Raw genomic sequence first — 144,179 nt, 5'->3', positions numbered from 1 at the left:
TGAGTCGCACACCTCAGCTACGCACATGGCAGTGCTCCGACTCCTAGGTGGACAAGGTCCTGAGCATTTTTGTTTTCCCGCAGGACAGTTAGACAAACAAGCCTTGAAAGAGGAAAACGCTTTCCATCATTCAAATGGACACCCTTCAAAATTGAACATCACATTCATAGCCTTTTGCCCAAATTCCGGGGGGGGGGGGGTGTTGGTTCACATGACGGTCTAATGTCCCCGCAGTATTAAGTAAACCAAGCGGTGTGGGTACGGTAACAATAATCACTAGCTTTGCTTCATTTATTAGTGGCTTTACAGAGAAACTGCATTTTCTCAAACGACAAAGTTTGCTTCAGGCTCAACGCCTGAATACCAAGCTTCAGTTTGTGGTGAAACTTAACAGTCTCGTTACAAACCCTCGCACGCTGGGAGTTAGGAGGATGGAAACTCTGGCAAGACACATCCACCAGCTGGCCCTGCAAAAATGCATTTAAATATGGGGGCCCTCCCCCAAGCAGTCAGTCCCCAGAGCCTGGCACTAGGTGATTTTAAACACTAAAAGTGAAACCCCTCCGCAGTGAAAACCATAGTAAGGACTGGAGATCTTGGACTCCTGATGAAAGGCATTTAGTGCTGCCCAAGAAACATTGTAAAAAGCACTTGCTCGATTTGTTACTAAGTTAGTAGAATGAGGAAAGAAATACCCAGGTTGCATGGAAGGAATAACTTCACACTATACCATTTTTCCTAATAGCAGAGCTAAAAAGGAGGACCAAACAGAAAGCAGCTGTGATTTCTGACATAGGAGGTCAAAGGCTAAACAAAGAAATCGGTCTGTTTAATTTTACATATTATTTGCAAGTTCAAATATGAATGAGTAAAAAGGAAAGAATTGCATGGGAAATGACCAGTAAAGCTAGAATCTCCTTAATGAAGATCCTTCAATCCAAATTGCAAAAGGCACGAGTATGTATATTAAGGGTGGAAAGATTCAGAGTTTAAAAAAATCTGATCTGGGGGTCTTAATGATCAGATTTCACAGATCCAATTCCTACAACCTCCACCGACTTTGTAGACGAGCAGCGGTTTTCGGCGTTACCTTCCTGACCACATGCTAAACCCTGCCTGTCTCTCTCAGGCACATCCTGGGGTCTAAGGCTGCACTGCCCAGCAAAACAAGAGGCGGCAGACTGCACCCCAAATTAAGCTTACTCAAAGATGTAACTACATTCCCTCCATCTGAATTTTCAAGTCCTTCTGTCTTCAGTCATCAAAACCACCATGCCTAAAAGAAGTCTCAAAGACTTTGGAAGATTTGCTTAGAAACAGGAAGAATAAAAACAAGTCCACATATATACACTTTCATGAAAGTTCTGTATACTTCCCCCTAGGGAGTAGCGTGAACTACAACTTGCATATGAATGATGCCCTCATTCTCCTCTCCAGGAGACTGCTCTCCTAAACTAAATCTATGTACAGTACTCAGATCTCAACTTACAGGTCAAACAGGAAACTAAGTCAGCATGCCCAAACGAGAACTTACAGTCTAGCCACTCTCTCTGCTGGATGCCCTGGCTTGATCTGTGATCCCACCGTCCATCCAGCCAGAAACTATCTCTAATCATCCTCTACCCTATTCCCCATATGTAGGATGTTGTATCATTTTACTTTTTTAGTAATTTCTACTTTCTGTGTCCAGCATTGCTAGGTTTCAAATTTTTTCCATCAAGAAGAGGGACCAGCTCATGAGTTCATGAGTCCCAAGCTCCTTCAACCTTCCTTCCAAAGTCCCCATCAGAATATGGTTTTTAGCCCCAAAATCTGCTTCTGTCCCTAGATTTCTCCAAATTCTTGGAGGATTTCCCCTTGCCTACAGAAGTGAGTTCTCAAATGTTAGGGGGATAAGAATCAGGTCGATGTTGGGGAGGGAAGACTTCATACAGATTCCAGAGTCTTCCGCAGGGAAGTCGGTCGTGGTAGAGTGAGACCCAGGAACCTGCATTTCATATCCCTCCCCGTGATTCTCATGAGAAGGTCTGAGGGTCTCATGCTCTAAGGAACAAGAGTCTACAAGATACATAACTCCCCTTAAAAGTATATAGAAGGCACCTAGATAAACAGCCAGGGGTTAATAAGCTTGGAAATCCTGAGTCTCCCTCTTCATAATACGCTGTTCTGCCCTAAAATAGAAATCATGAGTATAATCTACCTGCATGACCATTTCCAAAAGCAAATCACTCTAATGCCCTCAGCAGAATATGAAACGAGAAAGGAAAAGGTGTACTTTTTAAATAATTTTGCTTAAGTTCTTGTGCAGAACCATACTGGAGGATGTAATGAAGCAAACAGAAGCATCCATCCATAGAGTCATCACGAACCCAACAGCTACAAATACAGATCAGCAGTGTTTTCCCTCGTCACTCTAATTCCCCAAACAGCTGCTGATACTGAGGACACCATTTCCCTATATTGTGAATTTCTAGTAAAACTCTACATAAAAGCATGTACCACCTTACCCCAATTTACACAGTTTTATTTCTGGGAAGTTCAATGTGTATATTAAAACTTCATCACAAGTGCTTTGTGCCCATATGTAGAGCAATGTTAGGTTCCAGCTCAAATAACTGATATAACAGGTCTGTTTTTAACCTTACATAAGCATCTGTTGAGACATTTGAGGGTCATGTTCACACAGGACACATCTCCCTGGACAGGACTACCCTGTGCACTGCAAGGTGCGAACATCCTGTGTTCTGCTCACTAAGGCCTGCAGGGCCCTCCAATCATTAAGACCAAAGAGAATCAAACAGATAAAACCCATGAGAAATGCATACACACAAAAGCATCCCGTGAATTTCCAATACCCCCAGAGCAAACAGCACACAATCTTTCTACGGGAACTAGTGTGACAGTGACCTTCATGTCTCTAAGTCCAGCAGACATTTGGGCTGCCTCGACTTCTGGCTATAGCTGGGCTCTGCTTATTTCCCTTCTGTTGGTTTTTAGAACAATCTCCCAATGTCTGTCATTCTTTACTCGTAGCTTCCTTTGCCTGCTCAACCCCTGCACCTGGCTAGGGGATGTGCTTCAGCAAGCCTGATCCGGTCATAATTATCGAGGTACCTTTCCCTCAAATTTGCATCTCCCACCCAGACCTGTGTTTGGAACTCTAGAGCTGTCAATCCAACCACCACTTAACCTCTCCTTTAGATACATCAGAGGGGCTTAGTCACATTGTTTCATGATCTACCTTCCACATCATGCTCACCCTTGCTCCTCCTCCCAGCTTGGTCCTCCCTCTTTGCTAGAAAACTAGGCATCTGATTGTGGTGTCCGACACCTTGAGACCTCCTCCCACAGCCAAGCCGTCACAAAATTCTACTGAGTATCTGGCTTGTTCGCCAGTTTTATTCCTGCACTTTGTACCAAGCAGGTACACAATAAACGTGTTAAATGAACAAATGACTTTGACAGATATAGTGAACTTTTTTAGATTTTATTTATTTGAGAGCGAGCGAACAAGAGAGACAGAGAGTGCACACAAGCAGGGGAAGGGGCAGTGGGAGAGGGAAAAGAAGGCTCCCCACTGAGCAGGGAGCCCAATGTGGGGCTTGATCCCAGGACCCCAGGATCATGACCTGAGCCAAAGGCAGACACTTAACCAACTGAGCCCACCCAGGCGCCCCAGAAGTAGTGAACTTCTTGTAGACCTAACCTTTCCTTACCCCGATGCCATTTTCCACGATATTCCTTCCACATGAACACCCCACTTTCATTCCCAAAGGCTTACAAGGGTGTATTCTTCAGTCCTCGGCCAAAAGGCCACTTCCTCACTGCAGTTTCCTCTGACCTCCCCTGGCCACGCACTGAGCTCTTCTCCATCTGCCACCACCGTGTGTTATATGGATGATACCGTGGCAACAGCATCGCTGCCTCGCAATGACGTGGCAGGACATCCTTCCTTCCTTTGGATCTCAGCACCTGGCAAAGAGGTAGGCTCAACAAGTACTGCTGAATGATTTAATCATTCTCTCTCCATCTACCTTACATACCTCTTCTACCCTGGTTCAGGAAAACAGGGCAAAAGGGGTTTATGAGAAAGGAGTGATTGATCCTGGCACATTCCCATGACTAGGTGGACCCAGACACCACAATCTTTCCCCAGTCTTTCATGGGTAATGATAGCTTTGTTCCTTCCATTCCCCAAATCTGGTAAAAGCCACATGGGGGACTGCAGGGAGAGGCATGCGCACACGTCACCCACTTCGAGATGGTGGCCAAAGCCTTCCAGGTAAAGATCAACACCGCAGAAGTAGTACATTTTCCCAACGGTGGGAAAAGTTGTTAGCAAGAGACTATACACACACAAAGCTATTCAACCACAAGGCTGGAGGAGAAACAAAACAAACAAGAACTTAATTAGGGTTGAAGATTTCCCGGCTGGGATCCAGGGGTTAGGGATGGGGCTCCAAAGGCCATCACCAGTGAGGCAATTCCATCCCAAAAAGACAGGCCCCAGAGACCACCAGAGGCAGAGCTGGAGAGTTTTAAGAATTTTCACACAATCCAGCATTCAATGGCTTTTGTTTTTTCCCTAACCTAACCTCCAGGCACTGTTGAAACCTCATGCTTCCAGCTCTTCACTCCCTAACTCCTCTCCCCCTCCATAAATTAAGTTAATGAGGAGTTTTCTAAAAAAGTACATTCTCTTAAAGGCTCTGTTATTCTGAAGCTAATGGCCCTGACATGTAGCCAGGCCAAATAGTCCCAGGCAGCCATAACTCTTGCAACAGCTCCAAAACGTAGCCTCAAATGTCACGGAGTCCTGCCCTGATCTTTCTCCCCCTTTGATTATCAGTGGTTGCCTTCCTTCCTCCCCTAACATTTTAGAGCAAACTCAAATGCATCAAAGAAAGCGGTTAAGGATGTGAAGATTGAGAAATACATTCGATATTAATGCTGTGATCTTGTCTCTTCCTTCCTACATCTTGTCTCTAAGAGGAAAAGGACAAGAATAAATTTGATGCCGCATAGAACAGAACGACAAAATCCATCGAAGGCTACAAGGGGGATGACCATCTCTAAATGCCAGCACGCTAATATGCAACACACCCTTACTGCAAGGACTGTGTCGTATTTGTGATGGGTTAGTCATTTTTACATGAGCAAGGAGTAGACAGGTACACGAGGATGCAATCGGGACAGAAGTGCTGCAAATCACCTTCCTAAATGAACACTTAGCGAGGTGATTTAAAAAAAATTGCACGCGTGTATATATATATGCAAACAAAATTGCAGGAGAACCTGATTTCAACATACATAACAAGGGTGCAAAGTCAGAATAAACAGTAATATTTGAGTTCTTAAGCCTCAAATGTGAAGTAATTAGACACACGTTTATGAATCTGCTTACATTGAAAATAAAACATGAAATATCATCTCCTAGATAGAATGGGTCCAAATTCCCATATGCACAGTTTGACCCCAAAATCTGGGCTGAGATACCCCAATTTTAGTACCTAACATCCCCAAAAAATTGGGAGGAGGAGATAAGGAGGAAAGGGGAGAAACATAAATGAAAAAGTTGTATCTGCATCTCCTGACCACAGCTTATCTGAATCAGGAACCGTCCGTTTGTTGGTGTGTTCCTAAGACATTGTGTCTGTCACCAAAAGGCCATGCAGAGAATAGACATAGTGAGGAGCCCGGTAAAGGGAGGCTGACAGGAGGGGCAGACACCTAGAGGAGGGAGATTTTCTTACCAAGTATACATTTGAGAGGTAATTGCTTAGACCCTGAAAAGACACACATGCTAATCTGCTTCATCTGGGCTGTCTTTCTGTATGCGTCATTAGAGAATCCTATTTAAAGAAATTTAGGGTTTCCAGGGCATTTCTGCATACGCTTATCTCCTAATCCTACAGCAATCCATCCAGTAGGCATACCCTTCTTACAGCTCAGAAAATGGAGGTTCAGGAAAGTTGCCTAACTTTTCCAAAGGGACATAAACGAGTGACCAGACAGCCCCAATACAGATCTTCTGATTCTTTAGTAAGGGGTTATATTTTTGTAGAACTTCAAATCTACGACAATGAGAATAAAAGGAAGTTGCAGGCAAATGAACACATAGTGAACGCCTAACTAACCCAAGTCAGGAATATCACAGGCAAATCATGTACAGATAAGTAGGGAGGGAGCTGCTTCAACAGGGGAGCAAATTTATTTTCAGCTAATAACTATCTTTTGAGCCTACCTCCTCCACACCCTACTCCATTTGCTAACATCATGAAGTTTTGTGTAGGCTATGGAGGAGAGTTTATTCTGACCTTGAAGTTGTGATGTTGCTAGCTGTTATTCCAACTGAAAACAAGCTTACCACAGTACAGTGTGTTCCTTACCAATCCGTCTTACCAGGAGGTAAAAATGCCCCGGCACTCAATGAAAAGAATGGTCTGCAGATATTTAATACAAACACAGATATTGCTCTTCCAGTATAATTCATTGTGCACATATCATTAAGGATCAAAGCACAAGCAAGACAAAGAATGGAAAAGGAATTCAAAAACATCAAAGTTAATTATATTTGGTTGTCCCAATAGCCGTTACTCGTTCAATGAAGATGCTGCTTTGGCTAATCTTAAGTCAAGCTGTGCCTCTCCAAAAGTCAAGCAATAAAATCTGAACTCAAAACCTCTAAAGCGGAAGCATGTTTTTCCCCCCTACTGAGGGCTCTGCATTGACTTGGGGCCTCCCCAGCTCCTCTCCATGTGTGACTGTCCGTTCTTTCCTCACCACCACATGATAGAGCTGGGCTGGCCCCCCAGCACTCAGCACCCAGGCAGATCCTCAATGAGCAGGGGTTCCATGAAACCTCTGTGACCTGGTTCTTCACACAGCCTGGATTTGGGGCACACACCCACGCCCACATGGAAGAAGGGGATGAGCAAACCAAACCCTAAGTCTGCTCTGCTGTAATGTCTGAGATTAGAGGTGGCTTCTTGGTTTACAGGGAATGATAAAAGACTTCTCATACCTCAATTCTGTTTATTCTTTTTTTTTTTTTTTTTAAAGATTTTATTTATCCATTTGAGAGAGAGAGAGCACAAGCGGGATGAGGGGCAGAGACAGAAGCAAACTCCCCGCTGAGCAGGGAGCCCAATGTGGGGTTTGATCCCAGGACTCCGTGATCATGACCCGAGTCGAAGGCAGATGCTTTACCGACTGAGCCACCCAGGTGTCCCAATTCTGTTTATTCTTATTCTATTACCCAGCACAATGGGCATAGGTTCTGCCATTTAGTGACCCTGTTCTCTGCTTCATCTTCCAACATCCAAACTCTGAGGGCAAGAATATCCATAAATTAATCTACTCAGTGGTACTGTAGGGGCTCCTGGCTGGCTCAGTCAGTGGAACACGTAACTCTTGATCTCAAGGTCAAGGCTCATGTTGGATGTAGAGATTCCTTAAAAAAATAAAATCTTTAAAAAAAAAAAAAATCCACTCAATGGTACCATGTGGCAGGGTGAGGGGGCATATCGGACTCTCCCACACAATTGCATGTACTGTTAAAAGGGCAAAGAACACTTTGGTGTTGCCTCTGGTAAAAACTGGTCAAAAACAATTTTTTAGGGGCGCCTGGGTGGCTCAGTCGTTAAGCGTCTGCCTTTGGCTCAGGTCATGACCCCAGGGTCCTGGGATCAAGCCCCGCATCGGGCTCCTTGCTCCACAGGAAGCCTGCTTCTCCCTCTCCCACTCCCCTTGCTTGTGTTCCCTCTCTCGCTGTGTCTCTGTCAAAAAAATAAAAAAATTTTTAAAGATTTTATTTATTTGAGAGAGAGAGCATGAGTGGGGAGGAGGAACAGAGGGAGCGGGAGAGGGGGAAGCAGGCTCCCCACTGAGCAAGGAGCCTGATTCAGGGCTCGATCCATGACCTGAGCCAAAGGCAGATGCTTCACTGACTGAGCCACCCAGGCGCCCCAAAGAAAAAAATATTAAAGCCATGGGCAGCAACAGTGTTTTAACAGTGTTTTACCATCTGGAATAATTCCTTTCCCTCCATTAATACATTTATTTTTCCAGGGGGTTGGGGAGCTCATTTTGCCAAGTACTTATTGTATACCAGAAACTGTATGGAGGCTTTATAGATATTGTCTGATGTAATCCTTCCCACGAGCCTGCAAAATAGGGAGACAATCTAAATTTTGAGCTGAAACTCAGCCAGGGTGTATTCCAAATGCATCTGCAGGAATGTAAGTCAAGATTAGTTCAAGAAAAATCTATATATCTCTCCTAAAGGTGCGACTCCCCAGAATCCATAGGTCTTGGAGAAGTTGAGAAGAGACAGGAATGTGGCCACCGGTGGCCATGCACCCAGAATGCAAGCCCACTCTGTGTCCACTATACAATCCTTCAAGCCGCTAAGCCACATTCTTCATTTTGCCCTTTGGCTTTACGTTCCTAGGTGTTGTCGCACCAGTGAGAAAAGCATCCCTTAGCTTTTCCCTAGGTCTCCTCGAGCCATTTAAAACCACCACCATCTGATCTAACGGAGCAGTTCGCTAAGCATTTCAATGGGTTTTCATGACCTAGTGGTTTATACCAAAACTAGTTCTCCATCCTGTTCCCACTTCTCACTCTGCCGCAAATTGGCGATGATTAAGGGCAAGAACACAGAATCCACTCTCTTCATCAAGCTCTCCAGCACTTCGAGCAGGGAGCCTGACAAGTGCAGAGTTCCCACACAAACTCTTCGTGAATGATGTCATGGAAGCTGGGCATGAAAACTCCTTTTTGACTTAACCCAAGGAAGCACCTTTTTTCCTTTCAGCACAGGTGCCCATGTAAGACAACGAAACTCAGATTTTCTGCCATCAGTTGACACCTCTAGAATTCCTTACAGATACATTGAAACACTTGTTCTGCTTCAAGTCTCAGAATGTATCCTTACAGTAGATGGGCTGTGGTTCACACGTTAGGAAACCAGGACCCTTAAAGAGGTGCTTCCATGAACAAATATCACAGAGGGTGTGACCACGTATTCCATTTCCAAACCTCCAGCAGTATTTTTACTCTGAACCCTCTCCCGAGAACCAACCTGTACTGGATTATTAGAGAACATTCTATACCACTCACATTTAAAAAGCCCTCCTTGGGGAGCCTGGGTTGCTCAGTCAGTTAAGCATCCGACTCTTGGTTTCGGCTCAGGTCATGATCTCGCAGTGGTGGGATCAAGCCCCAAGTCGGGCTCTGTGCTCAGTGTGGAGTCTGCTTCAGATTCTCTCTCTCTCTCAAATGAATAAATAAAACCTTTAAAAAATAAAAATAAAAAGCCCTCCTTGCCACCCGGAACTGATATTTCAATCCCAACCCTGAATTACTGAATGCATCAGCCTGGTCACCCCAATGACATCTTCAACAAAGAGGTTATGTGCACCAATGGGTATGATCTTACTGAGCTCCTAGGATTTCTCATTTATATCTGCAGAGGTGTTCCTTGCAAATATACATCATCATGTTAAAATTGGCTGGATCTAGGATATCCCACCAAAGAGCATGCCCACTGAAGAAATGAGTGTGTGGGTTCACAGTTCCTCCTATACAGCCTTTAAGAAACTAGAGCCAGAAGAAAAAACTAGGTCTTCTTTCTTAGCAGTTCTCTCTCCTCCGTTCACAGCATAATGTTGTCCAAAAAAAAAAAAAACCCACCACACACCAACAAAAGACCCTGCTACCTTAAGACAAGGAGTAATACTAAACCAGGAACCAGTGGTTGCCAAACTTGAACGTGCCTGAGAATCACCTGAGAGGCGCTTGTTAAAACTTCAAAATCCTCCCCCAGTGGTTTCTGACTGAGCAGGTCGACAGTGGAAGCCAGGAATTAGCCCTTTCAAGTTCCACAAGTGGCTGGATGCTGGTGGTCTCAGCACCACCCCTCCAGAAACCCCAGCAAGAGGGGTGAGTGCAAAGAGCCAAGTGAGGGACAGAGCGGAGTCAGGCATTTGGAATTCTGAAGTGGTTTTCTTTTAGCTGTTTATGGTCTAGTCCTTTGCTCCCATTGTAAAGTCTGTCCAGTTAAAAATTCACCAAATACACCCCAGGGAGAGAGAAGTGGGGCATAAAAGCCCGGATAAGACTAATGGTGGTAAATGGGCTTTCTTTAAATAGGGCACCTGGTTCATGCCTAGCCGCCTTCCTTTGAGGCTTATCGGGGTCCACCCTCCTCGGGCGGCTCTCATCTTCAGTTACTTTCATTCAAAACGACGTTCCCCGTCACCATCAGAACCCACCCCGGCCATCTTTGTTTGCGTTCTTTTCAAATTACACTTGCCTCATTAGGTATAGTGAGACAATTTTATATCTTAAAGACTGGACTAGTTTTCCAGGTGAAGCTTATACAAATTTGAGGTAAAAAATGTACAAATGAGGCAGTGACAAGGAGACAGTCACTCTCCAAACACACACACTGAAGTGGGGACGCTAGCAGGTTAAAAAAATTAGAAGATAAACCTGAAGAACAGACTAACAAAATATCAATAAAGCCAGAACAACTGGAGCACAAGTCTAAGGGATATGAAAGGTATTTTTAAAGAAATTAATATTCAATTAAACATTTATTAAACAGATGCTTCGTGAAGTGCTGTCAAAAGCAGGAATGAAAAAAGAACCCAGGACTCTGAATTTCCAACTCTCATCAATAAAGCAATTTCCCCCCACAATCCAAAATAGCTGCAATGCTCTGGTTATTTTCTAACATATGGCTGAAATATTTATATTTTAAGTGCTTTCAGCTTATAGTCCCCATTATAAACGTTCATTAACATTTATGCAACTTCATAAGTCAGTCTAACTCCAAGGTCAGACCAAATGCACATTTGAACCAAATAAACATTTCCGATCATAAGCTAAAACTGTTTCCATAATTACCTGATAACCTGACACCCACACTCATTTGCCATCCTTCCTCTCAGAATAATGTTCTTTAGGAAATTCTCCAGTGCAAAAAAGTGTTGGAATCCAGAAAGAAAGGAGCACGATTCCAGATACCAAGCTTAGAACCTGAAAAGAACTCAAACATGAAGAGAATTTAGCTCATTCATTGGTTGGTTTCACGGGATCACATTAACTGATTGAACAAATACTTGTGTATATGCCCTGCTCAGTCCTAGTCTCAAAAGACAGAGTCAAAGTCCTGGCCATATAGTGCTTACATTCTAACAGAGAGCAAATATTTAATATAACTGCAGACAGTGTTAAATGTTTTGAAGGAAAACAAAACGGAGAGGGATACAAAGTGACAAAGTCTTGTGGGGACAATACTGCTATTTTAAATGTTAGGGTGGGCAGAGAAAGCTTCTCTGAGGTCTTTAAATCAATTATGGACTAAATCCAACACTGATAATATTATTAACTCCACTCCCCAGAGTCACCAATAATCACTGGTCTGTATGAAATGCTAAAGGCTGCTTATATGCACATGAATGAAGGAACATCTAGGCCAAGCAGATAGAGAGGCACGCCCTTCATCTGGCCCTATTCACATGAGCCAACCAAGATCATCCACAAGTCTGATTTACAAGCACAGGGCAACACATCAGTCTCTCTCTTGCACGCACGCATGCACGCACGCACACACACACAATGAATCCAAGGAAAGCCACTGTTTAATGCCTTTAGAGTTCTTTTTCAGGGACAGAACGGACTATACTTAACAGATTATACCATTAGAAGTAACAGAAATTTTGTAAAATCTTATTACTAATTTCATTGCAATTCTGATCAGATATGATTTATTAGTAAAGGAGACATAAGCTTCAAACAAATTCCTAATGTAATTCTCATTTAAAACATGCACATTTTTTTAAAGATACCAATATCCTGTATTAAAAGGCAGGAAGCAACTGCCTTAGAAGTTTGCAAAGAGTGAAATAAATCCTTGTATTTGAAAGGGAATATCTGAAGAGTCCAACACTACAGGAAAACCATAATCTATTTCAGATTAAAGAACATTAAAAAAAAAAAGTCATCACTTTCCAGTAGATGGGATTAGAGTCTGGTTAAAGCTCTAATCACTCAGGCTTTTAATCTGAAATTGGGCCTTAGAAGCTGTAATGAATTAAACAATATACCACCCACAGAATCAACTGTAAAAATATACTGTAACCAAAAGCATAAGGACACAATTCATTTCCTTCCTCATTTTCCATAATTCATTTGACCCTCTTCCTGTCACACCTCATCTAAACACTGCCTGGGTTTCGGTTAAGATCCTCCCCCTTGTGCTCTCGGAATTCATTGCATTGGTCCTTCCAGATTTTTTTTTTTTTTTTTTAAGATTTTATTTATTTGACAGAGACACAGCGAGAGAGGGAATACAAGCAGGGGGAGTGGGAGAGGGAGAAGCAGGCTCCCCACTGAGCAGGGACCCTGGGATCGTGACCCGACGTGAAGGCAAACGCTTAACCGACTGAGCCACCCAGGCACCCAGGTCCTTCTGGATTTAAAAGACAAATTTATAAACGTTCCCATCTACAACTCCGTTGTTACAATGTAGAGAGTGATTTAAGTAAAGTTTCCAACACTGCCCAATAACTAACCAGAAACAGACAAGTCTTCAAGCTTGATGTACACCCTTCTCCTGGCATTACTCCATTACTACACTTCATCCACCATCACCTCGACAACGGAAAATGTGTACACAGCACATTACAATTCCCAAAGCATTTTCATATACATTAATCTCATCTGGGGATCCTCACAACAGCCCTGAGACCTTTTAATTACCCTAAGTCACAAAAGTAAATTACTCAAATGAAGATCTGGGGCAAACAAGTGCATGCATGCAAACTGGGTTTTGGTTTCATCAAATCCTTAGTTGGTAACAGCCAGCTTCATATTTTAGAATAACAGGATTTTGCTGCTGAGCAGACCCTCATCAACCCTTTCTCTTAACTCCTCAGTTTATAGACAGTGATGCCAACTACCCTGCGTCTACTCTATCCAAAATTATTCAGTTACTGTTCAAAGGCAATGTCCAGATAATTGATGGTGTAGGTAGCAAATTAACAGTTTCATCTGAATCTATATTATGGATAAAGAGAGAACTAATCTTTCATCCAAGGTCACACAACTAATAACACTCCTTTTACAAACCTGGGCCTGTCTGGCTTCTTTACCACAAGGCTAATCTAGCTGATGATTCAAGATAAGAGTGGGAGGGCATAGGATCCCAGGTAAGGCTTTGACTGGCAAGTTCATTCAGAACCCATCTTTAAAACTAGAATTTAAATGGTAAGACTAGAATGCTCCTAAATCCACTACATTTTCACTCTTACTGGCTTTCCTCAGTGGCCACATCGCAGCCTAAGTGAAATGCAATTACTGCTGGTTGATTAATTTCTTTAGCAGTTTTTTGGGTTGGTTTTTTTTGGGGGGGGGGGCCTACCAAACAAAATTAAAATCAAATCTAAGAAAATGCTTATGATTTTTCCCCCCACCTTAAAAAACTTAGTGATCACTGGACCTCATTCTGTGAAAATGACTTTCTCTTCCAGGTTTTGTTTCTGTTTGCTTTAGTCATGGGGAGAAAGAGTATAATTATTATAAGTACAACAGCAGCTCACATTTGTGCAGTGCTTTATCACTTACAAATGCATTACATTATCCTATTTGATCCTTATAACTCACTGGGGAAGTAGAATGGGAATGACTACCCATTTTCACAATTAAGTGAAGGCTCAGAGAGGTTGAGTCATCTGCCCAATGTCACTCAATTAGTAAGGTCAGAACAAGGTCAGAAATCCAAGTCCTTTTGCCTGCAAGCCTTGGGCTCTTTTATTACTCGGTCAGAAAAGCATCATCTAAGAAAATGTTCTGATGACCCCTATATGTCACACTATAGTAAATTCATTACCAAGTATACTCTGAAGGGTTTTCTACTGTCTCTAGACTGCTTCCTATCCTTCCATCAAGATAACTGTCACACTGTCTTACTCTTAGAGTGATAGAAGCAAACACTACAGGACTGTGCCAAGATAGAGGATGTCAAATGCCCAAGTTCTGCTGAAAAATTAGAATTTGGGCCACAAGACCCATTTAAGGAATCCATTGATATGTTTCAGAATTAAACTAGTCAAGGGAGTGGATCTGTCACCCAGAAATATCAGGAGAAAAGCAGAATAGCTCTCGGGCCAAAGAAGGAAAAGCACAGAGCCGGGGAAAACAGGAATGATTGGAAGCCCAAGCTACTGACAGAAGAATTATGGGAACCACACATGAGAATTCTCCTTGCTGTTCACCCTTCTGATGCAAAACACCCTTTTACATTCGTTAGGTGATTCAAATTATTTATCTACTTAACTAGCTACTGACAGCATCTCTCAAGCCAAGTATTTCTTGGGATATTTTTAACGCTCTTGAAAGCTAGTTGGGTTAAGTTTTGTTTCTTCTTTTAAGCACATTAGAAAATGTGCTTTTCTAATCCATTAGAAAATGGGTAAAAGGCATGAACAGACATTTCAGCGGAAAGAATATATGGGTGGCAAATATGCACAAGAAGTTCAACATCATTAGTGGTCAGAAATTCAAGTTAAATCTACAACAGAATCACTTTCCACCTATCACAAGAATGAAAATGAAAGAGTACGAGAACAGCAAATGCTGGGGAGGATGCAGAGAAACTAGGTCACTCATACATTGCTGGTAGGAAGACAAAAATGGTACAACTACTCTGGAAAATGGTTTGGCAGTTTATTTTAAAACTACACATGCAGTTACCATACAAGTCAGCAATTTCACTCTTGGGCGTTTATCCCAAAGAGATGAACAGTTACATTCACATAAAACCCGTAAACAAATGTGCCGAGCAGCTTTATTCATGGTAGCCCAAAACTGCAAACAGGCCAGATGTCCTTCAACAGGTGCATGGTTAAACTACAGTATGTATCTATCCACATACCATGAAGTATCAGTCCACAAAAAGAAACCGACTAATGATATATGCAACTCTGATTTATCTCCCCGGAATTATGGGGACTTTAAAAGGCCACTCTAAAAAGTTATAAACTGTGTGTGTAGTATATATATATGTATATGTGTGTGTGTATATATATGTATTTTTTAAAGAAATGGAGAACCTGGGCACCTAGGTGACTCAGTCAGTAGAACATGCACTCTTGATCCTGGGGTTGTGAGTTTGAACCCCACATTGGTGGGCAGAGGGAGGGAGAAAGGAAACGGAGAAGCAATTAGCGGTTTCCAGGCGCTAGAGACAGGAGGGGTGTCCTAGGAGGGAAATAGGTGTAAGCATTCAAAGAGCAACAAGAGGAATCCTTGTGCTATGGGAGCTGGTCAGCACCTTTACTGTGGTGGTAGATATACAAACCCCCCACGTGGTAACAATGTATAGCATAAGTGTCCCCCAAAACAACAGTACAAGTGAAACTAGAAATCTAAGACTGGTAGATTGCACCAGTGTCAATATCCTGGTTATGATATTGTACTTGATTTTCCCAAAATGTTACCATTGCAGCAAAGAGTGTAGGCTATTTTATTTCTTACAACTGCATGCGAACCTACAATTACAATTAAAGTTTCAATTTAAGAATACATCGGTAACAAGTATTTGTAGTTTAGCCATCCCAAAATTATATTGTAATAATTTTGCCTTCTTTGAACTAGGAGCACTCTTGGTTTGCTCTATTCCTACATAACTGCTTATCCTAACTAGCTTCCATTATGTATACTGTGAAAAACTTTCGTTAAAATGAAGCTCATGAGTGAAAGAACCCTTTAACAAAACAGTACATATTGTGAGACTTCATTTGCGTGAAGCTGTAGGAAAGGCCAATCTCCTCTAGGATGGAAAAACTTAAAAGAGCCAAGCCATGGTTGTCTGTTGATAGTGTGAGTCAGGGAGAGACTGGGGAGGAGCAAGAAATAACTAGCTGGGGCAATGGTAGTAATGTTATCTTGACAGGAGTCCAAGTTACACAAGTGTATCCATTTGTCAAAACTCTAAAGTCCCTATAAGATTCGCGCAACTCATTGTATGAAATTTTACACTAACCGTAAACAAGTTGAAATTAAGCTTCAAGTACTGGCTCTCTGTTAGCTTTTTATTCTTTCAACCAAAGATTCCCATGCACTAAGATACCAAGCCTGTGATATATCCAGGGTCGCCAAACTATGTGGTTTTAAAAAAAGAAAAAAAGAAAAAAAGAAAAAAGTTCACAATTACCCCATCTCGAATACACTTGTCAGGGAAAGGAAACTGCAATCAGAGTAACCATGAAGCAAATTCATATAAAAAGTATCATGAAATCAGACTAAAATTAAAACAGATTAGGGCCCTCTGAAAGTAATTTTGGCTAATACTTTGTTTACATGTAATAAGGATGTAGCAACTACTGACCTCAGGCATTTTCAGCTGCTTTTATATTATTACATGTGCTTTTTATATTCCAGCTCAAAATATCCTTTATAGGTCTGAGTAGCTAATATATATATATATATATATATACTTTTTATTATATATTTTTTTTTTTATATATATATATATTTTTGTATATTTTTATTTATTTTTATTTTTATATTTTTTTTTTTTTTTTTTTTTTTTTTTTTGACCAAGCTTACTTCAAATGAGTCTCAGATCCTACAGGGTGGGAGTCCTATGAAATCCACATATTGATACTGATGTAAAATCATCTGGCCTCTAGTAAGAGTTATAGGTTTCGCTTTAACCATGTTTTGTTCTGTTCAGGATACTTGTTTTGGTAAAATTACAAAAGGGATGGTGGGCTGTCCTTAATTGCAATTATACCCAGTAGGACCCAACCCTTTTCACTTAATAGGGCTTACAACTGCAGAGGCATGTCTGCTTAATTGGCCAGACAAGTCAAGACACTGATGAAAATTATTCCTTGACCCTACCAACAATTTGTAGAGAAGATAATGTGAGAAGTGTCTAGTGCCTCCTTCTCCATTTTGGCCTTAAACTTTGCTCATGGTCCAGGTTCCATCACCTGCTCCTTTTTAGGTTAAGTTACTCTGATTGGTGGCATACACTCCACTGTCAATTTGTGGCCATGAGATCTATCACCAAGAACATGAAGAAAATGTATATTCTTGATTCATAAATGCAACGAAGGAAGCAACTGCTGAAATATACACAATTCTTAATATATTTCAGTGACAAATTTTAGGTTCACACTATTTGTTAAAAACAGTGAAATAAACAAGATTTTCATTTCATCTCTTGGGAAAGAAGTGGGATAAGCAGTAAAAATGAAAAGGAAAAGGTAGAGGAAGGGAAAAACCAGAGGTTGCACCCCGAAGAGCAGTTTCCCAGGCAACAGTCAAGGAAAAGGTAGCAGATAAAGATTAGTTATGAACACACTTGTCTTTTAATTATTGGTAATCACATGAAAACAGGAGCTAAGAGAAGAACCCATGCACATGGATCTGGGCACGTGCAACTTCTAATCAAGAGCAAAGTGTTGCTTCCCTATTTACCTGCTCAAACTGAAGAACTACACTTCCAGCTTTTATTACGGTTGACCACCAATTTTGAGGGGTTTCTATAGCGAGCTACCAGCCCCAGAAGGTGGCAACAGAGCAAGACAGAAAATCTGACTGTATCTCTAGCTACCAGAATTAGCCAAATCATTTGATTGAATGCTCTACTATCTAGGTACAAGAAATGGTACCCGATTCACTAATCAGGCACATCGATTTGGAGATGACAAACACAACTTTACCCTTTTTTTCCTGTCCATCGAATAAGTTCCTAAACCACAATGTTTTCTAATAAAGAAAAGGCACAGAAACAAAACCCATTCCTGGTGTTTTTATCTACCAAATAAAGCTGGATTTGCCACTTTTAGATGCTAACAGCACTAGAGCTCACCCAGGAGAATATAAGTGATCACACGCCTTCCCTTTTTTCTTATTTTCATACAGTTTGCTTCTAGGTGATACTACCAGTTTGAATCTTCAGTCTCCTTTCATCCCCTCCCCTGATATTAGTAGGCACTTCAGTACCAAAACCCTATTTCGTGAAATCTACCACTCTGTTGAACAGGCCAGAGAAGAGCTTTATTAATAAGGAATCCTGCAACCACTTGTCCTAAAAACATCGATCCCAAAAACTAAGTCTTGAAGCAATCTGAGCAAATCCTTCCAAACAAGAGGTTCATATACGCTAAGAATTGGATAGTCAAATACTGTGTGATGGTTACCATCGAGGAGGAGAAAAGTCAGTCTCTCCCACCCCAACGCCTCCCCCTGCCTGTCTACAGACACTTCTAAATGCCCTTGACTGCAATTAACTTTTTGAAAGTCATATGGCCATTCACAGTAGGCGAAAGACAGCCTTGCACTATGAATGTGTATTTTTTAAAACTCAGCATTTCTTCACTGCTGAAAATCTATTCAGAAATCCCTTCCTCCTTCAGCCAAAAAGCTTTATTCAGCCAGGGTGCCAACCAAGGCTGATATTTCAAGAAACCTAATCTCTTAATGACTGGTATCAGAGAAGAGAGGAAAACTGCCCAAGAGTCATCTCGAAATAAGCTTCATCTCAGGTACCTGGGAGCCCATAAATGCTAGCAAAGGGACAGGATTGCCACCAACACGGCATCAACATAATTTCACCTGCCAGTCCAGGGCTGTTCTGTCCAGAGAAGATGAGCTGTCCTTTCTAACACACACAAGTTCTGTACTCCCTATTCTCCCACCACATAAAAGGACACTCCTTATCTGAGGATAAACCTGGGCTTCTGTGTTTTCCAAATAGAGCAGGTCCATGTAGTGTCTGTCGATGGTAGAGGTAGGCAGTGGAGACAATAGGTGGATGGAGCCATCACTGAAGGCCTTTTGGAAGATTTAGGTTTTGAGCTAGGCTATCACTAGCAGCTAGTTTCAATTACTGGATAGGGCAAGAGAGGAACATGGAGGAGGGAAGAATTGGTGCAAAGTGACAAAGAAAACACATTTTATGTACAAAAAATAGCAACTAGATTCACTTGATTGTAGCAGATTTTCAAGAACTATGGTGACAGCAAAGGGTACAAAATAGAGAGTGAGACAAGACTTTGAGTGAGAAGCAACTGCTGAAATAAACACAATTGAGTGAGAAGCAGCTCAGTGAATTGACCCATTCACTGAGCATCACCTATGCGCAAGTCACTCTTCTAAGGTGCTAGAGAAAAAAAATTTAAGGAAAGACATTTCAGGATCTTTGTTCTCAAAGGGAAACCAGCCCTCACATATAGAGTTGATTCAAACAAGACTGTTAATTAACATCAACTAGGTCATTAAAATTCCTTCCCCAAAAGCCACAGTCTTCAATTAGTTCTTTAAGTTAAAAAATCTGTCTGGAAACAAGTGGATGGAGCTTGGAGTGGACTGAGGAAATCCTCCCCACCTAAGTTCTGTAACTATCTTGTCACTGGCAAGGTATTCCATGAGAATGGTTGACTAGAAAGATAAACTTGGTAGAGACAAAATTAATTTCTTGTGTGGTTATAAACAGTGACTTTCCCTAGAAACTAAGTGTAGCTCAGTGAACAGCTCAAACATAAGGAACATGTCTACCTAGCTGCCCCCCAGACTCCAAAAGTAAGTACAGACTGAGCCTGGTTCTCTGCCCTGCTTGAGTAGAAAGACCCATCCCAAGCCCACCAACACCGGTGTTCATAAGTCTAATCTGGGGGAGTCTGAAAGCGGGGGGGGAGGCTCGAGGGCCCCAGAGGGGACTAGAAAGGACAGTCAGGGAGGGGGCTAGGTTTTCAGGCTGTCCAACAAGCACATGTGGTCATCTGGAGTGTGTTGTTTAACGTTACCGTGAATTGTGCTCTCTCCAGAAAGCTCTGCTTTTTGTAATAATAAAATCACATGGGTAGGGTGTAAGAAGGAAGAGGGAGATTTGGAACCAAGGAAGTTAGTTTACTGCCCACCTCTGTCTAGGTGCTTAATGGCAGCTGTTAAGGCCAAGCACTTAACACTCAACACAGTGAAGATGCCCAGGGGGCCCCTGTCCCCCCCCCCCCATTCATTCCACATGGCTGTTAGTGCAGAAAGAGGGACATGGGCTTGCAGAAATAGCACTGCCTGATCTTCAGACAGTGGCATTCATCCCAAGGAATCCCTTAACCTGCCCTAGAGCCAGACCCTTGGGTCCATGGTTTGGGTCGGAGAAGTTTTAAGGATCACAGAGCACCCTCATCTTATCCCACAAGGGACGTCACTGAAGCCAGAGAGGTTAAAATGCCCAGGACATACGGTGGCAAAACCAACACTGGGATCAAGGAATGGTCTGTGGTCTTCCTCTGGCTCGGCAGGCCAGCTCTGATCCCCAAGTTCAGTCTGCCATGGGGGACCCTGGACTGCCTGTAGTTATAATTCAATGAGGTACCCATTGTACGGGGGGGCAGCTAAGGTACAGAAAGGTAGGGGACTCCCAAGGCCAAGGTTTGGGCTTAGGCAGTTTGATTTCAGAAAATCAGTGTGTACTTTCCACTACGTCTAGGATCTACTTCCTGCTAGTAGGCGGTGCAGTGTTCTCAGGGTCTCCAAGCCCTTATTTCTACACCAGAATTACCAGTGATAACCAAGGAGACTCCCTGCTGGTCCTCATGTCTCCTGCTCATTTTATATTTTCATGCCAGATAAACAGTATTATGCACCACCCCCCAAAATAAAATATCTCATGTTTATAGGCCACCAACAACCCACAGAATGAAGCTGAGTCACTCTAAAATTCACTCCCCCAAATCAGCGTCTTCTGTTTCAGAGGATGGTTACCTACACCATTCATCTACTTACCAACTCAGGGTTTTAAATTCCCTTTTAAGTACAAAGTATTGTAGGTTCTACCTAGAGGGTCATTTAGTCTAAAACTTTCACTGATTACCCACCAAGGAAGAATACTTTGGGTAGAACTGATACGTCCAAGCTTACGTAAAGATGGCCCCTCTTACAGAATTTTAGCCTAAAGAAGCATTACTCAAAATGAAAGGCATTATATGTAGGCAATAATCTCCAATGTTTGGCGGTCACCCCTGCAAGGATGCAGGAACAGGGCAGGATGGAGGGGGATGGTACCAAGAAAGACAAAGTGCAGGTACGGACAAGAAATAGAAACAGAAGCTTGACGCATTATACTACCATCACGTTATTAGTGAGAGCATGACATCTTAGAGACTGCCCCCCCCACCCTTTGGAAACTGGGAAAATAGCGAAGGGGAGAGATTATCTTAAGATTCTAATTTCTAATATGTGTACTTTAAGGATTTAAAAAGGGGAGGATGGGGAGAATTCAAATAGTTCTCATTTCCCTTAGGTGGTACGTACAGAGTACGTATAAATAAAAGGCTAAAATGCATCAGTAACGGAATAGTTTATTCAAAGCACCGGCCTCGGAGATGCTACTTCTGGTTCAAAGGTTCTCTCAACAAGATACGGAAAGCAAGCCTTTTAGGAAACATGCTCCTCTGAGCCACGAGTCAGGCACAGCTTGATCATCTCAGACGGCAAAGGCTCGAGCCAACAACTCCATGTCGCGGCCGAAGAGGAGAGGGCTTTCTACCAAGTACCTTTTTTGGTAAGAAAAATCTCAGCGGTTCATAAGTGATTTTAATCTGCCACACTATGTTTTTACAGACATCTCTGGACAATTAAAACAGTGTTGCAAATGGAAATTGCTCGTGCCTCCTTGCAAATTTTATTGCCACAATGGAGTCCTTAAGAAGCACTATTAACTTTAATGGTGACCTGTTGCTCCCTGATTATGAGTCACCTTCAATCAAGTAATTCAGGGATCATCTCCACGGGGGTGGGAAGAAGATGCACGGCAGCAGCAACAAGGAGCTCATTGTGAAAAACCGAGGAGAAAGTGTGAAAATAAGTGTCCACGTTTGCAATCCCTAATAATTACTGTTAATTCTAGGATGCTTCCTTCCTAGCGTTAGGAAGCACCCTTTCACATAAATATTGTACAGGAAATCTTCTAGTCCTTTTACGTTTTCTAGAATTGAAACAAAATTCTTAAGTTCAACTTAAAGTGAAACTTACATGTAAACTGAAGACACTAAGTAGTCTTAATATCTAGTATTTTCTCATACGCTTTCAATTACATCCCTATTTCTCTAGTGGTATGGGATAGGGGTGTTGTCCTTTTTCCCTTTTAAAAGAGCTTTTTGCAGAGATGTGATGTGCCTGAATGATAAAAGTCAGAAGTGTGCATCTTTCAGGTACAGAAGATGTGCATTCCTAGAAAAGAAATGCAGAATAGGAAAATGTAGTGAGTTCTGCCATCTCAATCATCTACATAACTAATCAGTTGCTTAATAATGGATGCTAACTTTGGCCCTGAATTCTACAATTTCTCATGGATCCCAGACTCTGCATCATGCCCTTACTTTTTACAGAGTAGCTTCACTTTCTCAAACATGTCGAAGTATGTTTAGTTTAGTAATTCCACTGTAAAAGTAAACACAAGAGGGAGGAGAGAAAGCAACACAATTGTGAAGGAAGGGAGGAGGGAAAGAAACGGAAGGGGTAGGGAGGGAGACAAATGTATTAACCATACCCTAAGGCCCATGCCATTGGTGAATTTTACATACATTTCCCCAAATTCTCCCTGAAAAGATCTATTATCAAGTTCATGGAACAAGAAAGCAAGTTCAGATTTAAAGGGAGGGGAACAAGAGGGAGAAGGGGGCCCCCTCAAGAGTCCAGAGGAGAACAGGAGGGAGGAGGGGGCCAGGCTTGCAGTCATCAAAAGGGCAGGCAGGAGAAACATTCTGTGGCATTCCCCTTCGCTTCTGCTCTTCAACTCCAGATCGGAGGTGTGGGACCCACCCCAGAGCCAGCAGAGCTTAATAAAGACCCTCCCTCCTCGCTCAGTCCTGCCCACCCCAGCCCTGCTGGGTCAGGCTGTGTGGCCGCTCCAGGCGCCATAAGGTCATTGCTAGGTTTGGCACAAAACACTCCCACTCAGTGAAAACAGGCCTCCGAAGAAGAATGAAGTAAGAGCCAGGAAAGAACCACTTTGCAAGGCGACTTCCAAGGAGAATTAGCCTCTTGAAATCCTCTGTGCAAAAGTTCACACCATAAAACAGCTACTCCTTAATGTCTCGGGGTTCTAATTAGCCCCGAGCTCCTGATTTGCACAGAACTTCTGGCCAGCGGTGTCCCAGGCTCCCTGCTCCTCCCTGCACCGCTCAATCCCGTAAGTGCTCTTGGTCAAAAAGCGAGGTCATAAACTTGTCCACAGAGAAGCATTTACCGTCGTTTCAGACGGCGTATTCTGTTCAAGAGGTTAGGACAATAAAGGGCGGGCTGCAAACGGGCTCTGGAGTCCTAGCATGCGCTCGCTAGCAGCTACTACAAGCTCCTTCTCGCAGTCTGTTAGACTCCAGCCCGCTGCACTCCCACCGGGGGGGGGGAGGGGGGGGAGGAGGAATACAAATCATTTCTAGAATGACTATATCAAATTGTATTTCTCCTTCCTCCCCCCTCCCAGCTTTAACCTAAGAGCCCCACGCCAAAAAAATAAGTTCCTGTTTCAAAAAAGTATTAACATGCCTCACCCCTGCCAAAGTTTACAGCACAGTTACATCCTGCCGCAGAAAGGACGGAGTGGGGAGGGAGGGAGGCAGGGAGGGAAATGCAGCAGGGCAGCTGTTTTTTCAATAAACTCCAGCTCCAGAAAACCTCCCCCTACTTCTTCCACACCCCCAGCAGCGAAGCAGAAGGCGGCCTCGGGAAGAGCCGTTCCTCCAGGGCAAGGCAGGCCGACCGGGGCGGCTCGCTCACTTTCTAAGCTCCCACGCAGCTGACCGAGGTCTCGGCGAATCCACCCCGGGAGCGGGGGGACACGGGCCAAAGGGTTGCGCTGTGCTTCCTCGGGTGCGGACTCCCAGTCCGAGGGAGTCCGAGAGACTCCAGCCTCCTCCCCGCCCCACAGCCCTGCACGTCCAAGCGGAGGCACACACGGGGCCACATTAGAAAAGGAGCCCCTGGAAAAGGTAGACGGTTTTCATCCCACACCTTCCAATGTGCCGGGAGGCCTCCCCACTGAAAAGGCACAGCTGATGTCAACAAGCCCGTGCGCCCCAACCCGCACGCCCGCGGAGCTCAGCAACGGGCCCCCCCTTCCCCTCCGGAATGGGAAGGTTGGAAGGGAACCGCGAGAAGGCAGGACCCACGCCTCGTCCTCGGCCAGCTGAAAAGCTCTAATTTGTGAACCTAGAAAACCCTGGGGCATTGCAATCAAAGCGAGGCTCCACCCTAGCCGTACCTCTGATTCGTTTCCCTTCCAGTGGGCAAGCCGAGAAAAGGGAAAATGAGGACAAATGTGTTCAAAACAGAAACACTGCATAACACTAACTTGGTTTTGGGCAAGGACCAGATTATAGGCCCAACACCTCCGTTTCTGTCCAAGTGGAAAGAGAAACTACAGGGTACAACCTTGATCCAGCTGTGTGAACTCTGGTGCCCAGAGGCTCTGACCAGCTCCAGAAGATCAACATAACCCCAAATTGCTCCTCAGTCCCTAGCTGGCCTTTTGTCTTTTTTTTAAGTTCTTGAGGGTTCTTTTGGTCCTTTTTGGTAAACTGATTCTTTTTAGGCTGTGGTTATAATTACTGTGGAATGGTCTCTTGAGTTTCCAAATGTATGTTCTTGGTGTGAAATGGTTCCGTGTTAAAGAAGATGGTACATGGGTATGAACTTCTCTTTTAAGGAGCCTCTCGAACCCTTCTCAAGGGACTGAAGTGTAACCAAAGAACGGGAATTGGTGAGGAGCTCACAGGTAGCTAGTTAAGAAGAAAACTCCAGATTTTGACAGCATGCACTTAAGACCAATGTCCTAACATGTTGCCCATCAGATAGTAAAATGGTGATGAGCTGCACATTGTGGGCACTAATTCAAGTCCTAACCCATCTCTGAAAGGAAGCACATTAATTGCCTTGAAGGCCCATCTGAATTCTACAGAACTAAAGAAGTTGAATTGCTGTAAAAGGCAAAACATACCAACATAATTTTTTTTTACACTTTTAGCCAAGTTAAAAAAAAATGGTTGGTACAAAAACTATTTCTAAAATATATCTAGGTCTCAAACAGATGTTACGTACCTTTGCTATAATTTGGGTCACACCATTTATTTACAACTCCTACACATATCCTGTTTTTTCTTCCAATTAAGAGAAAATAAGGTAAAATCTAATTAGGCCAACTCCTAATTCCACACAGTGAAATGTAATTTGGAAATCTGATTCTTTCTTCAGACTCTTCTCCATTTCTAGGACTATCTAAGCATAAATGGGGGATAGGGACAGGAGAGAATTAAGTAAGAGCTGGGAATGCCTAACTCTTATGAACTGCAATTTCCTAAGTAGAGCCAAGGCAATGAGATTTTTTTTTTTAAAAGATTTATTTGAGAGAGAGAGAGAGAGAGCGCGCGCGCCAGCGTGCATACTCGCATAACCAGGGGTGGGGGCAGAGAGAGAGAGGGAGAAGCAGGCTCCCCGCTGAGCAGGAAGTCAAATGCGGGTCTGGATCCCAGGACCCCGGGATCATGACCTGAGCTGAAGGCAGATGCTTAACCAACTGAGCCACCCAGGCGCCCCCAAGCAGTGGGATTTAATAGCTGATTGGGAGCTTGTCAAATAGACCATTCCAGGAATCAAACAGCTTATTTTTTTCAGTTTTGATGGTAGAACTGAACCAAGTTGTGGGAGATGTACCTACACACATGCTCAGAGAGCCCTCCCTCTCCCTGCCCTAGGCGTGGCTCAGTGTTCGCTCACCCCGTCATCACTTACAAGGAATTATTTGCAACCCAACAAGAATACTTATGAACATAATCTGAATTCTGTGTGCCGCCTTTCTGCAAAAGGAGAATACAGAATTCTTGGATCTCAGTGAGGCCCCAGATCAGGAGACATGAACCTGACCCCCTCCCCCACAAAACAAAGATTCCCAAAGAGGTGAGGACCAGGTGTTTCCACATCTTGCTATAGAGTTGCAGTCATGTAGCCTTCATGCGCCAAGAGCCACAGGATTACTATCTGAAGTTCAAACACTGCTTATCCATTGGATTAGATTCATCAATAAAAATACTTCTGATTGATCTTTTCTAAAATTGACATAGCTGTAAGAGCCATAGGCAGCCAATCAGAAACCTCTATTTAAAGTCAATATTCTTAAAATGAGAGTCAATATTCTTGCTCACTTAAAACTGTGATTCACTCCATCTGACCACAAACCATTTACAGTATCCGCAGCAACTATAAATCCAACCTGCAACAACCAAGCAATCAATTGAGTAGTATCACGTTCTCCTGAATGCAGACAACTTCTTAAGCACCTGGTATTGAATGGGGAAGGTCCTAATGAAAGAATTTATATCCTAACCCCGGAAAAAAAACAGTTCTGTGAAGATCAGACCACGCAAAGTACTTTAGGAGAGAAAGGGGAAACGAAACCGAAGTTCTAGACATACAAGGTTAAATAGGATTATTCAAGGAACCGCAAGGTATATGCTCCATCGCTCAAGAGTTACTGAAGAATTTCCTACGCTCTAATGGAGTTTCATGTTTGTAAAGGTAGGACGGCTACCTCTTTGCTCCGTCCAGATACAGAGTGGTCCTCTACCCTGTCGGCCTCTTTGCAGGAACAGACTCGGAAATAGTTATCTAGAAGGGCCTGCTCACCTCCATCTCTGGGCCTGTCCAGAGACCTGTGGTTCTTTCAAGAATGGCTAAGTGCCTCTAGCGTACGTTTCTGAGGACAGAAAAACATAAAAGCAATATAGGGGAAGAGCAGAATCATATGCTGCCTCCCTCAATTCCATGTTAACTGAAGCCATCAGACTCTCAGGCACCATTTTAATGTTAACTTTTTTTAAAACTGCTGAAGTACACCACACCTCCGGCTGCTGCCATTTCGGATGGAGTGTTGGGGTTCCCTCGGTTACCCCATAGCTTCTCCACTTGGCCACAACGTGCCCCGCGTTCATACCATTAACACAAGGAAATCTCAATATTAGTCTGCCCCTCTCATAAAGTTATGGGAAAAAATGAGCACAATCTTAAAAATGCTTACACTGAAAAACGCTGCTGGGAAATGACAATGTTTAAGTCTCTTACAGCGTGATAATGGCTACGAGCACGAAAAGGGATTATTCTTAACCGAAATAGAAAATTAAGGAGCTAAACTCCAGGTAAGACAAAATACAAACCAAGGTGGCAGCATTTCTCTCCCTGAGAAGCACTCATCAATCATTCTGGCTGTCTCGTGATAATGCTCCAGCAAACCCACCAGTGAAATTAGATTCTTGCCAATTCCTATGCATTTTAAAAGAGGACAAATATGTCACACTATGCAAAACATATGATCAGAAAGACATTTAATTTTGAAGCAGGACGATAAACGTCAGCTAATACTTCGGAGTTCAGTGCCTCTGAAACATACCCTTTAGGATGTTCCTGAAATACAGTTTATGCACTCAACCAATTTTCGTTTCTTCTATAGTTTCCATTTGCAAAGGGACTTGAGATGTACCAAAGACATGTGAGTGACATCATGCTTGGGCATGAAACTCAGGGAATAAAAGACACATCAATTAAGAGGAAAGAAAAACAAAAAAAAGATGCAGCAATGCATTTTGCAGGACTTCCCTAGAGAGACAGCCACCACATCATATCAAATCAAAAGCTTTTGCCTATGGGAACTTTTATTACAGCTCCTATCAAAAGGACAGGAAAAAAACAGCTTTCCGGTTTTCACAGGAAAAGAATGATTTCCAAATTACGACTTTTGAGAGCTCAAGAGAAGGAATGACTTATTCGTAGTAAATGTGAAACACATGGTTTTCTCCGAGCGTTTCTGTCTGCCCTGCAGTTATTTCTCTTATATGAAAGAGATAAATTATTAAGATTTAAACACAATACCCCTTAGAAGGTACCGTACATTTCTGTGTAAAGCCTGAGGGTCGAGACTTTAAATCACCATTCCAAGGGTAAGTAGGAAAACATCACACTCCTCACGCCGGAGACAAGCTGAGCAGTTGCGTCCTACACACCATGGAAACACAAGTTGGGGGGAGACAGCGGCCAACAGGACATCTGCCCCGTGGACCCACTGCTGGAATGTGAAGTGAGCAATGGCCTCCCTGGGAAATATGGGGATCCACCCACCCAACATAGAGTGGGATTTTGCTTTGCCCTTTTGTCATTTTGTTCAGGGTGATTTCTCTCGATCCCAGAGGCTCTTAACCCCCAGCTGTACAGTAAAATCATTTGGAAGATTTAAAAAAAAAAAAAAGTGAGCTAGTACGCACGTAGAGGGGAGAACCACTGTTCCATCCCCATCTGATTTCAACCTCACTAATACAGCATTCAACTCTATCGTTTAGACTCTTAATGAAAACTGCCAGGCAAGCTCTCCTTTATCTTTTTTCGAGAAGTGCAAGAGGCTCTCAACGGAATATTAGGACATTTTCCACGGTGTGCCAAGTGTGGTCTCTGTTGCTATGTGCAGAGTGCCCCTAAGGGTGGAAGAAATTCCGCAGCTCACACCCCTAGAGCCTCTGGCTCTCCACCCCACCCCCCTACTGCCTTTCTCACGGGTGCCACAGACTTGTCCGGAGGGAAGGTGTGGGATAGAATTTCTCAGGAGGGTCTATCCAATTTCCTAGCAATCTGTAACACAGGAAAGAACTCTCCACAGTCTGTCACTGTGACACAAACCCTTCTCACAGATACCTCCTCGGCCTCACCCTAAACAAACAAACATCCCGCTAAGCAGAGCTAAGCACAATCCCCGAACAATTCCAATAATGTGAATGCAAATGGCAAAGCCGGTGATTGCACCCAATTATCTTTTACTGTTGCAAAAGCTGCCTACCCTGAGCACCCTCGCCCCCCACCACACCTACACACCCACGGCAGCTACTTGCCTTTCTACTGGACCACTTCTTGGGTAATGAATAGGCCCATGGATCTATAGAAGATTAGATTACCAGAACCATAGGAAGATCTAAACCACAAAAAGTCCTTCCTATACTATCAATACAAATTACTGATTTCTAGAAAATCTGCTCATTCACAGATTCAAAAACAAAAACCACCTCTGAGGAAAAAAATGGCTACCTTCAACAATACAGGCAACTTTAATGATAAAAAAAAAACTGTATGGGTAAAAGGACATTCTAAGTTTAAAAAATTAAATCACTGTATTGCTACATGAATGTTATCAATAGTATGTTGTTTTGCACATAGCACAATCCTGATATTTACTTATAATTTGGTATTTATAAGTGGGAAGTCCATAAAATAAAGACCCATGTGTAATAGTTGTTTGTTAAATGACTGGTATGTACCAGTCACTGCGTTGTGTGCTTTGCATGTTTTTATTCCAGTTAATTCCTTCAACACAATGGAGAAATCACCAGGGTCTCCATTTTATAGAGAAGTACATGAAGCTTCAATACATAAATCAACACGTCCACCATCTGCAAAGCTAGAGGATGGATGAGCTGGGATTTGGACAGAACTCTGGCTGACTCCAAAGCCTTTAACCATTTTTATAAACTAGTACAGTATAGATCTTCCATAAATAATATCCTGGAATACTACTCCTACCGCCATTTATTTAAAAAAGAAAAAAAAAGGCAGGGAATCTGAATTCTTTGACTTTTAACCCAAGGAAAGCAAAGCATTCATCATGGAGTCGTGGTGAGAGTTGTAGGTTTGGAATCTTGTCTGATATCAACTGACCAGAGGCAAGTTACTAAAGCTCTGAGCACTTTCATTCTCTTCTGTAAAATGAGAAGGGCAATGTCAACCTCAAGGTTGCTGGGCAGCCTAAATCAAAGGTCTTATTAGACTCAGTGACTGTTAGCTTTCTTCCCTCTCTGAGCCAGTTTCCTACTCTGTCAACTAGGCATAATAAACTCTATCATGCCACTATGACAGAGAGCCTGGGAGGGGAGGGGGGGGGATTATAAAAATGGAAACACTCTGAAAAGTGATGCTTTTAAAAAGCTGTTTCTGATCATTAGCACTTTTAATGGACTCCTAAAAGAAATGATAAATTGTCACTTAATTCACATTGAGGAGTTCCTATTTAAGAGAAAGTCTGAATTTGGTTATTTCATAAAGCAAATGATCCTGACTCATCTGTTTTTCAACTCTGAATCTTCTATTTGTCTTGGCTTTGTTTCGGTTTTTGACTCCTGCATTTCCACAAGTCATTATTAAGTACCCATTAAGCGCTCAGGCCAATAGGGAATAAAAATATTTGAAAATACGATTCTTACCCTTGAGAAAAGTAGAATATATGGTTGGGTTTTCTTAAAGTAGGCATACATAAGATGTGTGGATTGACCAGCAGATGCTAGTGGTTAGGACTGGGAGTAAGGTAGCACTATTAAAAAGTAGCAGAGACTAGTTGCTTTATGGGAAGGGAACAGCTGTTCTTTGTTTGGTTTTAAAGATTTTATTTGAGCCCAACACAGGGCTTGATCTCACAACCCTAAGATCATGACCTGAGCCAAAATCAAGAGCCTCTTAACCGACTGAGCCACACAGGTGCCCCATGGTTTTAAAGATTTTCTATTTAAGTAATCTCCACACCTGACATGGGGCTTGAACTCACCACCTCAAGATGAAGAGTCACATTCTCCACCAACTGAGCCAGCCAGGTGCCCCAGGAAGGGAACAGTTCTGCAACTTGACCACAGTGATGGTTGCTCGAATACACAAGGCTGATAACATTTCATAGAAATGCACGCCTCCCTCCAAAAAAGAATGCATCTAAAACCTGGTAAAATGCACAGAGTGCAGTATCTCAGTTAACAGTGTTGTACCAATGTCAATTTCCTGGTTTTGACAACACACTAAGATACTACAAACTAGGGGAATAGGAGTCAAGAGGACAGGAGAACTCTGTACTGTTACTGTAAGTTCTTAGGAGTCACACTATCCAAATAAAAAGTAGTACTTAAAAAAAAAAGCATATGAGGAAGTTCCCTATAAACAGATATGGAAAGAGGTCTAATCTGTATGGGTAAGTATAAAACAGGAAGGTGTTACACAATGTGTATAATATGCTACCTTTTGTGTAAAAGCAGGAAGTATAGAATGGATACTCCTATTTCCTCGTAGAACAGCAGAAAGGGACTATGGAAGGGCCATAGAAGAAACTATAAATAGTGGTTTCCGTGGGGGCTGAAAAGGAGGAACTTGGTAGCTGAGGCTCAAACAGGGAAGATTTTTTATATTTGGGGGGTTTTGAACCATGCAAATGTAATACTATTCAAAACAAAGAGACAAATGAAAAGGATAGCGACATAATAAATGATAGTATCAATGCAGAAACCTCTATGTCAGGTTTACTGAAGAGTTTACATACATTATTTTTAATCCTCAAAACAAAGAGCAAGTGATTGATATATCTTGACAGAGGATAAGCCAAGACTCAAAGGTAATTTTAAAATCTTTTGCCTAAACCCATGCTTTTTCCACTTTAATTTAACTCCTTATTCAGGGATCTGCAGAACACAATCTGCTGCTTCTTACCTCAATACCCTTGTTTCTGGCTTTTCCTCTGCCTGAGACCACTCACCTCCCCACCACCACCACCTACTCTGAGGACATCTGGTCAACCTGAAAATCCAAGCTTCTGCCCAGTTAGATTTTCTTCAAACCACTTTCCTCAACAGAATAATTCTCCTGTCTTACCTCTGTATCTCATGCTAAGTTAAACCCATCTTAACCATTATTTCTTAACAGTCTTTAAATCCACAGCATCTAGCAAAATGCCTGACAACTATGACTTTTGCTCTCAGAATGTTCCTTCAGCTACAAAGGACTCTTTAATCCTCACCATGAGCATTCAGAAAAAAATAAGATCTCATTAAGAGGGAACGTTCACTTGCTAACAGGTATAAATAATGATTCTTGGATATTTTAGAATAAAAGTGGCTACAAGTACTTCTGAGAACACCAATATCTTAAGAGGGATCGCTCTTCATTTTAACTGGACATAAGTAGGTCTTCCTTACAAACTCTAATACCAAATTTCTGAGTGACATTTATTCCTAATACTTCTAGTAAATTCTTTACAAAGTATAAATTCTCAGAGTAGTAACACTTTCATAAAAATATATTAATTTTTCTTTAATTCCCAACCATGGCCTTTCTGAATTTCCTTTTCCAGGAAATGTGTTTACCTTTAAAAGGGGGAAATAAAAGGCACGGTGTTCAGAAGAAAGCTTGGTCCTTTGTTGCTAAGTGTTTAAAATACTTGGTGATCATTTAATATGGTGTGAGTTTCTAGACAGGCACACAGAACTGACTTTTTCTCCTCAGAATCTGTCCTCCAAAGAATGTTGCCCACATAGCTTATAAATTAAGTATGGCATAGTGGTCATGGTTTCACAACCTGAAGTCAGACGCCTGAGTTCAAGTCTTGGCTCTGACAATTCCTGTCTCCTAGAAGCTCCTTGTAGCTACTATTTATTGAGCATGAATTATATGTTAGGGTTAGGATATTATTAGTAGTTAATGTTCATCCAATCCTTGGCATGGTGGGCATGATGGGCATGTTCATCCAATCCTTAGCATGGTGGGTTGTAAGCTCTTTGTGTCATGATTTATTTAAACTTCCCAATATCCCAATGTGTTTGATACCAGTATAACTTGATTTCACAAATGAGACAGATGTTCACTTGACCAAGGACACAGTTCTTTGGGTGATATGTGCTAGCAGGAGGAGCTGTTATGCTACTTTCCAAGAGATAAACCTCACTCTCTAGGGGGAGACATACAGTCCAAATCCCAGATTATCTTCTGCTTTGAGAATTTTGGTTAACCGGAATTTTGGTTAATTTTGGAAGTCACTTTAATTTTTCCAGATGTCATACAAGATTTCTTCTTAATGAGGATTCTAAAATGTAGGTCTTTATAACATGTCAGACTTTGTATAAAAAAAAAAAAAAAGTCTATCCCAACAGGTATTTACCAGAGAAAGTGGAGTCTAGTATGTTCTAAAAGGATCTTCAGTGCCATGTGTTTATCTGTCCCCATAGGCCTTTGGGGACCTTCATAATCCATACCCAACATACTAATACTCATGAGGCTACATAACAGGCTTTGTTACAAACAATACTAAAGTCACCTAATCAGTATCAAAACCAGCATTTGGGTATTTTACGCAATTGGAAAAAGACACTTATCATGGGGAAGCAATTCAAAAATATTGATACTCAAACAGATATTTGTACATCCATGTTCTTACTAGCATGATTCATAACAGCCAAAGGTTGGAAGAAACCCATTCATGCTGTTGATAAATGAACAAAATGGCCTATGCAGACAATGGAATATGGTCTTAAAAACTGACACACGCCACAACATGGATGAACCTTGAGAACATTATGCTAATTGAAATAAACCAGTCACCAAAAAAAAAAAAAATACTCTGATTCTACTAATCAAATACCTACAAGAGTCAAATTCATAGAAACAGGTAGAATGCTGACTGCCAGCGCCTGAGAAGGCAGAATGGGGAGTTAGTGTTTAACGGGTACAATTCCAGTTTGGGAAGAAAAGTTGTAGAGATGGATAGTGGGGATGGTTGTGCAAGCATGTACTCAGTACCACTCAACTATACATTTCACACAGCTAGAATGGTAAATTTTAGGTTTTACCACAAGATAAAAAATATCAGTACCTACAACACATACAAAAGAAAAGCGGGTAGTTATCAATGAACTTGGGCTGAAGAAACAGTTCATCTAGATAACTGAGCAAAAGAGACCCTCAGGGACTATCAATATAGCCTTAATTCTCTTTAGTAAAAAAAAAGAAAAAAGAAAAAACAACTCCCCTTTGTTTTAGCTAAATACTTCACCTTCATATGAAAATTAGTCTTCCCAAAAAATTAAAGGGAAAAGCATTCAAACTCTACTCCTATTCCAAGTATCAGTCATGTAATACACACACACATTTGATCACTCTGCTCTCTTCAGCAGAGCCGCGGTAACAAAAATGACAGGACCCAAAGCTACAATCTCAAAATGGAACTTGAGCCATCCATAATCTTTACTGTCAAAGCAATGCCTAATAAACTTCAGTTAGGTTAATCCCATTAAGATCTAACATTGTTATCCTTTTTAAGTGAAAACATTTAATTAGATCACTGGAACGAACGAAGAGGCAGTCTGGTTCTGCCATTTCAGTATCCGTTTCTGAGGTCCTATGGACAGGATCTGAGCATGGATAGGACTATTTGCTTCTGGTACTTTCTCTCTTCCTCTTTGCCTTTCCCTGTAGCCTTACTGAAATTTGATAATACCTACCTACCTACCAAAGAGCTTTCAAGGGGAGAGTAGGAAGATGAGAAGACACTTTCCCCATCACTACCACATCCTCATCCCACACCTTCAGGGACAGAAGCTTTCAGGAAGGAGCCCTTCTGCTGCATATCTGACTCTCCATTAATTCTAAACCACTCACAAGCTAACTGGGCAGCCCATCTTTAATCCTAGAAAAGAGTAGGAATATACATTGTAAATTTGATCTCAGGATTGAAGAACAACAGAAAATGATTTCGTGAGCTATAAGACGGGACAGGATGGTTGGAAATCTGGACTGGTTTTGACAAAGCAGGAGGTTTTAGTCTGTCAGGTTACAAATAGTCACTTTTGTAATAAATAGAAAACAAAAGGTAATATGATCTACACTTGTTAAATTTAGGGAGTGCTACAAACCTGAATGATCAAAATCCACTCATGGGAACTGTCTAGCAGATATGTAACTCAATTCATGTGTCTGCATGAAACATTACCTCTACTTAGGAGAGAGTCAACCTCTAGGCATTGGTGTATTCATTTGACTTAGTACCATCTGGAAGGATAAACACAAAAGGTATATTAATTTGAATTATTTTTCCGATTTTTTTTTTAAGATTTTATTTTTATTTACTTGAGATAGAGAGTGAGAGAGCACAAGCAGGGGGGCAGAGGGAGAGGGAGAAGCAGACCCCCACTCCCCCGCTGAGCAGGGCTCGATCCCAGGATGCCGGGATCATAACCTGAGCCAAAGGCAGACGCTCAACCAACTGAGCCACCCAGGTGCCCCTGTTTTTCTGATTTTTCAGATGTTTATTTCATTCTGATTATAGGTTTTGCTAGAATTAAAAACAGGTGGCGTATGAATATTTGGTATTTCTGGCAGCAAATTTGCGTGTCAACAGTAAACATTTTTTAATCACGTAACTCATTGTAATCACATGAAAAATAGTTTTCATTTTTCTCTTAGTGAGAAAAAAAATTTTAGAAGGTCTAAGAATCAGAAATCCTCAAGGCCAACACTTCAACCTGCTATGTAGTGATGAGTCCACAGAACAGTCTGAGCTATACATGTGTATTTTCCTAAAAGGCACGTTAAACCGTTGACCGTGACCGATCAGGTTTTAAATGTCTGATGTCAATTAAGAATAAATTCCTGGGGCGCCTGGGTGGCTCAGATGATGATTCCAGGGTCCTGGGATCGAGCCCCGCATCGGGCTTTCTGCTCAGCAGGGAGCCCGCTTCTCCCTCTCCCTCTGTCTCCCCCCTGCTCATGCTCTCTCTCTCTCTCCGTATCTCTGGGTCTCAAATGAATAAATAAAATCTTTAAAAAAAAAAAAAATAAATTCCTGAATAATTTTTTCCCCCATTTTGGAAAATGAAATTGGGTCTTATTTCTGCCACATCTACCATCAGCAAGGAGAAAGGGGATGAAATAAAATAAGCACTGGCGTCAAGAAAAAGCTTACCTCCTCCCATTTTTTATTGGAAAAATAAAATTTGTTTTCCAGTAAGATATTTCATTTTTTAAAAAATCTGTTTCTACTCAAAGCTAGAGTTCTATTTATTTTTAAATGAGGCACATGAAACCTCCCAAGTGCAACTCAGATTTACATCTGGCTAATCCTCCAAATGTGACCGACCAAGTTCATGCTGTTTATTTCTGAGTTCTGTGATTTTTGGATAACACGTGTGAGAGATAGCAAATTAACTACTGCTAGTCAGCAGCAAGCCAGAAGATGTCTTGGGAAGCAAGTGGGAGCAAATCCTGCAAGTCAATTTCTAATCACACTTGCCAGAAACTTGGGGGGGAAAGGTGACCAATCCTGCCAAGAAAAATCAGTGGTGGAACTTGTTTCCCTTTTTCCATGGAATATTTCAACACTCCACCAACAAATACAGCTCAATCTTTCCTTTCTGTAACTTCGGGACTGCAAGGAAGGCTCTGGTCTCGTTGATAGCCTTAGAAACATTAAAACGGCCCACACTGCAAAACATCAGTCTCTCTGAGTCCCTTTCCTGGAGCAATCTCCACTTACATGAAGGGGGCCTGCAGAGGTTCAGAGAGGGCTGGGGTTACCAGCAGGGTACAGAAACATGCATTCTCCCCTCCCCGCCACCAAGACACCTACAGGTGCATAGAAAAAGCATAGTGGAATCTCCTTACCTAGAACTGGCCAGGAATATTGTGGAACGGGTCAGCCTCCACTGAAAATAGAACTGATGGCTTAAAGAACCACAGTTCGAAAAGCACCTATTCATTTGAAGAGTAAGACCCCCAGGGGTACACTCTTGCCATGTATTTTCATCTTGTTCCTTTTTAAGATTTTATTTGAGAGAGAGAGAGAGAGAGAGAGAGAGAGAGAGAGAGCATGAGCCGGGGGAGGGTGGGAAGGGAGCAGAGGCAGAGGAAAAAGCAGGCTCCCCACTGAGCAGGGAGCCAGGGCTCGATCCCAGGACCTTGGGATCATGGCCTGAGCCAAAGGCAGACGCTTAACCGGCTGAGCCACCCAGGCGCCCCTTCATCTTGTTTCCTACCTCAGTCCCAAACCAAACAGATCACTGGTTCTGAACCACGGCCACCAGGACACTCACCTGGAGAGCCTCTAGGCCGGGCTGATGCTGGGACCAAGCCCGTCCCCTCCCCCCCAACTCCCAATTCCATTGGAACTGGAGTCTCTTGAGGTCAGGACAGGGGACTGGTGTCTTTCTAAAAGCCTCCCGGGTGAGTCTACTCTGTAGCCAGCAGTTGAGAAACCCAGCTTTTAGAAGTACGCTTCTTAAAAAGTTGATTTCTCTACCAAACACAAAGAAATTACAGCTCTAATTTCAGTCTCCGTCTGTCCTGTCACTGTCTCGAGGACCAGAAAGTCCTGGTCATTGGTGGACTGCTGCTGTCGAGCTGGCTTCCCGATATGGGAGCAGGCTAAGCGGGATGCTCTGTGTGGCTAGAGACGGCAGCGGGCTTGCTACAGGCCTCAGAGGGCAATGAAAGGCTTAGACTCCAACCTGGTCATTAGAAAGCACAAACTCCCATTTCCCTCTCCCCACATCCACACTCAAGACACCAAACGTGTGCGTTTTCCCACACCAAGCAATTCTCCGAACCTTGATGGACATGCAGCAGGCAAATTGCAATTCAATTCTGACACTGTCCCAAGTTGCTCAGACCCCGCAAGGGAGGGGCTCCGGCCCACGAGACTGCTCCCCACCTCAAAACGCCAAATGCAAGTCCAGGTCACTGTCCGTCACTCCGACCGACCAGCTATCTAAATCAGGGGTTCCCCCAACTCTTTCCTTGGGCTCCGTAACTTAACTAGAACCACTAGAAGAACTCAGGAAAACAGTTCACTTACCAGATTACCAGTTTATTACGAAGGCTACAATTCAGGAACCGCCAGAAGGAGCAGGTGCCACGGGCGAGGGGCCAACAGGAGGCCACCTGCCAGGCTTAGCTTCCAATACCTCCAATAATTTGAACCCAGAAGCTCTCCAAACCCCTTCTCCTAGGGTAGGCATAATGAACTAAATGATTGGCTACTGGTGTTTAACTCAACCTCCAGCCCCCTTCTCGCCTCCCTGGAGGTCAGGGGGCGGAGCCTGGAAGTACGAGTCCTCTAATCACACGGTGGTTCCCCTGGCAACCAGCCCCCATAATTAGAGGCTTTCCAAGAGTTGCCTTATTAACAGAAACTCAGGTGTGGTTGAAAGGGGCTTGCTTTGAATAACAAAACATATCACTCCAGAGCTGTTTCAGGAGCTGGGAACAATAACCAGATATTAAAACAAATGATGCTTCTATTAGTCTTAGGAAATTACAGGGGTTTCAGGAGCCCTGGCCGGGAGCCAGGGATGAAGACCAAAATATATATTTTTTATTATATCACAGTGACCCAGGTATAAGTGCACCATCTTGTGTATTTTGAGCATCTTGGATATGCTGCTGTGTTAAACACAAATAAAAACAGGGTGTATAGAGAGTAAAACATGCTGGTTTTCTTTAGACCAGTATTTCCCTTAATTCTACCATGCATTAGAATCACCTAGAGCATCACTCCACGCTCCCTTTGATAGCTCAGCTGGTAGAGCTGAGGACTATAGAGAATCACTCCACCCACAGTGTCTCTGATTCAGTCTGGGGCAGATTAATAGTGCAACTATTTGCATTTCTAACAAGTTCCCAGGTGATGCTGATGCTGCCGACCTCAGGACCACCCCTTGAGAACCACTGCTCCAGACTAAATTGGCGCCTCCAAACATACAAAATACCAAAGATATATTTTTATTTTTTTATTTTTCCACAGTTTTACGAAGATATAATTAACATACACCACTGTTTACATTTAAGCTGTAGAGCATAATGATTTGACTTCCACATATTGTGAAATGATTGCCACAATAAGTTAAGATCCATCATCTCAGATAGGTACAAAAAAAAAAAAAGAAAGAAAAAGAGGGGAAAAAAGGTTTTTTCCTTGTGATGAGAACTCTTAGGATCTACTCTCTCAACAACTTTCAAATACACTACACAGCAGTGCTGACCATGGTCATCATGTTGTATGTGACATCCCTAAGATTTGTTGTTATAGTATCTGTACAGTGGGTCTATTGAACAGACTGGATATTTCATATAAAAGAATTATTGGTGGGGCACCTGGGTGGCTCCGTCGTCAAGCGTCTGCCTTCAGCTCAGGTCATGCTCCCAGGGTCCTAGGATCGAACCCCGCATCGGGCTCCCTGCTCCGTGGGAAGCCTGCTTCTCCCTCTCCCACTCCCCCTGCTTGTGGTTCCCTCTCTTGCTGTGTCTCTCTCTGTCAAATAAATAAATAAAATCTTTTTAAAAAATTAAAAAAAAAGAATTATTGTTGGGGCACCTGGGTGGCTCAGTCTTGGTTAAGCATCTACCTCTTGATTTCGGCTCAGGTCATGATCCTCATGGGTTGTGAGATCAAACCCCGCATCGAGCCCAGAGTCTGGCTCCATGCTCAACACAGTGTGCTTGAGATTCTTTCTCCCTCTCCATCTGCCCCTCACCCCGGAAACAAATAAATAAATAAATAAATAAATAAATAAAATCTTTTTAAAAAATTATTGTTAACAATTGTCTTAGGTGTGAAAACAGTATTGTATCTATGTTTAAAAAAACAAAGAGTTCTTATCTTTATGAGTTATGCATTGAAAAAGGTTTTAAGTTGCCATCTGCCTTGTACCCAAACTCTCTCCTCATGGTAGGGTTTACCATTCCCAAGCATGTTTTCTCTCACAACATGCATGTATGAGTAGATAAAAATAAAACCAAAAATATAATAAAGTAATAGCATATATAAGAAACTAAAATAAAAGCAAAAGGAAAACCACCAGAGGGATGGTGGCCATTAGGACGTTTAGGGCAGCCCAAGAAAGAGCAAGAACCAGGCCACAGCCACAAAGCGAATCAGTATGACCCTTTATCTGGAAATCTTCCCCACCTGAAAAGTCTCTTACCTGAGCATGCAGGGTGCTAACGCTTCCGTAGTCCCCTGAGAGTACTAGGAGAGAAAGGGAAACTGAGTCAAAAGTTGTAAGAGTAAACAGAAGGACAAAGCAGAGTGACATTTCAGTACACATTTTGGTCTACCTTGAAGGTTTCTAGAGGAACATTTGGATAGTTGATTGTTTATTAAACACATAAGATTGGCCTTGGACTTGCCTGCTCTGGGGCCATTCTATGCCAGGGACTCACTCCAGAGGGCTAAGCCCTCCTTCTACCTGGAGCAAAAGCTGGAAGCACCCGATAACCTAGTTTTAGCAGCAGCTCTGCTACTCCTATCGTAAGGCAATGCAAACACGGCTCTCCCCCTTTCTGGGGCTAGACTTCATTATCTGAAAAATGAAGGGTTTTAGATGTTCATAGTGCCTACCAAAGCTAACAGTGCATTACTACTCGTGAAAAAATACTGGCCCTGGCATGTAATCAGAAGCAAAGAAAGAAAGCTAACACACATATATATGCTAGACCCGATTGTCTATTGCTTATTTCATTTACCCTCTAAAACCATTTTTGTGGGAGCCTGGGTGGCTCAGTCGTTAAGCGCCTGCCTTCAGCTCAGGTCATGGTCCCAGGGTCCTGGGATCGAGCCCCGCATCGGGCTCCCTGCTTGGCGGGAAGCCTGCTTCTCCCTCTCCCTCTCCCCCTGCTTGTGTTCCCTCTCTCGCTGTGTCTCTCTCTGTCAAATAAATAAATAAAATCTTTAAAAATAAATGAATAAAAAATAAAACCATTTTTGTAAGGGTAGTCTCGATAGCAACAGAAGGCTCTGGACAGAGAGACCGGCTGAGAGTATACAGTAACTTGCCCAAGGTCATAGAACCAGCACTCGCAGAGCCATAGATCAAAACCAGGAGCGGCTGACCCCAGAAGGACGTTCTTCCCACTACACCATGGGCGGTTTACTGAGCGCCATCCTGTTGCTGGTAGAATCACATCAAAGCCACGGTGACCTCTGACTCCGGGACTTACAAAGACGTGCAAGGTTATATCAAGGGTGAAGTCTGTTTTCTGTGCCCAGACTTATCTTTCTAAAAAATCTGCTATTTTGTAAGAATCTATTTGATTATAGAAATAATTACCCGATATCTGATACAATTAGCTTACGATGTTTCTAATTTTTTTATTCAAAATATTTATACTTTCCTTTCTCTAATATTCTTCATTAAAAAAAAAAAAGCACAGTTTATAAGAGCAGGTTATGTCTGGATACAACAAGGGGAAGAGGCTTGGAAGTTTTTCCCTCCCTTAAAATTTTTAGAGGCTATCCCCCGCCCAAACTACTTATTTTCTAAGCATCTGGTTCCACAAGCAAAGTTACTGGCAAGTCATGAAAGAACTAACTATTTCACATAGTGGCTCCTTTTTTTTTTCTTTTTAAAGAAAATAAAATTCTAGAGATTAGAAATACACCAGGTTTCCTATTCGGCCAAGGCAACAAAACAGCTCCAGTGGATGAACACACTGCATAAAGCAACTATCTGGCTCTCTGGGGCTAAAGGTCATTTTTCACTCCATACAGGGATTCACATAATTGGCTACGCACGTTCGTCCATTGAATCAGGTGGCAAGAGAACCTATTAGATCAGTGGTCTGATGTAGGACACAGCTGCTCTTGCCCCCTCCAGGCTTAAAATAATTCAGCACCATCAACCTCCCCCATTAAGTACAATTAATTTTATGAAACGGAGAAAATAAGCATTTTATTTAAAATGGCTGACACACGCTACGCACAGGAGAAAATGCCAACTGTGCACACGACAGCAGCGTCCCTCAGTTCCCACTGACCTCGAGGTGCTAATGAGGGAGTTCTGCAAAGACTGCATTAAAAAGGATCCTACATTTAGCCAGCCCTGACCCCAATCCAAACTTTTCTCCCACACCACAGCAGGAGGGCCTTACTAATTGGAATGTGCAGAACACGTGGCCCGAAACATGTTTCACTAGCACGCACCCACGGAGCGTCCTCAACAACACACACGTGTGCAAACACACACACACGCGTGCACACACCACTCCGATTCCTTCGCCTTAAGAAAAAATTTGCACAATAAATGTGGGTTTAAAAATTAAAGCGTGTGTGTGTGTGTTTTACAAATACACACACACACACACACACGTGGAAATGGTTTTCGTGAGCACAGATCTCCCCCTAAGACGGGTGGTATTGACCAGACGTAGAAACAACAAAGATCCCGGGTGAAAAGAGACCCTCTAATCACATTAGCTTGTAGTTCTAAAGGAAGATGGTTGCTCTGGATTTCCCTTTATACATAGCAACTTCAAAAAATCCCCATTTTCTTAGTACATCTTTATGTAGGGAAGCCTGCGTGCCTTTGAAGCCTCAACACAAAACAAACAAGAGTCTTTACAAGTCCTGTCTGACCACCCAGGGAGAATCAAATAGTATTTTTTCTCCAGTAGGCCACCCCAGGATACTGCGAATAAAAAGGAAAAGGAGGAACTCATCATGTAACCGGGATGTATTTTTCTAGTGTCGTTATACACTGTTTTAATCTAAATATTATGGTATATTTTTCACTAGCAAAGCCAAAGCAGATCTAATTATTCATTTATTAATAGAAGAAGTTTTGAAAGAGCAGGAAATAGGTTAAAACCACGGAACAGCAGAGAGGAGGCTGGGCGGGGGGGGGGGGGGGAGATTAAGGAATTTTCTTCTCAAAATCCCAAGCATCAAGCAGGGATTTTTTAAAAGTGCTGACGGTGGAGAGGGGGCCGGCTGTTCCTTAGGACAAAAGCCCTGGGATGAAACCTCTCAAGGGCCAGACTGCAGGAGACACCAGGGGAGGGAGTTTCTGGGCACCACACTGAAGAGCTTAGTTACATGCAAGTATTTTAGAATCATGAGAAGGTCTTAGAGTCATAAACATCCTAAAATGCACTCCTCTAATCATGTTGTATCCCTGCACCAAATCTCCATGTGGGTCGAATGAAAACCAGATCCTGTAGTCAGACATTAGGGAAGTCCAACCAGCTTCCCACGCCTGGTTTCTACTGCTACCATTGGGGTCCCATGGTGCTCCAGGCAGGGACCAGGCAGGAGGAGGTCCCTGCTGTTCCTCACGTACGCAGGGCACTTCTACCTGGTCACGCCCGCACAGATGGTCTTTTCTTCTCCTGAAATGCCCTGCTGGCCTCATCTCCCTCCTGACTCAACCTTTAGGACAGAATGGAAAGACGTTAATAGACCTCCTCCTGAATCACAGCTCTGTCCCTCAACAGCCTGCCTGGTAGCTTCGGGCAAATTACTTAATCCTATTCTTTGCCTCACTTTCTCCATCTGTGAAATGGGGACATGAAAGCCTGTCTCACTGTTAGGAACCAAAATGAACTACAAGGGAGGATGGTAATCAACTGATGCTCATCAACTTCATAAGTCTTATTTCCCTGCACTCACGTAAATGCCCCCTTCGCCCCACTCCAGCCAGTCTTCCTTAACACCCGCAGCCAAAAACATCTCCCTCTTCTCTGAATTCCTATCCCAATCTCACTACAACAGTGTCTGGTACCTGATCACTCTCCACATGCACTATGACTACCCATCTATCGTCATCTCACCCACCAGACTGTGTGCTCTTTGGAGGTAGGACCCATGTTTAATTCATATTTATATTCTTTCCAATGTCTCGTACATAATCAAATATAACCACCTCAGGATTCTAATATTAACAGTTCCCTTTAAATATTCTAGACATAGCCCATTATTCTCTAACTAAGAAAACTGAGTCCATGTGAGATGAATAACCACACTACTAGTAAGTAATAGTACCTCCTCCTACAGGACCAACTTGAATGGGTGGATGGAGAGGTGGGTTAAGGAACAGATAGATGGATGGACAAAGAGACATAGGGACAAACCCACCAGCAATCAGCTACAACATCCAAGATATCGTCAGCAATTCAAACCCTGGGGGATTGCGGACTGACCCACGATTTAACGGCCACCTCACCACTCCTGCTTTCTTCGTCTACTGAACATTTTTAAATGTCATTCCTTTAAGATTCCTCATGAAACCCAGATCGAGAAAATTCACCATGCGAAAGGATTTAAACAGTATTCTCCTTCAACAGGAGGATCTCTTCATTAATTTAATGTATAATCGTGTTCAAAACTTTGCAAATAAACAGCAGCTCACCTTCCCCTTGTGTAGCTCATTCATGCCGCCCCTTTTACCAAAAGCCAATACCAGGCGCCAGTCATGTGCTTGTCCCCACAGGAAGCCCACAGGTGGGCCGTCCCTGTGAAGAGCTCCAGCTCCATATCCTCTCTTGTTCTCCTCCAACTCTGCCGTCTCCATCTGTCCCTCCATTTATTCAGTAAAGTGCAGTGGCAGCACGATAAACCCCATCACAGAGACAATGAGAGGGGATTATGGAAAGGCAGATTGCAAAGCACTTGGCAAACACGTCAGTCTGAAGGTTTTGGATCTAGGAGCCCATTTCCCTTCCCTCTCTAAGGTTCAGGAAACGTTGCAAACCTCTCAGATGGCAGGAAGCTCCAACCTAGGATCTGGGATGTAGAAAGAATTTTCCAGAACGCCTGCCTCCGGAGCCACATGAGGGACAGGAGACAGCCCGGGAAACATTCTGGAGCATTGCTGCGCCCCGTTCAAAAATGCCCTCCTCTCTCCATCCCTCTCTGAACTCTTAAACTCACTGGAAGTGCGATGCAGGTAATACACCAAGTGGAAAACTCATGGTGTGAGACAACTGAAGACAACACACACAAAACAAATGGCTGCAGCATTGTGCCAATCACTGTCCTTTCCCTTGTGAGGTTCCAGGGTACTCCAGGGGCATCCAAAGTCATTAACCAAGGCATTGCCTCGTGCACAGGACCCATCTGATGTAACTCTGGCGACAGTTCCAATGGCCACCCCATTGAAGACAGCCCTTCTGGCAACATCTCTATCCCCACACTCTGCTTTCTTTGTTTACAGCATTTATTATCACGTGACATTAAATTGTGCCTTTTCTTTTTTCATTGTCGCCAGTCCCTCCCACCAAAACAAAAGCTTCTTTACGGAAATGACTGTTTTCTTCACTTCCATATTCCCAGTATCCAGAACTGTATCTATATTCCCAGTATCTAGAAAGATGGTGAGTGAATATCTAAGTGGAATGATATCCACTTCCCAGATCAGAAACCTGTTAATGTAGACCCAGTGTTACTAAGTTCCTGACAACATGGTTTCTCTTTTGTTTCAAGTAACACCCGATTGGAACCTGGCTTCTCTCCACCAATACCTGAGGTTAACTCAGGAATAAGGCCAGAGAAGGAAGGAGGTGTTTCTAATTACTCTACTGGGATAGCAGGTGCACAAGAGAGGGTCCTGGGCGAGCTGGAGTGTAGAAGTCACTTTAACCCTGAAGCAAAACCAGATTTGAGGAGGGTCACCACTGAGTACAGTCACTGGACTAGTCCAGATGCAAAGGGCAATAAGGAACCTGCGAGGGATGGTATTTTCTGTCTGTGGATTTACCGGGGGCCCCACCACCACCCAGAGTGTAAGAAAAAGTAACAATCTTCCTAAGAAAGAGTACACTGGGAACGGAGGCAAAAATCAGGTTGGAGGCCTTCGCATTATTAGAAAATATGCTTGTTGATCAATATACAAAGTAAAAAGTTCTTGCTGCACAGAGCTGCAGAAGCAAATGAAAAAGAATTAAAAATACCTAATTTTAGTTAATTAATTAAGAACACCTGAAATCACAGTAATTTTTGCACCCCTAACAAACTATATATACATTGTATTTTTTTTCTTCCTTCCATGATAAATCACCTTTTAGGCAGGGGCACCTGGCTGGCTGGGTCTGCAGAGCATACAACTCTTGGTCTTGGGGTTGTAAATTTAAGCCCCACATCGGGCATGGAGCCTACTTTAAAATAAATAAACAAATCGTCCTTTAGGCAAAAGCTAGAACTGCATTAACTATTAACTTGGCAATGTACAAGTTTTTCTATTCTAAATTACCTTAACTCTTCACAAGCACATCTGTGCGGAGAAGAATTTCAGTGCACCTGCAGCCTGAGAGAAACACACCTTTTTTCTTGCTACTTCGAGAATAACTCAACGACATAACAATTGCATACTGGTTCTGCTCTTCATCCTTTCCGCCAAACTAAGAAATTCTCTCAACAAAATTACTTTAAAGGGACACATTGTATACAATAATGATACATTGCAATGCCATCTAATGTTTATACTGATCCCATAGAGGCAACGGTCTATTTGTATGCTTTTCCACCATAGGTACAAGAAAACCCAATAAGCACACTAGAAAATGTTGTAAGACCTCCCCCTTCTGTACATAAGCAAGCCTCAACTCGCTCACACATAAAAATGCTGATTTGGTAGATGTCCACTGTCCCCGAACCAGTCTCCAGATACAGGAAGGAAAAGAGTGAGATCTTTGCAGCCTAGGAGAGAAGCAAACCTCAATAAGTAGTTGAGGAAGAAAGGGAGAGAGGAGGAGAGGCAGGGGGAAGGGACTGGAGTAAAAGATTAGGCAGGGTGGACAGCCAGCCAAGCCCCGAGAGAATGCAGTCACAAATGACCTTCTGCACCCAAATCACACTGAACGTCTCCGACGCCTCCAAACCAGGAATGAATTTCCTAGCAGGGGGCCAGGACACTTCTGGAGGAGAATCTGAGCCATTTTTCCTCTTTCTTAAAAAACAGCAGTAGAATCTGCCAACCTAGGTCCTGGACTGCCCATCCATCTTCTTCCTCCTTGCCTACAGAGTTCCCCTTCGATCTCTCACGGTAAACAAACCCCTTTACTCCTCACTGGATTCTCAGTTTCAATCATCATCAACAACAACAAAGACATTTGTGAGGGCTTGTCTATGCATGGCCCCTGCTAGACATTGTACAAACCCAAGTTAACAGACTCGGTCCCGCCTTTGAGGCTCTTCCCAAAGAGATTATTGTTTGGTTTTGTACATTTTACCACCAGAAAAACTCCGGGTGCATGTCCTATTAACAGCAGGTCTGTGACTTGGGGTACAAAGAGCAGTACATTTTATAAGTCCCTGTAAATCAAAGTGAGCTCTCTCACACTCAAGCACTGTCCGCCCGTGCAAGCCACAAAATGGATTTCTAAACCGTGAAACCCACTCTTTTTGAGGAATGTCCTCCTTTCTTCTTCTTCCAATGCCTCGGAGTTGTTTTTGCAATCGTGAAATAGCATGGTCTCATTCAGGGCACGGCCAAGCAGAGCTCAATAAATATCTGAACCGTGTCTTACTGACACACATTAAATAATTACATCCCAGGATAATTACGCTGGATATACCCCTTCACCTATGGAAATGTTAAGGTGCAAAAAATATATAAAATGGAAAACAGAAAGGGGGTACTACAATGTCTGCTTTTCAAGGGTAGGGTTGAGTCTTCTTTTCAGTAAATCCATGTTGAAAGTTAAATTTTCTTTAAGGCGCTTCTATGCTCATGTTTTAAGATACCATCAGCTCTGAACTACTTTCGCCCAGAAAATAAAAATTCCTGGGATTTTCTTGTAGGGAAGTTCAAATGGTAGAAGAATATTTGATATTTTCAGTTTTCCTAAAGATCAGAAGGACTTTCAGAATAATGCATTTTTCCCTCAACAAAGGGCATCTGCAAAGCTTAGTCTGCTGAAAAAAATCATTCTGACAGTCTTAATGTATTCTTTTCAGGAAAGCTCTGTTCAGAGAATTCCACAAAAAAAAAAAAAAAAAATCAGTACCCCAGGAAAGCACCAATCTAAATCACTATAGCTTCTTGTAAATAGATGAGGCCAAAGTATTTTCAATATATTCTAGATGTTAGATTGTGGGAAGGGAGGGAAATAAGAATAATAATCTCTAATATTACATATTTTTTACATTCCCTCAATGGACCAATACTAAAACAAATATTTGAACAAGTTGCCAGTCTTTCAAAGAACATCTTTTGGAATCCAGCTGGAAGACAAAAACATCCCTAAGGTAGGAAATATAAAATTGCATCATGGTTGTAACTGAAAACAACAACCCCAACAAGAAAAATTATAGTACGATATTAATGTAACAAGGCTCCTCTCATCCAGGACTCAGAATACTTTGCAAACACTCTCTGTTGCTGGGATGATACTACTAGGGAATTCAAATATGAGGAATTTTAATGACTTGTCTCAGGTCACTGGTCATCTCAAGTGGTAGATCAAAATGTAAATACTTGATTGTGGTCTCCTGATTTAACCAACTGAGCCACCCAGGCGCCCAGTGGTCTCCTGATTTAAAGACTCAACCACGTAACCTTCAATTAATAATTTAGAGAATCCTATTTCAGAGCCATTTTCAGGGAGACCCATATTAGTCTTTCCACTAAATTCTGATTTTCGCCTTTTTATTCTGTTTCCATTACTTCCATCACAGCCCAGGCAAGGTGTAGGATAACCGGGGTTGCCCCTCAGTGGTCTCCCTAAGAAGCCATCAGTATCTCCCCCCACCTCCTACATCCCAGGCTAGAGCCCAGGATAGTAAGCAAAACTCCCTCATGCACCTGTTTTATCATATCCTGCCCCAGGACAGGAAGCAAGATGTTCCCCCTTGCCTGTCAGAATGTTCAAAGTTCTCGATCAGCGATCTCATACTTTTGTCATTCCTACAACACAAACACACACAGGACCCGGGGACATCCCCGTTCTCCTTGTTCCCTGTTTGTTCGTGCTATAGTGACCTTTGCCCAGAAGGCTACCATCATTTCTAGGGGCCTTGGTTTCCTAAACAGACACCCAGTGAAGAACATATTTGAGTTGAAAGAAACCTTGGAGCCCACTTAGTCCAACCCTGCCACCCTATCCACACAAGCCAGCATGGTTGACGGCCAACTTCTCCTTCACATTTTCAGGAATGAAAAGTTCACTGCTCTGAAGAACAGTGCTCTGTCAGGCATTTTAATTGGGAGAAAACTCTTGTCTGAGCTGAATTCTTGTATGGTCACTGGGACGTCCACCCGACAGGCCCGGGTCTCCACCCCAGACTGATAACAAGTGAACTTGCTCTGCAACAAGATGGCCTTTGCAATGTTTGAAAACAACTGTTATGTTTATCCTTAATCTTCTCAGCTCCAAGTGCGTTTGGCGAGGCCCTTCAATCTTCCTCAGGAGTCCTGGTTATCTAGCTCCTTCGCCATCCCAAAACTCCTCTGATTCGGCGTTGCCTAACGAACCACTCTTGTCATGCATGCCAGAGAAGATGATCCTGTCTGAACAGCATGCTGGGAAGAGAGGCAAGGCCATGGGGCAGGGCTGGGGGATGGAGCTCTAGCCTAGAAACCGCGTGTGGTTCCCAGATGGAAAGCACTGTGCTGACTTCACTGGTTACTCTTTTTAAAGTCTGGCACCCAAAATTGAACACACTCTGCACAGACCATCTCCAATCCAATTTATTCCATTAAATGTCCCCCCAGGAACTAAAGCCAACACTCATTTGTCTTCTTCCTGATCACTAAGTGCATCGTATCTGCTTGAGCAGGCTTTGACATTTGACATCAGGACTTTGGACTCTTCTTTCCTTCGGGATTTTCCTGAATGAGCCTCTAATTTCATGTGTCGGATTCACTTTCGCAGCGTGACTACAACATCACCAGGGGCTGGGTGTCACTGTCATGATCACCACGCCCATAGGTTTGCCATAGAGGACTGGGCACACAGTAGGGCCTCCTACAAACAATGTGCAGAGCTGATACAGCCTCTGGCCAGGAGGGCATGGCTTACGGGCTACGGCCTGGTTCAAAAGATACAAACCGCACCTGAAGAGGAAGTTTATCGTTCTGTCTGTTTATTCAGGCCGAATCTAAACAATGACACAGACTTGCAGACTGGAAAACTTCGTACAAATAAACGCTTCCAGACAGGTCCAGATTGGGAAGGAGGGCCGTGGAATTCCATCTCCTATCTGGGTTATGAGGCCCAGACATTCGTCCCTCAAGTTATAAACACGATTAAATGATGTTGCATCGTTTTCTTTAAAGCTATGTTTGCTTTCAGATTAGACTTTAACATTTAATAAGTTTCCCATCAGAATATGGTCGGAGTGGAGAGTATTTTGATTTAAGCTTTATTTCAAGTATGAAACTCAAGCTGTGCTAGTTAAAACAGGCTCTAGTTATAATTCAGCCTCACAGTAAGGTCAAGACTCTTGGATTCCCCTAATCCTCTTCCTCTAGAGCTGAAATGCCTGGGAATCCAGTGAATTTACATATTCTTCTTTGGCCACGAAGCTAAGTCACAGAGTCCCAGCCAAACTCTTTGTCTCAGGCCTCTGGATTCAGGCTGACTTACTCCTAGACTGTTCGGCCCAAAATTCAACCTTGGGAGGGCAAACTTTAAGGTACCAATCCTGCCATAGGAAGTGCCCTTCTTTCCTGGAGATGAGACCTCCCTCTCCTTCTCTTCCTCTCCCACTGCTCTCGCTGAAGCCTGTACATTTGAAACTCCAACAGATTAATGAGAAGTCGGCACTGGTCCCTCTGGACATGATCCATTTTTATGCGAGCTATGAGAACTTGGACACTTTACAGATCCTGGAGGAATGAAATACGAGGAGAGAAAAGGAAGTTTGACACATGCAGAGAGACTGCTCTCCAGGGTGGGGAGAAGCTAAGAGAGGGGAAAACACTAAGACAGGATGCGTAACACAAACTTAACAGACCCATCGCGCCACCGAACAATAAAGACCAGCTTCTCCACTAAAGTTTGGAAGTGGAGCTGCTACTTTGAGCTTGTAATTCCATGCAAAAAAAAGCTCGTGGCTGAGGACGACGACCTTAGCGCTGGCCCTGCATTCACCTTCCCATTCTCACTGCTGGTCTTGTCTACCCAAGGCAGTTGCAGAAAGAGGGCAAAAGTGATTTTACATGGAAGGTGAGATAGGGTAAAAATAGGTGCAAAACAGACTAAGTTTGCCCTTCTTACTCTTTAGAATCCCAAGCAAGAAAAAAAAAAATTGTGATGATTCTGGGATGACCCTAGGATAAGGGCAGAGGAGGCCGGAGGCAAATTTTCAAAGCAGAGCTACAGGGGAAAATTAAATCCCAACCCTGATTCTACCTCTGAAAAGGACATTTCCATACAAATCTGTTCATTAGAAGCCAACATTATTCTCAAGTGCCACCAATCCAGGAGCTCAGCCCCTACGGAGAAACTATTAATTTTAATTCTATACCAGGACCTTTAAAAGTCTGAAGGGAGGGGCACCTGGCTGGCTCAGTCGGAAGAGCATGCGACCCTTAATCTCAGGGCTGTGAGTTCAAGCCCCAAGTTGGCTGTAGAGATTACTTAAAAATAAATAAATAAACTTAAGAAAAAAGTCTGAAGGGAGGATGATGGCTTAAGGATAGCAGCAAACAACTTAGTTCAGTCTACCTTAATATAAGCAGCAAACAACTAGTAAAGAAAACAAAAAAATCTCCATTCTAATCTACATTAATATCCATTTTTTAAAAATCCGTAAATAAGACAATGAAGGAAATGACAATAATGTCAGATTAACACCTAATTCAGCGCTAGACACTTGATAGATGCTCCGTAAATTATTTCACGAACAACTGACTGACTGACTGCTTACAAACATCAGAATTTACCAACTAAAAACAATAAATTGAAGATTGCCTTCTCATGGGCAAGGAATGTAGAAAAGAGAAATCAGAATGATGTTACTGTTTAAATCTCCAAAAGGACCATGACCAAAGGAAATGAGAATTTAAAAAAAAAAGTAATGAAAGCATTTCGTGATTGACAGTACTTATGCTGCATCTCTTTCAAATTAACTGATTCTGTAATCAGTTGCATCATCCCTATGAAATGAATATGACACAGAAAGACTAAGACATGGTGTGAGCTGAACCAAGACTGTTACGAGGCTAAAGTTCTTTTGAGACAGGGAGTGTAAATGCTATTCAACAATTACAAGAAATACTTTCAATCAGGCTGCCTCAGTATGAACAATTGTCCAAGAGCGTTTTTCTAAATGTACATTAATTCTTACATTTTCTCCACTCTTTACCATGACTAAGATGAGCTCTGTCTTCTTGGCTTTCTACAATCTGTTTTTTGCTGACTATTGTCTTATGGGTAAGGTATAAAATTTTTTTCATTATTTTCTAGAGATTTCCTATTTCATGAGTCTATCTTTGTGGGGATATCATTTTATATTTTGAAATAAACCAATCCATTCTAAATTACTTAGCTACAAATGCATGGAAATATCTCAGTTTGGGCAAATACTTGATAGTTTTCTCAGGTTCCTCTATGTAAAAGAAATTACACATTTATCTTCTCACTGACCCATTTTAATTTTTTTTAAGGAATGGGGGTCATGCTATATAAAGGTACTTTGTGCTGCCCAATGATGTGAAGCCAACTGGACTTCAGACAAAAGTATCAGACTTCACTTGAGTTTTAAGCAAAAAAGAACTGTCTCCCAGTAAAAATAATTTGAAAGGTAAGATTAATTCTGTATATCTCTGGAAGGCTTTATTTCTCAAATTACACAAGTGACTACCCTTGGTAAACTAAATAGATTCTATACAGCACATTTCTTCTCTGCAATGCTTGCATTTGACTGCCCAGTAAATCCATTTTGTGAAAACACTTATTCATCTCAACTTTGAGGGCAAAATTCAGGATATGATATATTGTTCTTTATTGCATGAAAAACAATCTTCAAATTACTTTTACCTACTGATGTTTATGTAGACTTGAATAGATGAATTTGACATTTTGGATTCTTCTAGGTAAAATAAAATAAAATAGTATCCTGGGATTCAGACAGACCAAACAATCAAGGTGTTCATATGAGCAAGCAAGGACTGGGTACTCTCTGAAAACAGGACTGCGTCTTCTACCAAACCTTACAGAAGAGGGACTCTGGTTCAACTCAAACTAAAACAGCAAATTAGGTCGTGAATACAAGAGACCTCGGTGGGAAGACTTGCGCAGATCTTAAGGACACCCAAGCATATGCAGGAAGCCTGCTGACTCTGAGAAGCTCGGGAGGGAGGTGGTCCTTCCAAGAATACGCAGAACAGTTAGGGAGGAAACGCCCCACCAGAATATACCCAGAGATGAAGAGCAATGGAACCATCAAAAGCAGATTCCTCTTGAAGGAGAATGGGGGTCAGCCCCAGCTGCAGAAGACTTTAGTACATCCCATGTAATGCTTTGTCTTGTTGTTGTTTGTGGACCAGGAAAGACAATGTATTTTGTTCTTGTGGTGAGCACTGGATGGTATACGGACTTCTCAATCGCTACGTTGTACACCTGAAACTAATGTAACATTGTGCGTCAACTACACTTCAATTAAAAAAAAAAAAGGAATGTATTTTGTCCTTTAAGCGGTGATTTTTAGCTTTGGATTTTCTATTTGAAAAATTTTACATGCCGTATCTAATTCGCACACACAAGACCCCCTAGGGATTGTAGGATTCTTTAAATAAATCAAATATTACATACTTTCTCTAACTCTGATTTCATTATGAGAACTGATAAGTTTTGCTGCATTTTTTAAAAGAAACTCCTTGAATAAATTACGGTGCATCCATTGCATTCCATCAAATGCGATGCTGCCATTCATAGGAACGAGGAAGATGCCGATGTCTGGGCTTGGAATAATGATCATACTCTGTGGACATGTGGGGGGAAAGGCCAGTGGTACAAGAAGTACAGCCACTCAAGTGGAGCCCGGGTGCTTTACCTGGTAAGTAGGTGTAAAACAATGAAAGTCTGGTCGGCTGGCAGGCTGGCTGGCTGGCTGGCTGGATGGATGAATGGATAAATGGATGGAAAATGTTTATAATGGCTCCTTTATGAATTAAATAACTCGTTCTTGTGTGAACAACTTCAAGTTTCAGATTTGGTCAATAATGAGAGAGAAATACCATGACTACGCACTGCGCTGCAAGCCTTCACGAACAAGTTCAACCTGGGTCTCAGGTCTAAGAGTGCATTTCTCTAGAGCTATCAAAATGAATCTCCAGTTTTGACTTACTTCACTGATTAAAATGACGAAAGTAGAAGACTTAGGTTTGTCGTCGTCCTCCCCACCCCCGCTCCTGGCCCCTCTACACTATAACTCTTGGGCAACTTGCCCACACAAACTGATTTTCAGTGTTCCCGAGGAGAATTTATTCAGACCAGCACATTCAAGAAAGAACCAACAAGATTTAGGAAATTTAGTCAAGCTTCTTTCGAGGGATTTAAAATAGTCCTGGTCCCATAGCCCAAATCAACTCAAAAATTACAGTTTTATGTCATCTCTATGATGGACCCTAAAGCAATTCTGAGAAGAAAAGGAAAATAAATAAGCCCTAAGCGAGTTCCTCAGAGTTGGGGTTGGGAAGGGAAATGGACAACCTTTATCACTCTTCCATCGGTCCGAAATTGTAATATGTCTAACGACAACTGTCACAACAGCAGCAAAACTGTTTCCCTTCAATAAAGGTGTTGGCTGTGAATAAATAAAATATTTACAGGGTCTTAAAAATGGATATTATTCCTATTTTTGCGCTCTTGATAGGCAACAATTTTGAGACATTTATTCTTCATTATAGGAACAATAACTACCCATCCGAACAGCTAACACACAATCCTTTGCCAATATTTAGTGAATAAATTATGCTGGATCATTTTACACTAGAATTATGCCAACATCTTTGATCATTCCTTCATGGCGCTCTCTCTTTCATTAAAACAAAATTTTACTTAGAAAAACTCTTGGTTTTAACGTTTACCTATTCTCTGGGAGGTATTTTATTTCTTTTAAGATTTTATTTATTTATTCATGAGAGACAGAGAGAGAGAGAGAGGCAGAGGGAGAAGCAGGCTCCCTACGGAACAGGGAGCCCGATGCAGGACTCGATCCCAGGATCCTGGGATCATGACCTGAGCAGAAGGCAAACACTTAACTGACTAAGCCACCCAGGAGCCCAGGTATTTTATTTTAAAACAAGCCCTTTCTTATACTAAAACTGCATTCTGCCAGAATCTATAGTTGTAGTGTTCTCTTGCTTCTAGCTCTTCTGCATCTTACCCATCTTTCAAAGAGCAGCTTAAATTATATCTTACCCCTAACAACGCTCCCTCACCTGAATACTCTTTTTGAAGAATTCCTGTTTCACTATTGTTACCTATTATTTTGATACCTATTAACTCTTTTAAACTTAACTTTAAGGCTTCAAATATCCAAGAACTGTCTGTCTATTGGACTTTATGTTCTATAGCTCCTAGAAGGAGCAACTATGACATACTTTTTTCCCTTTCTCGCCTTAACCACCACATACCAGGCATTCAGCCAATAGTTCTTGAATGAATGAGTGAATGAAAAAAATGAATGATCGCACACCATGCACTTTCAAAATGAGCTTTGGAATTAACCACCCATGTGTTAAGGTGATTTTCCCACAGATGTTCCAAAGCCCCCTTGAATTTTCCAGCTAATTAAAAGGAGCAATGAGTAGAATGTTAAAGTAACAATAAACACAAAAGACCGTTATACGTTACATCTTATTAGAGTACATTTGGAAATATGACTTAATCAAATATAATCTAGTAATGCTAATGTGGTAGGGTAGGCTTTTGGTTTTTGTAATTTCAGAGTTCTACATTAGAAGTAATACAACGTAATGTATGTTTAATTATGTATAAAAAAATATACATTTCCTTGAAGTATCACAACAAGTTCCAAACAGGTACTCTTGGCCCAAATAGATGAGAAGCTGGTTTGATTTACCTTGGCTTGAGGAAGGCTACCGTTTTCCAGAGCTTCCCAAAAGGTGGCTGTGAGATCTTACTGGTGTGCTTCCATATTGATCTCCACAGTCCTGGGTTGGCTGGATGGAGGCTGCATGTCCAGAGCCCTGGGAACAGCTGAAGCCCCGGGGCCAGTCATCTTTGGACACATGCAACCTTCTCCATTAACTCTAGCACGTGTGCCTTACAAATATTTCAGGTGTGAGGACACCTGAGTGGCTTAGTCGGCTGGGCGTCTGCCTCCAGCTCAGGTCGTGATCCCAGGTCCCGGGATCGAGTCCCACATCAGGCTCCCTGCTCAGTGGGGAGCCTGCTTCTCCCACTGCCTGCCATTCCCCCTGCTTGTGCTCTCTTTCTCTCTCTTTTGTAAATAAATAAATAAAATCTTTAAAAAAAACATTCCAGGTGTGCCAGAATGCAGGAAAGCAGGAGAAACAGTCAGGATGACCCCCCTTCTCCGCCACTGGATTGGTGAATACCAGTGCTTTTCCTCCGTTGCACAGATGGTTGAAGGAATCAAAACCCACTATCGTACGAAACAAAAAATCCGCAGATAGGCTGCAAGATAGAGAAACAGGGAGGGAAAAATCGCTATTGGGCTTACAATTTGAGAATATCTTGCATAATAAGTGTATCTGTTGGGGGGAAAATAAGTATTGTCCTAACAGCTGATCCCAAAGTCTGTCCTGGGGAGGCAACTGTCTTTATTTGGGAAAACATCTTTATGGGTCACTTGAGAGCAAGGGAAGACAGGAAAGAAAGAAGATAGTGTGGCTAAACCTCTATGTAAAAATATTGCAGAAATTTGAGGACAAGGAAGAGAGAGATGAGAAGAAAGAGGGGAGTGAAAAGGATCAGTGATTTGCAAAATCCCGGAGTCTGTGGAGAAAGAATGGCCACAAGATATTGAACGACAAGGATATCTACCATAAATTTTAAGTTCTTGGTATTACTACCAGTCTAAACACCCTCAGTATTACCAAATTTTCATTAAAATCTCTACACTCGGGGCACCTGGGTGGCTCAGTCATCAAGCGTCTGCCTTTGGCTCAGGTCATGATCCCAGGGTCCTGGGATGGAGCCCCGCATTGGGCTCCCTGTTTAGTGGGAAGTCTGCTTCTCCCTTTCCCATTCCCCCTGCTTGTGTTCCTGCTCTCGCTATCTCTCTGTCGAATAAATAAATAAAATCTTTTTTAAAAATTTTAAAAAAATAAAAATAAAATCTCTACACTCATAATACATTGCTTTTTCTGCAAAAATCATGAGAAAGAGCTTGAAGCTCATGTTTCAATTTGTGCAGAGTGAAGAGAAAGGGACAGCTCTGCAGGTGGAGAAAGGAGATTAAGAGTTCAAATGGAAAAGGAACTCAAGAAAAGAAATAGCCAGACAATCCCTAAAAATTCAAAGAAATCTTGACAGGGGCTGGTGAGGAAAGTGGGTTCAAACTTTGCAAAATCTATGGAGGGAGGATATGAGGACATCTTAAGAGGTAAATCAACAGCTACATTCTGGGAGATACAGAGTAATAGATAAAGATTTGATAAAGATGGTGTGTAATAAGAGATGTGATTGGCAATAAATAATCTTCCTATCATGAATATCAGTGTGCATGTTATTAAAAATAGGTTGAATTTAGTTCCATGTAACCTCCTTTTAAATAGGTTCCCTTAGATCCTCAAATTTAAAAAGTCCTAAAGGCCAGAGGTGACTTTGTTGTATGTGTTTGCTGCAAGGTCACCAATCACTCAGACACTGACCCTCAGAGTTCTATTTAAAAACCCAAACTACTGAGTTTGCATGTCTACCAACATAATGACAAATATCTAGACACTTCTGTTTGTCAAAGCTGCAATATTTCCATAAAATTATCACATGATTAATAAATTCTAAATGGCTTCGCTTTCATGCATATAGGGTTACTATATTGATTTGGTCTCATTATTATGAAGCTACCATTAGTGACCTGTATATTCTGAGCTGTATTTCCCATCATTAGAGTTGTATGTGGCACTGAATTATTCCCATTTTCTCAACAAAAACCATGTGTTCCATGGGGGACATGTGGTAGACTGCTGCCCAAGGATGGAGCCACAGCTCCCTGTCTCATGCAGGATCCCAAGCTACGCCCATCAGACAGGGGCACTGCTGTGTTCTGAATCTTCTTGAAAGCGTGAAGCTGTTCACAAAGACACGCACCGCACCAACTTATTCATCCTGGTTTTCATAGGAACTGGACTTTTTCTTCTGGGTTTTAAACCAAGGTAAACACCAGTCAAGGTATTTTCCAGAATCAAAATGTAGCGCTTGTGTAAAAGGACAACATTTTCACAAAACTGCTTCTTAGTATCTGCATTTTTAGAGTTCTCAAAAAAATATCTTTTGCCGAATTAGTCTATTATCTGATCCAACTAAACTCAACCACAGCTGATGATGTCAAAAGCCAGCAATGAAGCAAAGCTCCACTTCTGCCCTTAATTATGTTTAAAATGAATTTCAGCCTGCAGACTTCGTGCCTTCACAGACTATGGAATAATCCACAGGTACCAGAACCACTAGTTCCCAAGTGACACAGAACCACTAGTTCCCAAGTGACGATTATATTTTCATAGTTTAGTAAAAACAAACATACAACATGGGGGGGGATTATATAAATTGATGATTAAAGAAATCAACTGAGATCTGTTTGGAACACATTTTTTTCCTTCTAGAAATCGCTCATCCTCACATTTGGCAACTCAATGGTGATTTGTAATGCACTGAAACATTTGCAAACTCTTCCCAAAGACAGAAACCCATGTCTTCATGGTGACATGTTCCTTCTTAGATAAACATGTCACAGTTATATTATGCAATGTACTAGATTCCACAGCTTTTCAGTTAGAAAAAAAGAAAAAGAAGTCATATTTAAATCTGGAACGGTAAGCTGACAAATGGAAGCCATCTTGTAAAGTAAAAGAAATAAATAACTTTTGTAGAAAAAAAAAAAACTACAGAACAGTTAGGCTCAAAACAATAGCTATCGGCAGAAAACATGACAAGACATATAGCAGCTCATTAAAAATTCAGAGGATATTGGGAAAGTCAAATTTAATTTGCCCACCTTCACCAAATATGCTGAAGGACGTTTGACAAACTCAACAACACACAGTTCTATGAAATTTAAAAACTTGCAAGTTCTATCATCCTCAGTCTCTGCTTCTCAATGGAAGCAAGAGACTGAATGCAACTCGTTTTCTAAAAGCTTACCTCCCAGGGATTAAAGGGAATGTAGATAAATAGGGGAAACAAACCATTGGTTAATGGGGCATCAAGGGCTCAAAGCAGCACTTCTGAGTTATGGACATGCCAAAAGGTAGAGAAGAACACTATCTTCATGTTGACCTTGCCACATTCCCCAAGGGTTAGAGCAAGCTAAACTGCTCTGTGACCATCATGCATAGATATTAAGAATTATCAATGACCTTAAATGTTCTTCTGTTCCGGTCCTGTTTCCTGGCAGATACTGCTATTCCTCGTTCAGAGAAAATGCAGACCTACAGCATTTTGGTAACTTTCATTCTCATAAACACTGCCCACTACCCCCTTCCCCACCACTCAGCCCCCCACACCCAGCCAACTCTAATGCCATCAGCCATTCACATTTGATTCTCATTCATAATGGTCACAGGGTGAAGAAAAGGTTACAGCACCAGAATACAAAAGCTCAGTGTCATTCAACACATATAGCAGCTACTGTGTCTAGGGTACCAAGAGAGAATAAAGAAGCAAAAATGGCCCCTACCCTGACAGACTGTGGCTGGGAAAATTAAAAAGACAAATACACCAAGAATCACTAATGGAGGACAAGTGGAGTAAATAAAGGTGCTCAGGAAACGTGGAACAAAGCCATGGTTGGGATCAGGTGCTTCTGACAAGGGAAGGACTCCCTGGCCAGGGACTGCTGGACAAGCAAGGAAGGGCACCCACTGGGTGAGCAAAGACTTGTGCAAGGGTGGAATTGGGAAACATGGAATTTTCCAGGGCACACGTTAAATAGCTCATGTAATCAGGACATTGTTACAGTTCCTCTAAGCTTCCCAGGCAGCCCCCAAACTGAGCTATGTAGTGCTGACATTGTTATACATCTGGTATGTCCCACTGCACTTGGAATCAAATACACACACACACACACACACACACACACACACACACACACACACCATTCGCCAGCTCATGAAGCCCAAGTCACCAGGCAGGCACCTGCCAGTCCCACTCCCAGCCCCGCGCTTCCTGACTCCACAGCCGGACCCCCTGTTTGGGGTTCCTCACACCAAAATCCTTCCTGACCCAAGGCCTCTGCTCAGCCTGTTCCCCCCACCTCAAATGCCCTTCCCCCATCATCAGAGGACAGACTCCTTCCGTAATTCAGATCTCAGTTTAGAGGAGGCCCCTTCAAAGACTTCCCCCACCAGATCACCCCACCAGCAGCCCCCACACTGCCAACTTCATCTCACCCTGCTTTAATTCTCTGCAGAGCAACACCTGATATTTCTCTTGGTTATTATTCTTATCACTGAAATTAGTACAGCCAAACTTCAGTAGGCACAGATTTTCTACTTACAAACTTGCCTACCTGGCTAAACTTTATTTGTAACCCCCAAATCAATACCCTCCACACTTTCACGTCATTCACAAACAAGCACAGAGCAGTGAGAATTTTGAGTTTCCCAAAGCACGTGTTCCCAGCTGAGGGCCAACAAGGTGAAAGGTGATGCTCTGCCTTCTTAGTTCAGCTCTCACTCACTGTAAACAAGAGTGCTTCCTGCGGTCCATTTAGTGCCCATTTTTTGCATTCTTGTGTGTTTTTGTTGGTGATTTTGCTTTTTAGACTGCCCCCCACACGTGGTGCTGAAGTGCTGTTTGGTGTCCCCCAGTGCAAAAAGACTGGTGTGCTGCCCAAGAACATGTACGCGTGTGATGGGCTCCGTTCTGGCACGAGTTGCAGGGCTGTTGGCCATGAGTTCAACTTTAATGAATCAACAATATATATTAAGTAAGGTGTCTTGAACCAGAAACACACATAAAACAAGGTTATGTGTTGCTGAGTTGAAGAAAATGTTATGAGCAGGGGCTCGCAGGAACCTAATCCTTGTATTTCCCCTAGGAGCAATGGTCCTGCGATTGTTAATTTGGTGTTCATGGGGACTTTAAACAGTATAACTACTGTGTAAAACAAGAACTGAATGCATTTATTTTTAATATGTGTATTTTTGGAGTTCTCCAAAGAAAGACATTTTTCTGAGTAGTCTATTTTGCTCCTGCTAAACCAGATGACAGCTGGTGGTAACACAAGTAGCAGAGAAATGGTTAAAAGTTCTACTTTTGTCCTTAATTAGGTTTCAAACACATTGTTGCATAGAGATGAAGTGGGTTTACACAGCTATGGCATAATTTATTTTCCCCTGCAAGCAGGGACCGTGTCTGTCTTGTTCAGGGCGATGGATCAACCAGGTCTAGCACAAAGTGGGCTCTCATTAAAAGTCTAATGAATGAATGAAATACTCACTTCATGCCAAATAAAAACCCTATTTCTTATACTTACTTCCCTTGCAAAATTATATACCAAGTCTAAGGTACTAAATTCTTGCCCCCACTTAACTTGGATGGGATAAAAAATTTGAATCAACTGGGCACCTGGGTGGCTCAGTCAGCTAAGCGTCAGACTCTTGGTTTCAGCTCAGGTCATGATCTCAGGGATGGAGCCCCACATCCAGCTCCATGCACAACGGGGAGTCTGCTTCTCTCCTTCTCTCTCTCCCTCTCCCTCTGCCCCTCTCCCTGCTCACACACTCTCTCTCTCTAAAATAAATAAATAAAAATTTAAAAATTTTTTAACCAATTATGTTATAATGAGAGGGTCAAGAACTTCAACAACAGAGACCTGGGTTTGGATTCTAATTCTAAACTGCCATGTGTGTGAACTTAGTTTATTTTACCTCTCAGAGCCTCACTTTTCCCGTAGATTAAATAGGGAGAATACCACCTCCAGCACAGGACCGCAATACACAAATGTGATCATGTAAGTGCAAGTTTTAGGATATTGCCTCACACATTACAGATATTGAATAAATAGCATCCCTCCGAGCTTACGTAGAACCATGAGTCATTCCAAGTAGTCTGGCTGGAGTGACAGGAATGAAGTGCTCTTTTGACGTGGAAGAAAAAAAGAGGGTTTGGGCAGCCTCTAGCAGGCACGCCAATTTTGATGTTCACAACTTTGACCGACAATCCTCTCAGCTCTGCCTTCAAAAGAGATGCCTGTCCTCAGGAGTTGGGAGCTCCTCTGAGAAAAGGCACAAAAGTAACACTCATTAAAACCTACCTTTCCTCACACCCACAGCCTACATTTTTTTTCCATTTATTTGCATGTTTTTAATTGTGGCAAAATATATATAACATCAAATTCACCCTTTTAACCATTTTTAAGTACACCCCGTTTCCTACATGCAATCACCAACGGGCTACACGAAATTTGGCTGTCAGAATATTATGAAATTGGACAGAACACATCTACACTTAGATTAATGATCCCTAACCCCTTTCCCACCACTTTCTAATGAATGCCTCACTGGGGAAATAGACATTCTTCTGAAATTTAGCCTGTCTTCCTCATTCTTAAAACTTCAACACTTTCTGATAGCAAAAAGAAAAATTTTTATGAATAGTTTTGTTAAATCAATAATTAGCCACTAAAACATTTTGTGGGTGAGTCTCTATTTTACAAGATCTACCTAGATGTCCTAGTTGCTGAGACTGCAATAAGTCTCTTCCTCTGTGTCTGTTTCTTTTTGTATATAGTAAGAGAGCTGGGGTGCCTCGCTGGCTCAATCGGTAAAGCATGAGACTCTTAATCTTGGGGTCCTGAGAGCAAATCTCACATTGGGCATGGAGCCTAATATAAAAATAAAATAAAATACATTTATATGGTAAAGGAGTTGGAGGATGTGTAAGACCCATTTCGGATCACACACATTATCATTCTATTATTAAAACCCCAGGAATGATGAATTACCGCACTATCTACACACAGACTAGAATGTCACATCAGGAAGTACAGCCCCCAAAAGTGTATGCTTACGGTATCGCAGATTCCCAAACAAAGCGTATCAAGCAGTATATAACTGTCCCTGAGATAGTTGCAAGAAAAACAAACACCATTTCAGTGACCTCACACAACCTCATTTTATAAACATTCTGAAAACCCCTCTACACTAAACTGTTTAAAGCAGCAAGACTTGGTTTGACTTATAAAGCTTTCTAATGTCATTTCGATTACTTTTTCTTAAGAGTTTTGCTGAATTTATAGGCAGATTAATGTGGGAAAGTTGAGCAACAAGACTCCTTTCATTTGATGAATGAAGTGAGCGATGGGTTTGGGTCTCTTGCCTGGGACCTCTGATGTGAGGATCATTTGATCATGGACCTGTTGAGCTACCCACAGATGTTCCTCTAAATTCCAATCTTAACATATTACCCATCACTTGTCTCGCTTGGTCTTCAAAGGTAAGTATCACATTCAATTATTTGGTATTTTCCAGTATATTTGTCTGATTCTATGGCATTTCAAGAGCCAACTTATTAGCAAACAATGTCACCCACTGAATGTGGCTCAGTATTACAAACTCACACTTCATATTTTTCACTATATGAGTGATATCCAAACCCATTCCATCAGAAACACTTTATTCCAGATATCCACCACACAGCTGGTGATTCCAGTACCGAAAAGAATCCTCCACTTGTCCACATGATAGAAATGTCATTAAAATTTTAATATATTGTATTTCTACTTTTATGTATGAGGTATTAAATAGAACAGGAAAAACAAGAAGAAGAAGAAGAGGAGGAGGAGGAGGGGGAGGAGAGAGGAAGAGGATAAGGGGAAGGGGAGAAAGAAGAAAGAAAATAAGAAAACTAGAAAATAAATGAGATGGTGGATTTAAATCCCATCATGTCAATAATTACATTAAATACAAATGAACTAAACATTGCAATTAAAAGTGCATCTAAGAAAAACCTACAAGTAATATCATACTTAATTGTGAAGGACTTAATGCTTTCTTCTGATTTCATCTGTTCACCAAAAGCATTCATAAGAAAGTGAGCCAAGGGACACCTAACTGGCTCAGTCGGTAGAGCATGTAACTCTTGATCTTGGGGTTTTAAGTTCGAGCCCTGTGTTGGATGTAGAGATTACTTAAAAATAAAACCTTTTTTAAAAATGAGCTGAAATGTCCACAATAGCCAAACTGTGGAAAGAGCCGAGATGCCCTTCAACAGATGAATGGATAAAGAAGATGTGGTTCATATATACAATGGAATATTATTTAGCCATCAGAAAGGATGAATACCTACCATTTGCATCGACGTGGAAGGAACTGGAGGGGATTATGCTAAGCGAAATAAGTCAAGTAGAGAAAGACAGTTATCATATGGTTTCACTCATATGTGGAACATAAGGAATAGCGTGGAGGACCACAGGAGAAGGGAGGGAAAACTGAATGGGAAGAAATCAGAAATGGAGACAAACCATGAGAGACTCTGGACTCTGGGAAACAAACTGAGGGTTACAGAAGGGAGGGGGGTGGGGGGATGGGATGATGGGTATTAAGGAGGGCACATGTGGTGATGAACACTGGGTGTTATATGCAACTAATGAATCGTTGAACACTACATCAAAAACTAATGATGTACTATACATAGGTTAACTGAACATAATAATAAAAAAAGTGAGCTGAAAAGACAAACTGGGAGAGGCTATCTCTAAAGTACATAAACATTATAGCTAGAATATATAAAGAGCTCCTACAAAGAAAAACTATAGGCCAACAGAAAAAGTGACAAAAGATATACATACGTGTTTTACTGAAGAGAAACACGATGGCCAATAATATATGTAAAGATGCACAGTCTCATTAATTCTTCAGGAATGCAAATTAAAACCATAAGAAGCTACTTTATGCTCACCACAAAACCAAAGGTAAATTAACAATGATGCTGAATAATAGCAATATTTATTCACAACTCATGAGTGTGATCTAGTCATTCTACTTGGGAATACATCCCAAAGAAAGACTTGCTCTGTGTACTAGGACCCATGTTCAAGAATGTCCACAACAGTATTAACTTGCAATGACCAAAACTGCAAACAACCAGTCTTACTTAACTTCTCTCAGAAGCAGACCCTGAGGGAAGATGGAGGTCATTTAGAAGGAAAAACAAACAGGAAAACGCTTAGAGGTGTGGACAAGTAATTCATGCAAGGAAAGACAGCCACTAACGGGTATATAATTAAACCAGTCATTATGTGGGTGACTGCAGTATTATCTCATGGGGAAGCTATGGGAACTGGAATCATCTGAGGAGTTGCCGTGTTCCTATCCCAAGCTGCTTCCAAGGGCACGTCCGGCCAGCCTCCGGCACTGGGGGCATGGCTTTCTGCTGCGCCTTGGGGAAGAGCCCTCAGGCACAGATGCAGGTAACTGGGTTTGGAAGGTGGTAAGAGCACCAAGAAAGATCCAACGGTCACAGGTGAGGCCCTGACAGAATCTGCTACACAAAGAAACCCAAATATCCGCTGACAGGAACTGGATAAACTGTGGTCTCTTCATTCAAAGTAATACAGTAGTGAAAATAAATGTACTACAACCACACACATCACAAGACATGTAATATGGGGCACCTGGGTGGCTCAGTCGTTAAGTGTCTGCCTTCAGCTCAGGTCATGATCCCGGGGTCCTGGGATCGAGCCCCGTATCAGGCTCCCTGCTCAGCGGGAAGCCTGCTTCTCCCTCTCCCACTCCCCATGCTTGTGTTCCCTCTCTCGTTGTGTCTCTGTCAAATAAGTAAACAAAATCTTTAAAAAAAAAAGTAATATGAGTAATAGGGAAAAGTAAGTGGCAATAGAATACAGTACAGTTCCATTTATTCAAAGATGTAAAACATACAAAAAATATATTATTTAGGAACATACACAGGTGTGGTAGAACTATTAAGGAACACTAGAAAATGACCAACACAGAATCCAAGATACTGAATTATTTAAAATATATTGATACTCCTGACACCAATATGATATTACATGTTAACTAACTAGAGTGTAAATTAAAAATTGATACAAAAACGAAAAGCAAAGAAATAAAATATATTGAGACTTGATGTGTTTATCATAATCATGATAACATGTTTTATTTTGAAAGACAAACTTAACTGAACAGGGGAAAACCGCATCTGGGCACAGTGAGGAGGCATGACTGGGGATTAAAACAGGATGGCTTCCCTTCTGGTAGAGCCGGATGGCGGTGCACAGGTAGGGAGTGAATTACTCCTTATGACAGAAATATATACACTTTCTACCTATAAAATATTTCAGGGGCGCCTGGCCGTCTCAGTCAGTTAAGCATCCAACTCTTGATCTCAGCTCGGGTCTTGATCTCAGGGTCATGAGTTCAAGACCCGTATTGGGCTCCACGCTGGGCATGGAGCCTACTTAAAAAAAATTTTTCAAGAACAATAAAAGTCCAAAATAAAAGATATCAAATGCTCACATAAGTATCTCTGAGTGAAGAACAATGGGTTTTCCTTTCTTCTTTTTATGTTTCTGTATTTTCTATAGTAAATATGCATTCCTTTTATATTAATAAAACAATATAAAGTCAGTCAAGTCCCCATTAAACCCCCCTATTTTCCCAGTCCTAGCTCTACCACCTTATACACACAGCCAATCTAGAGAAGGAGAGAAATCAGCTACTTGATTCCCTATTGTAGTTATTAACTTACACAGAGATCCCTGGTTTGCTAATTCAGCTGCAAATTCACATTTGCCCACAGGCACTGAAGACAAAAAAAAAAAAGTGGGCCAATTCTAAAATAAATCATCCAGTGGGCAATCAAAAACTTGATAAAAATTGAAGAGAAGAGAGAATCAAAACACTACAGGTTAAATCCTATTGTAACAAATTTCATATGATTGTTTCTATTCTCTCATGAAAGGATTTTGAGTTGGATTCAGATTATATCAAACAGTGTGTTACATTAAGAGACCCAATATATTTATATTAATCACAATTTTTATTTTGAAAGACAAAACTGAAAAGAAGGCAAAACAACTGTGTAACATATAAAGCTTCTGAATATGAAAGACCGAAGCTCCAAAACGCTTGAAATAACCAACTTGTGTATTCATCAAATGCCTTGTATACTTTTTGTCGAACCATAAAAACTAAAATCACTTCTTCTGCTCTCAGAGGTTATATCTACCACACAATACTGGTTCCACCATTTGAATGCAAATTTACAATCCGTACCAACCATTCTCTCCAAATTAAAACGGAATAAATGTTCTCCAACTGTTGCGAAAACTCACCACGACGTTCACTGCTAGAATCGAGTGTATTTGTGATACTCGACAACGTATCTGTTCATTCGATTAGCAGAAACGTGTTTTGATGACGCTCTAGTTGTTATGTCTTCCTCTAGGACTCCAAAATCATTAAGGTTTATGTTTTCATAATCTGAGAGGCCTAAGTGAATAGGCTTGAGGGCCCCAGGAGCACTTAAAAGCTAGTTGGGAAGAAAAGTGCCTGCCCAAATGGCTTTTGCAGAGCGGCGGACCGTGAACCTCCTTTGTGAGCTCAGAGCAGCTTGGACTGAAGTGGGCTCCCATAAACTCCTGCTAACCCAACCTGCAATCTCTGCCTCGTCAAGTTTCTGGCCTTGACCCCTGACAGCCCATTCCATTTGCCCTGTTCTTTTAGCGTGACTGCCTATAACAAAGGTTGTGCAGGAATGTCCCGTGACCTACAACGTTTATCTCAATCCAAAGCTCTCTTAACAACCAAGCCTGGGAGCCGCAGGAAGGCTTTTGCTCCAAAGGGGAAACACCGAGGGGAGTGAAGAGAAGAGGCCCTCAGATTTTGAGGCTTGGCAGGGTCCACTTGGTAACTACATATAATTGACAAAAAGCATCATACGTGGCTGTGCTAAGAATCTGAATTCAGAGAAATCCTGCAACCGACAAAGGCTGAGAGATGAAAAGCTGAGTCAGTCACAGAAATAACCAGTGTATTTCTTCTATACCGTTTTGCTGAACCTTGGGTCCATGTATTGCTTTCTGTTTAATAAAAGAAGGAAAGAAAAATATTTTCTGGTTTTCCAATATAAAAAGCCAACTTCAAAGGAGCTTTATAAGTACCAAAAGGTAGTATTGTCACCCAGGCAATTTCAAAAGGCCTTTCAAACCACTCTCAGATAACTAATCTGTTATCTGGCAACTCTTATGAGAAAACATCTTTTAAGAGTCCATAAACAATCATTATCTTCAAACAGCATCCTTAAAAACTAAAATCCCTGGATAACATAGGTTTGTTTTTCATTTTTACCTCCCTCAGACTCTACTTCAGAACACCCTTCTTAACCTTTCTAATTTATAAAAAAAAAAAAAATTCTTTAATTCAAAAGCTAACAGAACAGCTATTACAACAGATTGTGTAAAAATTCACCTTGCAGAAATGGGTTTGAAATAAAATCTGTCTTTGAATTTAGAGAAAAGGCAAACAATAAAAGGATATAAGCTTAAATGAGGAAAAATCTTTACATAATCATTTACTTTTCCATTTTAATTAAACTTGAATTTCAAACGATGCTGCGTTTATTAACAAGATAATTCTTTGTAAGGCGCTCCTGAGCAGGCTCTACAAGAATTTTATGGTTTGTCAATATCAAATGGTAGAGAGTGATCTAAGAATTTGGTTAAGTCAATAAAATAAAAGGCAATCACAATACACCCACTCGGTCATCTGAGAACTCCTTTGCAGACAAAAAGCGGGGTTTGGGGATGGGCAAGTCACTTCCAACATCACCAATTAAATCAAAGCTTCTGCTCTGAATATTCCATTTCCTCCCCAGTGTACCCCGTTCCCCCTTCCCCGATCAACAGACAGCTCCCTTATGCTCAGGATGTATTTTGAGAGATGGAATTTGAATTTTTATAGCTGGAAAATATTTACAGATCACACAAATACTGATCCGTCTCACTGAAATAAATTTTGAATCACCAAAATTCACCGTGTACTAGTTTACTGTGTACCTATTGTGAGTGAGCTCTATTGACTGCATGCTATTCATAAGGCTGCCTTCACGTCCAGGCGAAGACCTTTACTAAAACCCAACGTAAGGAAAAGTCTTGAAACAAACGTCCTATTGAGGTTAAGTGTAAATGAGTGAGTGTGTGCTTGTGTATAGATAAGCAGGAAAAGGGTTGAGGAGAAAGAAGCAGAGTATGTATGTTGAGAGGAAATTCTTCCAAATTCAACATGAGAAAATTGGTAATCCACGGTGTTCTTCAATCTGGTACGAAGTATCGCTTAAGTAAGAAGGCTTATCTTAGAATTCTCCATATTCCTCAATAAAAGATAACTTTAAGAAGACAGAAATCAGGGCGCCTGGGTGGCTCAGTTGGTTAAGCAACTGCCTTCGGCTCAGGTCATGATCCCAGGGTCCTGGGTTCGAGTCCCACATCGGGCTCCTTGCTCGGCAGGGAGCCTGCTTCTCCCTCTCCCTCTGCCTGCCACTCTGCCTACTTGTGCTCTCTCTCTGTCAAACAAATAAATAAAAAATCTTTAAAAAAAAAAAAAGAAGAAGACAGAAATCAAACAGTCCAAGCATTATAACCCAATTTTTGGTTCCGCAGAGCAGGGCCACGTTTCACGTTTTTCTAGCAATACGTTATTTTAATTTAACACGTATCAAAAAGGAAAGCCAACTAAATGGCGTAACTCAAAAGTCGGATATGTTATACGGAGGAACATTTCTGTCCAATAGGAAAACAGCCCTCCCTGGCTCCTTCTCTTCTGAAATTGCATTGTTATTGACCTCTCCTATGGAGGAAGTTTCCCCATAAAAGGAGGCCAGCATGGCATTTGCCGCATATATGAACAATTCCCACAGCAGGAGCATTAATGATATCTGGCAACTGCTACGAGCAGTTTTGTACATACCCTCTTACAGAACTGCCATTACTTGTGCTAAAGACTCAGCTGTCACGTCTACATTTTTGTCCAAGATAAGAATCTGCTAGTAGAGTCACCGAAGGGCCATGGCAGAAAAACCAAATGTGGAAAGCACTGAGGGTTGAATAAGCCATTGTCTGTTTTGGAACAAGAGGGCTGTATTCACGATGAAACCCGAGCAAAAACCAGATTAGAACAAAGCCTTAAAATTCAGAAAGGAGTCAAAAGTAGCTGAAAACTCACCCACATTTTTTTAAAACTACAATTTCCATGCTTGGCATCATTGTGTATGTTTCCATTACAACACAAAAATGTGGAGATGATATAAATTTATAAGGGAAGCACTTTGATATAAAAAGAGCTTTGTTGGGTTTTTTTTTGTTTTTTTTTTTTCAATTTCTCCTAAACATTTAAAGCGCTTTTTGGGGAAACAGAATACCCTTCGTATTTTAAAAACCTCTAGAGTGAATTGAAGATTAATCAACCGTTTAACCATTCAATTTTATGTTTGGGCCAAAGATCTAAGTCATAGCAAACGAATATCATTATTTTGTACTTCTATCTCTCTGTACCCTTTATTCAACAGTTTCACAAATCACCTTATGTAATCCTTACAACAACACCATGAGGCAGGTATGACTGGTCCATCATCCAGATGAGAACACTGGTCTCAGTATAGAAGATATTAGTCATGTTTCTGGCTGATCAGCACCTTTGGAACAGCCTTAATGTGGTTGGCTGATTTTTGGCTTGCTGAGTGCCGCTTTTTGAGTATAGAACTTAGGAAACCTAGTTCTCCAGATTCCTTTGCAGCTAGGGTGACTTCAGTACCACCAATGAGATTCGTCCTTGCAAAACTGGGATTCACATGTGAGTAACGTGAGGAAGGACACGACCTACTGGTATGGATGTGATTTGCTTGTACTGGCCAGGACGGCAATCAGGGTGTCCAGTGTGGGGGGCCAAGTCTTACTGCAAGGCTGAGCCCCCAACACAGAGCAGCCCTGCTCCTGGCAGGAGCTATAATCAGGAGGATTTCCTGGCAGCAGTGCAAACCACAGCACCTGGTGCTCGGTGGGGCAAAACAGGCAGCAGCCAGTACTCTTTAGCCATTTCTGTTGCTTGCACTTAGGGACCCTGACTCATTTACTGAGGTTGTTGTGCAACACTGATTCTTTCTGGGTAAGTCCTCTCTGGGCAAGTGACTATAAGGGTGAGTCCTAAAGGATGTATAAGATTCAACCAAGCAAAACTATGGGGAAAAGGGGAGGAATGGCATTCTAGGCAGAGGGCCCATCAGTGCAAAGGTCCTGGGGTAGAGAAGAACACCAGTGAGTCATGAATGGGGCTGGGGAGAACTTAATGAAATGATGCCAATAGGTGGGCAGAGGCCAGGGCACCTCTGGCCTTGCATATCAGAAAAAAATTTCCTTATTAAGCCAAATAAATGTAGACATAAGCAACATACATTCAAAATTTCACTCTGAAAAATTTCAGAGTAAGACTAATTAATACTCCAGTTACAGGATAGGCTTTCAAACGTGATAAAATAGTGGTCATCTTTTCCACACTGAAATAGTCCCAGGTTCTTCACCTGTCTAAGTAATATCCCAGCTATATTAGTCTAGCAGTGAACACAATGGATTTGAACTGAAGAAACTTGGATTTGAGCCCTGATGCTAGTTACTCAATCTTAGGGAAATCATTATTATCTGGGAAGGTTGCCCACATCCATAATATACGGAAGAATCTGCGGCCCTCCATATCTCATAGAATTATTGTAAGGTTCAAATGAGCCAGGAGATGTGGGATGTGGGAGCTCTATAGAACACTAGGTATTGTGGGGAGAGAGATCGTGATGATGGTAACAATGGTGATTATTGCTATAGTACGGTTTCCTAAAGCATAAATAGGGATGTCAAGATACTGTAGCTGTCGGGGCGCCTGGGTGACTCATCGGTTAAGCGTTTGCCTTCAACTCAGGTCATGATCCCAGGGTCCTGAGATCGAGCCCCGCATCGGGCTCCCTGCTCCGCGGGAAGCCTGCTTCTCCCTCTCCCACTCCCCCTGCTTGTGTTCCCTCTCTCGCTGTGTCTCTGTCAAATAAATAAATACAATCTTAAAAAAAAAAAAAGATACTGTAGCCGTCAATATTCCCAAATGGGTCCAGAACTAAATACAATATTTTTAAAGTAATTTGTCATAAGAAAAAAAATGCTGTGTGAGGTGATGGATGTTAACTAAACTTATTGTGGTGATCATTTTGCAACATATGCATCTATCAGATCCTTACGGTGTACACCTTCACAGTATACAATGTTCTGTGCCAATTACATCTTAATAAAACTGGTGCAAAAACTCAGCAATGTCAACCTTTTAGCATGATGCTCTAACCCCTTTTTGGGCCTCCTAACTAAAGACATACTTTTCTTTTCTTTTTTTTTTTAAAGATTGTATTTATTTATTTGACAGAGAGAGACACAGCGAGAGAGGGAACACAAGCAGGGGGAGTGGGAGAGGGAGAAGCAGGCTTCCCGCAGAGCAGGAAGCCCGATGCGGGGCTCGATCCCAGGACCCTGAGATCATGACCTGAGCCGAAGGCAGATGCTTAACGACTGAGCCACCGAGGCACCCCAAGACACACTTTCCAATGAAAAGTCAGAGAGCCACATTGAAAACAAATGGCCTGATGAGAGTACTTGGATTTATTAAGAGTTTTCTATGTGTCAGATACTGTACTAAGAGCTAATAAAAAAATTTTAAATAAAAGGCGTTTTATCAATGCAAAGCACTTTGTGATTTATCTTTCTAATCCTAAACTATTTCAGGATAAGGTGACATGAATTTTCTGGTTCCCATGGTTTTGACGTCAAATGAACTCACAATCTAGAAGATGTAAATGAATATATTACAGCCTGATACATTGTTATAAAAGGTAGACCATCATTTTTAGAAGGACAGAGACCTTGCCTCAGTCATCTCTGTTATCTGCAAAATCTAGCACCAGTGTCTGAAACACAGTTGGCAAGAAATAAATTTTTTTTAAGAAATAAATTTTGGGGGACACCTGCGTGGCTCAGTCAGTTAAGCATCTGCCTCCAGCTCAGGTCATGATCCCAGGGTCCTGGGATCCAGCCTTGTGTGGGGCTCCCTGCTCAGTGGGGAGTCTGCTTCTCCCTACCCTTCTGCCCCTCCACCCCCCAGCTCATGCTCTCTCTCTCTTGCTCTCTCTCAAATAAATAAAATCTTTAAAAAAAAAAAAGAAAAACTTTTATGGCTACTTGAACACATGTATGATGTATGAATTACCATATAAGAGTACAGAGAATATAAAAATAAATACTTTTATTATGAAATCAAAATATAATTAAATATAAAAATAAATATTTCTATTATAAATATTGAAAATAATAATAATGATAGCTAACATTTATAAATACACTTACATGGTCCTAGACACTATGCTTAATGCTTCACATGGAGTGACTCAGGTAGTTACTAATGCCCGACCACGTGGATGGGAGTGGGGTAAATATAACAGGAAAATGTTGAGTTTTTAAGGATGACTTGGCCATCACAATTAAAACAAGGTATCTTCACGTGCATCTAGCCAAATCCTTCCCCAGTTTGAATGCTAAGGATAACCTGATAAATCACAATGTGAATTCTTAGAAACCCATCTAGTTTGGCTATCTACATGACCAAATCAACACATGAAAATCCATCACATTCTGAAAAAAATTAGTAATAACTTACATGACATTCCACAGCCCACCGCTGAAGGACATTCTAATGTTTTACAACTTTCCCAGTCAGACCGTGAGGAAAGCAATTTTGACCCGAAGTCAAAGAGGTGGGCATGAGTTCCCAGATAGCAAAGTAATCTGTAAGTTAAAAGAGAACGTTGAGCCAATACTCGAAAGTTGAAGTAGAAAGGGGTATTAAGAAATGACAGCATTATTAAGACTTACTGTCAGAAAAGGAAGCACTTCCAAGAACTGTTTAATCCATTAAACTGTTGCCCGACTATTCAAGTATATTCAGAACTTCATTTGATCATGCCCTAATCTTCCCTTACATTTTAATTAAGATTAGTTGGGCATATAAGTGAGTTTTGAGCCTAACATCCTAGGTTGAATAAGAATGGAAAGAATAGAAATAGGTCCATCACAGAAGGAAATGTGAGGAAAGGCAATCCTTGGGGATTCTTTGATCCTCAAGGGGAGGGCACCAGCAAGGTGACTAGGGTTGGTGGCATTAAGAAGTCATCTGGAAACACTTTGCACTTAGACTCTTCCTCAGAAGTGTGCCCGTTCAGGGCGAAGCAAAGGATATGCCACGCGGGCAAGACTTTAATGTGAACGGTGTTCTTCTCAATTGTCATCTGCAGTCTTATTTCTGCATCCTGGTATCATGCCTTCAAAAAGACAAAAAAAACCTAATGATACGTCTTGACTCACACTCTATCTAGAATATCCATATATTATATTTTGCCTAACTTGCATAACACTTGTCATTCACCACCTTATAATCTTTTCAGTTGCGTTCTTCCCTGTTTATTCTGTCCTTCCCTCAGCCTTGTATACTGTATGTGAATGCGTGTGTGTATAAAATTATTATACCATGTGTATATACAAGCAGCCTAAACCTGAATCTTATGCTAGTGGTTTAAAGTTAGCGAAACTCAACATGAAGGACCAGATCTGCAGGATACTGCACTAAAATATTTTTCCTACTTTGGTCTCTAAGTTTTCACAATTGTGACTGTTGTCAAATTTTAAATATCCTTAATTTTCCAGGATTTTTTCCCCCCAAAGTCATTATTTCCTCCCACCCTCACAGCACAGGTATAAGTCACAGGTTCCCACACCTGCAAATCAAATCATCCATAGGCTATTGATCTCTAACAATACCTTCAGTTAATATTTATTTTATTCATCAGTTAAGGTGGTAGAGCGGAGGTAGGATGCTCAGAACCCAAGCTCTGCAATCTGCAGAGAAAACGATTTCACATCCATACAATTGCTTCCTGCCAGTGGACAGCGGGAGTACAGCCTTGGGAATTTAAATGACCGATTTACCCAGGGAAAGAAAGCTTATTTTTAGTAAGTGGAGGGGAAAAAAATGTTGACTTAATTTATTTTACTGCCTGTGAATCTACTTTGGAAAGGAGAAGCAGAGTTTGATTAATTAGATTAGCAAATTCAGTAAGTTGTTTATTCAGTTGGGTGAATCAATGTTTCCCTGAATTTACTTTAGCTTTATTTTATGCTTTCAAATCTATCTAGCAGGTAAGATGTTGAAAGCCAAAAGCCTTTCTATCCCACAGCTCTTTCAAATATCTTTTCACATGTTAATTAGATCTCTTTGTGATTGGAGGCAGACATAGTTCACAGCCCCTCCCCCCTCCCCTCCCATCCCCCCAGCCGGCATCGGGCAACACGCATATAGAAGGCAGAAAATTACAGATAATGGAAAACTGACTACATCCCCCTTTTTCATGCGTCTCAGTTTTTAGCATTTCTCCTTTCCTGCTGACTCTAGTTTTAAATGTTATTTCCACCCAGTATTAAAACTTAAATGAAATAAAATAAGAAGCTTTCTCTATTAATGACAGCATATTTTAAGATCGTTAGAAAAGAATTATTAGAGTACACTGCTTTATTTTGTTTTAAATAGTTGCTAAATTTCTCAAATATTTGCTAGTTTTTCTTCCTTCTTTTAACGATCTGTCTTTCTTAGGAAGTTCCTTTCATCTGACTTGCTACACAAAATCATTCCTCATTCATTTGTTACTGAGATTTATAGGAGTACAGCTGTTCAAACAAGGACTTGCCTATGAAAGCCTGAGAAAATTGGGAAATATAATCAAATTAAAATTCCAGCTATACATTCTTTTAACAGAGTGCAGACAATTTTTATATTTTATATTTAAAACATATTAAAATAAAAAGGACAAGCCCGGCAGGCACCATAGACTACATTTTTCCATTAACGACCTGGATGACACGTTCAAAAGGAGAAAAACATTAATTCAGCAACAAATCAAGTGTGCCTTTCTAGAAGAGATTTTTTTTTTTTAATTTAAAAAAAAAATTGAAGATCCAAGAGAATGGGAGCTGGAGATCCTAGCAGTTGGGGACCATTAGAGATTATTTGGCTCAAAGTGACAGGCATAAAATATGAGTGCTGGTGACCTGGACATTAGAGCGTTGAGTGGCTTCTGATAAACACCAGACACCATTGATTTTCAGCTAAAGGTGGAACTGAAGTGCTTTTATTCAAAGGCTGCAAAAATCACCTTCTCCAAGGAAGTATACATCTCTCTCATTCTCTGAAAATGAAACAGATTATAGGATCACAGTCTCCCTCAAATTAATGAGGCATATTCAACTGGCCTTGAAATTCCAAAGTGGAGAGAAAAATCAGAATTGGAGCAGTCACCCTTCTGAATTTATTCCTTCCCTCTCTCCAGTGCATCTGTCCATTGGCTGAGCTAGCCAAGAATGGAAAGGGTTTTTCCATCAGTTTGTGTTCATTCTTTTTGAATTACACTGAAAATAATGCCCACCTCCATAGATAAGTACTGTGTTTCCTAGTGATTAGAACAGCACCCTCTTCCCAGAGCTGCTCAAGATCGTGCAATCACCAAGTCCTATTTAGAACCTACCTAACGAAAATCTTCCCACTCCAGCCATTTTACTGCATTCCTACAGCCCCGCCCCTCAGAGGGCTACTGTTCTCTCCCAACCAGATTAAGGCAGAATCTGTCTGGTCTGTCTTCAGGTTCACCCCAGCCACTCTTCACACACAGGCTACCCTGATCTTTCCAGGAAGCAAATCTCTTACTGGCTTTAGGGTGAATCCCCAACACCTGAACGGAGCTCCAAGCACCATCAGGCTCCACACCAGGCTCCCTCCCGCTCCCCCTGCTTCTACCCCACACCTCACAGTACTGCCAGGCTAAGCCGGTTTAATTCTCCTCGCTTGCACACTGGTGCGCACATGCACACACACACACACACACTCACACTCACCCTGGGCTCTGCCACACCATCCCGGTGCCATCCTTCTCCTCCTTTCCCTTCCTTTGGTTGACTTGCTCTTCATCAATTCTCTACTTAGACATACTTGCTCCAAGAAGTCTTTTATCTAAGTCTGGGGCAGATAACCCACCTGAAACTCTCTCCTGAATTTATCCCATCAGAGCATTTCCCACACTACATTCCAACGCTGTTGCTATTTGTACATCTCTCCCCCAAACACAAACTCCATTAAGACAAGGGCTGAGTCTACAAAGTTCAACATCCAATTCCCAACACCAGTCCCCAGTGGAGGGCCTGGCACTTTGTTAGTGATCAAGATAAATATCTATTGAATAAATAAATAGATTAATTAATGACAAAGTTTTCACTCACATGGTCCGGGAAGTCTCCATGTAAGTACTGTCCTAGACATGGGCTGCAAAGAGGGCCTCTTTTTCGGAAGTTTCCTAAAATTTAACCTCTTAGCCTAGCACTTAGGTGTTCAATAAATATGTGTTACTGGATGAAGAAACCAACAGGGCAACAATGCTACTAAGTACATGACAAAGTGGAATTGTTTTTACTTTTTTAGGGAGGCTCTGTGCTAGGCCAGGGCTTGAACCCATGATTCTGAGATCAAGACCTGAGCTGAGATCAAGAGTCGGACATTTAACTGACTGAGCCACCCAGGCGCCCCCTGGAGTTGTTTTTATTAAAACTACTTGCCAGACACCGACTAGGGGGCCAGAACATGTCAATCCAGTTATGCCGGTTGTACCAGGTCTAAGTACTTGTCTTACACCACGAAGCACCAAACAACCTAGATTCAGTATTTTGAATATTTGCTGTTGCCCCTATTTTGTTAACACCGCTGGTCCTACTCTTCGGACATCGGTCCCAGGGAAAGCCAACTTAAGAAGGACAGCATTCATAACAATGTTGGTCTTTCTTAGATCCCCAAGTCAAAATGCCAAAATGAGAAACACGTCAAGTTCACCTTTGTTTCTCTTAATTCTAAGCAAACAAATAAATAACCTTATATTCAGGAGGAGCTCCTCACTTTCTAAAATGGTTCTGCGCTAATGTGGCAGCAGTCACCATGCCCTACGCTAAATTTTCGCGGAGCTTCCCTCACAATTTGTTGGAGTGGATGAAATAGCTCCTCTGGCCAATTATGGTCCCCATTACTGTTTACCTCAGGCCAGAACCCAGATCTAGGTGTAGATATTTACTATAAAAAAAAGTGGTAGTCATGGGGCCACCTGGGTGGCTCAGTAGCTTGAGCATCCAACTCCTGGTTTTGGCTCAGGTCATGATCTCGGGGTCCTGGGATAGAGCCCTGCATCCAGCTCTGCACTCAGTCAGGAGTCTGCTTGTCCCTCTCCCTCTGCCCCTCCCCCTGCTCATGCTCCGTCCTCTCTCTCTCTCTCTCTCTAATAAATAGATAAAATCTTAAAAAAAAAAAAAAAAGTAGTAGTCAGAACCTTCTTTCACCCATTCAAAAGCACCCAGTATGCACAAGAGAAAATCCAAACTACTTTGAATGGCAGCTTTAAAAACCTGGTGTTTTCTTTCCTTACCTCTTTTAGGCCACTAAACACATTAGTTATTGTGATTACTACTCGTGTATCTATCTGCCCTACCAACCTGAGAGCTGCTTATAAGCAGAAAACCACTTCTCATTCATATTTTTATCTTAGTGTATAAAATAATACCTAGCATATGATAGTCAATGAATTTAGATTTATTTATTTATTTGAGAAGGAGAGAGAGAATGAGCAGTGGGGAGGGGCAGAGGGAGAGAGGGAGAAGCAGACTCCCTGCTGAGCAGGGAGCCTGATGAGGGGCTCGATCCCAGGACCCGGAGATCATGACCTGAGCCGAAGGCAGACGCTTAACCGACTGAGTCATCCAGGCACACCGATAGTCAATGAATTTAAATTTAATGAAGGAATCTGTTTGATCCCTGCCAACAACTGAAGCCATACAATAAAATTACCAGAATATGACTGTAAGTCCACCCATCATGATTCTATGCATCATAAACATCAATGGAAAACCAAAAATGCAAATACTATAGTTTACTTGCAATGTAGACTTAGGATAAGTTACAAGACTAACTCATCATAATAGCAAATCGATGGCTCAGCCTCTGACAATATAACCTGAATCATTGTTCCAACTTGGTGAGGAGTCATACACAGTTAAGAAGGGAATGCTTAGAGATTTTAAAGGACACTAGCTATCTGGCCTTTTTAATATTTGCTCAGCAGCTATTTGCTGAATATCAGCAACATGCTTGGCTGCTTTGGTAGTAAAAGGACTACTGAGTTGTGTTAGACAAAGACCCCTGACCTAATTTAAGAGTTTTTCAGTCTGGTATATGAACTAGGGCAACGATAAGGTGTGATTGATAGATGTCATGTGAGTATAAAGAAGGGATTATTGGAATTTACAGGAGGATGAAGTCAAGTTTGTTGTTGTTTTGTGGCCTTTTGTTACATATTGCTAATAGGGTGGACATGTGGTCTAAGGTGACAGTTTGGGCTCCTTGTAGGCCAAGATTTGCACACAGTTTGTTCATTGCAGGACTCTCCAACAGCAGTTCAGGAACTGAGGAGTAAGGGGCCCCTTCCTCCCATGAGGAGAAAGGAGGGCAGAAAGGTCTTGAAGCTCTTCTGGACTTTCCTCCTGTGCTGGGTGGTTTATCGCTCGGAAGTAAGATTCAAGATGAAGCTTCAACCAAAAACTTATCTTCTCCCAGAAGATGTCTAATGAGGATTGGCCTCTACCTACCGCACCCAGAGCCCATACTTAAACATATATGGGAGTTCCTCAACTTACATCACTAGGATATGGTCCTGCCTTCAAGGATCACTCTGTCCTTCATGCTCAGAGTCCAACGTAGCTGTAAATATTTACCTTTATTCGTTTTCACTGCATTTGTTATTGTAAATCATGTTTAGTGTATGTTCCTAGTTAAAAAAAAAACTAAGCCATGAATTATGCTAATATTTCTCTGGTCCCATTTCTCACCAATCCAACATCCCCATGAAACACACTCTCAAACTCAAGTTCTCTCTCTATAACATGTGGCCCATGGTGCATGTGCATGAAATCTAGAAATCTAGAAATCCATATCTCCTACTGTCTCAAACAACCTCAAAGGACACCTTTCTCTGAGGACCACACAAATAGCCAGTTCCCAAAGCCAAGTATATTCAAAATGACTTTTGGTCATTCAGAACAAAGAACTCATAACCAAGAGTTCAGGAATGAATCCACCATTGAAATTATTGAAAAAAAAATCATATGTGAATGTATGGATTTCTTCTTGGAGCAAAGATCCACTGCTTTCAAAAGTTCTCATAATGGGCCAGTGAGGGGGCGCCTAGGTGGCTCAGTTGCTTAAGCGTCTGACTTCAGCTCAAGTCATGATCCCAGGATCCTGGGATCAAGCCCCACATTGGGCTCCCTGCTCAGCGGGAGCCTGCTTCTCTCCCTCCTCCCCACTTGTACTCTCCTACTTTCTCTGTCACTATCTGCCTCTCTCTCAAATAAATAAATAAAATCTTTAAAAAAAAATAAAATAAAATGAAATGTGATTCAAAGATCCACATTAGCAGGTGAGTGCCAGAGCACAAAGATCCCTTGAGAAGAGGCAGCAAAGAAAAGGAGAAAAAGCACCCAAGTAATATATGCCTGAAAAACTTAAATCATGAAAAGATAAGCAAAAAAAAAGTAGGTCATTGTGACTTGACATTCAGAAATAAGCAGCAACACTTCATTCCTACTGACCTATAAAGCACCCTGCAGTGGGGGATTTCACCACTACCCTACAAAAGGTTACTGAGCCACCTCAGTGTTTCCGAAACACGACATCATAGCTAGAGAACATGATGCGCCCACCATATCATCTCTTAAAACTAACATTGGGAAACAATATGAAGAACAAAATGACTACATTTCATTCCAAAAACTAACAAGGGGAATTTGTGCCTAACAATAAAGTGGTATGACATTCTGTGGAAAGGAGTGTTTGGGTTTTTAAAAGAAAGTAAACATACAAGGCTAAAATAGGTCTGTTCCTACAACACAATGTATATGGCATAGGGTGTCTCAAAATGGGAATAGGTATGTGAAGGGTCCCTTTTAAATGTGGTCCTGCATTTTGATCTGACAAAACTAGGGGTGATGTATCTGCTTTGGTCGTTCGAGCTTACAGACATCTTTTTCTGAATGGATCCAGAAGGCAATGTCTCTCTTCTGGTTCCCTTACGGCTGCTAAGATTCAGCCCTCTTTTATCCTGGACACCCAGTACCTTCATTTCTTCACACTCCCTGGTCTCTTCTCAGCTGTTCCACGTGGAGATCTCCGGGTAGCTTCGAGCATATCCAACTTCTCTCTGATTATTTACATTGGTGACAAACTCTTTCTCGCCAACTGTCTAGGGTCACTGCGAGACACTTGATTTGTAACAGCATTCCATTCCTCATCCAATATTTTGGTAGCTCGACAGCTCCCCACTTCAGCTCTTCCAGTGTTAGCACTTCGTTGAGCAGAACTGCATTCTCACATTTGATCTGACATTGCCTTTAACGTCCATATGCTCGCCTTGCTTCCACATGAGTTCTCAAATCCAAAGAACATTAACATCAGCCACAATCCTGCAAAAACGCATGTTGCTTTTTTCAAATCCTGAGCACTTACATCACAGAATGGACACAATCCCGGATCTGGCATGTATTACCAGTGTGACCTCTGAGCAAGTTTCTTATCCTCACCTGAATCTCACTTTCCTCGTCTGTGAAATGGGGAGAATACTGCCTTCCTCACAGGGTTGCAGTTACACAGGACGATGTATGTGAAAGCCTCAGCAGAGGCACCATCCCAAAGCAGGTGCTCACAGCTGTCAGGAATTTATTTATTCTGAAAGCAGAGTGTCTCAATTATCTCTGGATAGGAGTGAACGTTAGCATAAAACTGTTGTGCATTTTTTTAGGGGAATGGAAATGATTTACATTTTAAGAGCAAGCAAGCATTCCTGTTCAGAAATGTCAAGGTCAGGGCACTCTGCTGGTGCAGTCCTTAAAGCAGGTGACTCCTGATCTTGGGGTTGTGAGTTTGAGCCCCACGTGGGGTGTAGAGATAACTTACAATACAGAAAATAAACAAACAAACAAACACACAAATAAATAAATGTCAAGCTCCTGGTCTGGAGGGACACTGAACTCTTCTGTCTCATTCCTTGTCCCAATTTGTGTTTTCTTCCTTCTCTCTGCAAATGAAAATAGCACACGGGAGACTCTTCTGTAAACAGGACAGCAAAGGCAAAAGCAACTGATAAGACCATATATGAAGTCCTTGGGCAAACTGGTGACAGCGCCCAGCCCCCTTCAACGGGCTGATTAAAGATTTAAACTGTGGCAGCCATGTGGGAGACTCACATGCGGTTTTAAAATATCTGAATTCCATTGTGCTGTTCTTGGTAAAATCCGCACCGACCAAGGGAGCTGACACATTCAATAGAACACATGGGCCTCCATTGTATCTAAAACCCCTCCAGGTATCTTAAGCACCAGCCTCAAGATACACAAATAAAAAATAAAACAAAATCCCACTATCTGTCCATGCTCCATCTTGCCAAAAAGAAGAAAATAGATTGTTGGGTTTTGCTTTTTTTTTTTAGATAGGTCTGTTGGAGGATGATTGTGGACTTATGTAGCCCATTCAGCAGGATTTTTCCACTAAGCTACAAGGCAAAAGATTTATTTTGTCATTGTCCAACACAAACAATTGAAGAAACTCAGCCTAGTGCAAAATCCCCAGGAGAAACAATCTGCAATTTAATTAGTGAATAATGGAAGCAATTTAAATACAATTCCAGGCATTTTTTAAAGTAATATTTGAATAGACATCTGCTTCATCTAGTCAGTGTTTAGGCAAAGCACAATAATCCCTGATCTGATGAGATGCCCAAGGTTATGAACAAGACTGTCTATTGTTAGAGCAAGACCCGTAATTTAAAACAAATGCCACAAATCCACCCTCTCAACACCTACCCCAGCCCCAGCGCCATCAAATAAAGAGATAGGATAGACGGATAAAGAAAGAAAATATTAGTCATAGTCTTTGGAAGTGCAGAATAAGGGAAACAGAAAGGATTTCAGGGCAAGAGCACTGAGCTGGAATTCTGACTCCATCGTTACGTCTCCCCTCATACTAGTTCAATTTCTTCCTTTATAAAATGGGAACATGAATGTCTACCTCTCATGAGTTCTGAATGTTAAACGAGAATATGTATAGCAAAACACCATATAAATGTTGGTTGAAGATGGAGAAGTGTTGACGTGGCGAATACAAATCAAAATAGTGTCACGTCGGAAGTGCCTGGGTGGTTCTGTTCGTGGGATCAAGTCCCACATCCCGCTCCTTGCTCAGGGAGGAGCCTGCTTCTTCTTCTGTCTGCCACTCCCCCTGCTTGTGCTCTCTCTCTCTCTCTCTCTCTCTCTGACAAATAAATAAATAAATAAATAAATATCAATCCACATATGATTACAAGCCCAGAAATAACTAGGGACAGTAGCAGGGAGACTGAAAGGAATCCCCAGTAGTCCCAGCTCTGTTACCACCAAGTGGGTTACCCCTTGAAATCACCAGAACCTTCCAGGCTTCAGTCTTTGCATTTGGGAGGTGGCTGGGTAGGACTGGCTGTGAAGTCCCCTCTTGGTTTTAGCTCTCTGACTCTTTGCTCTATTCTAAGCTTTGTCAGTGAGGTCGAATAACATGTGCTCTCGAAATTCCTATGTTAAAACCTAATCCCCAGTGGGATGGTATTTGGAAGTGGGGCCTCTGGGAGGTGATTAGGTCATGAGGGTAGAGCCTTCTTGAATGGGATTAGTGCCCTTATTAAAGGGACCCCAGAAAGCTCCCTGGCCCCTTCCACCTTCCACCGCATGTGGACAGATCAAGAAGACAGCCTTCCATGAACCAGAAAGCAGGCCCTCACCAGACACCAAATCAGCCGATGCCTTGATCTTGGACTTGCCAGTCCGCAGAACTGTGAGAAGTAAATTTCTGTTGGTTCAGTCACCTAGTCTACAGTATTTTGTTCTTGTAACCTGAGACGCATGCCCTATGCATTCGAGGAAAAGAAATAACATGAGGAACAACTATCCACAAAAGGGTGCCAGGGAGATAGCAAAGAGGAACCCCAATGAGCAAGGCGGGGCCCCAACAGCTCCAACAAATACCACCAAAAGGCACCCGTGATAAAGGTATACAGCCCAGGCCCCCCAGTGCAACACTAAACAACACAGACAGACTCAGCCTCTGGCTGCAGATGCAAAACTCGAACTCATCCTGCCGCCCGGCGCTGTCTCCACACTCAGCAAAAACCTCACCAGCCACGACAGCCTGGGTCAGAACCGGCTCTTAGCCCTGGAAACTCTGCGGACGATCTCCTCTCTGGAACCAGAGCTGACAGGGGCACGAATTCAAAGGAATGGGGTGGGGGGGGCGGGCTGCGGCGGGAGAACACACGCTCTAGTAAAGGTCTGAATTACAAAATGATTTCTCATGAATCCACATTTCTTGACATACACTTGAGTTGTAAACGAAGATGCTGAATAACACTGGAATTATTTTGATTCAGTTCAAAATGGGACATCCCGTAATACTAAAGAGGACTACTGAATCCTTTACAATCACACAACTGAGACGCTCGAAAGTTGACACTAAACTGAAAGGCTCTTTCATCTTAAACGGGACGCTTTCTAATTTTATATTTCCTTTACGTTAAATTTCAAACTCAAAGTCGGTAGGAAAGACACTGTTTTAAGTTGGGTGGAACCCCCATCAACGTCTGCATGATCACAAACTTGCAAATTGGTGAAATCATTCTTTATAAAAATTTCAAGGTTTCGGATGAAATGGTGTAATAGTAAAATGTCTCAGACTTTTCACTCCCAGTTTCCTATAAATACCTGTGAAAACATATGAGATGGGGTAAATTTCATCATGGGGAACAAAGACAGGAAGCAGGCATGATCATAATCTGAAGACATTTTCTACCCTCCCACGGATTGTGGCTAGATTCAGAAACACCTTTTTGCAATCTCCCTCCTGAGCTACAACGTGGGCCATGAAAGCGAGGGATCTTCATAAGCCTTCACAGATGGCACCAGAGCAAGAAACTACACTATCCCAAGAAAATGCAGAGCCTGCCAGATCAGTGACCCACCTTCTCATCCTACACGTCTCCTTTCTTCTCCACACCTAATAATACTATTAGAAACTCCCCAGCAGATTGTTTCCAGAGCTCAAGAACCTACTTCTTGCAAGGAGAGCCACACAAGAGAGAAAAATGGTAGATAAAGGCAAAAGAGCAATCTTATTTCAAACTAAAACATGCTGCCTGGAAGTGGATGTCAGAGGCAAGATGAGGGCCCCAGCAAAAAGCCTTCCTTGAACACTCTTTTTATCTTAGTAGGCCTCAAGAATATTTTGCCTTGGTGCCCAATTTTCAAAGGTGCAATGTCACTGCAAAGAACACCCCATTCCTGCACATAACCTAGGTCTGGACTGAGATGAACATCCATGCATTAGAGAAATAGCATTTACCAAACACATTGCCAGACATCATACACGGAGCTCATCACTATGCAAATCCAGCTGCCCTGCAATATCAGAGAAGAAAGAGGGGACCTGCCAGAGTCCACAGAAAAATGCAAGGGAATTGGGGAATCCCAGACTAAGCCAGGAGAGTGCCGGAGTTCCAATGGGGGACAAGATGAGATGTCAGCGGCCAGATGTGGAAGGAGCAAGGAAAGCCTTTGCTGCCATCATCCCTCCACTGGGCTGAAGATCCTAGGGCAGGCGCCTCAGAGACCTTTCCTTCTTGCAAAAACTGCTGGGAGAAGAAAGCATGCGACGTTATAAGAATTCAGATCTAGCTAGGGGTGCCTGAGTGGTCAGTCGGTTGAGCGGCCAACTCCTGGTTTCAGCTCAAGTCATGATCTCGCGGTCATGGGATCGAGCCCCACATGGGGCTCTACGCTCAGCAGAGTCAGCTTCATATTCCTTCTCCCTCTCCCTCTGTTCTCCCAAGCTCACACTCACTCTCTCTCTCTAAAATAAATAAAAATCTTAAAAAAAAAAAAAAAGGAATTCAGACCTAGCTAAACCTTGACTTTAAGATCTCAAAAGTCCTGACGGGACTACGTTTCAAAGTGCCATGAGGTAGAAAGTGAATAATACCCCATTGTAGAAGATTTAGCCCCAGGAAGAACAGCTACACCAGCAGTTAAATTGTGGAAAGACATCTTCTGAAATGAAGACTGTGGGAAGGCCATGGCTGTCAAGACTAGGCAGAATCACATCTCTGCAGATTCATGTAAATCCTGGAGAAATGCTTCTTGTCCAAGAAAGGATAGGGACTGTAGGGTTCCAAAAACTACTCCATCGAGATATCTGCGCTTGAGCAGTTGTTTGTAAGTGATCGGACACAGAGACACAGAGGTCTAGAGAGAAGCTTTGGAAGCCCCATTTTATGCGCTGATGGAAGAAGACTTATTGGTGAAGCTCCACCGAGATGATTCTGTGGATGTCCTACCTAATCAATCCAGACTTGAGGCACACTACTAAAGTGCTTCTTAATCTTTGGAGAGATGCCAGACCACTTTAACAATCTGATGAAGGCTGTGGATCTGCCCCCCTGCCCCCCCCCAAAAAAGGCCTCCACCCACGAAACTGCACACAGCTTCCTGGGACTCACAGGTTATTCAAAGCTGTGGACACAAAGCTAAACACTGAGGCACCACTCTACTATGTGGTTGTTTGGCTAGAGCTATAGGTTAAGCTAATAACACTCCAGGTCAGTTGTGATGTGTCCTTTGAGAGAGATGAGTATTCTTTCCATCAGTCATCCTGGGAAGAGGTAGATCCTGAAGGAGGAAATAAAGGAAGAAAGGACCTAGGCTGAGAAAGAAATTCGCTTTTTCTCCCTAATTCTAGTGGGATGTTGTCCTGAACCCTCAGGAGTCTAGATTCACTTACAGGTGCCCATGAATGGTGGGGAATGCTGACTTCCACCCCCATGGAAGACAGCTACCACCTGGTGACACTCAACCCAAATATAAACCCTTGCAGATGACCTGGGCCCATGGATCCCCAAAATAATCATATCTCACAACTCTTGGCAAGCTATTCTCTGTGCTCTGATCCTCTCCTGATACCCTAAACTTATAAAAAGTCACAGTATCTGGTTCAGCCTCAATTTAGAAATCTTTGAGGAACTCCGGAAAGGGTCTATATCCAAGCTTGACTAGAGGGGAACAGGGGAGAACAGCCCCTCAGAGAAGAGGCTAAGCGCCTTCTGTTCCCAGGGCAGAGCGTCAAGCCAGAGGGCTGTAGGTTAATCTGTGAACATGGTCCTACCTTCTAGCAGAATGGGGGCCCCTGGAACACAACAGGACAGCTGGAGGAGAACAAAAAAATAAAGATCACGTTGGAAGGTAAACAGAAAACCAAAAAGCATTAGAATAAATAAATGAACCCAGAAGCTGGATTTTGTGGGGGAAGAATATGGAAACCTAATCAAGAAAAATAGAAAACACAAATGAATTTAAAACAACTATGTGCTTAAAATTTTATCAATTAAGGTTGTCTAATCTATGATTTCATGGTAAAATTTTTTTTCCAGTTTTATCGAGATATAACTAACATCTAACATTGTGTAAATTTAAGATGTACAACATAATGATTTGATACATATATATTGTAAAATGATTCACAATAAAATTTTAAAATCTCAAAACTGATGGGTGTATAGATTTCAATTCTCAAAAGTAAAACAATAACACAGAAGAAATTAAGAAATGGATAAAGTAATTTACACCAACAAAAAGCCTAAATGCGCATTTGGTTTTATTGGCCAATTATTTTAAGTTTCAAGGACCGGTAATTTCCATGCTATATAAGCCGCTTCAGAACATTAAAAAAAAAAAGAAATCTCTAAAAAAGACGCAACAGCTGCACATAATTTATACCTATACCTATAAAACAGTACAAAATGCAACCAGAAATATGAAGGGTAAGACCATGCTTTGGTTCCTCTACATTGCCTAGTGACCATTATAACTTAATTTGACATTGTGGGATGGAATTTAAAAAAACAAATCTCTACATCCGACCTTAATGTCTACATTTCTTCACCGCTCATGAATCCACCTCATTCTGTAGTGCACTTGAGGATAGAGTAACTGAACCACAACCAGGCCCTGGACACAGCAGCCGACCCCTATCTCTACCACATCCCATCCTTGGACTCTACCTCAGTCTGCTGTGCATATCTGCTTCCAAAGTCTTTGACAAAATGCTTTGCCATTCAATATTTTAAATGTAAATAAACTACTGCATCATGTATTGATTTTATTTCAGATGCAATTTCTCCAATGCCTTAAGAATAGTAAAGTCTGTATTACATGTCATCCTCTTAAAGATCATTTTTGTGGAGAGGAAAAAGTAGTCAAAAGCGTGATGGATTTTCTTCTTCTGATGAATATGGGGAAACTCACCAGTCTAACAACTGCTGTGATAGATCTATATAGCTGAAGCATTCTCAAGTGAAAGAAATAATAATGGGACATCATAACTTGCCACATTGTGGTTATAACAAGGTTTGGATTGGCAGAGGCTAGGCTGGGAAAAACAGCCCAGTGACTGATAACCTGATTTCTGCTTCTTTGTAAGTGACTTGAACTTTCGTTCCCATAAATATTATAAATTCCTCACGAGTTCTATAGGAAAGAATTACAAAATTTAAAGCTACAAAGAATCTTCAATGCATCTCTTGATTTCACAGATCACACAACGGAGGACCAAGAGACTGATGACTTTTATTCTGTCTACTGAATTTATCAGGGCCATAAGAGCTATCTAGTAGTGGTTGTAAAAATGCCTAGAACGTTCCATTTCCTCCATGCTGTCTGCTTTAGACCCCAAAAGAGGAACAACTGGTAAAAGGATCCACAAATAATTCAGTTTCAAAATACAGCAGCATATACACCACAGGCAGGAAATGTACCCTAGTTTCACATGATTAATAATTTAGGGCTCAATTCAGAAAGATTTTAGATCCAAACACTTAAAGAATTATCTTTACGGGTTTCTGATGAAGCTGATACAATGAAATAAATTATTTATCCACTCTCACCAGCTCAACATCAATGGGCATTAGAGGCAGAAAGGAAGGTGACGGTTGGACTGGGAAAGGCATGAGTTCACCCTGAACTCCCCCCGGAACTCTCCAGTAATATCTGGGAAGGCCAACAAGCTGATTTCTAAGCATCTGTTCTTGGACCCAGGAGACTGCCTCCTGGCCTCACAGAAAACTACCTAACCTTAGTGAGCCTTCCACTTGCTTCAGAAAGAAGGGACTCTCACAGGACATGTTAAAAGGCAATGCTACTGTAGCTTTACTTCTTACATTTGCAATTCTGGATATTTTGCAATTGCAAACCTCAGTGTCTCACCAATTATTAGATGAGGTAAAAAAAAAAAAATATCAAGCATGCAGGGCTTTATCACACAAAACCAGTTGAACACAAATGCTGTGAACCAGCTCTTGAACAAATATATCAAAATGCCAGGCCTTATTTAATTCACCTTCATAATTAATAAAGATTCACGGGAAATGTAGAGAAAAGTGAATTGAAAAGCCACAAAAAGGAAAAATCTTATTCAAAAATGATATACTGTGTTTCACAAGAATATTAACTATGTGTTAGTACAATATCTCCCTAAGATTAATAATATTCACTGTATAAATTTAGCAAGTTCATAGTAAATTGCTCTATTTTAAAATACAAATGTATATCCATGAATACTCATGTACACACATGCACACGTCAAAAGAATTAGGTAGACGTTTCTAGAACTCAGAATATGGTTTTCCCATAAAATAAAGAGGAAGCTTCTTTGACATCATTAAGCACAATCTGTGTGCCACAGATTTTCAACCTAAAGATTTCTATTTATCCTCTTGCCATAACTATTGCCTCTCTCCACCACGGAATTGTGCTAAGCAATTTCGTTTTCATGCACTTTTATCACTTTCTACACACCTGTCAGGGGAGACACCTTTAGGGTCCTCTCAGCCTGCCATTCTTGCTAATACAAATTTTCAGTCTTTCTGGTCACACACTCTTGGTCTGTGCTAGACGCGTAGGAATATGATGAAGTGAGTGACCTTCCTCCCATTGTCTAAGCTGTTCTAATGGTAAAAGACCAGAGTGGGTATGTGGGGGAGGTAGAAGGAGAAAGAAAAAGGCAGAAGAAAGAGGGAGAGACTTGAGAAGAAGAGCAGGAGGCAAAGGAGGGGGAAGGCACTTGGAAAGGGGTGAGTTATTCAAATATAGGAGATGGCAAGAATGGGAATGGGGTTCATCCCAGCAAGAAGAGGGAAGGAAGGGGAGAGAAAAGCAGCCCACACGAGTAGGACTGAGCAGTTCAGAGGGAGGAGGGCCTCCCAGCCAGTCAGGCTGCTGGGGTAGACCAGCACCGTGGGAGAAGGCAGAGAAGGTGCCGGCAAAGAGAGAGGTGTCTAAGACCACACAGGGATTCAGGAGGGTTTTCAGATGTTTCCACAGGAGCAGTGAGGATGAGCTTGAAGGGTGGGGAGAGTGGTTTTAGGTTCTACAGCGAGAAAGGCCTGGGAGTGTCCTAGGGCTGGAAACCACAAGAAAACATTATGAAGGCAAATCAATGGATGAATAGAAAAGACTTGAAGGACATGGGGGTGAGGGAGGGAGTAATGGATGAATACAAGATGGGTCCTATTCTTACTGCTGGAATCAGTTCAATCCATTCCTCCGGGGCAAAACCCAGGGAGTTTTCTTGGTTGTGAAAAGAACCATAATAATGCATCCTGTAAAAGGAAATGAGCCCTGATCTGCACTTTAGCACCCACTGCACAGAGACGCACTCCCTGAAAGGATGCAGTAAGTGGTCCAAGAGCTGAATTTCCCCATTTCTGCCCTGAGTTCACCAGCCCACAGTCACCGTCACCGTCACCAGCCTAAGATGGAGGAAGGGGAAGCTCAGTACACTCCAGGCCTAGCCTCCAACCCACATCCAAAGCCCAAATCATGATGGAGAGCTGGCCCATGAGGTGGGCTCACCCATCCATCTAGATCCGGTCACCATCAGTCCCAAACCCACACAATCTCGCAAGGTCAAGCAATTTTTACCGCCACCCTTCATTCAATTTAGAACACATTCCCTAAACATTTCCATCTCTTCCCAAGAAAGGCTCCCACACAACTTCTTAAACACAGGCTCTATTTTTTTCTCTAAACTTGAAATGCATTGGCAAAAGGCAAGAACACCCCTCTCCCCCTCCATACACACACATGCACACAAAAAGTGGTGTCTATTAGAAATCAACCAAGGCATTACAAATGCTAGCAGCACACAGAAACATAGGAAATTACCCTCCAGATTTATTTCCTTGGTCAAAAGACCAATTGTGTGTTGGTGAGGATGTGGAGAAAGGGAAACCCTCCTACACTGTTGGTGGGAATGCAAGCTGGTGCAACCACTCTGGAAAACAGTACGGAGGTTCCTCAAAAAGTTGAAAATAGAGCTATCATATGACCCAGCAATTGCACTCCTGGGTATTTACCCCAAAGATACAAATGTAGTGATCCAAAGGGGCACCTGCACCCCAATGTTTATAGCAGCAATGTCCACAATAGCCAAACTATGGAAAGAGCCTAGATGTCCATCAACAGATGAATGGATAAAGATGTAAGATACACACACACACACACACACACACACACACACACACACACACAATGGAATATTATGCAGCCATCAAAAATGAAATCTTGCCATTTGCAATGACGTGGATGAAACTAGAGGGTATTATGCTAAGTGAAATAAGTCAATCAGAGAAAGACAATTATCATATGATTTCACTGATATGAGGAATTTGAGAAACAAGACAGAGGATCATAGGGGAAGGGAGGGAAAAATGAAACAAGATGAAACCAGAGAGAGAGACAAACCATAAGAGACTCTTGATCTCAGGAAACAAACTGAGGGTTGCTGGAGTGGAGGGGGGTGGGAGGGATGGGGTGGCTGGGTGATGGACATTGGGGAGGGTACGTGCTCTTGTGAGCACTGTGAATTGTGTAAGACTGATTAATCACAGACCTTTATCCCTGAAACAAATAATACATTGTATGTTAATAAAAAGAAAAAAAAAACAATCTGTGACCTTAAGTCATCCTTGTGTGAAGCCTACCACTCCAACATTTAGGTGAAGTTGAACCTTGAGAATTCTAGACTTTTATTGATGGCCAAACACATCTTTCCTGATATCCACCTAGAAATAAGCCTCTGCTTCTAAAATCCTCTGATATTCCTTCACATGTGATGCTTAAAAAAGGCAATAGGGAAGAAAAGTGAAGACCCAGGACTCTGGGAGCTACATTAACCCCCATGTGGGCAGCAGACTTCTTCCCCAAGCCCCAGGTCCTCCCCTGTAAACTGGTGGCATGGGCTGGCTGAGTCAACACTGCGAAGTGTAGGCAGGTAGAGTTGTTCTTCCATCAAATAACTAGATGGCCTAGTTATTTGGAAGACCACCCCGTTGGGAGAACTCGAACTCCCACTGCTTTTTCCAGACACAGTTTTCCAGCCATCGCCTCTCTGAAATGAAAATGTAACAGCTTGCAACCACTGCAATATCCTTAAGATGTAATAATGGAAAATGAGAGGTTATTGATTGGAGAGGGACAGCAAGTAACCACAATGGTGTCATCAAGTCAGAGAAAGAAAATTAACAGATGCATTCTCCAAGAGGGGGATGTTGCCTCCCTCTACAGATGGCAGAGTTCTGGGCAGGAGTCCCCAGACAGAGCAAGCTGTACGCTTAATATGGGAGACAGTCCCCAAAAGAAGAGTGCACATCCTCTCACTCATTGGGGAATTCCACATGCTAGAGTACACGGCAGCAAGAAACTTATGTGTTCAATCTATTCTGTTCTGCAGTAATACACACACACACACACATTCTGCGGTGTCTTGCAATTGTGTGTGAGTGAGACAGTTTCCTTTTCTCTTCCAATAAAACACTCAAAGTGTACCATGGAGCCACAATGTTTTTGTTTTTTTTTAATGTGCTTAAGTAAAACAGTGCATTTCTAAAGGAGGAAGTAATAAGAAACGTGGCATGTCATGCCGTCAAGGGGAAGACACTCAAGTTTTACTATATTATAAATGAAGCACCTCTCTGTTCCCCAACTTTGCACCCAAAGAGTAGGAATGTAGTCTTTCCCTACGAGCAGAGGAGTAGGAATGGGGACTACTCCCTTGGTAGGTGTGTTCTGCTAGTAAGCTTGTCATTTCGTTAGTTTGGCAAAACATGCGATTTATCGAGCTTTTAGCTATACGATGCATTAAAGAAGTGCAGTAATATCAAACTTTGAATTCTTAAAAAAAAAAGAACATAAGGGAAGAGAGGAAACAAAACAAGCCGAAATCAGAGGGAGACAAACCATGAGAGACTCTTAATCACAGGAAACAAACTGAGGGCTGCTGGAGGGGAGGTAGGTGGGGGGATGGAGTAACAGGGTGATGGGCATTAAGGAGGCCATGTGATGTAATGAGCACTGGGTGTTATATAAGACTGAGGAATCACTGATCTCCACCTCTGAAACTAATAATACATTCTATGTTAATTAATTGGAATTTAAATCTTAAAAAATTTTAAAAGGACCTTGAGTAGATATGATTACTGAAAATTATCTCATTCCTTTAAAGCAAATTTTAAGTTTCAAGGTTTTCTTCCCAGAATAAAATATGTATCTTTTCTTGACACCAGGCTACTATGTTTGTAGCTATGAAAAATTACTTACAGTTGAGCAGGAACGCAAGAAAATAAAGATTTTTTTTTTTCCCAGACAAGAGAGCATCATGGCCCAGGCAAGTGTGTATCCAATCATTCCAGAAAGTAGAAAATGGTGGTAGGGATCGACTTTGTTTCAGAGAATTTTTAAATTCTGCTATCTCAGTTCTTCCCCTCCCTGAGAGCTTAGTAGGACCGACCCCATTTGCATCTTCTGGGAGCATAGCCTATAAGAAGCAGCAGGTAGCCACTTGGTTTGTACTAAAGAGCATTTGGTAGAGTCAAGGTGACCTGGGGCTAACCTTGACTCTGGCTTTGGGCCATGGACAGGTTATCCAAACCCCCAAAGGCAGAGTTCCCACATCTATAAAATCTTTCTCACAGGGTTATTCTAAGCAGTAAGTGGAATGAGTGCCTTGCACAACCTGGACAAAAATACAAAATACCTGGCACAGAGAGTAGGCAAAAGAAAAAAAAAAAAGTAATTCATAAATGTAGTGTCTTCTCATAAGCACCCTTCCTTTGGAAAAGCATCAGTTAATTCTGTGAGCACTCTCAGGGGTGGGCAGCTACCTTATTCCTACCCACAGCCCCCAAACCCCAGAAAAGTGCCTAACATATAATTGGGGTTCAGTGGAGGTTTGCTGAATTGTGCATAAATGTGTCCGAAATGTCCTGTCTCCAGTTTTCCCATAATGTGCTCAGATCTCTATGACTAAGCCAATCCATTTAAGGTTGAACAACTGGAAAGGTAAGCCAGAAGGATCTGAAGGCCCCTCTGCCACCATGGGGGTTTCCAATGGTCTCCCTGAAGGAGCACTTCGTCTCCTAACTGTGTCCCCAGGCTGGAAATATTTCCGGTACCACCATCCTGGCTTGCAAAAGCGTGGGTGTGCCAGGCCTTGGAAAAAGAGACTAGGTTAACTGAGGCCAATATCAACACGAGCAAATTTAGTGTGCAGAATTAGAGACTACGATATTTTTAAAATACAGAAGAGAGTGTCTGGTGCCAATGAGTAGTTTTAGCCTAGGAGGAAGTGACTATGACCAAAAGCACTTTGCTATCTTTGTCTAACCTAGACGTGGGCAAGTGCCGGCCTTTCGGTCACCCAGCTAGAGTCCTCTTTACGGGCAACTTCAAAAGGCACTTTGAAATGCATTTAAGCACAAAAAGAAAATCCCAACTATGGAAAGTGACTCCAGTACCTTTCCAATAAGACAGACCCCTTTCTGGAAGCAGGCTTCACTCTAGAAAGCAAGTTGTCACTCTCGAGGTGAGGCACTCCACATAACACAGAAAAAGTTGAATGCTCCTCCTGGGAAATGCACATAGCACATAATGCCCTAAAGACTGTCGTCAGGCTTTCACTCAACAGCTAGGCATTAAGCAATTACTGTATGCCGGGGATGTTTTAGATAATGGGATACTGCAATACACAAACCCAGCATCTGCCACACCTCACCTCTTCACCCCTGCCCCATTCCATTTTCCATAAAGATGTCTTTTCCTTAAATGGATCCCTCCATCATTCACAATCTGACCTCCCCATATTAGACTCTGGAATGTGCTGTTTGCCAAAGCACAAAAGACGCCCTTCTGTTCACTAAAATATAGTCTGGAATTCTGTGATGAGAAGCTTCCTTCCGGGGCTTTGCCCGGAACCAGGCATGACCTCCCAGGACCACCCCCACACCGGTGGAGGCACGTCCACCTCACCAGCCTACAGACGCCTCTTTGGCCCCAAGGCTTGACTTTCCCTGTTCTCTCTTTAACCTCTGCCCTTCTTTCTCTTGTGCCAATTGACAAGAATTTCTTCTTTGTATCATCTATACATTCCCAGGTTCCTTTCAATGAGGGTAAACAGCGGAACACGGATGTGCAAAGAGCTCAGGAACCTGAAATGGAGGGGGGACTTTCATTTTTTGCCCCCTCGTTCAACAAACATTTGAAGGTCAGCTCAATTCATTTGGCCACAGCCATGTCATGCTTTAGTAGAAGGCACTGTTTCACAGATAACGCAGAGGTGGCTAGAACACAGTGCATTTCCTGAAATAGCATTAATGGTTGGAGTGACGGCATACTAAGCACTCTAAGAGCATGTACCTCTGGCATCAAAGTAGCTGCTCCATATTACTTTCAAGTAGGCTCCACGCCCAGCTTGGAGCCCAATGCAGGGCTTGAACTCACCACCCTGAGATCCAGACCTGAGCTGAGATCAAGAGCCAGAAGCTTAACTGACTGAGCCGCCCAGGCATCCCGAGTCGCTGTTGTTCATAGCCAGCAGATGAAACACAAAAAACCATGTGGATTATCACAGACGGTAATAAAAAAAACAATGCCCATGCTGACATTACATACCTAAGTTTTGGTAAATAAGCACATATGAACGGGGTATCCGATATCTTAGGCTAGGGATCCTAATAAATTGAAAAATACAAATGCAGAAAGTGTACAACAGTATATTCCCATAAAATGCAAAATTTCTTACCAAAAATACAAATAATATACAGTCTTTAAAATCAATTCCAGAAGTAAAGTGAAGTCAATACCAAAGAAAACTGTTATTCTATCCCATCCGCCTTTTGCAGTCAAATTTGGTCCCAAGTTCTACAAATTTATGACTTGTGCATTATCTTAAACATGTTAGAAAAAAATTTTTTATTATGTTATGTTAATCACCATACATTACATCATTAGTTTTTGATGTAGTGTTCCATGATTCATTGTTTGCATATAACACCCAGTGCTCCATGCAGAACGTGCCCTCCTTAATACCCATCACCAGGCTAACCCATCCCCCCACCCCCTCCCCTCTAGAACCCTCAGTTTGTTTCTCAGAGTCCATAGTCTCTCATGGTTCATCTCCCCCTCCTATTCCCCCCCCTTCGTTTCTCCCTTCCTGCTATCTTCATCTTTTTTTTTTTTTTTAACATATAATGTATTATTTGTTTCAGAGGTACATGTTAGAAAATTTATCTCACTCTCCAAACCTACCTCTTGGCCCCCTCAATATTACAGTACACTTAATAAGTAGAATTTAAACATCAAAAGAAATAGGTTATTCTAGAATTGCTTTTATGGCATTTTAGTAAATGTGAACTTGCAAGCCCAGAAAACCATGGTGGGTACTTTGAGTGCCATAGGAAGGGAGTCTTATGATGCCCCACATAACTCTGCATCTCACTGGAGTGAACGTCAGTAAAGGACAGTCCTTAGTATCTGCACCCATTTTAATGGTCACTCTTTTACCACTGCAGATAATTCTCCCACAGCATTTGTGGTTTGCTGATGGGAGTGATTTTATCCACTCAAAGTCAATTTTCATTCCCAATGACATCCTTACTTTAGCTAGAACTACCCATATATTAGTCTTTCATTATAAAATAATGCCCTGCTTTCAGACTCTCACTCTATTTTGGTACATCCTTTTAAAGTAAAATGCATGCCATTAAAATACATTTGTTCCATTGAGTCAGATTTTTAGACTCATTATGATGCTCATTGTTGACACAATAGCTCCTTCAGATACACAACAATCTGTCATAAAAGACCCATACTTGGATGGGTGACAAAAGTGTTTTTGCAAAGGCTGTCTTCTCAATGCAGTTGCTGTCAAAGACATATATTAATATCGTCCTAGTTAAAGAGTACTTATTCTACAAAGTGCAGACCATTTAAATAGAAAATGACTTCATGAGCTATTTCTGCAAGTTCAGTTACTTCTCAGAACACAGTGTTGTTAGATGCCCAGTGGGAGAAATGAAGAGCAACCAAGAGAAGGTCATAATCCTGAGGACCCCACCAGTAGCATATTTTCTGCCCATGGCACGCATTTCCAAAGTCATTAATTTTCTACTCTTTTCCATAATCAATAAGCATTTCAGGTTTCAACTTAAGTGAACTCTTTTCTTGTATCATTAGAATGCAAATTGCCAATGTGAAAATGCAACCAGATTCAAAATACTGAAGTTGGGTCATTTGTTATAAAAGTAAACCCCAAAATAAAAACGTGTTCTCCCTCTCAGAAGTGTTAAAACTAGCATCTGAAATGAAGGGGTGACATAATTCTTCGGAGTGAGGTCATGTTTATTCTTAATCATGCTTGGTAGACTTAGGACACAAAGGCAATATTCTGAGCAATTAAAATGCCAAAATGAGCCTATACCAAGTACACAGAATGAGGAGGAAATACAGAATATTTTTCACAATTTCACTTCTATAACATTTTATTTGCAGTGCTGCCATTGAAATTGATTCTTCTCTCTAATACACAAAGTATGAGACTGACATATTTTGAGGGTCTTTTACGTAGTTAGAAATAAAGATCTGGAAAGAACCTTAGGGAAAAAACAAAGTCCAGAAATAAGGGGTTTGCCTATATTAAAAACAAGAGACAACAAATCCAACATGGAGTCACTTATGCTAAGCCCTATATCACCAAAACAAGACTTAATTACAGTTTTGGCTCTGCCAGGTGTGGAATCTTAAACCAGTCAATCAGGAATCACCTGATCAGCACTAAATCAGTAATCTGCCTGATAGACCCTGCAGTCCCCTAAGGGAGAGTATCCTTGCAATCACCAACTTCCTTGTTCTTGCTCCCTCTGCCTGTAAAAGTCTTTCATGTTGTACAGTTCCTCAGACCTCCTTTCTATCTTTAAAGTAGATGCTGCCCAATTTGAAGCAATTTTTGCTTAAACTCTTAAAAATTTTAATATGCCTCAGTTTATCTTTTAATACCTAAGATCACACAGCCAGTTGATGACAGAGCAGAGACCTGAGTTTAATGTTTACTTATGCCTAATTCAGAGATCTCCATGTTACATAATCCTGTTTCTTGTCTTAAAAGATAGTATGTAACAATAGGTGGGCAGAATCACCTTGAAAAAGACAAAACAGAAAACTAAAAGTAGTATTAAGGTTGTATGTGTGCCAAGTAGTTAGATCAGCTTTGAAAGTGAACCAAAAAGTGGTAAGTAAATTGTATCTCAATAAAACTGTTATATTTTTGTGATCCCAAACATAATAACATCCTCAAGTATAAAATATCTAGGAATGAAAAAGAAAAATGCAAAGCCTATACAAAAATTTATCGGAAAAACATAAAAGAACACTGAACATTATTTGTTACTGGATGAGAAGAACAAATAATGTGAAAATATCAAAACTCTCCCAAATAGGTCTGATGTCATCCCATTCAAAATCCCAAGTCCTATTAGACCTTAACAGGAGTGAAAAAGCCATCTGAAAGATTAAAAGTGTTGGGGGAAGGCCAAGACATTTATTTTCTTTTTTTCTTTTTTTTTAATTTTATTTATTTATTTGTCAGAGAGAGAGAGAGAGCAAGCGAGCACAAGCAGAGGGAGCAGAAGGCTGAGGGAGAAGCAGGCTTCCTGCTGAGCAAGGAGCCTGATGTGGGACTCAATCCCAGAACCCTGGGATCATGACCTGAGCCTAAGGCAGACGCTTAACCGACTGAGCCACCCAGGCATCCCAAGACATTTCTTTTTAATGGGATAAAAGTAAAAAAGAGACAGAAATTGATATTTTATGTTAAAACAATTTATGAACTTGCAAGTCTTAAAATACTATTATACTCGCACAGGATTGGATAGAATGGCATTGAGAGAGTATACAAGGCCCGTGTATAAAAGACCTTAATGTATGAGAGAGGTAGTAATAATTCAAATCAGAGAAAGAATTGTTCAATATCTGGAATAAATGGTCACTACTAGAAAAACAATGTTAATCCCAACTCTAAACAATGTAACAAAATAACAATACAACAATATAGCAAAATAAGGTCTATGCGAATTAGACTCAAATGTAAGAGAAACAAAACAATAGGGAAAAAACAGGAGAAACAGCAATTTTGAAATAGAAAAGCGCATCTGGGTGGCTCAGTCGTTAGGCATCGGGTCCTGGGATCGAGCCCCACATCGGGCTCCCTGCTCCGCGGGAAGCCTGCTTCTCCCTCTCCCACTCCCCCTGCTTGTGTTCCCTCTCTCGCTGTCTCTCTGTCAAATAAATAAATAAAATCCTTAAAAAAAAAAAAGCCAGCTTTAAAAAAAAACAAACAGGAAATCTATCATATAATCAGTTTTATGATTAAAATTATATTTAGTATGTATATATCCCTTAATGAGACTGAATACCCAAAAAATATTAATGGTAGCTCTCTCCAGAATGGTGGGATTATCAGTGCTATTTATTGTCTTCATTAGACTTCTCCCAAATATCCAAATTTTACATAATTAACAGTATTAATTTTCCAAAAGATTAATCATTCCAGTGGGCATTAAAATATACCAATATTCAAGATACTAAAATCAAAATATTCCAATATAGTAATCCATTAAAATGTGATCACCTGGGGCACCTGGGTGGCTCAGTCGTTAAGCGTCTGCCTTCGGCTCAGGTCATGATCTCAGGGTCCTGGGATCGAGCCCCGCATCGGGCTCCCTGCTCTGCAGGGAATATTCTTCTCCCTCTCCCACTCCCCTGCTTCTGTTCCCTCTCTATCTGTGTCTCTCTCTGTCAAATAAATAAATAAAATCTTTAAAAAATAAAAATAAAATAAATAAAATGTGATCACCTGATAAAATTTCAACTTGAACACATCAAGGATTTGGAGCTTGAGGAAAAAAGTCATAGCCAGGGTGATCTCTTTTTTTTTTTCCCTTATAATTTTCCAAAACTTTTAATACTAGAAAATGTTGAGCATAAACAAGAGTAGAAAGAAAAGTAAAATGAACTCCCATTGACCCATAACCCAGGTTCAACCTCCATCCACTTTTACTCCCCCATGGAAGCAAATCCGAGACATCACATCATTCCTTTCATAAATATTTCAGTATGTATCTGTAAAAGAGAGGAACTGTTTCTGTTGTTGCTCTTTAAACATAATCAAAATAACATTATTATACAAGAATAATTCATAATAATCCCTCAATATCACTAAATATCCAGCCAGTGTTCAAATTATCCCAATTATCTCATAAATGCTGTTTTGTTTTACAGTTAGCGTGTTCAAATCAGAATCCAAATAGGATGTATACATGTATGTATATCTTTTAATCTACAGTTTTTAATCCCTAGGTTCCCCCCCACACTCCCGCCCTTTGCAATTTCTTTGTTGAAATAATCAGGGTTGTATGTGCTGTAGAGAGCTTCCCAGGGTCAGGATTTTGCTTCCTGCATCTCCGTGGTGATGTGGGTAACATATTCCTCTGTCCCCCCATATTTCCTGGAAATCATGCTAGTCAGGTCTAGAAGCTTGGTCAGATCCAGGTTTGATTTTTCAACAATTCTACCAAAGGATGGTAGTCTATACATTCGGGAATCATGTCATGTCCGCTTGTCTCTCTTTTCCTAATGTTAACAGCTCTTGGTGATTATTGCCTAGACACCTAATTCATTACGGATTACAAAATGGTGGTATCCTTCCATTCCTTTTCATGTATCAGCTGGAACACTTCTATAGAGAAACTTCTCTTGGTAAGCTATTAAGTTGCTTTGAGATATAAATTATACAGCAAAGTAAGGATAAATATTTGATTCTTCCCCTTTCTTTACATTTTCAAAGTAATAAGCTAGTTCCTGGCACAAGGTGATCCTATAAAATGCAAATCTGCTCCTATACCTTCCCATACAACCTTTAAAAGGCAAACCGTTGCTCTTAAAGAACAGTATATTCAGTGGACCTCCTAGCCCATGAATAGCCTAACTGGCTTTTCTTTTCTGGAAATGTCTGTGATCCAGTACACACATGTACCCTCCCACCACAGAGCCTCCCCCTCTGCCTCTGTCGCTTCACCCCCAACTCGAAGCCTCCTAAGGCAGTCGGCATGTCTCTCTGGGCCACGCTGACCCAGCCCAGTGCCTAGCTGGGTGCCAGATTCATTACAGTCTCTCAGGAATTACGTGTGGAAAGAAAGAAAGAATGAGTTAGTGTGTGCGCTTGGGTTCTGTTATTTGCTTATCCTACTTCATTCAAAAGGCATTTACTGACCAGAACAGCTAACTCGAACTGGGCATCAAGCCAGCTGCCGGGAATTTGACGTTGATCACAATCTAATCTAGGAGGTGGACAAGTAAACAGACAATTCCAAGACAGGGTTTATGGTTCAATCACACAGGGGAGTGAGCATAGAGTAAGAGCTAAGCACCAGGGCAGATGCGACAACAGGACACATTTAAATTAAAACAGTATTCTCTGCTGGGGAAGAGGCAGGATTAGATTGCCTTTTTAACACAGCTGGATACAGCTGAATGAGGACATAGGGACCAGAATGATTTTTTTAAGACATGATTTCAACTCATTAAGACAAGTTTCTCTGACCATAACTCAAGGGCTTAAGGCTTGTGCCCACAACATGAGTTCTAGGAAGCTGCTGACAGAATTCTCTAACCATAAATACACAACACAGATTAAGATCTTGAGACAAATGCAGTGCCAAAAGGGGTATTTTTTAACTACTGCCTTCACAAAGGTAGAGGAAATCACACAGTGAATTCTCTCAGTGATTCAGACCAAATATAATTGCTAAGTCACTATTAAGTCACTATTAGTTGCATAAAATATATCATAAATCCTCAACACAAGCTATTAGGTATAACAAATCATTTCATTAGCATAGATATTCTTCTTGCAGAAATCTAGCTCCATTAGAATTGAGAGTTATGATTACAGGGCTATGGTTAAATCAGGTAAAATAGTTCAATAATCTGTTTCTTCCGCAATACTTAGGACCTTGGGGGTGGGGATGCCTTGTATATATCTTTATTTCCTGAGTGTTCATCACACCAGTGGAATAGAGTAGGAGCTCAACAATGATAGAATAAATGAACAAGTGATTTTGGATAGAAAAGCTTTAAACAGTGCAGAAAAGATGACGGGTGTAAACAGGGTGACCATAATTTTATTGTCCAATGAGGATTCAGTTAATAAAGTATAAACCTAGACTGCCCCAAGAAAACCAACTCCTTCACCCTAGAAATAAGAAACCAAAATTTGAAAAAAGATCAATACATTATTTATCTACTTAAGAATTAGAAGACTTGAGGGAATTTGAGGAATAATTCAGTGGCTATGATTACCTTAAACAGCTTCACAAATGCTTTTGAAAAATAGAAATGGAAGGAAAACTTTCAAACTCATTCTATGAAGCCAGCATTACCTTGATCCCAAAACCAAACAAAGACGCCACCAAAAAGAACTACAGACCAATATCCCTGATAAACATGGATGCAAAAATTCTCACCAAGATACTAGCAAATATGATCTAACATTACATCAAAAGGATTATTCACCTGAGATTAAGAATGCCTCATATCAGTGAGGTCATATGTCTTTCTCTGATTGACTTATTTTGCTCAGCATAATACCCCCAGTTCCATCCACGTCATTGCAAATGGCAAGGTTTCATTCCTTTTGATGGCTGCATAATATTCCATTGTATATATATACCACATCTTCTTTATCCATTCATCTGTCGATGGACATCTTGGCTCTTTCCATAGTTTGGCTATTGTGGACATTGCTGCTATAAACATTGGGGTGCACGTACCCCTTCAGATCCCTACATTTGTATCTTGGGAGGGTATGTGCTATGGTGAGCACTGTGAATTGTGTAAGACCTTTGAATCACAGATCTGTACCTCTGAAACAAATAATACATTATATGTTAAAAAAAAAAAAGATAGCAGGAAGGAAGAATGAAGGGGGGGAAATCAGAGGGGCAGACGAACCATGAGAGATGATGGACTCTGAAAAACAAACTGAGGGTTCTGGGGGGGGGGGATGGGTTAGCCCGGTGATGGGTATTAAAGAGGGCACGTATTGAATGGAGCACTGGGTGTTATACGCAAACAATGAATCATGGAACACTACATCAAAAACTAATGATGTAATGTATGGTGATTAACATAACATAATAAAAAAAAAAAGTTAAAAAAAAAAAGGATTATTCACCATGACCAAGTGGGATTTATTCCTGGGCTGCAAGGGTGGTTCAACATCCACAAATCAATTGATGTGATACAACACATTAATAAAAGAAAGGACAGGGCGCCTGGGTGGCTCAGTCGTTAAGCATCTGCCTTCAGCTCAGGTCATGATCCCAGGGTCCTGGGATCGAGTCCCACATCAGGCTCCCTGGTCGGCAGGAAGCCTGCTTCTCCCTCTCCCACTCCCTCTGCTTGTGTTCCTGCTCTCGCTATCTCTCTCTGTCAAATAAATAAAATCTTTAAAAAAATAAAATAAAATAAAGGACAAGGGGGCGCCTGGGTGGCTCAGTCGTTAAGCGTCTGCCTTCGACTCAGGTCATGATCTCGGGGTCCTGGGATCGAGCCCCGCATCGGACTCCCTGCTCCACGGGAAGCCTGCTTCTCCCTCTCCCATTCCCCCTGCTTGTGTTCCCTCTCTCGCTGTGTCTCTCTCTGTTAAATAAATAAAATCTTAAAAAAAAATAAAAAAATAAAAAATAAAAAAGACATATTTGTTATTAAATAAATAAATAAATAAATAAAAGGACAAGAACCATACAATTCCTCTCAATAGATGCAGAAAAACCATTTGACAAAATACAGCATCCTTTCTTGATTAAAACTCTCCATAGTGTAGGAATAAAGAGAACAAACCTTAATATCATAAAAGCCACATATGAAAAACCCACAGCAAATATCATCCTCAATGGGGAAAAACTGAGAGCTTTTCCCCTGAGGTCAGGAACACAACAGGGATGTCCACTCTACCACTGTTGTTCAACATAGTACTAGAAGCCGTAACCTCAGCAATCAGAAAACAAAAAGAAATAAAAGGCATCCAGATCGGCAAAGAAGTAGTCAAACTTCCACTCTTCACAGATAACATGACACTCTATGTTGAAAATCCAAGGGGCACCTGGGTGGCTCAGATGGTTAAGCTTCTGCTTTCAGCTCAGGTCATGATCTCAGGGTCCTGGGATTGAGCCCCATGTCAGGCTCCCAGCTTAATGGGGAGTCTGCTTCTCCCTCTCCCCCTGCTTGTGCTCTCTCTCTCTCTCAAATGAATAAATAAAATCTTAAAAAAAAAAAAAAAAGAAAGAAAGAAACCTCAAAAGACTCCACTCAAAAATTGTTAGATCTCATACAGGAATTCAGCAAAGTGGCAGGATCACAAATCAATGCCCAGAAGTCAGGTGCATTTCTATACACTAACAATGAGACAGAAGAAAGAGAAATTAAGGAACCAATCCCATTTACAATTGCACCAAAAACCATAAGATAGCTAGAAATAAACCTAACCCAAGAGGTAAAGAACCTATACTCTGAAAACTATAAAACACTTATGAAAGAAATTGAGGAAGACATAAAGAAATGGAAAAACATTCCATGCTCATGGATTGGAAGAACAAATACTGTTAAAATGTCTATGCTACCCAAAGCAATCACACATTCAATGCAATCCCTATCAAAATACCATCAACATTTTTCACAGAGCTGGAACAAATAATCCTAAAATTTATATGGAACCTGAAAAGACCCCAAATAGCCAAAGGAATGTTGAAAAAGAAAACCAAAGCTGTTGACAAAACAATTCCAGACTTCAAGTTATATTACAAAGCTGGAATCATCAAGACAGTATGGTACTGGCACAAAAACAGACACATAGATCAATGGAACAGAATAGAGAGCCCAGAAATGGACCCTCAACTCTATGGTCAACTATTGACAAAGCAGGAAAGACTATCCAATGGGAAAAAGACAGTCTCTTCAACAAATGGTATTGGGAAACTTGGACAGCCACATGCCGAAGAATGAAAGTGGACCATTCTCTTATACCATACACAAAAATAAACTTAAAGTGGATAAAAGACCTAAATGTGAGACAGGAATCCATCAGAATCCTAGAGGAGGGGCACCTGGGTGGCTCAGTTGGTTAAGCGTCTGCCTTCAGCTCAGGTCATGATCCCAGGGTTCTGGGATGGAGCCCCACGTCAGGATCTCTGCCAGGGAGGGAGCCTGCTTCTCCCTCTCCCTCTGCTGCTCACCCTGCTTGTGCTCTCTCTCTCTGTCAAATAAATAAATAAAATCTTAAAAAAAAAAAAAATCTGGGCGCCTCGGTGGCTCAGTTGGTTAAGTGACTGCCTTCAGCTCAGGTCATGATCCTGGAGTCCCAGAATCGAGTCCCGCATTGGGCTCCCTGCTTGGCAGGGAGTCTGCTTCTCCCTCTGACCATTCCCCTCTCATGCTCTCTCTCTCTCTGTCTCAAATAAATAAATAAAATATTAAAAAAAAAAATCCTAGAGGAGAACACAGGCAGCAACCTCTTTGACCTCGGCCACTGCAACTTCTTGCTAGACACGTCTTCAAAGGCAAGGGGAAAAAAAAGCAAAAATGGACTATTGGGACTTCATCAAGATAAAAAGCTTTTTTGCACAGCAAAGGAAACAGTCGACAAAATTAAAAGACAACCTACAGAATGGGAGAAGATATTTGCAAGTGTCTTATCAGATAAAGGGCTAGTATCCAAAATCTATAAAGAACTTATGAAACTCAACACCCTAAAAACAAATAATCCAGTCAAGAAATGGGCAGAAGGCATGAACAGACATTTCTTTAAAGAAGACATACAAATGACTAACAGACACATGAAAAAGTGCTCAACATCACTGGGCATTGGGGAAATACAAATCAAAACCACAATGAGATACCACCTCACACCAGTCAGGATGGCTAAAATTAACAACTCAGGAAACAACAGATGTTGGTGAGGATACAGAGAAAGGGGAACCCTCTTACACTGTTGGTGGGAATGCAAGCTGATGCAGCCACTGTGGAAAGCAGTATGGAGGTTCCTCAAAAAGTTAAAAACAGAGCTACCCTACGACGACCCAGCAATTGCACAACTAGTATTTATCCAAAGGATACAAACATAGTGTATCGGAGGGGCACCTGTACCTCAATGTTTATAGCAGCAATGTCCACAAAGAAAATGAAATCTTACTATTTGCAAGGACATGGATGGAACTAGAGGGTACTATGCTAAGCAAAATAAGTCAATCAGAGAAAGACATTTATATGATTTCACTCATATGTGGCACTTAAGAAACAAAACAGAGGATCATAGGGGAAGGGAGGGAAAAAATAAAATAAGATGAAATCAGAGAAGGTGACAAACCATAAGAGACTCTTAACTCTAGGAACAAACTGAGGGTTGCTGGAGGGGAGGTGTGTGGGGGATGGGGAGCTGAGTGTCGGGCATTAAGGAAGGCACTGGATGTAATGAGCACTGGATGTTATATGCAACTGATGAATCACTGAATTCTACCTCTGAAACTAGAAAAAAAAAAAATCTTCACAAACGAAGATATTTTAATGATCAAAACAGATGAAAAGATAAACTCATTTGTCATCAGGGAAATTTAAAATAAAATCACAATGAGATTCCACTACGTAACGAAGAGAATGCCTACAATCTAAAACTTGATGATAATATCAAGCACTAGCAAAGCTGTGGTAACTGGAACTCTCATATATTACTGGTGGAAGTGTAAATTGGTAAAAGTACTTTTAGAAAACTCTTTGACAGTATATACTAAAACTCAATATACACCCTATGATCCATCAACTCCATCTCACAAAACAAATGCATACATACGTTTAACAAGTAACATTTACGAGAATGTTCAGAGCAGCACTATTCATAACAGTCAAAATGGCAGGAACAGTAGAATGAATAAACATGGTGTGGCATATTCAAACAATCGAAAATTGTACAGCCACGAAAAAAACAAACTATTGCTACACTCAACAACATGACTGACTTTCACAGACAGAATGCTGAGCAAAAGAAGACAAACACAATAGAGTACAAAGTGGACAACTGCATTTAGATTAATGGAAATCTGTTTAAAACTTCCATCTAGGGAGCCTGGGTGGCTCAGTCATTAAGTGTCTGCCTTCGGCTCAGGTCATGATCTCAGGTCCTGGGATCGAGCCCTGCATCGGGCTCCCTGCTCCGCGGGAAGCCTGCTTCTCCCTCTCCCACTCCCCTTGCTTGTGTTCCCTCTCTCGCTGTGTCTCTCTCTGTCAAATAAATAAATAAAATCTTAAAAAAAATAAAATAAAATAAAACTTCTATCTATGGTGATGAAAATCTTGACAGTAGTTACCCTTGGGAGGAACAGTAACTGAAAGGGACAGAATTAGAGCTATCAACATCCTTAATCTAAAGAATTCACTTTGTGATAATTCACTAAAGTATACACTTTAGTGATATACTTTTTATGTATATTATCTTTAATAAAAAGTTTATGAAAAAATACCCAAGAAGTTATATTCTCATACCTTCTTTTTCTCCCAAAAGCTCTTAACTCAGCAGACATATTGGGAAAAAAAAACAAAACACACTCCATTCACTTCAGAACTATCTAAAAGGGCTCACATGGTAGGTATTCGTTCTCTAAATGTTTGATGATCATGATGGTCTTCATAAGAATCAACCCAACATTTTCTCCTTCAAATGTTTTATTTTTCCTACCTTTTATTCACTGTTTTATTCAATACCAGACCAATAAAGACTACCAGAAAATGAGAAATGAGAAGCCACCAAATTTGACCCACTGATGAGGGCTAATATAGAACTTCAGGGGCGCCTGGCTGGCTCAGTCAGAAGAGCATGATCCCAGGGTCGTGAGTGAGCCCCACATTGGGTGAAGAGATTATTTAAATAAATAAATACTTGTTTTAAAAACTCTAAAATTCATTGGGAAACTCTCAAAGCAATTTCTAGATTATTAGCACAGAACAATCTAAGAGAAACCACGAAATTTAAAATTCTGACTTCTTTTATACTCAAAAGAACAAAAGAAATGAGAAAAGAAGTATGAGTATTAGTGTGGAGGGATATCTACAACCTCCAAAATTCCTATGTGGAAATCTTAGCTCTCAGTACCTCAGAATGTGACCAGATCTGGAGATAGTCTTTTAAAGAGGTAATTAGGTACATCTGGCTGGCTCAGTGGGCACAGCATGTGACTCTTGGCCTCAGAGCTGTGAGTTCAAGCCCTACGATGTCAGGAGTAGAGATACTTAAAAATAAAATTTTTTTTTTAATTAAAAAATAATTAAGTAAAAAGGGTCATTAGGGTGGGCCCTCATCGGATATGACTGGTGCCCTTATAGGAAGAGGACATTTGGACACACACCCAACAAAGAAAAGACAATATGAAGAGATACAGGGGGAGGGTGGTCATCTACAAGCCAGGGAGAGAGGCAAGGAATAGATCCCTCCCTTATGGCCCTTGGAAGAAACCCTATGACACCTTGATCTTGGACTTCTAGCCTCCAGAACTGTGAAAAAGTAAGTTTCTGTTATTTAAACCATCCAGTCTGTGGTACTTTGTTATGGCAACCCTAGCAGACTAAGGCGAACTATTCATTGAGGGAAGTTCAGAAACGTCAGTGTGCTTACTCGTGAGTGGCTGTTACATCCTATTACGCACATGGGTCTCGGAGTATAAGCTCCTTTAAGGCAGGGGCGGCTGCGCCTACTGAATTTATGTGTTCCGTATATCAAACCATCTCCTGCAGGTATGTGCTCAATGCCTTTTTTTGTTTTAACTTCCGCTCACTAATTTATATTCCTCTCCCAAGGCCCACTTTTGTTTCATCCTCTCTTTGCATCTGTGTGACCCGGGGACCACAGAAATGAAAAAGTCCTCCTGCTTCTGGAAACAATGAGTATGAGAAGTACCTATCATGAGAACACAAAGAATATTTCTTTATAGAAGATAAAGGAATAGGGGTTTTACCTTCCCATTAAAAAGAGGAAATCAAAAGGGGAAAAAGTCACAAAGACAGAACAAAAAAGGATTACCCTAGAAAGTAGAGTGTAGCAATCAAGAGTATTAAAACTCTAATTCCACCTTTCGTGAACATCATTTATCTGCACAGTAGGGCAAAGACCCTGCTCCCACTGTGAGCATCTCCAGTCTTGGACTTCTACTTTGAACACACAAGATGCACTAAATCTTTCCTAAAATATACATCTGGCTACGTTTAGTATGGAATTAATTCAACCACACCTGTAGCAGACCTTCCAGAAATAATTGACAATAATTCGTCAGGATTAACGTTTTGATAAAAGATAAATTTGTCCAAATTTAAAGCACTTGAAAGAGGTGTGGAGGTCCACCTTTATTACATGAATGCTATATCGGCAAATTGATGGAGGCAAAAAATCCTGGTGCTGAGAATAGCAACAACCCTCTTGGATTAATCTTCAGTGCTGGGAGCTGGAAGCCTGGCATTCCAGCACGGGACCACGTGATTCACAACCAACTCTATGTCTATCTTCCTTGGTTAGTCCTGGAAATGTCAAGCCATGTCATTAAGGAGGAACACTTGCCGGCCCACACACTCAGTACGTAATGACAAATGAGAAGTCTCTATCACAGCATGTAAAAAATATTTTTTAAGTTTATTATTATTTTTTAGTAATCTCTATACCCAATGTGGGACTGGAACCCATGACCCCGAGATCAAGAGTAGCACACTTTTCTGACTGAGCCAGCCAGGTGCCCCTCTAGCACAGCATTTTAAAATGCTTGCAGGCATATGTTTTTAAAAATTTTTTTTTTTTAAGATTTTATTTATTTATTTGACAGAGACACAGTGAGAGAGGGAACACAAGCCGGGGGGAGTGGGAGAGGGAGAAGCAGGCTTCCCGCTGAGCAGGGAGCCCGACGCGGGGCTCGATCCCAGGACCCTGGGATCATGACCTGAGCCAAAGGCAGACGTTTAACGACTGAGCCACCCAGGCGCCGCCATATGTTTTTAATATTCAAAAACCGCCTCTGCAGAATTTGAGAATATCAGACATTCTGAAAAACCATCCAGTGTATCAGTGTAACATGGAAGATTCCAAATTGCCTAGGGGATAAATTTCAGTGTTGGAAGCAGTGAATGTATACTCAATTACTTTCAAACACTAGCCAATAGCCCACACCCATACTCTCATTTCTTCAAAAGGAGGTGGAGGGGTAAAATCACCATGTTATTCTGGATATTTCCAGAGACGTAACTTTACCAATGTGTTTTGTTAATTAAAAAGATAATTAAGCTATATGCATCCATTACAGATGTATACATCATGTCTAACCAAATATTAACCAAGATTAATCCAGTGCTCTTGCTACAGAATTCCTATTTCAGGAACACAGACAGTCTAAGGCAGACAAGAACAGCATTACAATGCTGACAGTCATCTTCCAGAAGTCAGGACCTTCCTGAAGGCAATCCCATGCCTGGTGGTGGCTCTTTGATGTGTGCAAGAAACCCTAATAATTAAAGGAGTTTGAGTGTTTTCCTTTCCTGCAGGCAGCAGTAACTACAAAAACTTCAGCATATCATGACACATAATATTTATAGACTATTCAATATTTGCAAGCCATCTTACTGTAAGTCTCTGGTGCTCAAAAAGGTAGACACCTGACCAACTCTTCCATGATAAAATGTAGAGGAAACAATTCAAATAATAAAAAATATTCCTGGGGTGCCTGGGTGGCTCAGTCAGTTAAGTGTCCAACTCTTGATCTCAGCTCAGGTTTTGATCTCAGGGTTGTGAGTTCAAGCCCCACGTTGGGCTCTGTGCTGGGCGTGGAGCCTACTTAAATATACACACACACACACATATATAAAATATCATAAATTATATTTATATACAATATAAATTATATATTTATAATATTATAAAATATAACATATACTATATAATATTTATTATGTAATTATTTTATATTATTTATAATTATACCATATACAAGTTATATATAATATATTACTTATATATCATTTATATATAAATATTTTTATATATAAAAATATATATTTGTGTGCAATATAAATTACATATTTATATTATAAAATATATATTATATATAATATACTATAAAACTAATAATATTAATATATGTATATTATATAATATATGTAATTTACAATATATTATGTAAAGATATATCTATATTCCTTATTTTATATATACATATACCTTAAAAGTGAATACACTTTCCCTTGGCTGACCACCTGACTCATAAAGGCAAGCAGGAGCACTGTCCACACAGCAGGGGAAGGCTCTAGCTCAAGCCCTGTAACTTTCCTCTTGGGCAAGTCACTCAGCTTTGGGGGAAAGAACCACTCTCCCTTTCCCCTCTTTCACAATCCAAGGACCTGTTCCAGAATGAAGCATTTCTGAGAGCGTCAAGCAATGTTAAAAACATCAGCTGAAATGCTTTCACAGCTCATAGACAATAAGAAAATCAGCCCTTGCCTCATTTCAAAAAAAGGTATCTGAAATCTGTGTTAAATATATTGTCATCCACACGACTGTCAGGAATCTCGAACCAAACTTTTAAGAGCAAGTAAATAAAACTTTATTGGCTCAGTAAAGACTGATATCCAGGGCTCTCCACTCAGTTACTGTTGAGAACGGAAATGTTAACTTAGGATATGAATGAAGTTCCCCTAAGCTAAAAACCTATTTGACAGCATAATCATTTACTATAAAAAAGTGAGTCTGAAATCCAGGAGCAGAAATCAGAAAATGAAAACGGGAAATGCCCTATGGAAAAGTAACTGAGACACAGTCTCTCATTACCCTGAGGGAAATTATCTTATGCCAGGATCCTGTGAACCTATCAGTTGAACAACCTTTCAGATAGTAAATATTCCCTGGGTTTGAAAATACTAGCTAGACCTGCCTCTTGGCTCTGCTGACCGTGACAGGTTTCTTAGCAAATGTTTAACAGAGTTCAGCTCCAAGGAGGGAAATCACTCTACTGTGACCCCCCTTATCCATGGGGGCCGGTTTCCAGGCCCCCAGTGGGTGCCTGAACGCGCTGAGAATATGGAACCCTCTAGACACTATGTTTCTTTCTGATATGTACATGCCTACGATAGACTTTAATTTACAAATAGGCATGGTAAGAGATCAACAGTAACTAATAACAGAATAGAATAATTGTAACAATGTACCGTAATAAAAGTTATGGGAATGTGGTCTCTCTTTCTCCAAGTATCATCTTGTCCTGTACTCGCCCTTCTTGTGATGATAGGAGATGACCAAATGCCTCTGTGATGAGATGAAGTGAGGTGAGTGACGTGAGGTCAGGCTACTGTTGACCTTCACCCCTTACGACATTACATCAGAAGGAGGATCATCTGCTTCCCGTCCCCGGGGTTGGCCGGGTAATTGAAACTAGGGAGAACCACAGATAAGGAGGAACTACTGTATTCCCAACCACTGTCATTACAAAACTGAAGCAAAGGTTTAAAAAAGCACAATCACTGGGCACCTGGGTGGCTCAGTCGGTTAAACATCCGACTCTTGATTTAGGCTCAGGTCCTGATCTCAAGGTTGTGAGATGGGGTCCCGAGTCGGGGCTCTGCACTGGGTGTGGAGCCTGCCTGAGATTCTCTCTCTTACCCTCTGCCCCTCACCCCCTCTCCCTCCCTCTCTAAAAATTAATTAATTAATTAATTAATTAAAAAGTACAATCATAGGATAAAGAGGTGGTTCACACCCATTAGGTTTCTCTACAAACAAAATAAAGGGAAAACCAGATTTGGGTGTAGATCCAGAAAAACAAATATTTCTCCTTTCAAACCACCAGCTCCTTTCTTCTTCCCCGCACTCCCCGCTGCCGCCAAATAAACTACCTCATTTTTCTGAAGCTGGATGTGATATCTATAGCTCGGTAACTGCTTCCTGACTCACAGGAAAACTGCAGGGTGATTATCTTATTTCCACAGGAGGGAAAATAAGCACCCATCTCAGGCACCCCTTCAATACCACAGGGATGAAACGCTTTCTAGAAGTTCTGCAGGGATGGCCCCCCTGCTCCGAACATTCTACACTGAGAAGGTGCAGTGCAAAACCAGACAGCATTTATTCTCTCTCAGAGAAGAGTTTCCCACATTTCCAGCAAGGTGAGCTGTGTCAAAGAAAAGATCAGAGAAGAGGCCAAATACCCTTGACCTCATAGCAAAAAGGACCCTCCCGTAGATCTCCCTCAAAGAAAATACATTAGATTTGCCACCTTTCACCGATTCAAAAACAAGCCAAAGGCATGGTTTTTACAACCAGCGATTCAGAGAAAAGGCAAACCATTACATTCATAGTGATCTAGACATACCCAGATATTTTAACAGTAAGATTTTAAAGGAAAGCTAACAGTTGTTCTATTTTCTCCATTTCAATGAATGTCTATTTCAACTGAAGTTATCCATGTCGTGCAACATACAAGGGCTGGCTCACTTGGTAGAGCATGCGACTCTTGATCTCAGGGTTTTAAGTTCGATCCCCACATTGGGTGTAGAGATTATTTAAAAGTAAATTCTTTATGAGTGCCTGGCTGGCTCAGGCATTCGGCTCTCAATCTTAGGGTCTTGAGATCAAGCCCCGCACTGGGTGTAGAGATTGCTTCAATAAATAAACTTAAAAATATATATTTAAAAAAGAAAATACAAGGCCAGCTTTGTGTATTTTTTCAGTTTACATAAATATGAAGAGCAAAACACGTGTATGTATTTATTAGATTCACTCAATAAAATATCATATTTAGCAAAGGTAGGTTGCTTTTACTAAGACATTTTAGAGCCCTGTTTTTAACCGTGGAGTTAGCAATTCTTTTCCAAAGTCCAGCTGTGTCCTTAGGAAGGTTTGACACTAACCAAACATTTTTTTTTTTAATTAAAAATAGAAGAATCTTAACACCGACCTCAAAAATCATACTATTCTCCCTAAGTCTGTGAGGGGTTTGTCAAGTGTTGTTGAAATGATAAATTTTTTCCTTGATAAGTGTTTTTCCACATACACCTGAAGGAGGATCAGAACACTGATTAACTATTAATGAAAGCAATAGCAAACTGACAACTGATTCCCAAGAGCAGATGCCTGGTGGCCACCCAGCCTTTATCATGAAGATCATCTTACTTAGAATTACAATCAATGACTACATCTAAATAAAGGAACTGAAGTTATGCAAAAATTCTTAGGAAGTGCCAGAGGAAGTGCAATACTCCAGACATATTTACATCATTTAAAAACAGAGGGGGGAAAAAAAAAAAAGGAAAAAAAGTATTTGACTAAGCTATGTGAGTTTTGGTAGGATACTAAAAGAAATGTTAGCTAATGTCTCCAAGTAATTTCTTATTATTTGTTTCACCCTTACCCAAAACAAGGTAAACAAACTATGGCTAAAAACAGTTTCCGATCGGGGCGCCTGGGTGGCTCAGTCGTTAAGTGTCTGCCTTCAGCTCAGGTCATGATCCCAGGGCCCTGGGATCGAGCCCCGCATCGGGCTCCCCGCTCCGCGGGAAGCCTGCTTCTCCCTCTCCCACTTCCCTCCGCTTGCGTTCCCTCTCTCACTGTGTCTCTCTCTGTCAAATAAATAAATAAAATCTTTAAAAAAAAAAAAAAAACAGTTTCCGATCATATATTTCATTCACCCCCCAAATTCATAACATCAGAATAGAGCAGAGGGAGAAATAGGCTTTACATAGAATGAACAGTCTAGATACATGTGTAATCAATTCTCCATCATATCACCTTTCCCCACTAGATAATAGATTTTGGCTTGATATGGGTATGTTTAATGGAAATGCGTTAATGGAGTCTCCAAATTCAGTTCAATTCTTCAAGAAAGTTAACGAAGGGGCCCTGGAGTTTTCCCAGCTGTAAATGCCAGTCCTGTGCTTTCTACCCAGCCCCCGGTACAGAAAGTACCTGGAGCAGCCCACGGGGAACCTATTTAAACAAAGTGTCAATTATGTTATTTTCATCAAATCATCACATCAAGTCCTTGCCACAATGGGGAGCTAACTCTGGAAAAAACCACTATGAAAAGATTAGCAAATATAGGGGAGAAATCACCCATGTTTTTCCGGAGTTTTGTGCGCAAAAGAAAAAACTAAGCAAGGATTAATGTGAGTACTCAAGGCCTCAGCCTTAAAACCTTTGCAAACATTATGGCTACACTTGGATACAAATATTATCCCCATTTTACAAAAGAGAAAACAGAGGTTTAATGAAAGTTAAGTAACTTGCCCCACAAGAGCACAAGGGAAAATCTGAATCTCAGAGCAATGGAAACTTGGTCATGCACCCTAAAACTTAGAGGAAATTACATCTTTTACAAAATCTCTAAATGATATGGGGTTTTTTGGTTTTGGAGTTTGTTTTTTTTTTGTTGTTGTTTTTTTGGTAAATTTTGTTTGGGTTGCACAGCTGATACAACTTTTGTTATCAGTTCATTGACAGGACTATACATGTATCCCACTCAATAGCTTATGAATTCCGAATTTTACATCTAGTTAGCAAGAATAATTACTTAAAATAGGAGCCTCCAGATGGTAAAAACATGCGCTATCCAATATGGTAGCCACTAGCCATATGTGGTTTTTGAGCACTTAAAATGAGGCAAGGCCAAATTGAGATGTACTGTTAGTACGAAATATATATAGGATTTTAAAAACCAAAGAATATAAAATATCTCATTAATAACTTTTATTTTGATTACATGTTGGAATTATATTTTTCATATATTGAGTCAAACAAAATATATTACTAAAAATCATTTCACTTGTTTCTTTTCCTTTTGTAATGTGGCTACTAGAAAATTTTAAATGACATATGTGGGCTCGTATTTGTGGCTCACATTATAGTTTTCTTGGGCAGCACTGGATAAACTGTTAAGAATACTCTTCGATGCTCATCTTCACCACATCAGTTACAAGATTCATCTGTGAGCCCAGACACCGAAATTGCTAGTTAAGGCTTTGCTGACCCCAAAACTTGTGGATTTTAATCATTATTCAAACATTATTTCATTTGTCATATAATTATTTGTTGAGCAACTGCTATGTCCTAGGCAAAAATAATACAATGTATTGTATTGTTTCATACATGGACCTGTCTCTAGGGCATTTCATAAGGAACCTTTCAAACAAGGTCCCAGTTACAATAGTTGATACTTTGGTAATACAGCTGTAACTATTAGTAGTAATAACTAAATGGCGTATTTGAAGTATATTTAAAGTACGGCAAGAGACAGGAATGCCAATAACAATCCAAGGAATTAATTGGACATGTGAGGTGGATTAACTCTTTTTTGTTTGTTTTATTTTATTTCTTTTAAGTAATCACTACACCCAACCTGGGGGCTCGAACTCCCAACTCCAAGATCAAGCATCGCATGCTCTATTGACCGAGCCAGCCAGCCAGGCGCCCCAGGTGAGTTAACTTAAAGCGAAAACTCTCTAATGTCAATTTCAACCTGAATCTGAAGATAAGGTAATTCTGCAATTCTGCAAATATCAGCTAGACTTTATTACTAAAAACAATGAAGGTGACTAAATCTTGCAAAATCTAGTAGCGTAATCTTATTTCTATGTGGCATCAGGCAATGCTTCAGAAAAATCAATCTCACAGTAAATCTGTAAAGAAGCCACTACCGGGGAGCCTGGCTGGCTCAGTTAGTGGAGCATGCAACTCTAGATCTCGGGGTGGTGAGTTTGAGCCCCACACTGTGTCTAGAGATTACTTAAAAAAAAAAAAGGAAGGAAGGAAACCACTACGTAGGCTCTTATAGCAACAAAAACAAAATTGTCAACACGGTAACCACAATGCTGCATGGTTTGCAATTTGCCTTTTCTTTGCCATTAGTTTGAGAATATTTGGTAAAATGTTCTAGCAATTTATTTTAACTCCTATGTGGCTTTACTACATAACTGAGATTCTAGAGGAATGGTTTAGAGAAGACCTTGTCTCCCTACAGGACAAAAACAAAATGCCTATGAGAGATGTCATACTACTGGAAAGGATAATATTCACCACCAGGCCAGTCTACTGAGCCGAGATTCCAGATTTTTTTCTGTAGCTTCCCTATGTGTAAAAACAAACTGTTTATATTCCCCCAAGAACATGATCTTGCAGTTCCCATTCAGGCAAAGTCCCAGTAAATAAATACACTAGGGTTCTGCCTGAGTAAGAACCAAGCTCATAAGTTCCAAATTGCATTTCATGGAAGATTTGAGCAGAAGACATTTTATGTTTGATCTAGAAATCCCAGACCACTGTCATTTCAATATTGTCAGTGCAAAAAGAAGAGAAAGCAAGCACCAAGGTAGTAGTTAATTAAGATGTCAAACCATTCCCTGGAATGACTCGCTTTTCTTGTTCTGCTAGATGAAGTCTCCTTGGTGGTATTATTAATACTGCAGCATAGCAAAGGAATTGCTACACTAAACGGTGGTGTAAATCCAACTTCCAGATGCAATAAACTCATAAGAGACTAAGCCTTGGGGGCATTAATTTCTTCTTTTGCAAATCAAATCTTGCTGGTCTCACTTCCCTTCCAATAAAATTTTAAACACGAATCTTCAGGCCCTGAATTGCTTAACCAATGAAGAAGTCCGTCCAGTATTCAAGTGTTTGAGTGTCTGTGAAGGTCAGAACTCTCTGTGTGCTGGACGAGGCCAAGTACCGAGGAGAGACGACATCGCCCTGCCCTCAGAGTTTGTAACCCCTATTCATGTCCTGGGGCTGCTTTTACAAATCATCACAAACGCCATGGCTTGAAAACAACAGAAGTTCGTTCTCTCATGATCTGGAGGTCAGATATCCAAGATCAAGGTGTCGACAGTGCCATGCTCCCTTTGAAGACCCCGGAGGAGAATCCATCCCTTGTGTCTTCTGGCTTGTGGTGGCTGTTGGCATTCCTCAGCATGGGGCCACATCACCCCAATCTCTGCCACCACCTTCACACCACCTTCTGCTCTGCTCTGCTCTCAGTCTCTTTCTGCCTGTCTCCAATAAGGACGCCTATGATTGGATTTAGGGCCACTCGGATAACCCAGGAAAATCTCCCCATGTCAAGATCCTTAACTTAATTGCACTTGCAAAGACCATTTTCCTTACAAGGTAACATTTACAGTTTCCAGATATTGGGATCCCATCTCTTGCAGGGGATTGGGGGGTGGGGGAGAGCATTATCCAGCCAAAGCTACCCAGCCTCTGTGGAATCAAACTGAAATGCCTGAAAACCTAAGCGTAAGTAGGGGTAAAACTGTGGGGTATCAAAAAAGTTTCTGCCCTGAGTTCAGGGAATGTGGTGCATGTTGCCTCACTCAGCTACTAGGATGGTTCTCCTGGGCCTGGATGAGGCTGCTTCTCTTCTCTCAGATGTTCTCAAATGATCCTACGAACTTCAGAAGGGCCACACTCGGACCACAGTCCTTATCATTCTAGATGTTCTTAATGGTGTCCTACTTATATCCTCTTTATTTTACTGTACACCTTCACATTTTTGTTCTACTCCATTATGATCTCACATAGTCTTTTTGTTTCTGTTTTTGTTGTTGTTGTGTCTTGGGGTCAGTCTTTTCTGAGCAACTACCTTTTTATATGACCTGAGAGACACAGAAACCCTGCCCCAAATTATTGCACGACAGGACACATCACCGTGCCTAAAATTCCTCACATTTCTCCTCTGGACTAAAGCAAGTATTATTTTGTTGTGGTTTACACATTAAACTGTGAAGTTACTGAGTTTTCATAAAACATACTTCAGTCATTATTTCCAAAATGTATGTTTGTCAAAAGATTAATTCTGTGGGGTTTTGTTAATGAATATTTTGTGAGTTTTAAAAAAACAAAAACAAACAAAATAAAAAAAAAACAGAGGAAATCACAATTCCATAGAAAGTTAGGTTCAAGAAGTTACTTTTTTTTAAAAAAGCAAAATTTGAACCACCAGACATATCAGGGCATTTAGTGAGGGACATACACCTAGTGTGTAGAGTTCCTCAAATGTCTTTTATACACAGACACCTCTCTTCCTCTTAAGGAAGGAAGGTGGCAGGAACCATGTCCAGCTTTGCTGAACTTTGTGTCCCCAGCATCTAGTCCAGTTCTGACCCATAATAGGTATTCAGTGATAACTAAATGAGGGCCTGCAAGGTGGGCGCTTGGTGCATGGATGGATGGAGTAACATCTTGAGACCCTCAGCCGCTCTAGATGAACAAGAAAAAGGAAAGAGGACAAAAGGAAGGATGGATACAGCAAGGGGAGAGAAGGCGATTGAGAAGATGGGAACTGTAAATAGTAGCAATCACATTTCCCCTGCATGATAACTTTGCTCAAGGCCAGTTCTGCTAGTGAGCTGATGCTAGAGAATATTTACAGATCCCTTATCATACATGCTTGTTGAGGGGGACTGCATGTTTTTGTCTCCCCCCAAATTCATTCAAATTGACATCCTAATCTCCAACGCAATGGTATCTGAAGATAAGACCCTTGGGAGGTCATTGGGTTTGAATGAGGTCATGAGGATGGGGTCCCCATGATGGCATTGGTGCCCTTATAAGGGGATGAAGAGACTGGAGCTCTCCCTCCCCGCCACATGAGGATACAGCAAGAAGGGAGTGATCCGCGCACCAGGAAGAGGACCCTCACCAGACACTGAACCTGCCTATCCCTTGATGTTGGACTTCCCAGCCTTCAGAACTGAGAGAAAGAAATGTCTGTTGTTTAAGCCACCTTGTCAGCACTGTTTTGTTGTAACACCCCAAGCTGACTAAGACGGGCATCATGGCACAGTGCTCTGCATTCAGACACACGTGGGGCCAACCCCCAGCTCTACCATTAACAACTTCCATTTCCTCACTTGTAAAAAGTGGGTAACAATGCCTACTTTATGGGGTTGTTGACAGGTTTAAAGATCATTTCCCTGAAGACCAGCAGACAGGAATCTCTGAAGACTTCCTTTAACTATATACTTTTACATCCCAAGAGCTTCGCAAAGTACTTTAGATAAGCATATGACTTGAAAATATGACTTAATTGATGTATTAATCTCTATCATTAGTAGTTTCTTTCCTCTCTCCCTCCTTCCTCTTCTTTCCTTTCATCCTCCTTTCCTTTCATCCTGGGTAAAATGTAGTCACATAGTTTAAAATGCAAAAGATACAAAAGAGTATACTGTGAAAATTTTCCCTCCTTCCACTGGACCACGCATCCAGTCCCCCCACTCGGAAACATCCAATCAGCTAGCAACAGCGTTTCAGTCAACAACCTCTTGTAAATTAAGCTCAGAATTAAAAATTCCTAGGCACCTGAGTGGTTCCGTTGGTTAAATGTCCAACTCTTTATTTTGGCTCAGGTCACGATCTCACGGTTGTGAGATCCAGCCCCGCGTCGGGCTCTGCGCTGGGTGTGGAGCCTGCTTGAGATTCTCTCTCTCCCTCTGCCCCTCCCCTCCCACTCGTGCACTGACTCTCTCTCTGAAAAAAAAAAAAAGAATTAAATATTGCTCATTCTGGGTTTAAGCAACTCAAAACACTACGATACATTTGATAAACATGGTACTCAGCCCAACTTCATTCTCTTTAGATGATTGAGAGGCTCTGTATTTCACCGAACTTCAGGCATGTCAGCATCTTAATAACATGTTCTTTATTCATGGCTCTGTCCCCTATTCTGGGCTATCCGCTTTGGATACCCTGCCCTAGAGAATAAAGGGCAGACAGGATAACACCAAATGGAGATTTCTGATTTGGGAAATATATTGTACGACTTTTTTTTTAGCAACATGTCCAAGATGATTCCATAAAAACAGGAGGTAGAACCTGAGCCAGGACCCACTGAAACTGACCAGCTCTAAGGACTGAGATATAAAGATGAGAACCAAGGACAAGCAATAATAGCAGGGAAGGACCAAGCCCTATTAAGGCCGGTAACAAAACCACCAGGAACACCAAAGACCAGGATATGCAAAGATCAACCATTTGAATCTGTACATGAAGTGCCTGAATTTGCGTCACTAAGTTGATCAGTAGGTAAATACTGACAAACTGATGCAGAGCCCAGACATCAGAAACATGCACGGGGAACACCAGATGCCCGACACTATAGACCCCTTTCCTAAGTGCCTGGGTTGACTCCTACATTCCAAAGGTGCTCTAATAAGCCAGCACTCATCAAAACCATCCCTGGCTTTGGAATTCTGAGGTCACACCACAGAGCAATTACGTGGCATTGTGGTGCGAGCTAGGTAGACAGAATGAGGGGTGCAGAGACAGGGTCACCACACAGATCCAGAGAGCCAAGAACTGCCCACATTCGGGTGCTCTCAAGTTTTTAGACAACTTCTTTCTTCTACATCTTATTGTATCCCAATGAGAGGAGAAGGAAGGGTTCTCAGTTTTTCACTCCAATAGCCTCGTTCACTCCCTGGTATTCATTTTTCCAACCTAAAAAGGAGCTGTGAGGATGTAGGTCCAGTCCTAAATGAGTCTCAGAGACACAAAATAAAAGCCACAAAAAGTATAGGTAATGGACCTGCTGATGTGCAGCGTTGAGGGAGGTTCAAGTTCACTTCTTCTTTCCAAGGCAGTCTGGAAAAGCAGGGGCTCAGGTAGCCTACCAAACCCACACCAGCGGAAGGCCACATTCAAGCAGGGTATACCCATACCCAGGAAAAAGGAAGCAAAGCATGTGTAGCTAGGCCTCGTTGTGCTCCAGGCTTTTAGAGAAGACATCCTATTCCCCCTAATGGAGTGGTAATATCCAGGGAACTAGTAAGACCCAATCCTGGGACGGGGAAGGAGGGCATGGAGCAGGTCACAGGGGCCCCATGGAAAAGGACAAGAAGTCTCCCGAGAGGCTCATCAAAATCCAGAGCAGATGCTCACCAAAGTGGATAGCCCAGAATAGGGGACAGAACCATGAATAAAGAGCATGTTAATGCACAGAATCCCCTTGCATACATATGTAAGTGGAGGTGGAGATGGGGGTGGGGGAGCAGAACAAAGAGAGGGAAAGGGGGAGACCTAAGTTCAGGGGGACAAAGCAAAGTGAAGCCATAGGGAGCTCATCTATGTGTTTTTGATTCAGTTACTCTAAGCCTGCCCAAAGCGCTTCCCTCTTCCTTGGACATCTGACTTGAAGAAGAAATGAGATGAACAGATGATCCAAAAACTGTTTGGGTTTTTTGTGGGGTTTTTTGGGGTTTTTTGTTTGTTTGTTTTGGGGGGGACTTTTTTGCTACAGAATGGGGATTCTAGGAATATTGTTATGTATCATCTCTGGGACATTCATGACCAATAATGACACCATCCCATTAAAATCTAATAAATAAAACTCTCGAACGCTACTACTTTCACCAACATGCTAGCTTCTCAACTACAGCTTGTAGAACAATCTTTCGGGAATTTAAAAGCACCATCAGAGCAGACCATCCTCCCTTTAAGCCTGATTAAATGTCTGGGTCTCAAAATATATTCACAGTATTTGCAGAATAAATCACGTCGGGGGCGCCTGGGTGGCTCAGTTGGTTGAGCATCCAACTCTTGATTTTGACTCAGGTCATGATCTCAGGGTCATGGGATCGAGCCCAATGTCGGCTTGGTAGTAGGCATGGAGCCTGCTTAAGATTCTCTTTCTCCCTCTCCCTCTGCCCCTCCTCCCCTCTCTCCCTCCCTCTCCTCTTAAGAAAAAAAAAAAAAAAAAAGAGTAAATCATGTCAATGTGAAACCAGAAAAATTATCTGGGGATCTCTCCAGGGGATATTCTTTCTTCTCCTTGTTTACACTGCTGATCTCTAATTAATTTACATTCACCTTGTTCTATTTACTAGTTTGGTTATTGAGGCTAGATACTTCTCTGAGCCCCAACTTCTTCACCTGTAAAATGAGAATGTTACTAACACCTACTCCATGGGATTCGAGAGACAATCAAATACAAGGATGTATAAGATACTGGGGTGCCTGGCCGGCTCAGTTGGTATAACATGTGACTCTTGATCTCGGGGTTGTGAGTTCGAGCCCCATGTTGCTGTACAGATTATTCAAATAAATAAATAAATCTTTTTTTTTTAAGAGGATAAATAGGGGCACCTGGGTGGCTCAGTCATTAAGCGTTTGCCTTCGGCTCAGCTCATGATCCAGGGTCCTGGGATCGAGCCCCGCATCAGGCTCCCTGCTCCACGGGAAATCTACTTCTCCCTCTCCCACTCCCCCTGCTTGTGTTCCCTCTCTCGCTGTGTCTCTCTGTGTCAAATAAATAAATAAAAATCTTTAAAAAAAAAAAAAAGAGGATAGATAAAATACTGCTGCACAAACATCCCAGGTTTCCGTAATGGTTATTCCTCCTCTGAGAAATAGCACACTAAACTATACACTTTAAGATGTATACTTCATACCCACTAAGACCAATAATTAAGAAACTTACATTTCTCTTCCTGGCTTTCTCCATCTCTAGAATCAATTACCCAGAATGAGAGAGCTACTGGGATTGTTTGGATTCTTGTTAAGTAGAGACTGTATGATTCAACATGTTAGTACTAAGACCACAGTTACAAAATTCTAGGGGTCACAGTTTATACTGGGACCTACTTTAAAGATTTGAAGAGAAAAAACAAAAAATTTTAAAGGAAGTAGCATCACAGAAATCAATGTCAAACATAATTTATCTACAGCTTTGCCTAAGTCATCTGAATTATTGATCGATGCATTCAAATTAGCAAAATTTTTGCTTTTCAGATTTTCAGGGACTTGCACGCATGAATCACTTGACATTCCATCATTCCACGGAAATAACCGTGGGGCCCGCGTGCTGTGGATGTTGACAGAGAGGACGGCACCAATACCCTACACAGACAGTGGGTTTACCTATCCTGATTGCATGCTAAAACTCACAATAGAAAACAGATTTTAAAGGAACTAATAAAAGAATAATGCAGACTTTGAAAATACCATCTTGGGTTTTCTTTTGTTTTGTTTTGTTTTTTTCATCCTAGCTCGGTTGCTGCCAAGTTGTCCAACACTGAACATAGTCTAAATATCTTTCTATATCTTAAGCCAAGGATTGGGGTGGCTGTTAACTTACACTTAACCAAGATTATAAAAAACTGTTACTGAAATGCCAAAAAAAATTACACGGTACTTCATAGGAAAGGAATGCAGGGGCTTAGCAACAGCCCACAGAGTCACTCACCAAGACTGTGCCTGCTTTGTGATTCGTTCGGACAGGTTCATTTTCAGAAATTCTTACTGGGCGCCTGGGTGGCTCAGTTGGTTAAGCGACTGCCTTCGGCTCGGGTCATGATCCTGGAGTCCCGGGATTGAGTCCCACATCGGGCTCCCTGCTCAGCGGGGAGTCTGCTTCTCCCTCTGACCCTCCTCCCTCTCATGCTCTCTGTCTCTCACTGTCTCTCTCGCAAATAAATAAAAAATCTTAAAAAAAAAAAAAAAAAGACTTTTTAAAAAAAAAAAAAGAAAGAAATTCTTACTGTGATAGGCAGAGACTAACCTGAATTGCCATAGAATGTATTATTTCTGTTTGAGTTTGTGGCTACCTTTTCAATCGTAATTGTCATATCAACACAGCACTTGGCTCTGCTTTGTATGTTTATACCAATAATACGTCTTTAGCCTGGCACACGGACATATGGCTGAGTCTCACGGTCACCTACACACAAGCCGTCCCCCAACAGTTCTGTTCTGACACTGGACGCGGACGTATGTCATGAGTCTCTTTCCGAGGCCTGGGTGTTCCTGGATCAGCCCACGCCTCCCAGAATAATCCCAGGCCCCTTTTCAGTGACTAGTTTTTGTCATGGGCTTCTGTCGGTGCCCTGGGAAATCGTCTCAACTTCTTCGGAAGTTTCCCTCATTCCTAAAAAGATATAAAAGTCCAGGATGTGGAGAAACTGGAACTCTGATACCTTGCTGGTTAATCCTCAAACCTGTCAAATGATACCCCTTATTTTGTAAGTCAGTTTGGCAGTTCCCTAAAAAGTTGGATATAAATTTGCCATACACTACAGCAAGTCAAGTCCCACCTATCCACCCAAGAGAAATGAAAATGTGTGTGCATGAAAACCTTATGCATAAACGTACACAGCAGCAGCATTTGTGATAGCTAAGAAGCTGAAACCACCCACGTGTCCATCACCTGGTGAGCAGAAAAACAAATGTGGAATATCCATGCAATGGAACAGTACTCAGCGATAAAAAGGAACAAGCTACTGATGCAGGTAACAATAGGGACAGACCTCAAAAACTTTATGGTAAGCAAGGGGCGCCTGGGTGGCTCGGTCGTTTAAGCATCCGACTCTGGGTTTCAGCTCAGGTCATGACCTTGGGGTCCTGGGACTGAGCCTGCATCAGGCTCTGTGCTCAGCAGAAGGGAGCCTGCTTGAGGAATCTCTCTCCCTCTCCCTCTGCCCCTCCCCCAGCTCTCTCGCTCTCTCTAAAATAAGGAAGTAAATAAATCTAAAAACAAAAACTTTATGGTAAGCAAAAGAAGCCAAACAAAAAGACTACTAATTGTGTAATTCCATTTAAGTATGCAATGTCCAGAAAAGGTAAATCTATAGAGACAGCAAGTACATTAACGGTTGCCTGAGACCAATGGGTGGGAAGAGAAATTGACGGCAAATGGGCACAGAGGGTATTTCAGGCATGATATAAACTTCTAAAAATGGTGTGTGTGTGTGTGAGCCTGTGTGTGTGTGTGTGTGTACATATATCTTAGGTTCCCAAATGGGGACATGATGCTTAACACTATAACAACTCAGAACCAAAAGGAAAAAGTCAGCTAACCAGAAAACATAGTATTTTTTTTTAAGATTTTATTTATTTGACAGAGAGAGACACAGCGAGAGAGGGAACACAAGCAGGGGGAGATGGAGAGGGAGAAGCAGGCTTCCCGCAGAGCAGGGAGCCCGATGTGGGCTCGATCCCAGGACCCTGGGATCATGACCTGAGCCGAAGGCAGATGCTTAACGACTGAGCCACCCAGGCGCCCCCAGAAAACATAGTATTGCTGAGCTGCAAAATTAGCTAAATTAGCCAGTCCTGCAATAGCCCTACTCCAAATTTCTTTAATGTAAAACCAAAAAGTAAAATAAAATAAAAACCCTTACTTTTTAACCCACTTTTGGTTAAGTATTTTCTTACTTGAAGCCAAAAGCGTCCTGATTGATATAGACTAGAGTCACCCAGTCCTCTTCAGTAGTGTAGGATTCAGAGATATTTCATTTTGAAGGATGAATACCATTTTGAAAATATACATGCTGTACACTGAATGCTTGTATCCCCGCTCCCACCAAAAAAATTCCTACGTTGAAACCTAATGCCCAATGTGGTGATATTTGGAGATGCAGCCTGTGGACAGTGATTAGGTCATGTGAGTGGCACTCTCATGAATGGGATTAGTGTTCTTAGAAAAGAGATCCCAGGGAGACCCTTTGCCCCTTCCACCATGTGAGGGCACTGCAAAAATATAGCCATCTATGAACCAGGAAGCCAGCCCTCCGCAGACACTGAATCTGCTGGTCCCTTTAATTTGGGCTCCTCAGCCTCCAGGACTGCCAGAAATAAGTCCCTGTTGTCCATAAGCCACCCAGTCTGTGGGACTTGGTTATAGCAGCCAGAAGAGATTAAGACAGTGCATTTGTGGTGATGTACATATGTTCAGGCATTTCTAACTAGGTTGTGTAGAACTACCTTGCATGGCATGAGGCACATTTAAGATGGCACTGAGGGGCGCCTGGCTGGCTCGGTGGGTAGAATGTGCAGCTCTTGATATCAGGGTCGTGAGTTCAAGCCCCACACTGGGTATAGAGATTGCTTAAATAAATAAACTTTAAAAAAACAAGATGGTACCTAAGAGTTGTTTTATTTAAAACCATATTTCAATTCAAGCTTGAACGAGCCCTTGCTATATCACTCCACCCTACCTCCCATCCACTCTCCTTCATGTCAGGGTGAATCAAACAGCGAAAGCATCCCAAATGCATTCCAGTTGTCATCTCATGTTTCATCCCTCCGTGTTTTTGCACATCCTATTTCCCAAGCCTCGAATGTTCTTCCCCTTTGCCCAGATGCGAAAATGCTATGCATCTTTTAAATCCCAACTGGAGAAAGTCTTCTCTGACCCCAAAAGATAATCACTTCCTCTCTGATTTAATTCAATACTTGGTACCTACTGCTATTACCACCTCTGTCAAGAGTATAGTGGACTTTGTTTTATTATTACTATCTCCCCTACTGTGAATGGCAAAGGGTTTGCAGTTAAAAGATAGCTCTATCATATATTTGGGTGAATTTGGACAAATCACTTTACTTTCGAGTCTCGATGTTTTCTTCTGTACTAGAAACATAGACATTACCTTCCCATCTCCCTCAGGCTGCTATGAGACTTCACTAAGATGACCTATGTGAAAGCATTTTATCAACTATAAAGTACTGACAAATTCTAGTTGGAACAGAAGAGATGTTTTAAGTTATGTAATGGACCACACAAATAGGAAAAAAGATGTGACCTCTCACCATTTACCAAAACTGCTCTTAGCCAAGACTACCAACGAGCAATGACCTCCCAAATGCCAAACCCAAGCCCTATTCTCAACTGTCACCTTGCTCAATCTGTTGGCAGCACTTGAAACAGATGATCTTGCCTTTCTGCTGGAGACCCTTTCTTCACTGGGCTTCCACCTCGATGGTAGCCCCTCCTCACTCTCCTTTACTTGACCTTCCCTTCTTCTCCACTCCTAAATCTGGAGGGCTCAGTAACTAGACCTCTTTTCTTCCTATATTTACTCTCCTGGTGATCTCATCCAGTATTGTGGCTTTAAATGGCATTTCATGCCTTCCAACTCACAAATTTGCTTCTTGAGATTCCTTCCCTGAAAACCAGACTTGTGTATCAAACTGCCTAGATGCTCAAAACATGTCTCCATGGGTCCAAACTAAGCTCCTGGTCTCCCTGACCCCAAGCCCACACTTCATTTCAGTTCATGGACATTTGGTCCATTCATGTGCTCAAATCAAAAAATCTCAGAATCATACTTGACTCCTCTCTTTCTCTCATACCTCCTATCCAATCCACCAGACAATCCTCCAACCCAAATATCTTCAGAATTCGACCTCTTCTCACCACACCACTTGTACCAAGCGGACATCACCTCTTAAAACCTGAAAAAGCTTCCTAAATAGTCTGTCTCCCTGTTTCTACCCTTTGCCCCACCTTGGGTCTCCACTCACCCGAGTCATTCTGCTGCAACATTAGTTATAGCAGGTCAATCATTGTTTAAAACCCCTCCGTGGTATCTCATCCCTGGCCATGAAAAATCCAAAGTCCTCACAATGGCCTGTAAGAACCATGTGATCTGCCCACCATATTCCTATTTCCTCTCTGACCTCATCTACACCACCATTCAGCTGCTTATGCCCTCCTCGCTTTTGTTGATTAACCAGGCACTTGTCATGCCACTGCCCAAATGTTCCTCTACCCACCATCACACAGCTCATTCCTTCACTTCCTTCAAATCATTCCTCAAAGGTCACCTTCGCCATGAGGTCATCCTTGGCCAATCAACTGAAAGTAGCAACCTCCCCTCCCCCACTCCCTATCTCTCTTTTCTGGTTTAGTTTTCTCAACAACAGTCACCACCTTTTAACATCTGTCTTATTGTCATTGTGAAAAGGTCCAAGAGTGCAGGATTTTTATTTCTTATATCCTCGAGGCTTAGAACAATGCCTGGCACATAGAAGGGACTAAATAAATACTACTTAAAAGAATGAATAAGTTAAGAATGGGTGGCCAAAGTAGGTTTCATAGGTTCATAATAGATATATTTTTAAACACCTGTATCTTGAACAATGAGCAGAAATACCATCAAAGTTCTTAGAAATGGCTGGCATTTAAAAATCAGCCAATGTGAGGCCATAAAGAAGAAACCAAAGTAAATTTGGGAGCACCTAATATACCTAAAGAAACTCATAGCAAATAAATACGTAGAAACAGTACTCAAAACACAACAAAATATGCAGGCAATCACCCCTAGACTTATTATAAAGTTCAAAGCTAAATAAATGCTTTACTTATAAGATGCTTAGTATGTATTGTATTCATCATTTTTAGAAGGCAGAGCTGACTGTTTAGATTTTCTTACTAAGCAAGTTTATTGTGAATACCTTGGTATATTGCTCTGGTTTCAATAATTGGAACTAGTCCACATCAACGGTTTCAAATAACCAAGACTATAAAGTTTGATACTTCTCGTAAAGTTATTAAGTATATTTGGCTATAATTTAAGAATTAACATTGTATAGAAAATGTAAAGGAATTTATCATTTTAAACTCTGTTTAAAGTTTTCCAAGTCACTAAGGGTAAATGGATATAATCTTCCTCAAACTAAATCATCACTCAGAAAAAGCAGTATGTCTTGCTAAATCTCAGATCTAGAAAATGAAAATCCAGGACTTTAAACTTTCTTGTACATGATATGCTATTCTTCTAAGTGTTGTTTATACTAACTTTTTTATTTAAGTAAGGACCATTCTATAAAAACTAATATCAGAAAATAGGCTAGAGTTCTTAATGTCCTCATCAAGAAACCACTGGACCATCACTTTATATTATAGCTGAAAAGTGAACAACAATATTAAAACTTAAGTCTACTCATCACGGTTAGCATTGAAAATAGAGAATTTGAGTAAATCAATTCTAGAAACTTGCTATTATCTCAATTTACAGAAAGTTGTGTGAGGAATGGAAGGACCACATACTCCCAAGTTGAAGCCATAACCTTCAGCAATATGCTTACACACGTAAGACTTATAAAGGAAAGTTTGTTGAAGTGGATTAATCCACACTTAACTGGATAAAAGAAGTGAATAGAACATATTTTTAGAGGAAAAAATATTTGAATATGTAAAAACTTCTATCCAACTGGACTGAATATTTCAGTGACTATTTTTGGTTAATGTGGCTTGAAACTTGTACGGCAGTCAACAAAGAAAGTTGGAAGTAATAAGACATCACTAATTCATTGTGAAAGGTAATAATAGTACCTCTTACTGTATGTTTATAGATCTTTATCCCTATATTAAGTTTTTTTCTTACACATACGCATTTTAAAAATATATTCCCCACAATGACCCCATTGGATAAGTATTATGATCCCCACTTACAAGTGAGAAAACTGAGACCCAAGGAAATCAATATGCCTAGGCTGGGATTCAAACTCAGGTCTGTTTCATTCCAAGCCCATGTCTGAGCCCCACTCTGGGTGGCCATTGGAACAAATCCAAACACACTCAGTTCAGACATTTGTAGGTAAAACACCTTCTGGGAAATAACACTGCACTCTCTACCCCCCAAAAAATATTCCAGTGGGTAACTTTTGTTGAAAACACATGAGGAAATCTGGCATTTCCATACAGTACACTTTCCTGAAAGTATATTTTACAAAAAATTTAGAACATATTTCCTGAATACTCCCTGAGCTAAGCATTCATATGAAATAACTATTATTAATATATATGAAGTTTTCCAAGTCACTAAGTCTATTGTTCAACAATTTAAAAACAAACTTCACAAGAGAGGATGCACCTTAATTACAAGAGCAATCAACAAATCACAAAATCTTAAAGTCAAAAGTTTCTTAAAATTTCTTTAGCCTAACCTTCATTTTATGGACAATAAAGTCCAAGAAGGTTAAGTAGCTTGCCCAAGTTTATACAACTGGAAAGAAGCAAATCACAATATTTTTTTCGACCTACAGCAGGATAAAAATATTTCCAATTCCCAATTATCATCTTTGACCAGACCTTAACATTTCCCAAAACCATACTATACCAATGATATTCTCCATCTGTAGGATTTTAAACCACCTTGAACTTGAATCATTTTTGAGGATGAAATCCGACAACTTAAATCATTTCAAATCAACCTATTTTAAACAAAGGAAACTCTCACTTTCCATGGCAAACAACTGCTAGACAAGGAAAGTATATGCTGTATCAAAATACTTTTGTATTACCGGCAGTATTTATGTGAACTTTTAACTGCTTCCTCACAGAAATTAATAAAAACGAATTGTAAGGACTTAAAAGAGGGACTATAAGACTCTTAATGAACACTATAAAAACTTGATGTATACTATAAAAATTAAATAAATTTACAGCCTCTCTTGTTATACACAGTCAAGTTTTCCTTCTGATAGAACTTGTTGTACTTTATAGTGGCCCCCATTATTAGGAATTCATTTATTTCTGGCCACTTTTGGATTTTGTTTACCAAAATGCAATATCAAAAGTAAAAAAAAAAAAATTAATGCAAACCACAAAAGTTCTGCAAATACATAAACATCCACTGCCAGATTTAAAAACAAAATGAATCAGAAATAAAATAAGACATGTGCTCATTGGACCCATCATTGTTATATAACTTTCCTTAGTGACTTTATAATCCACATTCATTATGTGCACTAATGTTGAGGGACCTAGTGTAAAATTAGTAAAGTTTCATCAGAAGTACGCAAATCATCATTCCATATGAAAATGAACTTACAAAAACCGGTTCAAAACAAGGAAACCCAACGTCATAAATCATTTTCATCAGGCAACAGCTAGACAATTCTCAAATGGCATAAGCACCAGCCCCAAAACGAATGCTTACAGGGTACTGAAAAAGAAACGTACCTTCATTGAGGTAGAGAATTCCCAGTAACCAAACTGTAGTAATCCACATAAGGAAGGCATCATCAAAAATCCCAACATCCTAATGTTTAAGTAATTCCAAACGAAGAAGTTTGAAAACTTTCCATCCAGGAAGGACTTGATGCTATATTGGTACTTCCATAATGTTCATTGATAGGAAGATCCAGTAAGAACAATGCATGATGCTTTCTAGATGCTGATAATAATAATTGCACCTATACAATTGAAATTAATTAACGTTAGCTTCCAAGTCATTCTACACACTCAGTTTCTTTAAAAAAAAAAAAATCAGTAACCATAGCCATAATAGATTTCATATACATAGTTCTGGCACTTGAATCATTTCTAGCTGCAAGTCTTAAATCATGGATACTCTATACGATACTATACAAAATCATAACTTTAAGAAGTTAAAACAGACTGTTTGGGTGTTTCCCCCAGTAAGCAGCCGCATATTCAGTCTGCTACTTCATTTATCATGTCCAAATGAAAAGGCGGGTGACTAAGTCCAAGGGGGTGAGGAAAGCCTCTAGCTCAGGGGTGGGGACAGGAGAGGAAAGTGGAGAAGGTGATAAATTACCTTGGTATTTGGAAGGATCCCATAAAACATACCTGAAGATAATGACCTAAATTTGCATTGTTGAATGTGAGAAGCCACTCCTAATATTTGAGCACATGATAACCCCTAGAGCCAACTACATTTGCCCACTTTCCACAAACTCCCAACTTTGTCCCTAAATGTCTATTCACCAAGTGATGGGACAGATAAACAACTTTTGTGGGAAAGTGGGAAAGCACCGAGAGAAATTTCATGGTAAGTGGACATGTTTACTAGTTGTGGAGGGGTCCAGCTTGAGCAAGAACCCACCTAGAAAGACTGCAAAGTGAAGCTACTTGGGGGAGCAGTTTCGGGAGGTTCCCTTTGCCTATAAATAAGGAGGGAATCGGGCAGCCTCGCCACCCCGCAGAAGCAGCCAGGGCCATCCCCCTTTTGGGCGGGCGTGGCAGATAGAAACAAAAGGTTAAAACACAAAAGGCGGGGCAGACCGCTGGGTCTGAGGAGCTCCTGGGGCTCTCGATCCCCTTTCTATTCAAACACAATGAAATGGGGGGTGGCGGGGAGGAGGGGGTTCCGTGAGAGAGGTGGTAGTGGATCTCGAGGATTGCATAGGCTATTCTGGGTGGGTCGCGAAACTGGAAGGGGCGGTCAGGATGGCCGACTCCTAACTAGTGGTCCAGGCCCCATCCCTCCATCCCTGCATCTCTGACAGTCGGAAACCTGTGGCTTCCTCCACCCTACCCCAGCCCCAAAGAAAACTTTCTGAACTCTTACCTGTTTGCTCTAACCCCCCTTGACCACAAACTCAACAGTCCACTCCCCTGCAACCCAAACCTCTTCTGCGTTCTATTGTTGCAGCTTTGCTATTGTGCGTTGGTTCCGCAGAGCGCTCCGCAGACAATTAACTTCTAAAACCCCCACCTCCGTATCTCTTTCTTTCGCATGATCAAAGTCGGGGCGGGGTGGGGGTGAGACTGGCCTTGTCCCCATCCATTTCAGCAAGTTCTCTCCAGTATGGGCGCAGCTGGGAGAAAGCCAGGCAATGCCCCCCTGAGATACCCGTGCCCCCATCTCCCCCAGCTCCTCCTGTAATAAGGCACTTGAGAGAAATGCCTTGTCTGGCTGTTGCCTAATAAAAACCAACAAATAAAACAATCTGTGCAAGTTCGTTAAAGAACAAAAGAGAAGGAAACAGGGAAAGGAGGTACAACTTACCAGCCAAACTTCGCCACCGGACTACGCCTCCGTCCTCCGAAGGGCGGGGAGTCGGGAGCGTTCAGGGGGAGAGAGGTAAACAAGACAACAATTTCCACTCACCTCTTCCCCCACCTCGTCGCACTTTTAAGGGCCATTTCCCTCGCTGCCGTCTGCGAGGTGCTCGGACACTTTCGTGTGGCCTGACAGCGGAGAAAGTCGCGGCGGCAAAGTTGCGAGAGGGAGATACCCGGGCGTCCGGGGGAGAGGGGAGGAGAGAGTTCATCAGAGTTCCCCCTTTTGTTCCAAGTCCCGGAGCAGACAAAGAGGCGGCGAGCGGCGGCAGGTTTCTCCCTCTCACCCCTTCTTCCTCTCTCCCTCCCCTCCCCTCCCCGCCCCCTCCCTCTCCCCGCATCTCCCGCCCGGCTCGGGAACCTCCGAGGCGGCCCGGGCGGCTCAGTTCCCAGTTCCACGCAACTCTGCCCCGACCCTCTCCTCCCGCGACCTCACTCGAAACTTTCCCCAGGAGATGCCCGTCCTGGTCCCCTCCCGCCCACCACCCTTTTATCCCCCGCCTCCCCAACGCGCACGAGTCTCCGGGGGGGAAATCTCCAAAATCATTGTTTCCGGGAGATGCACCTCTTTGTTTGCACTTTCCCTGCCAATCAATGTGAACAGTCCACTTTGGCATCGAGTTTCTGTCAGTTTCCCATCATCCCGGGAGACGATATGCTAAGGGTAGGGGGTCAACCCCATAAGATAAAGGCATTACGCAATCCGAGGTGGTGGCTCTCCATCCTCTTTCCTACACTCAGATTCACCGTCCTCCACCCACCCAACACACCAAAACAACTCAAAGGGGGCTCCAAGTGTTGTTTTTTTTTTAGTTCTCCTCCCCCACCCACCCACCCCAGCGCAGTCCCTTGGGAGAGCACTCTAATCTGCCGGACAAAGCCAGCTCGGGGGCCAACCGGAGCCTCCACCCCTCGGGGCTACCTGTTGCTGCCGGCGCTGCACTACTCGGTCCAGGGACTCCGAGGGCGGCTTCCCACCTCGAGCACCGCGCCCACCTCTCACACCCCGAACTTCCCTAACCTCAAACCGCGACGGCTACGCTCTCGACCGCGCTCCCGGAGACCCTGGAGCCCAGGGCTGCTCGCCCGCTCGCTCGCCCGCTCCCTTCCCTCCACCACCCGAAGGTCTGACTCGGGGCCCCTCGCCGCCTCCCCATCTTCTACCCCCTGGCGCGGCGTGTGCCGTCCGAGCATCCCCTCTTTCCGTGCCCTCACCCACTGCCTTGCCCAGAGCAAATCAGGTGTCTCGGACCCGGAACAATTCCAGACCCTTCCCCAGGCCTTTTACCAGTCGTTCCCCGACCTCCAGAGTCGGAGACCCCATCCTCACCTCGCCCCATCCCTAGACCCTCATCCCTACTCGGGGCCACTGCACTGGCTCTCTGAGGGACTGCGAGCAGCGCTCATTTTTCTCCTAGATTTAACTAGAATTGAAGAGGAGGAGAGCCGGGAGGTGGGGGAAATGGAGAGAATGGGGGGCCGCGTGGGGAGGCAGCTTCTAGGGCGAAGGAACAAAACCCAAGCCTTCCAAAGCAAACACCCACCCCTTGGGAGGTATCCGGCCCGTGGCGCCCCTTCTCCTGCACCCTCTTTCTTCCCCCACCCCAGACTTTGGATCGTTGCGGGTAGGTGAAGTTTGGGCTAGGGAAGGAGGCTTGGGGACTTGGAGGCACTGTCGCGGTGGGGTTGGGGGGTGAGGGGCGGCCTGAAGGAGGAGGTCGGGAGCAAAGAGCCCCTGCTGGGTCCGGAATGTCGCGGCTGGCGGTCCCAGTGCGCGCCCGGCGACTCCCTGCCAGGTCTTTCCCCCGGAGCAGAACAAAGACGCCGCGAGGAGCGCTTGTCCTCGCCTCCCCGCGTCCGCACCCCGCCCCGCGCTTCGCTCGCACGAGCCCACGCCGCTCTCGGAAACTTTGCAACAACTTCCCCCAGAGTTAGCGCGCGGCGCGGGGAGCAGCCGGAGAAACGGGGACCGTCGTCTCAGGGGCCCAGCATCCCCTCTCCCCGTCCCCTCCCGCAGGAGGAGCAGCACTCGTCGCGCCGCCGCTCCCAGCCCGCGCGCTGGGCTGCCCACGGGGCCGGGGCGGCAGGAGCACGCGCTCCCCGCCCCCCGCTGCCTGCAGAGAACGGGACGAGTTTCTCTAGGTCGGGTGCGGGCAGTGCTGGGCCGCGGGGCCGGAGGAAGGAGGGGGCCCCTCGAGGCGAGGGCGGCGGCCGGGGCGGCTGCGGGAGGCCGAGCGCGCGCGAGCGAGCGCCGCTGGGAGTGCCCGCGGCCCCGTCCCGCCCGGCCGTGGCGGCCCGCAGCCCGAGGCCGCAGACGCGGGACCCCGGGCCCGGCGCGCGGGCCTCCCCCGCCGCCCAACGGCCCCGCACCTGTGCGGCCCCCTCCCCGGGCCCCGCGTCTCGCGGCCAGCCCCTCGCCCACCGCAAAAGCTCGGAAGCCTCATCCTGGGTCGGGAACCCCGAAGGCACCGCGACCAGCCACAAAGAGAAAGCAGCCCCCACCCGCTCCAGTCTGGCACATTGTCCTCTTTGTTGAAGATGATGACTTCCAGAATTCTCCTTTTAGGAGAAGTCTACCCTCCCCCTCCCCACCCCGCGCCCCAAGACAAACCCTTACCTTTTGCTATCATCAGGGATCTGCTTGGAAAATAATGAGAAAGTCAGTACTTGGAGACAATTCTCTTCTGCCGCCTTGCAAAAATACTTGTTAGAGGGTCCATCAACGAAGACGTTCTCTAACTTCTAAGGAACACCCAGTCCCCCACTTGCTGTTACAGTGTACTAATTGAACCTATTAAAACATTACCAATCCTTTGAAAATATCTATTTGTTTCTCTCTTTGCTCAAGGACTGAGGAGTAAGGGTCATTTGCCAGGTGAAAAGTCAATATGGCCTTCAGAAGGCCTTCTCCGTGCTTTATGAAACACTCCTGTCAGCTGTTTGAGGTAGCTCTCTTTCCCAACCTGCTTATGAACAAAGTGATTTCGGGGCGCCTGGGTGGCTCAGTTGGTTAAGGGGCAGACTCTTGATTTCTGGCTCTGGTCATGATCTCAGGGTCCTGCAGTGGAATCCGCTTGAGGATTTTCTCTCTCCCTCTGTCTCTGCCCCTCCCCCACTCTCTAAAATAAGTAAATAAATCTTTTTTTTTTAAGATTTTATTTGCGAGAGAGAGAGAGAGAGAGAGCACCAGCAAGTGCATGAGCTGGGGTGAAGGGCAGAGGGAGAAGGAGACGCAGACTCCCCGCTGAGCAGGGAGCTAGAGGGGCCTCTACCCCAGGACCCAAGGTCATGACCTGAGGGGAAGGCAGGCTCTTAACCCAGTGAGCCACCCAGGTGCCCCAATAAATCTTTTTTTTTTTTTTAAGTGAATTCTCCAGAGATTCTGGCACCTTAATAAGTCAGAGTTCCCCCATCTCTATAATAAGGCCCACACCTGGGCCACACTGTGTATGACCCAGCCGACTGCCACCTTTTAAAAAAGATGCCATCTTTTCTCACAGGCCACCACATTTTTAATATTTTTTTAAAAGTTAATTAGCATCTCGGGTCAAAGATGGCTGTCTCGGCAAATGGGCTCAGAAACCCAAGTATCCTCTCTCTACTGGCAGTGTTGCAGCTCCATCTGGGGCCACACCCCTATGTCACCGGCTTCCTATTGGCACCCCAGCATCATACTGCAATTCTCTGCCCTCTCTGCTTCTCTGTTCAGAGGCTTCCTCTGGCTGCCAGACCCCACTTTGCCAGTGCAGGGGGACAGGCCAGAAGTGTCAGGCAGTTAATAGTCCTTAGAGTAGCCCTCGAGGAATCAGGGAGTCAGTATAAAAATAGCCCAGTGTGGAGGTAGGACTATACTGAGTTGTGTTATTCTACACTGTCTCCCAGAGGTCCCCAACTTTGAACTGTTGCCCACAGCAATAACCTGCTCTTTAAGGAAACCTATGTTGGCTTCCTTCCTTCCTTCCTTCCTTCCTTCCTCCCTTCCTTCCTTCCTTCCTTGTCTCTCCCTACCAGTACTTTCTGAGATCACACCCCAAATAAACCACAGTACTTGTCCTTGAATCCTGGTCTCAGGGTCCACTTCTGGAAGAACTTGACCTAACCTCTCCTTGCATGTGCTTTCCAAAAGGAGGAATCTGTTCTTTTTGGAGAACGAAGCCACAAGATCAGATTTTCCCTGGAATAGAGCTTATTTCAGTAATGAAAAATGTTTGAATTATCTAGTTCATTTTTTATGTAATAGTTTATTTATTTTTTTGAAGATTTTATTTATTTGACAGAGAGAGACACAGCGAGAGAGGGAACACAAGCAGGGGGAGTGGGAGAGGGAGAAGCAGGCTACTCCGCGGAGCAGGGAGCCGATGTGGGGCTCAATCCCAGGACTCTGGGATCATGACCTGAGCCGAAGGCAGACGCTTAACGACTGAGCCACCCAGGTGCTCCTATGTAATGGTTTAAAATTAGATATTCTGGGGCGCCTGGGTGGCTCAGTCATTAGGCGTCTGCCTTTGGCTCGGGTCATGGTCCCAGGGTCCTGGGATCGAGCCCCGCATCGGGCTCCCTGCTTAGCGGGAAGCCTGCTTCTCCGTCTCCCACTCCCCCTGCTTGTGTTCCCTCTCTCGCTGTGTCTCTCTCTGTCAAATAAATAAATAAATAAAATCTTAAAATAAATAAATGAATAAAATTAGATATTCTACTGAAGATAGTATAGGAACAGTGATATGTAGAATCATAACTCATGTGTGAAATGTTTGTACATAGATTCATAAGAAAAGAAGTTCCTTAAGCTTAATGCCAGCAGATAGCCATGCAATAGGAAAAACCATTAGAATCACTTAAAAAAAAAAAAAATTGGAAGTAACATGAAGGGCTTTGACTGAGCTTCTGACGATGGCGGAGGACGATGATTAACACATACACTACTATGCCTTAGTGTGACCTCGTCAGTAATATGTCCAGTGAGAGATCCTACGGAATTTTTCAACAAACTTCTCACAGCATAAATTGGTCAACTACTGCAACACATTTTATAAAAATTTTGTATTAAACCCTATTCTCCTCTTAGGCACCATTAATGAATAAGTCATCAAGTGTCCACATAATTATAAGGACCAGTGCCATTCCTCACTCCACAACTTTCCTCTTCTGAGGTGTTTTTCACCTCTATTTTTCTTTTCTTTCTTTCTTCCTTTCTTTCTTGTTTTTTTGTTTGTTTGTTTTTTAAAGTAAGCTCTATGCCCAAGGTGGGGCTTGAACTCACGACCCTGAGATCAGGAGTCGCGTGCTCTACCAACTGAGCCAGCCAGGTACCCCTGCTCACTGCTATTTTTCTTAAGATTTCACCATGGTTGTCCTTAAATGCTGTTCACCAAAATTTTGGTTATCCCCTCTGGGCACGTGGTAGGAATGAAATTTCCTATTCTGCTTGAATCAGGTGTGGCCATGTGACTTGTTCTGGCCGATGACATGTGAGCGGAAATTACGTGCTTCTCCTCCAGGTGTAAGTTTTACCAGCCAGGTGCGATGGCGTGTGCTCGTTTTCCATATGCTTCGGGGCTGGGTAGGGTGGCTGCCTGAGTCTGCATAGCAGGGCGAGCCCCTCAGCCAAACCTCAGTGGTCATTGTGCATGAGCAAAACATAACCCTCTCCTCCTAAGCCCCTGAGATGTTAACGTTGCTCATAATCACAGCATAGCCAGCTCATCATCACTTGTGCAGATACTCAGTCAATGGTCTTCGCAAAATTACACCACTGCTTTCTTTACGGGTTTTAGATCTTGGAAAGTTTACGCAGTAGCTCACATGAACTTCCCATAGTATTTTCTAGCTGGACTTCCAGTTTAATGGTGCTGTGTTGGGTAAATTATTTTCTTTATGAAAGGTTAGTTTATCTTTTTTCTTAAAAAAAGAAAAAAGAAAAAAAAAGCCTACCAACAAATTACTAAGAATGGGATAGGATTTTGTGGAGTCTGATACACTTCATTTTTGCATCTGCCCACAGAAGGAGTTACCTCTCCCTAATCTTTGTTGCTGGTTTAGCAACTTTCAGGGACTGGTCAACCAGTACTATAAACTCATTGAGTCTTCATCATAGTATGTTTTAAACTCAATTTCTTTGGACAAGTCAGGTCACCTTTGGTGAAGTTTTATTGATTTTATTTACCTAATAAAACTGAGACGTCATCCCCTACTTCATGGGGTTGTTCAAAGGATTAAATGAGATAGTAATTTAAAGTCCTTAATCTAGGGGCTACACATAATAATGGCTACTACTCAATTTCAAATACTTCATAGTTCGCCTAAGTACGGTCGGAAAGGACGCTCACTTGTTCTGAAATTTCTTTCATTTTCTTTCTTTTTTTTTTTAAAGATTTTATTTATTTATTTGATAGAGAGAGACACAGCGAGAGAAGGAACACAAACAGGGGGAGTGGGAGAGGGAGAAGAATATTCCCTGCTGAGCGGGGAGCCCGATGCGGGGCTCGATCCCAGGACCCTGGGACCATGACCTGAGCGGAAGGCAGACGCTTAACGACTGAGCCACCCAGGCACCCATGTCTTTCATTTTCTTAATATCCAAACAATAATCACTATATTGCAAAATGTTTTTAAGACTCACAGCCAAAGACATCTAAAAAAATTAAAACCCTACTTATTTTCTTTGTAACTCTTTAAAAAATTTTAAGTAAACTCCAAGCAAACATGGGGTTCGAACTCACTACCCTGAGATCAGGAGTGGCATGCTGTACTGACTGAGCCAGCTAGGCACCCCTGAAATCCTATTTTATTTCTGAGCCCTCCCAATTATTGGTTTTACTCGTACTCTTGTTGTTCCTACTGTTATTGTTTGTAATCATTTCCATTTCCTAGGGTAAAAGCCAATCTCCATAGTCTAGCATATAAAGTCCTCCACAGAAGGATTCCCCCTCCTTCTCAATCTGTGTTTCCCATCCAACTGACTCACACCGTATGATCTGACGATACTAAACTACTTTAACAATACTGTGTGAGACGTACATGATTTTACGCATGTACCTTTTCCCTATTTCTAATTCTTACTTACCTTTCAGATTCTTCTGCACCACCATCTCCCATAGGAAATCCTTCCAGAACCCCCAGGATGGACTAAGTGTCCCTCTTCAGCTTATCTCCATACTTTCAGGAGGTAGTGGGATTTTTTTTATTGAAAATATGATTTTTGGGGGTGCCTGGGTGGCTCAGTCATTAAGTGTCTGCCTTCAGCTCAGGTCATGATCCCAGGGTCGGGCTCCTTGCTCAGCGGGAAGCCTGCTTCTCCCTCCCCCACTCCCCCTGCTTGTGTTCCCTCTCTCGCTGTGTCTCTCTCTGTCAAATAAATAAGATCTTTTAAAAAAATAAAAATATGGGGCTCCTGGGTGGCTCAGTCATTAAGAGTCTGCCTTCAGCTCAGGTCATGATCCCGGGGTCCTGGGATCCAGCCCCGCATCGGGCTCCCTGCTCAGCGGGAAGCCGGCTTCTCCCTCGCCCACTCCCCCTGCTTGTGATCCTGCTCTCACTATCTCTGTTTCTGTCAAATAAATAAATAAATAAATAATCTTTAAAAAATATAAATATAAATATAAAAATAAACAAGTGAAAGTGTGTATATTCAAGTTGGCCAAAACCCTTTAAAAAACAATTTTATTAAAATGAAACAAGATGAAACCAGAGAGGGAGACAAACCATAAGAGACTCTTAATCTCAGGAAACAAACTGAGGGTTGCTGGAGTGGTGGGGGGTGGGAGGGATGGGGTGGCTGGGTGATGGACACTGGGGAGGGTATGTGCTATGGTGAGCGCTGTGAAATGTGTAAGACTGATAAATCACAGACCTGTACCCCTGAAACAAATAATACATTTTATGTTAATAAAAAAAAACAATTTTATTGGGGTGCACCTGGGTGGCTCAGTCAGTTAAGTGTCAGACTCTTGATATTGGCTCAGGTCATGATCTCGGGGTCCAGGGATGGAGCTCTGTGCCAGGCTCCACACTCAGTGGGGAATCTGCTTGAGATTCTCTCTCTCTCCCTCTGCCCCTCCCTCCTGCTCTCTCTCTCTCTCTAAAGAATAAATAAATATTTTTAAATAAATCAGGTAAAATCTTAAAAATAAAATGTAAAGTCTTCACATATAAACCTGACAATAATAAAAACAGGTGGCATTTACTGAGTGCTTATTCCTTCCAGTAGATGTGAAGAAAGTTAAAGTAGTAAAATAGTGGATGGTAAATTTCATTTTGATTCTCAGCTTTTCTTCTCAGAGTAAAACGTCTGGAGCTGCAGTAAATAATCTACCTTAAGGATGATGGGCATTGAAAACAAAAGCTACCCAAACTCTCCAGAGACTGCTATGCTAGGCAAGGTATACCAGAAACCTGATTTCCTGATCAACAGTGCTCTGGTCTTTCTGTCAATATGTATGGGCCCCAGTAGACTGTTGGAAGGTTCAGAAAGAGCAAGGAGGCTAATGTATTGTATCTCCTCCAGGCCATGGTCAATTTTGAGAAAATCTCTGCTCTGTATACTGTATGGGACTAAATAATAAAAGGTAATTTCCCATTTTCCCAATAAGATTGTTTTTAATTTTTTTAAGATTTATTTGAGAGAGAGAGAGCAGGGAGAGGGGCGGAGGGAGAGACAGAATCTCAAGCCGACTCCCCACTGAGCATGGATCCCATGTGGGGCTCAATCCCATGACCCATTAGATCATGACCAGAGTGGAAACCAAAAGTGAGACACGTAACTGACTGAGCCACCCAGGCACTCCCCAGTAAGATTATTTTAAAGGGTTTTTGGCCAACTTGAATATACACACTGTTATTTATTTTTTTTTTAAGATTTCTTTATTTTTTTTCTTTTTTTTCTTTTTTTTTTAAGTAATCTCTACACCCAATGTGGAGCTCGAACTCAGGACCCAGAGATCAAGAGTCACACGCTTCACTGACTGAGCCAGCCAGGCACCCGTACATGCTTTTAGATCATATGTCTGCTTATTTAACATGATAACATATTTTGGTTACATTAATAAGTTTAGAAATAGTAACTTAGAAATATTTCTCTTTTTTTTGGCCAGTCACAGTTCATGAAACAATTCTGTTTCCTCTTCACACACACCTTCATCATCCCCATAGCTGTTATGAATAATTTATCTCCCTTTCTGAGCTCATCATCTTTATTTCTTTTTAAATTGTTTAAAACATAGCTCTTTTTGGGGCATCTGGCTGGCTCAGTCGGGGGAGCATGTGACTCCTGATCTCAGGGTTGTGAGTTCGAGCCCCACATTGGGGGTAGAGATTGTTTTAAAAAATGTAAAAAAATAAAACACAAAAAATAAAACATAGCTCTTCTTGAGCATGTGGTACTGACATTGGAAACTTTATCCCATCTCACAAATAGTCATTCACATAACATTAGCAAAATTATTCATCCTTCCTATAGATGTGTAGCTGAGTGAACCACAACATGACACTTACTTTGCCTTTAAGAGATTTGTTTCCAGGGGCACCTGGGTGGCTCAATCGTTAAGCGCCTGCCTTTGGCTCAGGTCATGATTCCGGGGTCCTGGAATTGAGCCCCGCATCGAGCCCCGCGTCGAGCCCCACATTGGGCTCCCTGCTCCGCGGGAAGCCTGCTTCTTCCTCTCCCACTCCCCCCGCTTGTGTTCCCTCTCTCGCTGCATCTCTCTCTCTCTCTGTCAAATAAATAAATAAATAAATCTTAAAAAAAAGAGAGATTTGTTTACAAAGACAGCAAAACTTGATGATTATGAGATCATATCTCTAGGAACAAATTCTTTAAAAAAAATAAGTTGAGGGGCATCTAACTGGCTCAGTCTGTAGAGTGTGTGACTCTTGATCTCAGGGTTATAGGTTCGAGCCCCACTTTGGATGTAGAGATTACTTAAAAAATAAAATCTTAAAAAAATTGATATATAATACTTTTAGCATCCTTTATTTCTAGTTTGTGAGGTGACCTCTAGAAGCACTGTAAACTAGCTTGAGCGCAGATGATTGAGGGTACTGTGGTTCCCCCAGTACAATTTGCTGTACAAAATAAAGTGAGAAATCGAGACATTGTATCATAAGGACTTTTATGTAAAGGAAACTCCTTTTTTGGA

At 42.0% G+C, this 144,179-nt stretch overlaps 1 long non-coding RNA gene across 2 annotated transcripts; it reads right to left on the bottom strand.

Annotated features, from left to right (window-relative positions):
- Positions 1 to 73,484: 73,484 nt before the first annotated feature.
- LOC116645023 lies at positions 73,485 to 134,321 on the bottom strand. 2 transcript variants are annotated; one of them, XR_004301873.1, is made up of 3 exons: positions 133,997 to 134,321; positions 132,205 to 132,437; positions 73,485 to 73,606 (listed from the first exon to the last, which is right to left on the bottom strand). It is a non-coding gene; the product is annotated as an uncharacterized LOC116645023 (long non-coding RNA). The 2 variants fall into 2 exon arrangements; XR_004301874.1 differs by having other exon boundaries at positions 134,099 to 134,321.
- Between the last annotated feature and the right edge of the window lie 9,858 nt (positions 134,322 to 144,179).

Source organism: Phoca vitulina, unplaced genomic scaffold (genome assembly GCF_004348235.1).
Source record: "Phoca vitulina isolate PV1807 unplaced genomic scaffold, GSC_HSeal_1.0 scaffold31, whole genome shotgun sequence".
NCBI lineage: Eukaryota > Metazoa > Chordata > Mammalia > Carnivora > Phocidae > Phoca > Phoca vitulina.
This window is presented reverse-complemented; position numbering and strand designations above follow the sequence as displayed.